Raw genomic sequence first — 144,179 nt, 5'->3', positions numbered from 1 at the left:
ACACCTAAAAGGATGCACAGTATTACAGGGGCCAAGATGAAGATAGGTAAGTGGTTTCAAAACCATGTTCCTATAGCAGACATCACAGAGAACGAGGCACCTGGGCCCCTGGTGACTCACCAAAGCAGGACTCTGCTTCAGTCCCCACCCTCCAGCATTACAACTAAAACCAAGTATGAATCTTTAACAGCTGTAGACACCCATGAGCAAGGTCTGTAAGGAAAAACTGTACCAGCAGCACACAGTGAATATCACAAAAAGAAATTAAAAGCACATGTAGTGGGTGACACTGCATTAAGGGCACTGAGGTGTCCGTTTGCCAGCATGACAGGGAGTCATATAAGATATACTTCTTCCTGGGATATAAGCTCTAAGATGTTGCCAAAAGGGTGCCACAACTTGTCAAGAACACAGAGCACTGTCCACTGCTACCCTTTCAAGAGGGCTTGAGTGATAGCACAAGCTGGAACCTGGGCAGAATCAAGAAAGACTGTAAAGCCTTGAGAGTGCAAGTGAAAAGCATTGGTTCCCAAGCTCTCTTTTCTTCCATTTTACCAGTTGGAGGAAAGGACGCAGCCAGAAATGAATGTATAATGCACATCAGCTCTGGCTGGTGCTGTCATGAGGGTTTTGGCTTTTATGACAAAGAGACATTCTTCTGTGACTACAGCCTTTTAGAGAGGGATGTGATCTACCTTTCTAGAAGAGTCAGAGGAATCTTCGGCAGCAGGCTGACAAAGCTGGTGTGGAGAGCATTAAATTCAGGTGGAATGGACCAAAGTAGCAACACTCACACTGTTACAGACAGCTGGGGAATAAGTGAGGTCAACCAGAGCAGCAACAAATGTTTCTTAACTGCATCCCAAGACAAGAATCAGAAGACCAACCATCTCCAGTGTATGTGTACCAATGCACACTCTTAGGAGTTCCAGGAAAAAACTGGAGCTCCATGACCAGTCAGAAAGTTACAATATCATAGAATCATAGAATAGTTAGGGTTGGAAAGGACCTTAAGATCATCTAGTTCCAACCCCCCTGCCATGGGCAGGGACAGCTCACACTAAAACATGTCACCCAAGGCTCTGTCCAACCTGGCCTTGAACACTGCCAGGGATGGAGCATTCACAGCTTCCTTGGGCAACCCATTCCACTGCCTCACCACCCTAGCAGGAAAGAATTTCTTCCCTATATCCAGTCTAAACTTCCCCTGTTTAAGTTTTAACCCATTACCCCTTGTCCTATCACTACAGTCCCTGATGAAGAGTCCCTCCCCAACATCCCTATAGGCCCCCTTCAGATACTGGAAGGCTGCTATGAGGTCTCCATGCAGCCTTCTCTTCTCCAGGCTGAACAGCCCCAACTTCCTCAGCCTGCCTTCATACAGGAGGTGCTCCAGTCCCCTGATCATCCTCGTGGCCCTCCTCTGCACTTGTTACAGCAGTTCCATGTCCTTTTTATATTGAGGACACCAGAACTGCACACAATACTCCAGGTGAGGTCTCACGAGAGCAGGGTAGAGGGGTAGGATCACCTCCTTTGACCTGCTGGTCACAAGAATAACTGAAACATGGTGGAAAACCTCACATGGCTAGAGTATCATGATGGTTGGTTATAGGCTGTTTTGTAAAGACAGGCAGCGAACAGGAAGTTGTGCTCTATGTTAAGAACCTTGAATGTGTAGAAGACTGCTTCTTCATGGAAATGTTAGATATGCCCATCAGGAGTGACAAACTGCTGGGCTTGCTGCTCACAAACCAAGAAAACCTTCTTTGTATTATTTTGGTTAGTGATAGCCTTGGCTGCAGTGTTCACAATATTGTGGAGTTTGGGATCCAGCTGAGCACCCTGAAGTTTGCAATTAAGACAAAGTTTTTAGCAAACTTCAGCTCACCAACAGGATGTGGGGTTGCAGCAACAAGGTCATCACCAGCAGAGATGAAGATATCATTATCCCACTCTACTCAGTGCTTGTCAGGTCACACCATGCCCTACAAAAAAGATGTGGAGAAGGGCCACAAAGATGATCAAAGGACCCAGAAGCCTGCCATATGACAAAAGGCTGGCAGAACTGGGTTGAAAAATAAAAGGCTCAGGGAAGACCTTATCACCACATTCCTGTATTTAAAGGGTGGTTACAAAGAAGATGGAAACTCCCTTTTTACAAGGATTCACATGGAAAGGATGAGGGGTAACGGGTGCAAATTACTCCTGGGAAGATTCCGACAGGGCACACGGGGATGATTTTTCATAATGAGAACAATTATCCACTGGAAATCCAGGGAAGTGATGGATTCTCCAGTGTTGGAGACTGTTAAAATTCAGCAGGAAAGGGTGCTGCGCCATGTAATTTAGACTGCTTTTACCCAGAAAGTTTGGACCAAATGATCTTTAAGGTCCTTTCCAACCTTGCATTCTGTGGTTCTATCATTTGCTAAATAATTTGCTGTATTGAGAAGGCTCTGGAGAGACCTTAGAGCAGTCTTCTGGTACCTAAAGGAGGCTTACAAGAAAGCTGGTGGGGGGCTTTTTGTGTGGGCATATAGGACAAGGGGGAATGGCTTCAAACTGAAAGAGGGTACCTTTAGATTACATATTTGGAAGAAAGTCTTTACTGTGATGGTGGTGAGGCACTGGAAGAGGCTGCCCAGAGCAGTTATGAATGCCCCATTCCTAGAAATGTTCAAGGCCAGGTAAGATGGAACTTTGAGCAACCTGCTTTAGTTGGGAGGTTTCCTGCCCATGGCGGAAAGCTTGGGACTAGAACATCATTAGGGTCCCTTCCAACCGAAACCATTCTATGTTCCTATGATTTTATAGTAAATTCAGAAATAACTCCAAGACTTTCTACTAATACCAAAAGTCCAAACATTTTTTTGTTTAAGATGATGTGAGTCAACATAGCATTTTCAGATATTATGGCTATTCCAACTAAAAATTAATGAATCAGCTTGGATAAATCATAAGATAAACTAGCCTTGGTTCATTCCTTGAAGTAAATTCCTGTTGACATTTGGAAATGTCATAACATTTTCATATTTTCAAACCTGTTTTTTCTGGTCTTGATTACTACTTTGGGATGGTCAAACCAGGGTATTGTGAAGGAATCTGACTTTAAAATGTTCTGTGTTCCTATACCCTGAAATGAACCTGTTATTTCAAACAGGCACAAGTAGATAGAGCATGAAAATGTTGTTTTCACCCTCCCAAGAATTCCCTGCTGTGCATCAAGATGGATGTCAGAACTTTCAAGATTCGGGCAGGTCAAGGCACCCACAGAGGAAAAAAGTTTGCTTCATGGCCCTCATCCACAGCCAAGCAGGTGTGTATTTGAAGTTGACTTTTTAATCCCATACAACCTATTCCACATGCTGAGGATACTCTTTCTTCTCTTTTTGAATTGAAATATGGCCCATATTGTACATGAAGAAGTTTCTAATATTAACTACTTAAAACTTACAATTTAATACATTTGTATTTTTTTACAAGATTCTGATACTTTCTCATCTCAAGAGAAATTTCCATACTTAAGGCACCTAAACCATCAGTTTTAGTCAGCTTTTCATAGTTTCCAAAGTTATTTGAAAAGGAAATATTCTGTTCAGATCTGTTCAAATTTTCCTTGTGAATACAGATATGAGTATAGATGAGTGTGAGCTCCACTAATGCTTTTCCAAATCTTGGCTACAGTACAGGTGAGAGGTATGGTGGACCCAAGGGAAGCCCTGTATCTAAAGCCAGTTTGGTGCCTTAACCATGTGTCAGTCATCTTTTCATCAAACTAAATGAAGAATTGTTTCTCCTAAGTTTGCTGGAATCCTGGTTCCTACTTTATACAGAGTTTGAAAACTAAGTAAGCTTTTAATAAAACCTGATTTTTGTATGTCCAGATATTGGGATTGTTTGTTGGTTTGCTAGACTTTTTCGGAAGCAAGAACAGACCTGTGTAAATTCAGGCCTGTATGCTGCGCTCTAAACTGAAGTTTTATTTGGTCTAAAGGAAGAATTTTTCCTCTTATATTTCCACTTGATTTTTTTTTCCTTATTTTTACAGGACTGTAACCAATTAAAATTGTTTTCTTATCAGTGGCCCAAAGGGCTGGACCTTTACAGTTAGGATTCATAAGCAGTCTTGCATGGGTGTAAGTTTTATTTTCATGGGAAATAAATGGCTTGTGGTACAGAAGTCTCAAGGTGTTTATAATACAAAACCAAGAATTAATGTAGTGCAGATATAGAGGCCATATTCCTTGGCTTTTTACCAAGTTTAAGGGAAGAGAAAGAGACAATGTACTTATCAGCCTCAAACAGATATAAGTTGGAGAGTTTTCCATCATTATGTTAACTTCTGGATGGAAATGATTGATAACAAAATTTGAAGACACAATATAGCATGCATACATTGTATCTGAAATACTTATTTTTCAGTAAATGGAATATAATGGCTAGTTCAGAATCACTTTTAAAAAAACACAGACCAAAACAAAACCTGTCATTTTATAGGCTCGTGGTGATAAAAGATGGTTAGGGAGCCATTGGACTGTTGGCTTACTTTTCTTGAAACCTTAGAAAACTGAAGGTGCTTCCTAGAAATATTGTGTTGTCAGGACACCATGTCTGAATATAGACAGAATAACTCCCTCATCTGAAATTAAAACAAACAATCAAAAACACAACAAAACAAACACAAAACCCCAGTGTATGTACGTATTAGTAAAGAACTCTTCCTAAAAAAATTTGCAATTCATTTTAGTCATCTATCAGCTAATTACCTATATTCTATCTCTGTGTTAATTGAAGACCTCTTCAGCGGGATCTCATCAGTTTATCATCTTTCCAGTGCAGTATTAACATGCTGACTGTAAAAGGATCCTGTATGGGAGCCTAGAACTACCGTGAACGAGATGATTAACTTTTCAGGTTTTAAGTTAGGTGCATTGTTCTTATCACTTTCAATCCTTCCAAAATCAGGTATTGAAGATGATCAAGAAGACTAAAACACAGGTAGCACTGATAGATGTGAACAGCTTTTTCTCTTCTATAGGAGGGACACAGACAACACAATCTCCCAGATGTTTTCAGCATAAAATGGCTTCTGAATAACGGGATAATCCTGTCTTCTTTCTAAAACCCACGCGAGGCTGTGAGAAAATGAATCTCTTCCAGAACCTTCATAATGAGCGGGTAAATGTAAATTCTCCTTTACAGAAAAATAAATGATTCATACATTTCTTTTCATCCTTTCCCTTCCGTTTTTGAGCAGTACAATTTCTCTGGGAGATCCGACAAAAGCAATGTTATCTGTACAAAATCAGGGATAAAAATCAAATTCAGAACAATGTTTATTTAAGACAAAAAACCTTGCAGTAAAAAATACCTTTCTTTGAATTGGTGACAGAAAAAATGTTTTAATTAATTTTGTCTTTCAAAGTCAAAATGAAAGTCCCTGGATGTCCTGGCTCTGGAGACAGGGAAGGTACGCTGTGTTCACCAGCCAGCTACAGCTTCCCCAGCCTGCCCCAGCTCTGCTGCTCAGAGGGGCCTGGCTGCCTCCTCCCGGCAGCAAAGGCATGCATGGTGCAGCAACCGGGAAGAGCAGCCGCACGGCTGAACCTTCCTGAACAGAAGCGTGTGTCAGGCTGCGAAAGGCTGCTTGAGCCTGTACCAGCCACCTCGGTGAAACCAGTGGTTTGCTGTGTGCAGGTGACGCAGCTCCTGGAGTTCATCATCCAACACCAGCAGGAACTCCCTGGGCTGGCCAGTGAGGGGAACGAGGAGCTTCCAGTACCACAGATGGCACCAGAAACAGCAGAGGTTTGTGAAGTGCATGAGCAGTGTGACAACAAAAGCCTCCCCCCTTATAAGGTGGAGCTGCTGCCACCGCAGGGACAAGCACGGTCATCCACCAGCCTGCAGCTCTGCCCAAGTGCAGAGCAAGGCTGATGCAGGTTGGCCATCCGGCTTCGTGTGGTGATCCCATCACAGCTGGATCAGCTGAGCAGAGCAATCCCATCCACAGGATGTGCCTTTTAGAGCTAGGGTAGCAGTTGGGCAGGGAGGTCCTTGCCCCCTGCTAACTTGCACATTGGCATTGCAGGCGCCTCCCATTGTTGCTGAGAGTGAACACCTCAAGAGCTCTTCCAGGGAGAGAAGGTAAAATTACCCAGCTTTGCTGGGTTCAAGGGAATCATGGCTTCACCTATCTAACTATACTATTGAATGGAAAATTTGCCAGGCTCTTCACGGGACGCCAGGAAGCTAAGAGCAACCTGTGAGGAAGGCAGTGATGGGCCGTGGTGCAGGAAGAGAAGCAGGCTTTCAACTGACCTCTCAGGGATGGGCGACTGAAGAAATCCAAGCAGGGGAAGAACGAGGAATCGGGGTATGTGGCAGACCCTGTTTTCCATCTTTCAAAGTTCTGAGCATAAGAAACATCCCTGAGGTGTGCAGGATGGTCCTAGACAGGAGGCATGCACCTGCCCTTAGGGAAACATGGATGTCAGGAGAAACATACCACTGCAGTGTTGCCTCCTGACCTGTGATTTTAGTATGGACCAGTGAGGGATACTGCTGCTTGGGGTTTTGAAAGGACCATATCCCATCTTCTCAGGGCTCCCTGTCAAGCCCTGCTGCCTGGCAACTTGCTGTGCTCAAAAGCAACAATGTAGTTGCCAGCAAGGAGCCTCTCTCCTGTGCTAGGAATGACCCCTTTTACAGCAGAATAACCAGGGGTCAAGTCCTGCCTGCTCCTGTCCTCATAGCTTCATCAGCGCTTCCTGACTCTGCCCTTGTAGGTGCCCATTTACAGCTTGGATTCCCCAGATGAGCTCTGCCACCTGGGCTTCCAGTTCCACCCTGCGGCCCCAGCACCACCTCAGCGGCAGTGAGGACAGCATCACCGTGTCCTTCTGCTCTGGCAGGAAGGTTCCACCACCTCTCCCTGGAGCCAGAGCAGCGCCTTCAGACCCATCCCAGCCCTTGCAGGAGGCTTTGTGGCTCACTCGTCAGCTCTGCCAGCAAATGCCCACCCGCTGGCACCTCCCCAAGTGGGGAGCTAGCCTCTGAATTCCATCTACACATGGCCATGAAGGTCATCTGAGTGGGACAGAGGACACAGCACCTATGCTGGGACACTTGTTTATTACTATGTTCATTACTGTCTTTTATTACTGTTATTTATTACTGTGTTTATTGCTGTGTTCATTAGTATGTTTATTACTATGTTCATTACTATGTTTGTTACTATGTTTATTACTGTGTTTATTACTCTATTACTATGTCTTTTTGAAAGAGGTTTTAGCGTATACTTTACAATATATTTAAGGTATATTTTAGGAAACACATTATATGATATATATTTAGGGTATAGTTTAGGAAGCACATTATGGGATAGTAGTTATTTCATGTTGTTTAAGTACACACTTCATAGGATCATAGAATAGTTAGGGTTAGAATAGAATAGTTAGAGCTGGAAAAGACTTCTAGTAATTTCATATTATGTCACAAGGCTACTCTTAGAGTGACTTTTTGGCTATATTATTAAAAAACAGAAAAAAATTACCGAAGTCGTATCTCTCTATCTTGCCATCTGCATCCTGCAGAATGCAAAATGCAAAAAAAAAAAGGTATACCGAGAGAGTCTTTTGATTAGGAAAGAGATGATAGAGATTTATAAATGCAGAAGAACTACTGCTAGACCTTGAAAGAGATTCAAACAAGCTCCAGAAGAGTACTGCCTGCTATTGAAATAGAGCTGCATATCTTAGACACCTGTTAAGGTCCAGAAGTAAAGAGAAACTTGTTTCTAAAGGAAAATGCAGACAGGCAGCAGAAAGGAGCATTGAATTGCACCACTGTGTTTTTTTCATTGACAGCTGCTCATGGTGGACAGAGAGATGGTGAAACGAAAACAGAAAATAAAAACAACCAACAACACAAACAAACAAAAAAACCCAATAACAATAACAAAAAGACAAAAAAAAAAGAAAAAAATGCCAAACCAACAAAATCACAACACAAACAGCCCTCTACCCTCTAAAAACCAAACCAAAGAAAACCTCAAAACAAAACAAAACAAACAAACAAAAAAAAATTAGGGAAAAAAAAGATAAAATCCCTCAGATCCATTTGCACTCAAGAGGGAAAGGCTTCAGCTCTCTAGATCTTAGTGTGATCTACCATACATGTCTAGTGTATATTGTAATACTTTATAAATAGAAGACTATCTAAATGTCATTAGGACATGATAGTAAGCATCCCAGCCCTTATTCCAGGAAAAGGCAGCAAGACAGGGGCAGCTGAAGGGGATTTGAAACACGCTCCCTCATCCTTATGGATGTTTTCTCTCTCTTGGAACAAACTGGAATGCATGATCTGGAGCATCCAGTTGAGCATGATGCCCTCTAGGTGGTCATTCTCAGTTACAGTGTGCTGGGATGACTGGATTATGCTAAGAACTGTGTGCCTTTTGTATGCAGTCATATTATGAAAAATGCAATTCTGATTTTATTTCTAAAAATAAGCACATACTTGGTAAACGTGACTCACTGCCCTTTCTTCTGTCTTGAAATCTGTATTTGCTCCCCATGTGCTGTGAGAGGAGGGATATCTGGGAAATTGATGCTCACAGTATCAAAACCAACATCAACAAAGACCCTATGTTCTGCTTATGTAAGTCAATTCAGTCTTCTTATCCCTGCCCCATCCATTCCAGTAACCCAGGAGACTTTCTTGCCATTTTAATATGCTGTGCCTCCTAACAGAGAGCAGCACATGCTCCCCATATGAGAATTTCAGAAAAAAGAAACTCATATAAAATATTGAGAAAGATAATTTTAATAAAAGAGAAATGAAGTGGATGCACCTGTGCATGCATTTGAATTTGCCTGGTCCCATAAAACTAGTGTTGGCAGGGTGTGTGGGATTGTATGGGCAAGCTCCTAGGCCTGTGGTCTTCTCCAGTGCTTTGGAACTTCACTCCTGAACAAGTGCAAAGTCTGGAAATTTTACTTAAATCTGATGAGGAAAACATGACATCAGGAGTCAGAGTATTTTAACACACAATTAATGCAATTACAAATGCAGTATCTTTTTCATTAAAAGTACATAGTAAGATTATATGGCTATTAGCCTTCATATTTCTGACAGATTTTTTTTTTCTAGAAAAATGTAAGAAATAAATTTGTTATGAATAGCCTTTCCTTAAGATTCTAACAACATCTTAGATAGTATAAACTCTTTAAGACTGCAGATTTTGGCTCTGGTGAAGACAAGCTAATTCTGAGGAAATGTTTTCTTATGACAGAGACAATTTACAAAATGAAAACCCAGGGTTTGTCCCATGCAGTTTTGCTATTCACAGGGTGACTATTTCCGACTATGCAAATCACTGAGACTACAGGTATGGTTAACCGAGGAAAATGTAAGCACATGCAGAAGGTGATTCACTGCAGTAATCTAAGGGAAGTGGTATTGATGGGAGGTACTTTCTTTCTAGGTATCTCAAAAGGAATCTAGCTGAATTTCTGGGGCTTAACCAACATGTGTCATGTTGAGGTTGTAAAAGGGTTGCCAGCCACAACTTTCCCAACAGACTGGACACAGAGCGAAGACCTGGTGTTATTAACAGTAATGGCAAGGGATATTGTGATTGAGGGGTCTATTTTGCTTCAAAACAGTCACACAAACAAACAAAAAAGTCAGTAAATACATGTGTAGAATCAGGCACAAGTGCTAAACATTTTATAACACACAGGTGTAATGGACCAGTGGTAACTTAGTTTGTGTTACTGCAAGATGAACAGGTCTTTTAAGTAATCGGTACAGGCCTGAGGTTGCTGAAATCCTTGAAAGCTCATTGAGCAAGAAATAAATCAGGTGATTCTCAGGAGAGATGAGGGCAAAGCAAAAGAGGGGTAATAAGCTACTGCTGGAATTTGAAACAAAGCAGTTAAGTGGAGACACTCATGTACTAGCACCAAACACTTTTTGTCATGCAAGTGATGAATTAGGTGATGCTGGGTCAGGCATTTACTCAGTGATCAACACACCTGTTAAATTAAATGGGGTATGTTTATGTAAGGAGAGAAAATGTGTTCAAAAAGACAAAGCGTTAAAGACATCACTATACAGTGGCTCAACACTAAACAAATATTCAAGCTTTGTACTTCTGAGTACATCTCAGAACACTATGACAATTGCACCTGTAAATTATAACATTTTTACAATTATTTACAATATTATAAAAAGTAACAAATACTAAATAAAAAAAAATCAGACTGTTTTAAAACCAAGTGGTTATACAGAAAATAAAAAGAGAGGAAAGCAGAGAAGAGGACAAAAAATTTAATGAGAAAAAAAAAATAATTGTGTAAGCAACAGACAGAGGTTTAAGAACAATGGACCAAGGTATAAATTATATGTAATTAAAAAAATCCAAATGTTTTGCTAACTGCATGATAAACAAAATACTCTCAGGCCAACTGTCTACTTCCTATTGTTGTAGGAATTGGTAGTAATGGTTGAAACTGAAAGGAGGAGGATGCTGTAAATGAGAAGACACACAGGTGAAGAAATGATTAATGTTGGATCTGAATAGTTCAGGTGTCTGGCTTTTCTTGAAATGCCCAGGAAATAAATGGGATAACTTATTCTCCCTGACAGGAAGAGTAGAATTGTGTGCTTGATTCTCCTTCTCAACAAATGAAGAATTGAATAAACTGTTCTGTTGATTTATTATAGTGGTATACGCTAACACTCCTACTGAAAAATTTCCCTTGGTATTTTCTTTATAAGCAGCTATTTCAAGTATCTCCTCTCTAACCATGTACATTAAAATTTAAAATACACTACATTTATTTTGGTAAAGCAGATAGACAGAAGAGACTTCAGATATAACTAATACCACTCTCTCTCTCTGTCAATAGGTATACAGCAAAATGGTCTTCCAAAGCATGCACATTTTCTTATAGTTTGTTTTTTGTAATAATTTCTTTTAGTCAGTTTCGACCATGTCCCTCTGCTGCATTTGGCTGTTGTACCAATGTATAATTATTTTTAGTTCAGACTATATGCAACTTCTAATAACTTATCCATGTGAATAACTTTGATTCTGGAATTGCTTCACCGTAAGTGGTCTGGAGCTCAGCCACATGGAAATTCCAGTGGGGGGAGTTAATCTTCATCTCACTTTCTAAGTGAATTATCTTTAATAAAAAATTAAAGAGAAAATAAAAATTAAATTAATTAATTAATAAAAAAAATAAATTAAATAAATAAAAATAAAAATTAAAATTAAAGAGAAAATTTAAAGAGAAAGCAAATAAAACATAATTTATTTTGAGACTGAGAGGCTTTTGTTAAGAAAGTGGGATATCAGCAGAAATGGTGGGCTTGGGTACTATTGAAGAAAAATTGTAATTTTACAGATAGAGTACTTCACCATTCTGCATTATTTTGAAAGGTCTAATTTTGACATCTTCACATTAAAATTTCAGCATAAACCAAAACAAGGAAACAAAATCGCTATTCTGCTGTATTTGCTATTTCTGTTGAAATACTGAACTCCTTGCTTAAGAAAACCGCAAAAGAACAGGAAAGTAGTAGGTGATGGGGAGAATTTTTCATGGTCTTATGTGGAGGAAGAAGACAACAGTGAATCACAGACCATACAGAAACAAAGATGTTACCTGAACAGATATTTTTCTAACAGTACATTATATATTAAACTTTTAATAAATAGCTTTCAAAGTTTAATCATTAGTTAACTTGGGGTACTATCTTTAACCTTATTGTGTGAGATTCATCATTGCTAACTTAAATGCATTTAAAATATTTTCAGTAAGAAATAATTTAACATACTGTGAACTGTGCATTTAACGTTGTGTGAGGACTGATGTAGTTCTTCAAGCAGAGTTAAGTACAATTTGTCCTCTTAGTGTCTTCTGTTTGATGAATCTCTTATATTTAATGAGTACAGTAGCAAGACAGTGGCAGATGGGAACAGAGTTGTTCCTTGAGCAAAATTTGTTTGCATATATCCATAAAGGTTTTATCCTTGCAGCCTCTTCTTTAATGAGTTCATTCCACTTCCCCTGCAGTCTGCACTTTCATCATCCAGTGGCCAAACAAAAAAAAGTTAACTTGCTCTTTTGGACTTTTTTACAAATAAGCAATAGAGTACATACTATCAATGCACTTTATAATGACACTGTCCGAAAGATAAAGACAATATTAAAAAAAAGTTCATAATTAAAATGAAATGTGTTATTGTCAGATTATTCATCTTTATGGTAAATCCTGAAAAGATTAATGTTCTCCTTCACAGAAAGGCATGTAGCACTACCCTGAACTATAATTTTTGAAGTTACGTAATTTTTTAAGAATGAAATATGTTAGAAGTAGATTCTTTACACAGTCAAACCCAATATTTTTCCAGGAAATCCGTCTTCATCATGAATCTGCAGTCTGTATTTTCTAAATTAGAGCTAAACAACAAATTCATCTGCTTATTGAAATTCTTCTGGAAAACTGTAGAGAGCAATATTAAAGGAAGGGCTTCTGGGGAAAAGGCATAACTTACCCAGACTTTTTGAAATTGTCTGATATTACATACATCTAAGAATTCCCATACTTGGGAAAAATTGCCTCAGTCCTTGGTTTTAGTATTTCATTTTTGAAAAACAAACAAGCAAACAACCCCCATGACATCCTTATGTGATGTACAGTTGTTTAAAAGTTATCTTTCTGAGCAATAGTATATTTTGTGGATGTAGATACATTTTAAACCTGCCATACATTCATAGTGCTATAGAGTGACATAAGGTATGCATTTCCTTTTTTGCATTTGACAATGTAGAAAGTATTTTTTTGTTAGGAATACTATTGCTTAAAATATATGTAATTCTTGGAAAAATTCACGATAGCACTGATATTTCTGATAACATATTTTTTTTATTTTATGTTTAGTAGACAAATATTTCAGGCTAGTAATTTTTCAAACCAAAGCTGTTAGTATTTAGTTTTGTATTTATAAAACGTTTACCCCTGAGGGTAACATATGCAGTTAGGAGCTCGCTTATTTCTTCCTGGAGATATACCTTCTATTCATGTTTTGTTAATTTCTGGAAAGAAGAAAATAAATAAAGAATAAGTATGATTTTACTCTGCAAAATCATTTACACTTAAACATTTTACTCTGAACTCATCAGATTTTTTTGGTATAAGGTTCTTAAAATACTTGATTTTGACAGTTTTTATATATTAAAAAATATTAAAAAGAAAATATATTTAATCAAGCAAAGTAGGTGAGTAATTTATTATGAATACATCTGACGAAATAAATATGTTCTTGCAAAAGAGTATTTCAATCCAATCAGTATTTTACAAACATAAACCTTTCCACTCAGACTTAAAAAAAAAAAATTAGTCCTTTTCCTCAGATTTAATACCATTTGTGAATTATTTTTAAGGGTATAGTGGTTTTTATATTTACCAATACAGCAACTGTACTATCTAGATACAATCTTTTTTCTGTAACATGTGTTGAAATAAAAGTGCAATTCCTAATGCTAACTCATTCTAATGCTAACTCCTTTTTGTCTAAACCAGATCTCTGCTGCTGCCGCCAAATATTAGAAGTACCATGTCATGTACCCCTTGTTTAGAGAAGACCTGTGAAATACCTATTAGTGTCATTTATTCATAAGGATGATAAAATTGTTATCCTGTTATACAATTATATAATTCATAAGTAGGAAGCTCTTGACAGTGTTGCTGGTGCTAGTCTGATTAATCTTGTCATTAAAGACCTTCAAATATAATGATTGACAAAGGAAACCTGTTGTGAGAAAATGACAGATGCCGATGTTATCTTCGGTTCATACCACTGCAAAAGTTTAGTGCAATATCCTTTCTAAAATTATCTATTCCTGGCTTTGATATTTGATATCAGTTGCCTTTAATTACTTTATTACCCACCACCAAAAGCACACACCTTGATATTGTTATGCCCTACTCTTTTTTTGTCACTTACCTTAGTTGTTTTCTGTTTGTGATAAAATTAACTGAATAGTTTACCTCCCTACTCCAACCTTCTTCCAACCCACTGAGCAGATGGTCTCACTATAGATTTGTCTAACATTTTCAGCTTAAAACCCAAACACTTCATAAAACAAAAGGGTCTAATTTTTTTAGTCTTTCTCCCCCCCCTTTTTTTTAAATTTCTTTTGGTTTTTTTGTTTTGTTTTTTTCTTCACTGATTGCATGATGCAAAACTAGCATGATTCACAGTCTACACAGAGATATCAGTTCTCCAAAGAAGGATCAAGTTGGTTTAGGAATTTTATGAAGGTATGTATTTCTTATGTAGACTACAAAATTTCCCAGTGTATACTCAAATCTTGTTTTGACCTGCAAGATATAATGTTAGACTGTATATGGTACTCTTTATCTAAGTAATAAATGCACATTCTGTACCTACATAATTAATTACATGAATATTTAGGTGTTGAGAAAGTACTAATAAGAATGCCACCTGAAGGTGCAGCTTTCCCAGTAAGACTTCTGGAAAGTTGCACAGAACTACTGAGATAGTATTTTCTTTGTATAGACTATTTAGATGTCCATTAGCTTTGAAATACTTTTTTGCAAGATAGTTACTCTAAAACAACCAAAACAAATATGACCAAGTCTAAGCGTTATTACCCACACAGCAGGCCTAACACAATGGAAGGTATAATCTCCAACATACGTTTCACTTCCAAGGGTGTTATGTAGAATTAACTCCATCAGCTACAACTACAAATCTGGAGCATGACCTTATGGGACTGATGTGCAGGCTCACATAATTTTATTATTCCTCCATCAGAGGTCCTAAATTGAGGAAACTGTAAGGCTGACAGCCAAGGACAATATTTAATAGCCCTCAGAATGTTTGTCCTGTTTATTACCCCTGTCCTACTAAGAGAAGGTGTGAGAACTGGCTGGGCATCTGGCTGTTAGCTAAGGCTAACTGACCGCAGTATTCTAAGGATTTCTGGCACATTCTTGCCTCCCAAGCATTTAGATATATCTATTAGCATAAAAAAAAAAAAAAACAAAAAACAAAACAAAACAAAAAAAAAAACACACGCCAAAAAAAAAAAAAAAAACCCAAAAAACAGAATGAAAAAGGTTGACCAACCCAGAAACAATACGCCTTCTGGGAAATATGTAGCTCTGTAGTAACTAATCATGAAAGTTTTCCCTTGGACATATAATTTTCCTGCAAAGTACAGCAAATATTTTAAGTAAATTTAAATATGTTCTAGGCTATTTTGAAAACTTTTAACTCAGAGAGACTTTATATAGTTGTCGTGGTTTAAACCGATCCACACAGCTCGTCTAGTCACCCCTCCTTCAACCCTCCCTGCTCCCGCAGGGATGGGGAGGAGAATCGAGAGAATGTAACTCCCACGTGTTGAGATAAGAACAGCCCAGTAACTAAGGTATAACACAAATCACTACTGATACCACCAATAATAATATTGATAAGAGAAAATAACAAGAGAATACGATACCACCGCCGAACGAGTCTGACCCCCCCGGAGAGAGAGTGTGCCCTTCCAGGTAACTCCCAGTTACCTCCCCGGGCATGCTGTGCTGTGGTATGGAATACCTCTTTGGCTAGCTTGGGTCAGGTGTCCTTTCTCTGCTTCCTCCCGGCCTCCCCTCGTCCCCGTCCCCGGCAGAGCATGGGACTCACAAAGTCCTTGGCCAGAATAAACATTACTTAACAACAATTAAAAACGATCGGTGTTATCAGCTCTCTGCCCAGGCTGGCAGTCAAAACACAGAGCTTGCACCAGTTACTAAGAAGGAGCAAAAGGCTCCTGGTAAACCCAGGACAATAGTGTAGATGGTTTGGATAATTGTCCCTCAGAAGGTTTTGTCTACATTTAGAAAATTTAGAGGTATGTCTACCAATTTTTTCCCCTTCCCCTTGTGTCCCACGTTTAGTTTTCAACATGTATAAACGAGATATTTGTAAATCACCACCAATAGTCCCAAAAGGAATATTTTTCCAAGAATTTCCAATTCTGGTGTAAAGTGATGATACACTAAAAATGTTTTTTGCTTTGGTCTGTCAGAGACATGCATCTGATTTAGAATGTTTTGTCTTACTACTTGTGCACACAAAATGCAAATAACTTGACTATGACCTGTAAGAATAATAATGTCTCATTAATATCATTACTTGTGTGGTAAAAATCTAACGTAGCTTACAACCTAGCAAATGTATCAAGTTTAACAAGTTAACAGGTTCATAATTTTTATAGCAGCATATTTATGCCGCTGTATTTGAGATTGTTTCAGCATTAGCATTATAAATAAGGTTTTGTAACTCAGTAAGAGAAAAAAAAAGTAGTCCTGTCACATTCTAAATTACTTGTTTCCTCAATGCATCTTAAAGGCTCAAGGAAGCATATGATAAAACAACATTTCCTCTAGGGGCTTTAGTAAAAGAGCTAGACACTCAGCTTTAACCAGAAAATTTAAAAAGGTTCCTCAAAGCTACCCGAATGTAAAGTCTGTCAAAATGTGGTGTAGCTATATGTCAGGATAGGATGATTTTGGCATGTATTCCAAGAACAGGCACAACAGTGACTACTACTGCTTGTGATACAATGAATTACAAGAATGAGGTTTCTTACTGCATAAGACAAGTGAGAGGTCACAGAAACAAGAAGATATTTTTTCCACCAGATTATCCAGTATTGTAGGTATGTATTAGGAAGGAGAAAATCTAATGTTCCAGGTACCTTTCAAGAAAAAGAAAATAAAAAAAAAAAAATCTCTTAAACATTCCTTTATTTGTATACTAGAGAATAGTCCTTCTAATTTTATATGAACCCTTTCAAATGGCCGAAGCAGGTATTTGAAGAATTACTGGATGGGTGCTGAGATGGAGGCATCCTTAGGAAACAAAAGAGCAGTAAGGAGGTGGAAGACAGGTAACGATGTCTATTAACCCAGTCATGCCACTGCCATCAAGCCTCTACCATCATGCTTAAAGCTTTTCAGCATTCACTTCTGTCTTTCTTAAAGACTGGAACCACACTGATAATCAAATTTAAAAAAAAAGAAAAAAGTGGAGAATGAGTGCTCATCTGGCAAGCAGGGTTCACCCTGGTCTATTTTTTTTTTTTTAAATGAGTTAGGAAGTACAAGTGCTTTCTCTTTAAGTACTGTAGAGACTTTCTTCAATACAGAAGACTTTGTTGTGGTTGTCTGAAGTAAATTTGTTTATATTAACCCTGTATTTATCTCCAAGCACTTTTTCATTCTCACTTTTTTTCATCAAAGTATAGGTGCTGCAGTAAGGTTAATGGAATTAAGATTAACATGAGAATTTGATGATAACTGTTGTGAATCAAAGGAGGAATGCTTTGCAGTGGATGAGTTATCACTGGACAAATGTTATGTTCCTCATTTAAAAGAATAATAATACACTGACTCTATCACACCATTTCTGATCTTTGTCTTGCCTTTTTATTTCCTTGCAATTTCAACTACAATATTGAACAAAAAATAGGTATACAGTGTCCTAAAAGAGCAGCAAACACTTTAAGTAACCTTGCATATGGTGAATATTAAGCAATACTAGAAAGACACAGAGGGGCATGTCCAGTCTTTTATGAAACCTAAGTGATTACTACACTGTTCAACATTTTTTCTATGATGTGTTTCACTTTGGAATATATCTGAGGTTCATTTTTTTTTGGTTGGTTGGTTGGTTTGTTGGTTGGTTGGTTTGTTGATGTTTTTTTTCCCATTTCTTAAAGAGGCACTACAAAAATACTTTTTAAATTACCCTTTCTTTTGTGGAAAAGAAGTCACTTTTGTCTACTTGGTAAGTCCATATCATTTGAAGTGCTTTTGTATCTATCAAACATTCAAATGATTGCAATACCTTAAAAATTAGTGTGGACAGATAGAAGGCTTTAATTTGCAAACTTTATGAAGAGCTCAATAGGTATCCTCAGAAAAAGTTTTGAAGGGCTTAACTATTTGAAAAGACTCTGGCTTGAACTGCCAAATTCGCTTGCACATGGGGCATATGTATCTCTTGAGGAGCTAAAGAGGTTGATATTCCTTGAGGAAGAGAAAGCCTTTAAGATTTTCTTTACTGCAACTAATACAAAAGTGCTCTTGAAACTATGGCTCATAGAGCAGCTTTCAGCATTTTGTGGAGACTGCCCAATGAAGTCCTGCAAAGTTGCCAGTATGGTATATTGCAACGGCCTCCTATAACACCCTATAAAGTCTTCAGAAATAGCTGCCGAAGCTGCTTTAATTTTTGATCTTGTACTCTCTCCCACTGTAGTGTTCAGCCTCTGAAATGATATCATCCACAGATTTTGAAAATCTCTAACCATATTTTTCCTGTTTGTGAACTAATGATGCAGGTCAGGGTTTTAATGCAACACTATGCTCTAGTACATTGGAAAAATTCCTCACGTTTCAACGTGAGTTTCAACGTATATATGTAATTTCTAATCATAGTACATAAAGCTGTGATTCAGTATCTATTCCACATGTAGGTAGATTACATAACTAGAATGTTGTTAATTTGCCCATTTGCAAACAGTGCACAGTTTGCTTTAAAATGTGAAATGTAGATTTTAATAATAGTCCATTTAACCTGACAGATATTTCAGAGGATGCTTTACCTATTCTGCACAAACTCATGAGACACAGTTTTCTCCATTTCAGGAAGCATGTTCCCATCTATTCCTGACTTCAGGACCACGGCAGCTGATTTCTAACAGCTATTTGTTTCTAACCTGACCTTGATCATTATTATTGAGCCTTAAATCTCTAGAGAAGAACATTCTCATCGGATGGACCGTAGCTATAAAATTGATAGAATGAAGCTGTCTGGCAGGTGTGTCCCCCTCCAACCCCCCCCCCCCCCCAACTCTGCAGGAAAGGATAAAGGTTTTATCGGTAGATGGCAGTAAGAGCTAGCAAGAAGCCTGTAGGCAAGACTCAGACCTTTTGCACATTAATCATACATACAGCAAATTCCACAAAGTACAAGCTGACAAAGACCTTGCTTTGCCACAATCAATCTTTATTCACCACTAGATTACAGTGGTTAGATATACTTGATTGCCTCAGTTCCAAGATAAAACTTAAAAATACCCATATATGTAATCGGCTTAAATTTTTGCCATTGTATTTTTTTACTTTGTTTTTATTTAAACTGAGATTGGGGTGCAATCCATTTATACTTAGCTTTGCTATATGGCCTGCCAGTCCTTCTGTCACCTTGACTGTCAAGGTGTAATTTTAATCTTTGGTTCTGTAAATGTTTAGGGCGTCATTCTATTATTTATACAGGGAAGTATGCAGCTAATAGAATGTATCTGAAAGAGGACTCACTTGTCTTTACTGCAAGACTTTTACTGTTGTGTGTTTGTGTTTTAAGCTGAAATGACACCAGAATGGTGAAGTAAATGTTGTCTTATATTGCAGAATCCGTTTTGAACAGCTCTATTCTCTTCTCCTTCTCTGTTTCAAAAAGTCACAATGTGCAAAGAATGTTTTTTTTGTTTACTTTGTAAAGTTAACAAAGCAAATGGATTCTGAACATGCACTCAGCAATAGGAATTGTATATGTATACTCCAAGTAAAAGAAAAAAAAAAGAGGGATAATGATGTTGGTTTAGTTTCCGTTTCACTATATAATGAAATAATTAATTTAGAAATGCATATTTTGGTTTGTGTAATTTTTCAGGTTTGTTTTTTTTTTAAGTGCTTAGTTTATATAAAATACAAGCCCCATGCTATCTTTCTTGATTTGGCTCTGTGTGTGCAATCTATGTGTTTGTGCAACAGTCAGTCCCATGGTGTGTTATTATTTAACTTTCTCTATGAAAGACATTTCTACTTTTCAGCTTCACACTGAGTCGTGCAAATGTGCAAAAAATCTGTAATAATTCTAAAAAAGTCTTGGAAATTGCAAAAAGTATTTTCACAGTATAACTCTCAAATAGCATTACATAAGGTAAAAAAATAGAAAAAGGACTAATATGCCAAATGAAAGGAATTTTTTTGTGCCATTTAGGTATAAATGCAGAGGTTGATATGGGGACCAAGATAGAAAAGAATCAGCTCAGAAAGGTCTTATCATGGTTTTTATAGAAAGTGAGTGGGGTTCAGAGGTGCGTGCACACACACACAAATATCTATATATGAATGGAATTACAGATATTGACAGGGTAATTACTTTTTTAGTATGTTTTCAATATTAGGAACCACTGCAGAAGAACTGAGTAGCTGAATTTGCAGTTGGATGCTTGCTTAAAGAAATTCATCTGCCACAGTTCAAAAGTGGATACTACATTTCAAGTAGGTTGCTTAACAGGAATAAGTGCAACTCAGTAAGCATCCCCCCAGCGTACACTGATGTTTTTATATTCTGCTGAAATCAGCTGAAGTGTGTAACACTGACATTGAAAGAAAACAACAGGTGGTGATTTCAGATTTCCCAGGTGAAGCCAGCAATCAGTTGATCAAACTGCAATTGCTTTTTACTCTGGGGTAAATACAAACATGCATGGATTGTTCTTTGTGGTCATTCTTCATTGGTTTCAAGTTAGCTTCTGACATCACCAGGTTAAACTACGTCTCCTGTACAGGCAGATAATTTTATCCTTTTGCCAAGGACATTCACATAAGCCACAGTGTTCTATATCTGCCTTGGCTGCCAGAGAGTCATGTTATAACTCTTTGAGAAATAAATATATTTTGAAACTATCACCATTCTAACATTTTTTGCATCATTTAGTTTATTTTTTTATGTATCCTTTTCTCACTAAAGCTTTAGCTTGTTTACATGTCATTTCTTAAAAAAAAAACCAAAGAAAAAGAACCCTTGGTAGCCAAGTGCCAAAGAATGCACAAAAGTAAAAGCTGAGATTTATTCATTGCAAGTGTCAAACATTTGAGCAGCACATAATTTAATCCCCTCTTCTCCCCCCCCCCCCCTTTTCTTTTCCTTTATCAAGTGATTGGTAGGCTATAGAAAGCTCTATCCATTTTCTTGATTAATACAGTACAATATTACCTTTGGATCCCTATCAGCATGAATGTTATAAAAACATAGCAGCACTCATGACATAGAAGAAAAGAATGCTAAGTATATGTAGCATTTTCTGATGAAACTGTTGATTCGAGGTTGAAAAGGAGTCATGAGATACTCCCATGATATTAACAGTTTGTGGGAAGATGTTTGCATTTCTTTAATCTTTTTTAATTTGTTTTACACTGGCAGAATATCTGGAGCCTGGATCTCTTAAAAACCATCTGAAGTTCATTAGTATCTCTTTAATTCATGTTCACAGCTTGAGACTGGCTGGAATTGTAAAGAAGGTCAGTATGTCAGAGTGCACTTTGTTAAGTTTATATGAATAAAAATAACCACTGGGATCAAAGTCTATTCCACCTTACTCATTAAGAATATAATCAGGTAAATGTGTGCTTAACAGGTTCTCTGTTTAAGCAGAGATTCAGAAGGCTAATGTGACTTCTTCTAGTATCTTGTTAGTACTGAGGTATTTAGAAGCACATTCTTCTCCACTGCAGGTTTAATAGGGAAATACTGTAACACTAATATCTGTCTTGAGAAAGATGTGTTTATAATGATAACTCATTTCTCATTAGTATCATAACTTTGGAGCTAATGGGAAAATGATGCAACAAGGTAATGGTGTCTGAAAATGAACAACATAAATAATGATCTGCTGTTCAGGCAATATCAATATTTTTTAAAATTAGGAAAGTAGGAGACAAGTAATGCAAATCTGACAAGCCACCTTGAGTATTTGGCATTGAAGAAAAATGCAGAGGAAATGAGAGAGCTAGAAATGCAAGACAAGGAAGAGGAAGAAACACAGCACTGACATACAGAAGTGATTTTCATGTAGTACTCCAAATTAAGGAATTAACCTCAATGTTCCTCTTTATTTCAAAATATTGATATTTAAAACAATGACTCAATTATGAATAGATCAGAATATTTTTAAAAAGGTTCCAGTATCGACAGTATTAAATTGTACAATCATTTCATTACAAAGAAGAAGCTGAAGTTTTATTAATCCTATAGAGATATATAAACCCCTTTTATTGAACAGATCCGCATAAGACAGTGGTCTTAAACTTACTGGCCTGCAATACAGTCATGTGACCTAATTGACAGTCTTTTATATATATAATTCTTCGTGTTTACTGCCATTTAAAAGGCAGGTAGCTGAAAATACTTTTCTTCAATGTCTGCCACTGTATTCATCCATCATTTGCAAAATATACTGTCTTCACTTTAAACAGCATAATTCTGTGTAAATAGATTGTTACAAGACTCAGAGGGACAGGACACCATACTTTGAGACTAATGATTTCTGTTTGTGGATATACAGAATTCAGTGCATGAACAGGCTGCCTGCTTGCAAAAAACGTTTCACTTTTAAATAGTATGCTTTGTCATCCTAGATAGTGTGGGCTGGGTATGGGACATAAGCGGATAATACAGTGAGTGGCAAACTGAATTCAGAGGATCAGCAGAGAAAGTCCAGCTGGTGGCCAGGTACTAGAGGTGTCTCTCAGGGTTCAATAACAGCATCAGTACCGGTCAGCAGCTTTGTTAAAGGATTTAATGAGATAGTATTCACTCTCAACAAGCCTGCTGAAGATACCAAGCTAGGAGAAGCTGCTGATACAGCGGAGTGTAAGGCTGCTACTCAGGGCAGCCTGAACAACCTGGAGAAATGGACCAATAGAAAGGTCCTGAAGATCACCATATGTAAATGCAAAAACCTGCAGCAGGGAAGCAAGAACCCCATGTGACAGTGCAGGCTGGGGAATGACTGTCTGGAAAGCCACTTTTGTGAAAATGACCCAGGCTCAACAAGAAATTCAATGAGTCATGAATGTGCACTTGCAGTAAAGAAAGGCAGCCATACCATGGGCAGAATGAGCAAGAATGTATCTAGTAGGTCAAGGGATGTTATAATTCTCTTCTACGTTTTGTGAGATTGCATCTGGAGCTCTACCTTTGGGCTACCCATCCCAAGAAAGACATCAGCACACCAGAGGGAGCACAGAGGAGGTCACCAAGATCAGGAACTGAAGCACACACTGTACAAGAAGAAGAAACTTGGTTACCTCAGCAGGAGAGGAAACAGACGCAGGTGCGAGCATGGAAAATTCTAAGTATTAAAAAAAAACTAGAGGCGGGTTTATACAGCAGTGATCAAATACTGGCCTGCATTGCCCAGAGAGACTGTGGCATACCTACCCTTGGGTCTTAAACAATGTGCTTCAGCTGTACCCACTTTGAGCATGAGTTAAAACTAGATGTCTTCCAGAGGTACATTCTGAATTTTAGAGAGTGAAGCTTTGCGTCTGCTTGTTCTGTATATGGGCTGGTGGGAAAAGAGAAATACTTCTTCTCTTAACATGGCACATCATTGTGAAGGCGGTGAGAGGTTGTCTCCAGAGACTGGGTTTTAGAAAAGACAGGACAATGAAGCTCATTTTACCAAAAATGTGCTAACTGGTGATGTGAACAGGAACTGTTTTCTGCTGTGTTGAAACATTATATTTCCTTATTGTAAGTGACTCAGTGGGCCATAGGATATTTTGGGTTTGCTCTAAGTTTCATTTAAAGAGTTGCTGTGAAAAATCTCACTTTTTCTATGTGTTTATGTACTGCATTCTTAGAACTATTTCAGTAGGATGTTCTTGGTATCTATAATTACTCAAATATTCTGAGGGCACATTTGTCTTGCATAAAGCCGTACAATGTCTATACAACTGACCTACTGTTTAAAGGGCCAGCTTCAAAAATAACCAGCCAGCACATAATTCCATATTTACATGGCAGTTCTGTTTCAGGACAGTTGTACAACAGTTCATGGACAGTGAGATATATTCTAAGGAAGGTCACTTAGTCTGGTTGGTGTCTGAAGTTATGGAGTATGTGCTATCTGAAATTACTCCTTGGGAAATGTACTCACCAAATATCTTTTTTTTTTATCTTTTTCTTTTTTTTTTCCTTTTTTGCTTTTTTCCTGATATTGTAATCTCTGAAATATTTATAAATTACCTAAATTTGAGTGACACATCACACAACAGCAAAAAAGAGTTAGAAAAGCTTACAGCTACTGATAAAATACTCCTACTTAGAAAGGTAATTGAACAAACAGATGCAATACAGAAGAGTAAAATATTTTACTTATTGGTTTCAAAAGTTCAATACACAAAATTCAGTAAGTTTTTACTTTGAAGAATTTTTCACTCATTTATTAAGAGTTTGGAACAACGAAGATTCAGTCACTGTAATTGATTTTCTATTTCTAATTTCTTTAAAAAGGAAAAAAATCACTCAGTTTGCATAAAAAAATAAAATCAATTTCTGGTTTCAAAACTTATATTTAGAAATTTAGACTATACCTTATTTCCTGCAAGTTCATTATTTCATGCAAGTTCAGCAGGTATCTTTAACTGTACATTAATATTTTTATTTCCTGGAACATATTCATTTTCATCTTGAAGTTCTTTTTTGATGGAGCTTAAAAAGTGGTCTGAGCCTATACAAAATATAATTCAGACACTGACATTTTAATAATATTTTTATATTTATTTCCCATTAGCTAACAGCAAACATGTTTAGTAGTATGGATCACTTTAGATTAAAACATACAGGATGCATTTTTAAGTGGCCTTGTTTCTATGGCAACCGACTGGCTGATTACCAGTGAAATTAATGGCAAAGTATAACAAAACAAATAAAATTCACCTTCCTATAGAAAACCTTTTTAGTTTTCTCTTGCTAATTTTATCTTAATTTTATAAATTATTTTCTTAAGGAGGACTGGTTTTTGCATTCTTTTTAGTAGGTTGTTTCTGTAACACAATCTGCTTTAATTTAATTCCAAAATGAAACTGTCATAACTGACTTAGCAGCTTTAAAACCATCACTAAAACTGGGTCATGCCTTTAGTAACACATACAAATAAACCATACACAAAGCTGTGACGTACACCCTTGTAATCAACTTGATTTTGATTCGACTCTCAAGCTCTTCAGGTTCTCAGGTCCAGGATACTACACAACATGTGCAGCAGAGGTAAAAACACTGAGGATAATGCAAATCTAAATGCAAGTTAATGCCTCTTTCACGAAACACTTGGGGATTTTATGTATTCTTTGTATATTTCCTTTCAATCACCTTAGGAGAAAACACAGAAAAAGCACAGGGAGAAGAAACGTAACATTCCACTTATCTTTCTCCTTCTGCCTTTCCTTCATCTGCCTTCTTCCCCCTTGAAGACAGCATATAGGATACTATTCTTGCTAGCAGTATTCTGGTTTTATCCTCTCAGTTTGAGGAATGTCTTCAACCTGAAATTCCCACTTTCTGGGCAAGCAATGTCAGCTAGCTAGATGTTTCATGCAAAACTTAGTTAACGGTCTGTAAGAAAGTATGTTCATGACTAAACTCAGCATTATCAGTATCTTGGCATACTGTTTAGATGTCAGTTATATCCATTTCCTTAGGAAAAGTGGTCAGGAGCACAAAATGTGAATGGATACTGTGGTGAGTTCACCTCAGCTGGCTGCAGACATACACCCAGCTGCTCTCTCACTCCCCCTCCTCAACAAGACAAAAGAGAGGAAATAAGATGAAAAAGCCTTAAGGTGATGTAAAGACAGGGAGATTACTTACTTATTATGATTAGGGAGAAAACAAACTTTACTAGGGGAAAATTAATTTAATTTATAACCATTTAAAATAAATTTGGATAGTGAGAAAGACAAAAAGTAAAACAGCACCTTTCCTCCACACATACTTTATTCAGGCTCGGTTACACTCCTTCATCCCTCACTCCTTTACCTCTTCCCTCATCCCCACTGAGTAGCACAAGGGGGATGGGGAGCTGTGGATTGAGGTCAGTTCATGATTGTTCATCTCTGCTGCTCATTCTTCCTCACACTTTCCCCCTGTTTCAGTGTGGTCTACAGTTCTGAATAAACCTGTTCCAAGCTGAACTCTTCATGCGCTGCAACTCCTTCAGGAATTCTCCACCTGCAGTGTGGGGTCCTCCATGGGATGCAGTGTGGATATCTGCTCCGGTCTGGCCCTTTCCATGGTCTGCAGAGATATATTTCTTCCCCTATGATCATTTCCACAGGCAGGAGGAGAAACTCCTGGTGCCGTGCCTGGAGCACCTTGTTTTCTTCCCTGAGCTTGCTGTTACTCACAATTTTTTCCTCACTCCTCAGTGCTGTGTGACATTTTCCCTTTTCTTATCTACATTTTCCCAGAAATATCACTATCTTAGCTGACAGGTTCAGTTGTGCCATGCAGTGAATCCATTGGAACCATCTGGAAATGGCTGTTTCCAGCACAGAGCATAGAATCATAGAATCATAGAATAGTTAGGGTTGGACAGGACCTCAAGATCATCTAGTTCCAACCCCCCTGCCATGGGCAGGGACACCTCACACTAAACCATCCCACCCAAGGCTTCATCCAACCTGGCCTTGAACACTGCCAGGGATGGAGCACTCACAACCTCCCTGGGCAACCCATTCCAGTGTCTCACCACCCTAACAGGAAAGAATTTCCTCCTTATATCCAATCTAAACTTCCCCTGTTTAAGTTTTAACCCGTTACCCCTTGTCCTGTCACTACAGTCCCTGATGAAGAGTCCCTCCCCAGCATCCCTGTAGGCCCCCTTCAGATATGGAAGGCTGCTATGAGGTCTCCATGCAGCCTTCTCTTCTCCAGGCTGAACAGCCCCAGTTTTCTCAACCTATCTTCATACGGGAGGTTCTCTAGTCCCCTGATCATCCTCGTGGCCCTCCTCTGGACTTGTTCCAGCAGTTCCATGTCCTTTTTATGTTGAGAACAGCAGAACTGCACACAATACTCCACGTGAAGTCTCACAAGAGCAGAGTAGAGGGGCAGGATCACCTCTTTTGACCTGCTGGTCATGCTCCTTTTGATGCAGCCCAGGATACGGTTGGCTTTCTGGGCTATGAGTGCACACTGAAGCCAGCTCATGTTTATTTTCTCATCAACCAGCACCCCCAAGTCCTTCTCTGCAGGGCCTCTCTGAATCTCTTCTTTGCCCAATCTGTAGCTGTGCCTGGGATTGCTCCGACCCAGGTGTAGGACCTTGCAGCCCCTGGCCTCTCCTCACATGGACCAACTCTGCAGCTCCCACTAACAACATCTGGTCATCTGCATCCAGTACGGATGTACTTGCAAGTACAAGTCTTTTCAGTTCTTGGGCACACACAGCTACAGATCTTTAAGAAACTTTAGAAATAACACGTAAGGCAACAATGGCTCCTCAGGCACCTGAAAGGTTAGTCATATAGAATGTGAATGTTGCTCTTAAGTTCAGGTTCTATTGTTTCTGGTGGATTTGAGGTTTAATGCATAAATCTCTAAACTCTTAACAATTGATACCTCATTTTAAGAACCAGCTAAAAGTAAAGAAATAGCAAACGCTAGTGGAATCCCAAATTCATCACTGAAATTTATGTCTGCTTCTTGGATCTCAATGTTTGGGTTCCCCAGTGCAAAGATAATAAAGTGATGGACATTGAAGAAATCCTAGCTGACAGGCATACAGTAACTTGGGAAATAAGATTTTCAGTTTGCACTGCTTCCAGTGGATGAAGCAAACAGCTTGTTCCTTCAGAAAAAAAAAAAAAAAAAAAAATGAACAAATGCTTCACATATTTAAGTGATGGCACTGGACCAAAAGCCTGATGCTGCTTTGAACAGCAATAGTTTTACAACAGTGCAATTCTGAATTTGCCTCAACTGGAGAAGACTGTAAATCTCTAGATTTTTCTATAAAATATATAACTCTGATTAGTATTTGTTAAATATGCTAGACAAGTATAAAGACTTCTATTTTTCTCTGCCTTAAGATGCTCATTGTGAAGTGCATGAAATGTTTGTTTCAATGCAATAAGAATCTTTCTAAAGGCTAATGTAAAACTGTCTGTCATTGCTTCTTTTCACATTTAGAGTATATTGAGGCACTTCCTAGAGCTTTTCTGTGCCGATACATACAGACACCATTATGCAGTCTTTCCAGATGCTTAAAGAGCTGATTTTCTATGAAGCAGATTCCTACCTACTTTTTCCTCCCCTCTGCCCTCCCAGTGTTCAGATTTCAGACTTGACCAGAACACTGACAGTGTTCAGTGTTCAGATTTGAACTCTTTTATGCTACTATCTACTTTTTGCCAGCTGACACAACTTAACTTGCAAAGCAAGATATTCACTGCAAAATGACAGCCCAATAAAAACTCCTAAAATCGGAGCTGATAAAAAGATGGGTAGTTCTGGATACTAACATGGTTTCTCCACGCTGGTTTTTTAATGAACAACTTGAATGTAAAGTCTACACTTTCTGCAAGTATCAGCTATAACATTTTAATCTGAAAAATAGCTGACAAATAAGCGTTTAAAGTGTCATATACTTTAGAACACACATGGCAGTTATTAAAATTCATAAGAACTTCACAGTGATCACAGATCATGTGTCTTTTATCTATGCAGAACTCTGCATAGCATCAGTCATTGCGAGAAGCATTTCTTCACTTCTTTCCACTCAAAACATATGCTTTCTTCCTAAATTTTGGAAAATGATCCTGTGTGGGCTGCCATGACACACTGTAAAGTCCAGTGGGGATGTGAGGCACAAATTGCTCTCGTGGTATGCTCTGAGTTCTTAATGAACTAGCAGGAAGAGCCTCTGTGCTTATCAAAGTGTGCAGTTTTCTCTTTCTGGCTTAATCAATTTGTGTGTTAATGTTCCTTGCTGATGTGTCAACCTAGCATCTGTCTGGTGCTCTCACGTTTCATTGCAGTAGTCTAATCTAGATGCACAAAAGTATAAAAGGCTGGTGAAAACCTTTCACAAACAGAATTTCTAATAGATTTTTACACAATTGTCCTGGGTTCAGCAGTAGCAGTCATTTTTCTCCTTCTTAGTAGCTGGTGCAGTGCTGTGCTTTTGACTATCAGCCTGAGAACAACGCTGGTAACACCAATGCTTTTAGTTACTGATCAGTAATGCTTACTCTGACCAAGGACTTTCTGAGTCTCATTCTCTGCAAGGGAGGAGGGGAAGCCGGGAGGAAGCAGAGACAGGACACCTGACTCAAACTAACCAAAGGGGCATTCCATACCACAGAACGTCATGACCACTATATACACTGGGGGCAGTGACCTGGATGGGCTAGATCACTGCTCAGTCCAGCTGGGTGTCGGTTGGGGGTGGTGAGCAGTTGTATTCTCTTCCCTTGTTATTTGCCTTATCATTATTATTATTGGTGGTAGCAGCAGTGTTTTGTGTTATACCTTAGTTACTGGACTGTTCTTATCTCAGCCTGTGGAAGATAAATTCTTTCGATTCTCCTCTCCATCCCCTGGGGAGCAGGGGGAGGAAGTGGGGGGAGTGAGAGAGCGGTTGTGTGGTTCTGAGTTACTGGCTGGGCTTAAACCACGACAACAATGTAAATATCAAACAGAAGTGGCTGAGAGAACAAGCCACAAAATACTGCATCAGTAAAAAACTATCATATTTAGTATTCTTCAGTGTTATGCCATTCTTGATACCTCCATTGGTGATTTGTAAATTTGCTAATATTAGCTCTGTCTGGTGTCCTATGAGTAATAGATTAATAATATTCTAGTTTTACAGAACTTTACCTAACATGATAGATTTGTCTCTGGAATGAATAATTTATTGTCTAGTTTCAACTTGGCAAGGTGAATTTTGATACAGGGGCCACAGTGCTGCAGCTCTGTTTCATTCAGACAAAACCTTACTTCTGAGAATATTCTGTTTTGAAAGTTGTTGGAAAAGTATATACCAGTATTTTTCTTAGTAATTTTTCTCCCATTGTTTGTAGCATATGACTGGTGATGTTGTCATGCTTTTTGTCTGCCTGGAAATATTTGGGTGAGCATATTGTGTCAACCTTTGTATCAGCTATACTATATCCTTTGAAGGATACCAACAATTCAAAATCAGGAGTGAATCTTCTGAGAAGGGAGTTTTCTGCTGATTCCTGCAAACTGCATTAATAACACTCTCATTCTGTATGGTTTCATTATTTTTTGTCAGATTTTCCCTAACATCTTTCTTAATTATCAATTTCAGAATTACTTAATATTACATTAATGCATCCAGCCTATTTCCAAGTATCAAAGAATAATACTTACAGAATTCTTTCTTCCTGTTTTTACCTTGCCTTGCCTTCCATTGCCCTGCCTTCCATTGCCTTCCATTGCCTTGCCCTGCCTTGCCTTGCCTTGCCTTGTCATGCCTTGCATTACCCTGCCTTCCTTTGCCTTGCCTTGCATTACCTTGCTTTCCCTTGTCTTGCCTTGCCTTCCATTCCTTTTTTTTTGGTAACATATTAGTATCCATCTAAGAATGGTCTTGTTCTGTTTGGGGGCATTAAGACATTTTTAGTCCTAAAATACTTTTTATAAAATCTTATATTTAGTTCTGCCAACCCTGGTTTCTATTTTTTTTTCTGTTTGTTTTTGTTTGTTTTGTTTTGTTTTGTTGTTGTTGTTGTTTAATACACAGTCCATTGCCATAATTCTTAATGGATATTTAATTTGCTTCCTGGCATCTTATTTGCTTCTATTGTATTTGTATTTTTAATATCTCCCTTCACTTCATAATTGACCCAGAATTAGATTTTAGTAAAACTAGCATGTATATGCTCTATTTTCTATTAAAATTGATCTGTACTCCTGTTTTGTACAAAAGAGAAGATAAAGCCTATTGAAAAAATGTTCACAGCCATTGCCCTTTAGATATCATTTTAATGTACATTTCTGAACCAACTTGTGAAAATAGTTCTTGGGTGAATTAAAATCCCACTTTAGGAAAAAATAATGCCACAAAATTATTTCCTATATTGGAATACTCTGTTGTACACTGTGGGATAAATAATTGATGGTGTGGTTTTAACTTATGTCATGAAAAATAAACTATGACAGGAAAATCAGTCAATTAACATGAAGGATTTTTTTTTTCCTCATAATGTTCTGATATTTTTTTCTCAATATAAATGTTAATCAAAAAATTACAAATAGTAAAATCTGTCTCTGCAGAACTTCACAAATAAATACAGGGAAATAATACCAAATGCGTAATATCTATTAACTGTTCTCTGAATGCTTACTGGACATTTACAAAGAGCAATTAAGTGTGGGTTGGAGGGAATAAAATGTGAGAAAAGCTATAACTAAAACCGATTTTGCTCTCTTTTATTAAACATGAAAGCTAGCTGAGGGCAAAATGTTACTGAACAACCTAGAAAAAAGGATTTATGGCTATCTAAAGATAAAAATTGAAGGAATCCCACAGCAATTGTTTTTTAAGCAAACTGAAGCATTGTATGGTCAAAAAGGTCAATACAGCTAACATCCAGCATCAGTTGTGCATAATTTTACTGATGTTGGCAGTTGCTGTAAAGGAAATTGTCCTATCAGTATAAGTAAGTTTTACATTGTATCTGTGAGTATATTATTCATGTAGCCTAAACATTTCCTTTTTAGATACCCTTTTGATTACAACTATTAGCTAATACATAAACTATTTATCAATTAGGCATTTCAGATTAAAAAAAACAGTTAAAATTATACTCCTCCTAGAAACAGTGAACATAATTTAAACAAAATAAACATAGAAACATCACCAAGAAAAAAAACTATTCAGCAATTACCATGACACACAGAAAAACAAGTACTGGAAGGGACATCTGTAAGCCACATAGACCAAATTCCTAGATGAAGCATGGCTATACTGGAGTTACTCAAGGTTGCTCAGACTCATGCCTTGTTTAGTTCTGAAAATATCTGAGTAACTTGCACTTAGTGATTTTTTTTATTATTATTTTTTTTTAATTTTCTCTTACATGCGTATCACAATTTCCTTTGTTGCAACTATGACCTGTCACTTGTCCTTTTACTGTGTACCTCTGAGAAGAATCTGGCTTAGTATCTTTCTTTCTTAAAAGGACATCTGCAGTGAGATCCTCTCTTTTCTTCCCTGTCTGTGTACCTGTGTGTCCGGATGCTTGAGAAAAGCCCCTGTCAGCCTGCTTTCTCATGGTTAGTGAGAAATTATTTACTGTATTTCTTTCCCAGGTGTATTTTTCTCTAATTCCTATTTATTTTCTTACCCATGGTCACCATTCCAAAGCATAAAGTAGAATCTCACAGTAACCTAAAAAAGTACTGCTACTTTGTCCATGTCCAATTGACTATCTATTAAATCTTTTGTTTAAGTTTCAAAATAGTATTTTAAGAAGTGTTTAACTAAAGCACATAAATCACACTATTGCCTGTATGCTGACTAAGGCAAGAGAGGAAATATGAGAGGTATCTGATTTTGTGTGAAAATTCAGAGGAAACAAGCCATTCAAGAAAAAAAAAAAAAAAAAAAGCAGGACATAGATTTTGTAAATAATTTTTTTTTTTTTTTTTAGGACAGAATTATCTGAGTGAAGGTTCAATTGTTCTCATATTTATTCACACATAAAATGTAATGTAATAGAAGAAAAACTGAGTACTACCATTCATTTGGTAAGTACCTTGACCTAAAGAAGATATCAAGTGTACCAGAACAATAGGAACTGCACCATAGACTCAATCTAAATGACGCTAAGATATCCTTTCACTTGGAAATATTTTAAAAGTCTGTGCTGTTGGAAACACTACATTTACCTGTTGAGTATTTCCTAAACATGGAGAATTTTGAATTATTCTTGTTTCTTAAAATCAACCTAAAACACTTTTTAAAATGCAATCTCTTGTGCAATGAAATGAACAGTACATTAGTAGATAGAGACATTGGAAATATAATCTATGAATTTCATTTTAGCAATAACAGTGTTTTTGAATTTATTGCAAAAAATATTCCTCTTAACTCATGTAACCACTTGTTAAGAATGCAGTTTGTGGGTAACATTAATAATAAAAATAGCCAAAGCAGTCTGATATACACGCATTCAAACTTCATTCTTCACTGCACCCAATTCAACAAGATTATTATTCATAAAGCAGCTCTTTAGCAATTGGAGATTCATTTTTTATTTTAAAGCACAAAAATTAGACACCTTTAATGTAGTTACTGTTAGTCTTTAAACTTCCTTAAATTATGAAAAAAGTTAAACTGACGTCTTGTCTCTTTACTGTTGGAAGAACAGTAAAATAACTTTTTTTTTTTTTTAATTGAAAAGAAACAAGTATTTTGTTGTGGTTTAAGCCCAGCCACACAGCCGCTCTCTCACTCCCCCCACTTCCTCCCCCCCCTGCTCCTCGAGGGATGGGGAGGAGAATCGAAAGAATGTAACTCCCACGAGTTGAGATAAGAACAGTCCAGTAACTAAGGTATAACACAAAACGCTACTGCTACCACCAATTATAATAATGATAAGGCGTATAACAAGGGAAGAGAATACATCCGCTCACCACCCGCCGACAGATACCCAGCAGGACCGAGCAGTGATCCAGTCATTCTGGGTAACTGCCCCCAGTGTATATAGTGGTCATGACGTGCTGTGCTATGGAATACCTCTTTGATTAATTTCGGTCACTTGTCCTGTCTCTGCTTCCTCCCGGCTTCCCCTCCTCCCTGGCAGAGCATGAGACTCAGAAAGTCCTTGCTCAGAGTAAACATTACTAAGCAGTAACTAAAGGCACTGGTGCTATCAGCACTGTTCCCAGGCTGACAGTTAAAACCACAGCACTGCACCAGGTACTAAGAAGGAGAAAAATGACTGCTACTGCTGAACCCATGACATATTTACATCTAGCATGGAGGAATTCAGTAACTTCAGTTATCAAAATACAGGTTATTTTCTTATATTTTAAATGGGAAATTCTACATAAAGAATTTAAAACTGCACTTAGTTTAAAGAAAAAGTATAATAAACTTTATTTCTGGTTCCTAATTCAAGGAAGCTTCCCTGTTTGCCTCATTTTGAAGTTTTCTTTGGATCAGAATATTATTTTGCTGACATCAACAAAGATACAAATAATCTATGAAACAAATTTTGCAAAATATTGTGCATATTTATCGAAATTTTCTTTATTATCTGGACACAGTCTTGATGCTTTTATTCTTTAAATTGTTGCTGAAGTTGTCAAAATTGTAACTATCAGCTGATTTTTAGAATCATTCATACTGATACGCATCTGTGTCTTCTTTTCCATCCAAAATCTTTGGCTTGCATTATAGCAGATCTTGTCTACCTGGAAGGAGATGAAAATTCATTAAATCAAATATTACTAAAACCTGAGAAATAGTATTCATCTTAGAGACACGCAGAGTACCACACTATGTACATGATTTCCCTGTATTTTATTTTGCAGAAAAATGAACATAAAAATGTCTCCAGTGACATCCATCGAACAAACTGTAGTCTTACCTCTGCAGATAATATTCCCCCTTAATCCTATTTTGAATTCTGATTTAATCAGGGAGTCATATCAACTGTCTCTGTAATGAAAAAAAACAACCTTCAACGTCACAATTACATTCTGAGCTTATAGAATCACACAGAACCTTTCCTTAGATGTGTAGGGTCCCACATGGTTATGTCACATCCTGATAATCCTACATGGAGTCACCACCCTTCCATTTTGAAACCTTCTCAGTTCAGAAGGCTGAATTCAAAAGAGGGTCAGATGAGAAATATAAATGAGGGGCACGCCTAACAAGTTTACTGAAGATTATATTTTCTGTGACCAGCTAGATAAAAGCTTGCTTACCTCTAATGTCATAAAATACAGAGAGTATGAAAGAGCTATCAGATCTGTTAGAGCCCATGATACTGACCCCATGGTATTCTTGCCCCTAAGCTTTGCTCAAAAACCAAACAAGGCACCAGTTATCTGTTACAGAGGACAATAGTGCAAGGATGAGATCTTGTTCAATTTTCCATACCACCAGTGATAATAATTTTCCTTTTAAAACTATGGTTTAGATAACAACTTTTGTATTACAACGGAAAAGGAGAGCCTTAGATTTTCAAATGCTACATGTCTACTGAGAACTTGAGAAGTGTAAGAGGGAGGAAACCCCCCCTCACACACACCTTTATTGTTGCTAAATCAATGCTCTGTTTAAGTCACCTTCAATATTTTTAAAGGCTTACACTAACACAACTCCTCCCTTCCCAAACCAAAGGTGTTAAAGAAATAACAAATATTTAGAGAGAGTAGGATGACTGCCTTCAATATTTGTAAATAGCATCTTCTGCAAAAAGGTGTCTCAGAGTGAAGCTGTTCAATTAGAGCTGCATCTGAATTTGATATTCTGAATAAAATGCTGTATGTGCAAAGTTTATGCATTTTTAATAGACCAGTCATTAATATTTCAAACGTGTTTCATTATTGTACTGCATAAGTACAGCTACTGTATTTGAGAAACACTGAGTCTTTCTTAATTGACGATTTTCCATTAATTGAACCAAGTAAGTCTGGTTTCCTTGGCTCTATTTGCCTTGCCACTGAAAGGGAAAAGGTTCAGATGGCTGAAATTCAGGCATTTGCAAATGCTTTCCTTTTTCCATTAACTGTATGGTATGTTACTGTAAGTATTTTAATTTATATCCACTTAGATGTTTAAATGTGGTCTAACATAGACCATATGAATATATCTCCCCAGAATGGACACAGCCCTGCCAAAGATTAGTTAGTGTCACTCCCATTTTGGGATAATTGCACAGACTGCTTACAGGCTCAACAGCATCTTGAGAGGGGGCAAGGGGAAATAAACTGAATTTATTTTAAAGTTCAGACTTCATCTGTTTGCAAGTCTGTAAGCCTGGGGCTATTTCCAAAATAAGTGCATTCTTTGTAGACTCAATTGCATACATTTCTGCTGCAACAATATAAGAGAACACTTTAATTCTGGCTGGTTTAGCATTAAGTGTGTCTAAGCAAAATGCACTCTGGAATTCCTGCTCCATTGTGATTGATGACTATCATAAAATTTGAACAGTTAGACTAAGTGCTTTCAGGATGTTAGTATTAGCCTATCTTTCTTTTGCTGGGTTTTTTTTGAGGCTTTTGACACAACATCTAACACCAAGTCCATAGCCTCATTTGGGACCTCCGTTAATGGTTGTCATAGCCTCATACAAATCACATGTGATTAACATTTTCACATAGCAAATATCTCTCTAAATGCTTATACATTACTTAATGCACTATAGCCAGGATTCTAATTTCTACTTCTGAGTTACTATAATAGAATGAATAAATAACAGAAGTGCGAGGTACAAAGCCCTGACTTTCAGGGTTTTTTAACTGCTTCTACATTTCCTAATCCTGGTAATCTATAATAGTGATAATGTCCAAATTTTCTCCTTATATTAGCAGCCTGACTAAAAAAGAATGTATCATAGATATCATAGAGCCTGCTTTCATTACACTACAGCTGTTTCATTGCATAACCAGGAAACCTAGATAATCCAGTAAATGTTTAGATGAGCACTGAATTTTTGGAACCCTTTGGTAATTCAGCTACCAAAGTCTTTTAAATTCACCCATCACTGTTGGGGCTTAAGTAGTTTGGTTCACAGCCTGCCAGTTACCTGTATTAATAAAGCCAAGTTATTACTTACGCTGTCTGTGTAAGGGTTTCCAGTTTAATCCATACTATATTTTCTGCATTAATGGCATTGACTTTGAAAACTTACTATTCAGCTAGGGGCTATAGGCCAAGGGATATTCCTCTGAATAAGAAAAGAGAAACCCAGCTGACTGGATTTAACTTACAGCAGATTGACTTATACATTCCTATCTTCACATTTTTCATGTCAACTTTCTTTTGAAGTGTCTAATACATATCTGAAGTGACTTTGGTGCTGGGAGTAGAAAAGCTGATCAGGTTGAATACTTTGATCTTACATATAGAGGGCAAATGATCAAACTGACAACCATTCAATATATATTTCTCCGACTTACTGAAAATATTGAACAATATTTGAAAAACTGCAATTGAGAATATGGACACCTCATACCTTTCTGTAGCCTTCAAAAATTTTTAGATATGTCTAGTGTTAGCTGTATCTCTAAACTTCAGTGTAACTAGAGTGGGATAAATTTCCGCTAACTTATTATGAAGTCTTAAAAATGTAGCGTAATGGCCAAAAAAAAGAGCAACAATAATTGTGCAAAGCAATTTCCAAACAAGGAAAAGTCCTTAACAGCTTTCTTTTACACTAAGTCTGTCCCAGATGTAGAAATTGAAAATATTGGGTGTAAAAGGAATCCTATTCTTTTTTCTATACGGGATCTGAACTTTCACAGCTAAACCATCAAAAAGTATTTGTTATCTGTACGCTTAAAAACGGCAATACAGTCAGTGCAGCAAATAATTATACTGGCAATAAGGGAACTTAAAAGCAGAAATAGATATTCTTAGACAACAGAGAATTTACAAAGGTGGAAGCAGAGGGAGGGTATTTGCTGACCAACCCAAAATCTTGGACTAACTGGTGCGTTTAGATCGTGATTTGGATTGTACTCAGTCTCCAGTGAAAAGACTTTACCTTGTTAACAAAACAGTGGTAGTCTATGACATATAACTAGGTGAAAGCAATGTAAACAACTTCATTTTTTGTTTACCTCTTTTTTTTCTTTTTTTTTTCCCTTTTTTTTTTCATTAGGCTATTGGGTTGTTTTGTTGGGATTTTTATCTCTTTTTTTCTTTGAGGGAAAGTGTGACAGCCTTGCAAGTAATTTTGGACACTTTTAGATTCCCAAGTAGGAAGAAGGATAGCAAGGCACAAATTATTTGAATCCTCAGCTTTTAAAATGCCTATCCAGTCTATAGGACATATTACATGAAATAGTAACAAATGTTTACATAGATGAAAGCACATACCTGAGGCCACCGATATCCAGGTGGCTGAATTTGATCTCCTCTTTCATAGTTTTTCCTGTTTTTCTGTATATTATGTGCATGAATAAAAATGAATAACTGAAATAGAGAGAATACGTGTGATCTTAAACAAGACACATGGATTTCATTCTCTCTTTTAACTCTTGCAACACTGTATAGTCTATTACCATGCTAATGGTTATAGCAATATTTGCAAATGCTAAGTTGCTGACTCAACTCTGGTTTTGCCAGTTGATCAACCAGATAAACATTGTGAAGCTTTTGATCCATTGATGTTTATCTCCTGGCTCTTTTAAGCACTTTCAGATAGAATAATGTCTTTTCATTTTCACAAAAAATATCAGAAACTTACATTGTGCTTATGGATAACACACACTGATATTTGCTAAAGCAGTACATGAAAAATTACCTTTTTGCAGTTTCCGTTTCAGTTAGTGCATTATAGTTTCAGACCCTACCTTACTGTAAATGTACTTCAGATCAAGTGTCTAGTCTCAAAAATATAAAAAAATAACCCAAGCCGAGAACACCCTTCAACCCATCCTTCAATCCTTTATCTCTCATCCTTCAAACCATCCTTAAATGCCATCAGTTGAGAATGGTAACATCTTCTGTGAAGAACACATGTAAGAATCATAAAAGCAATCTAATTATGTTGAGACATATTATTGTATCGTACTTAAAAGTGTAAGGTCCTACACCTGGGTTGGAGCAATCCCAGGCACAGCTACAGATTGGACAAAGAAGAGATTCAGAGCAGCCATGTGGAGAAGGACTTTGGGGTGTTGGTTGATGAGAAAATGAATATGAGCCGGCTTCAGTGTGCGTTCGCAGCCCAGAAAGCCAACCATATCCTGGGCTGCATCAAAAGGAGCGTGACCAGCAGGTCGAAGGTGATCCTGCCCCTCTACTCTGCTCTCGTGAGACCTCACCTGGAGTGTTGTGTGCAGTTCTGGTGTCCTCAACATAAAAAGGACATGGAACTGCTGGAACAAGTGCAGAGGAGGGCCACGAGGATGATCAGGGGACTGGAGCACCTCCCGTATGAAGACAGGCTGAGAAAGTTGGGGCTGTTCAGCCTGGAGAAGAGAAGGCTGCATGGAGACCTCATAGCAGCCTTCCAGTATCTGAAGGGGGCCTACAGGGGTGCTGGGGAGGGACTCTTCATAGGGACTGTAGTGACAGGAGAAGGGGTAGTGGGTTAAAACTTAAAGAGGGGAAGTTTAGATTAGATATAAGGAAGAAATTCGTTATCGTAAGGGTGGTGAGGGACCGGAATGGGTTGCCCAGGGAAATTGTGAATGCTCCGTCCCTGGCAGTGTTCAAGGCCAGGCTGGATAAAGCCCTGGGTGCTATGGTTTAGTGTGATGTGCCCCTGCCCATGGCAGGGGGTTTGGAACTAGATGATCCTGAGGTCCTTTCCAACCCTAACTATTCTATGATTCTATGAGACAGGTAGGCTGATATTAATCTTGAATGACTCTGTGAAGCCAGTCACTTTGTAACAGATTAAGTCCAGTGAAATTAAGCATCATAATTTGACTTTAAAAACCAAATCCATAAAATGAGAACTTATGCTGAACATCTTACCCAAAGAAGTCCTGTCTGTAAACTTATTGCATTGGTGACTTTACACAGTTAGTTGCTAGTTACCAGAATTTTGTTCTTATAGCACAGCCTTTTTTGTGAATCAAATTAAGTATCTCACAAAAGTAGCAAGGCTTTAGTCTTTCTGTATAGGGTCAGTTGAAATTGGGGTGTTCTCAACTGAGATATGGTCTGATTTTTCAAAAAAATTTTCCCTTTCTTCGTATTCCCCAAAATGTTGTCATTTGTTTACCCTTGCTCTTGTTTTCACCTTTTGGAGTTTTCCAGGTATTTTAAATGTTATTTTTACTTCTTGTAGAGAAAAGTAATACCTGGGAATCCTGACACTCAATGAAATATTAACAAGGAAATCTGGACACTCCACTTTTCTTCTCTATACCCTAAAAAAAATGAACCTTCTTTTCTTTTTTTTTTCCTAATTCTTTTTCACCCATACAACTGATAAGATTTTCTTGGAGGAGAAAGCATAGGAAAATAGGTCATGAAGGGGGGAGGGGATTTAACTGGGCCTGTTGGGGACAAGCCCAAGAGGAACATGCTAGGGATTGAAGGATGGCGGGCTAAGGAGGACTATCAATCTCTTGTTTCACTTGTGGGAAAGGATAGCTCTTTAGACCCTGTCCCACAGGGGAAAAAGAGTACTAGGACTGGCTCCCTGAAATGCCTGTACACCAATGCACGCAGCATGGGGAATAAACAGGAGGAGTTAGAAGTCTGTGTGCGGGCTAAAGGTTATGATCTAGTGGCGATTACAGAGACATGGTGGGACAGTTCACATGACTGGAATGTGGTCATGGATGGCTATGTCCTTTTTAGGAAAGATAGGTCAGCGAAGCGAGGTGGTGGAGTTGCTCTTTACGTGAGAGAGCAACTAGAATGTATTGAGTTCTGTCCGGGGTCGGATGAGGAGCAAGTGGAATGTCTGTGGGTACGAATCAAGGGGCTGACTGGCACGGGTGATACAGTTGTGGGGGTCTATTACAGACCTCCTGATCAGGACGAAGGAGTTGATGAGGCTTTCTACAGGCAACTGGAAGTAGCCTCGCGACTACATGCCTTAGTCGTCGTGGGGGACTTTAATTACCCCGATATTTGCTGGAAGACTCACACAGCCAGTCATTCACAGTCTAGGAGGTTCCTCGAGTGCATTGATGATAATTTCTTAATGCAAATGGTGGACGTACCAACTAGGGGAGCAGCGCTGCTAGATTTAGTACTCGCCAGCAAGGAGGGTTTGGTCGAAGTGGTGACGGTCAATGGCAGCCTTGGCTGCAGTGACCATGAGATGGTGGAGTTTAGGATCCTGTGTGGGAGGAATAGAATACCTAGCAAAGCCACAGTTCTGGATTTCCGAAGGGCCAACTTTGGCCTCTTCAGTCAACTGCTAAGGGAAGTCTCATGGGAAAGTGTACTAGGCGGTAAAGGGGCTCAAGATAGTTGGTTAGCATTCAAGGACCGCTTCTTCCAAGCTCAGGATCGGAGCGTCCCAATGAGTAGGAAGTCAAGTAAGGGATCTAGGAGACCGGCGTGGTTAAACAAGGAGCTGCTGGGCAAACTCAAGTGGAAAAGGAGAATCTATGGATTATGGAAGGAGGGGCTGGCCGCTTGGGAGGAATATAGGACAGTTGTTAGAGGATGTAGGGAGGCAATTAGGACAGCTAAGGCCTCCTTGGAACTCAATCTTGCTAGTCGGGTTAAAGACAATAGAAAGGGCTTCTTCAAATACATAGCAAATAAAACTAAAACAAGAGGCAATATAGGCCCACTGCTGAACGAAGTGGGTACCCTGGAGACAGAGGATATAAAGAAGGCAGAGGTGCTGAATGCCTTCTTTGCCTCTGTCTTTACTCCTGCAGACTCTCCCCGAGGGCCCCGGATTTCTATAGCCCCAGAAGGAGTCAGGACAAAGGAGGAGTTTGCTTTGGTAGATGAGGATTGGGTTAGGGATCAGCTATGCAAACTGGACATCTGTAAATCGATGGGTCCGGATGGAATGCACCCACGGGTGCTGAGGGAGCTGGCGGAGGTCATTGCTAGGCCACTTTCCATCATCTTTGGTAAGTCGTGGGAAACGGGCGAGGTGCCTGAGGATTGGCGGATGGCAAAGGTCACACCAATCTATAAGAAGGGCAAGAAGGAGGACCCGGGTAATTATAGACCGGTCAGCCTTACCTCCATCCCTGGAAAGATGATGGAACAACTTATTCTTGACTCCATCACTAGGCATATCAAGGATGAGGGGGTCATTAAGAACAGCCAACATGGTTTTATGAGGGGGAAGTCATGTATGACCAACCTTATAGCCTTCTATGAGGAAGTGACTAGGTGGAGGGATGATGGTAGAGCGGTAGATGTGGTTTTTCTTGATTTCAGTAAGGCATTTGATACTGTCTCCCACAGCATCCTCATAGATAAGCTGAGGAAGTGTGGGCTTGACGATCAAGTAGTGAGGTGGATCGAGAACTGGTTGAAAGGAAGAAGGCAGAGAGTTGTGGTCAATGGCGCAGAATCTAGCTGGAGGTCTGTGACTAGTGGAGTCCCTCAGGGGTCGGTGCTGGGACCGGTGCTGTTTAATATTTTCATCAATGACCTGGATGAGGGAACTGAGTGCACCCTCAGCAAGTTTGCTGATGACACAAAACTGGGAGGAGTGGCTGACACACCAGAGGACTGTGCTGCCATTCAGCGAGACCTGGACAGGCTGGAGAGTTGGGCGGGGAGAAACTTGATGAAATTTAACAAGGGCAAGTGTAGAGTCTTGCATCTGGGGAAGAACAACCCCATGTACCAGTACAGGTTGGGGGTTGACCTGCTGGAAAGTAGTGAAGGGGAAAGGGACCTGGGGGTCCTGGTGGATAGGAGGATGACCATGAGCCAGCAATGTGCTCTTGTGGCCAAGAAGGCAAATGGCATCTTAGGGTGCATTAGAAAGGGAGTGGTTAGTAGGTCAAGAGAGGTTCTCCTCCCCCTCTACTCAGCCTTGGTGAGGCCGCATCTGGAATATTGCGTCCAGTTCTGGGCCCCTCTGTTCAAGAAGGACAGGGAATTGCTTGAAGGAGTCCAGCGCAGAGCCACAAAGATGATTAAGGGAGTGGAACATCTCCCTTATGAGGAGAGGCTGAGGGAGCTGGGTCTCTTTAGCTTGGAGAAGAGGAGACTGAGGGGTGACCTCATCAATGTTTACAAATATGTGAAGGGTAGGTGTCAGGATGATGGAGCTAGGCTTTTTTCAGTGATATCCAGTGATAGGACAAGGGGCAATGGGTGTAAACTGGAACATAGGAAGTTCCACGTTAACATCAGGAAGAACTTCTTTACTGTAAGAGTGACAGAGCACTGGAACAGGCTGCCCAGGGGGGTTGTGGAGTCTCCTACACTGGAGATATTCAAGGCCCGCCTGGACAAGTTCCTGTGTGATGTACTGTAGGTTACCCTGCTCTTGCAGGGGGGTTGGACTAGATGATCTTTTTAGGTCCCTTCCAACCCTTGGGATTCTGTGATTCTGTGATTCTGTAATAGGACCTGAGAAATGTCTCACAGTTTTTCCTTAATTTCTTAGGCCTAAACCAATAGAGCATGTCTACATGAACAGATACATGCAGAGTCAAGACCACCTGCCTACAGCTTCATTCTGAGCTATCTGAGCTTTTTGTAGATAGGAGATATAATAGGTATGTTGTATCTTCCTGACTGACCAGTAGCTTTACCCTGACTGACTTAATACACACACAGAGTTCATGTGTCCATGAGCCTATCCATCTCCTTCCATTCCCCAGTTACTCCAGTAGAAATTGTCTGCACCACTTAATGAATGAACTCATTTTTTTTCATGAACATGAATGACCAGACTCTTTTTGAGAAGCTATAATGCAAAAATTAAAAATTATTTTCACAGGAACTGGGAAAAAAAAAAAACCCAACATAAACCACCAGATCCTTCAAGCATCGTAAGGATCTAATTTTTTATGTCAGTGCATTGTTTGTTTAATTAGGATTGCCTGTGTTTGACACTGCAATAATGAAAATTAGAATCAGGTCTTCTATTAAAGGAAGCTCAAATAGAAATTGATTTTTTTTTTCCTTCAATTAACCTATTCCTTAGGAAAGTGTGCCCTTTGCAATGTGAACACAACAAGGTTTGAAGAGAATAAAAGATAGCAAATGTTGCCTATTCATGGCGATAATTTTAGAGTTACTTTCCAAACAGCTGATGCATGCTTGAACTGCCCAGGAAGGAGGAGAGTAGACTAATTTGCTATCCACTTATTTACACAATAGTTATCTGTTCACCAGACAGGGTAATTGTAGCATGAATCTTTAGAATACATGTATGATTTAGGTATATATTGGAAATTTCTTGCTTGAACATTAATATTTGAATAAATATTAATGATTTACAGTGAATAGAAAAAAAACTTTTTCTTTCTTTTCTTCCTTTTAAATCTAACCAGCAATTTTCAGCATGCATATCAAGCAGGCTTCCATGAACCTCTAATATTTCACACCCAGAAGACATTGCAAAACTCATTTATTTTCTTAAGTAACTACCTATTAGACTTAATAAATTAAATGCAAAAAATTGAACATTAAGTTAATTATTTTATTCATCTGGGTAAAATAGAAGAGCAAACAGTCTGCTGCAGTGCTTGCATGTGTGCATGTATTTCTTCTATATGATACATCCCCTGAAGAGCCCCTGGGAAATTTCATCTTGCTGTGCTGCAAATGAAATGTCCTCTTATAGTATACTGCACCATACTTCAGCAGCAGGCATCTTCTGAATGTCCTTCAACATATAAAGTACTGCAGCAATGGTGTGCCTGAGGGGACACCTGGGAAGCTCTTGTTAAAATTCCATCACCACATTAAGTGGAAACTTGGAGTGATTTTCCATTCTCTGATGCAAATTGCAGGTTCATGCAGAATGTGAAACCATCTCTTCCAGAGATAAATTACTTCTAGAGGTTTAACACAACTATCTTTGAAGAACAAATATTTTGCCTGTTAGATAGGGCTGAATTACACCAATGGGCAGGTTAGTATACCTCTCTCCAGGCTTTCTTACACTGCCTTAATTTTCTTGATACTGCAGCTGTTAGATATGTATTTTTTGTGACATGGTTCAAATTTGTCTAATTTTTTGGTAGCCCTACAATAATTTTGGTAAGTAAATTTCAAAGAAATTGATAAACTAGCTTGTGCATTCATGCAATACCTTTGAACATTCAAACTTCTAGCACACTCACCTTAAAAAAAAATAAATATTTTTTTTGTAACATGAGATGACCCAGTTGTTACAGATATATGTAAAGGAGTTCATAGCTTTCATTAGGTCATTTATATGAAAAAAACAGTGGCTAATGTTTTTAGGGTTGGAGGAATTCTTTTGAGAGAAGGGCAACAGTGGTGACTGTTTTTTCTAACCTGTAGTGCACTTAAATTTAAATTTATCGGTTCAAATGTCAGATATGTTCTACCTGGCTAATACAGACAGCAGTCTGATCTTCATAAAATATGCATATTGAAATATGTTTTACTTATTTGAAAAGAAAAAAGAAACCAAAGAAAAAAGAGAGAAAAAATAAAGAAGATTTAATTAATTTCTGGAATTATAAGGAAGAGGAAACATTTTTTTTTTTTAGAGTCTTGGATACTGATATCTGAAAGGAGAAAAGGCTTTTACGTAACAACGACAAATTGCAGCTATTTTATTTCATAGTATCACTGTGGTCAGAAGCAATCTCTGGAGATCGTCTAAATTAACTTCACTGTGCAGAAGGAGGCTTAACCTATGTGAAGTTGGGTCTTGAGTATCTCCAAGGATGGTACTCCACAACCTGTCTGGCCAACCTGTGCAAGTGCTCAGTTATCCGCGCAGCAAAAAAATGTGTTTCTTATATTTAGATGGAATTTTCAGTTTCAATTTGTATCTATTGCCTCCTGTGCTGTGACTGGACACCACTGAGAAGAGTTTGGCTCTATAATCTTTGCAGCACTGTCCCACATCAGATATTTAAACACATAATATCCATCACGCTCCTTCCCTTCTCAGAGCCTTTTCCAGGCTGAACAGTCTCATCTCTCTCAGTCTCACCTTATATAAAAGGCATTCAAAGTTCTTATTCATCTTTGTGGCCTTTCCCTGGACCCACCATAGAACATCCATGTCTCCCTTCTACTGTTGAGGCCACATTCTAATTTTGTCCCACCAGTGCTGGATAGAGGGGAAGGGCCACCTCCCTTAACGTGCTGGCAGTGTTTTTCATAATGCAGCCGAAAAAGCTGTTGGATATTTTTTTCTGCAAAGGCACATTGCTTCATAGTGCTCCATGATAATCTTGGTGTCCACCTAGATCCCAAGCCCTTCTTTGCAAAGCTGCTGCCCATTCAGGTTGTCCCCACCCTGTACTGGTGCATGGGGTTCTGCTTCTCCAAGGGCAGGACAGGTATTTCCTGCTGTTGAACTTCACTAGATTCCTGTTGGCCCATTTCTCCAGTTTATCAGATCCCTCTGAATTGCAACCTGCTTGTTTGGTGTATCAGTCACTACTGATATCAGGCACTACTAGTGCCTACAAACCTGATGACAGTGCATTTTAATGAAGATGACAGTGCTATTAGTGAAGATGTTAAAACAGGACTGGACACAGTATTTGCTCCTGGCACACATCACTAGTGACTGGCCTCCTGCTGGAGTTCATGCTGCTGGTAACGTCTGAGTCCAGAAGTTCACTTCACTGTCCATTAATCTAATCCATACTTTATCAATTTGCTTATGAGGATTGTAAGTAAGACAGTCTCAAAAGCTTTGCTCAAGTTGAGAAAAGCAAGCAATGCTTCAGCTGCACTGGTTTTGGCTGGGATTTATTTAACTCTTTTCACAACAGTTTTCTTGGTGTAAGTTTTGGATTTGTAACCAAAATGTAATGATGGTTTAGCTGTTGCTGAACAGTTCTTGCACAGTGTCAAGGCCTTCTCTGCTTTTTATTCTGTCCCACTCAGTGAGTAGGTTAAGGGTGCACAAGAAGTTGGGAGAGGACATAGCAGAGACAGATGACCCCAACTGAAGAAAGAGATATTTCATACCACAAGACATCATGTTCAGTAATAAAACTGGGAAGGTGGTGAGGGTGGGGATGTGGGGTAGTTTTTCCAAAATTGCCATTGCTCAGGGACTGGCTGGGTACTGGTCTGCTGGTGGTGAGCAATGTTTTTTATTTTGGTTTTCTTTGACCCTTGAGTTGTCACTAGTTTGCCCTTCCAATACTCTATCCCACTGCAGCGCAGGGGAGGGTGTGTTACAGAGGGGCTGTGTGGTTTTTAGCTGCCTACAGGGGTGTCCCACCATATGCCCGCATCCACTCAGCAAGTCATTCTGTTGTAGAAAGACATCAGCATAGTCAGGTATGACTTCCCCTTTGTCAATCCATGCTGACTACTCCCAATGTTTGTCTTAATGTGGTTGGAAAATTTCTCAGAATTATTTTCTTCGTCGTCTTCATAGGTTTACAGGTGAGCTTGGTCAATCTTTAATTCCCTGGATTCTCTTTAGCTTCAGATCTCCAGATGCAGCTGCCAATTTCTCACCAATATTAAAGAAAGAATAATGAAAGAAATAACTCATATTTGATGTCAGTAACTGAGCCCAACATTGTCTTTGCTTAGTCCTTTTTAACATCTTAGGGTCAGACTATCTCTTGATCCTACTTGCTATAAGGAATGTGTCTGTGTTAAACTCATGAGCAAGAAAACAAACAAAAAAATACACCCACCTTCCACCTGCCTCAAACCCAAGACTGAAAAAGGCAGATATTTGCTTTTTGAAAATTTCCTAATCAGCTGAGGATTCCTTGCTGGATGCAGCAGAGAACTCTGCAGAAATATAGGGTGTTTTGTTATACCATCACAGAAGTTTTCAGACTACATTTGACTATGTACTGAGGGGACAGCTAGAAGCAAGAAGTGGTGAGCCTGTGATATGGAGAATCAATATCATTGTGGGGGTGTTTAAATGAAGGAGAGAATGGAGGCTACAACTGGTGTAATCAGGTTTAAGAGGCAATGACTTTGCTGTATTACCATAGCACAAAAAAATCACAGAAAGATAGGGCTGGAAGAATTCTAATGAGAATACTTATCCCAGTAATGCACAAGGTAGGACAAAATATAGCTATGTTAATACTGCTGGCTTTGCCTTTCAATTTTTAAAAGACTTATACTGGTACGTATTCCACAGAAATAAATCACAAAAGCCTTTAGCAGGTCTAGTTAGAGTGGGGTTATAGTATGTGGGGAATAAAATAGTATGCCTTAGTAGTAAGACTACTAGGAATATTGTGATAAATAATTATCTCCTTAACTAAAAGACTATCCAAATGTATTTTAGACATGCAATTTGAAGAACTAAAATAAATAAATGAATAAATCTATCTGATGTCAATCAATACACTTTTGTTGACTTTGGTCCAACTAAATCAATTTACAACAGCTGAGACTGACTTCAGATTTTGTAGTTCAAACTCGCCATAAAACAGAAAGGAGAAATATAAGAAGGCAAACAACCCATAAAATTAAATTGATATGCAAATGTGGCATATTTCTCACCATAAATTAATTTGTCAGTAGGTACTGGCTTTTATCAAATAATTTCAAGAGTCGCATTAAACAATGAAGGAACTGAAGTGTCAGTCAGTTGTAGTTTTTATGTTTTATCCTTTGGCATCCCTCATATAACTGACTGAAATAGGTTTTCAAATGGAAAGCCTGCAAAATCCCTGTAACTATAGCATAACAAACAAATTCAACTGCAGTAAAACAGCATAAAGCAATTTTACTAGAATAATATGTAGGCAATTCATCATCACAACTGTAGCAACATTTCAAGTAACGGGATGTCTGCTCCCTGGGCATACTGCAATTAGAATGAGTTCACAACAAATGTGTTCATTAAGCTGAATCTGCTCACAACAAGGATCTGAAAAGAGCCATCAGACAGATAACTTCAGTGTAGTTAGTTTCTATTGTTAATCTTTTCCTCTTATTCCCTCTCTTCTGTATTTGAAGGGAAGATAGTTTTCACTTATAGATACCCACTTTAGATGTTAAGTAATGGTCATTTTATTGATTTTCAGACATAAGCTTCATATGGGAATTTGCGTTTCTCCTACTGAGGTTTATTTTTCATATTTATTGGACTCAGTTATGGAAACAGCATATGAGTTAACTGTAAGTATCTCATATTTGGTTTTACTCTAGCTGTCTTTTTGTCAGACATGTGAGGGATGTTTTCTGCTAGTTGCATCATAGAATTTTATTACTCTGAGAATGAAGAACATGTCACAGGCATTTAAAATCTGTTTAGAGGATCTGATTAATCTAATAGGGGAGCAGGTGACCTATCCTTTCTTTCTCTCCCTTCCTCTGCTATATTTCCTCACTCACTAGTGGCTTTTATTATGGCAATTTATCTAGATCTAGCAGAGGGTAATACGGAGGAAGAAGTGCCTCTCTGTGTAGTTAATAGTTATGCTGTGACACGAATAGTTGTTTCAGGTTAAAGAAAGAATGATGAAGCTGACACAGCTTCTAGTAATTGAACTTATTTGAACTGATTCTTTTCTCACTGATAAACGATGTAAATCAGGAGTAGCTCTGGTTGCACATATAAAACTGGTGCAAGCTTGCTGAAGATAAGGACCAGATGAAATTTAAATAATAAACCATAAAACTGAGTGTTTTTTCATGCTTGCAAAGGAATTTGGCTATATGTTATAAGCCTGCGGAAGCTAATTATTTAATGCTGTTAAGAGTCAGATCTTTAACTGGATGAATTGTTAATGACTTGTACTTTCAAAACAATGTGACCAGAATCTAACAAGAAATATGAAGTACTAAATTTCTGATAATTAATGCTGGAAACTACATTCCTGCATCATAACTTTCAAAAGTGACTGATTCTTGGATGTCTAAATTCTTCTTATCATGTAGATGAAACACATTTTGACATACATTAGACTTCCCTGACATTTTGACAGAATGTATCTGGTTAACTTCATTTGACCCCCCTCCAAGAAAAGCTTGGGTGCATATCGCTGTAAATGACTTTTACTTCCAAAATACTAAATATGTCATAATTCTCATTGTTAAGAAAGGGGGAAGGGGAGAGAATCAGAGTGGGGATGGATTTTGTACAGGTTAGTGAGTTTTGAGGAAATATTAAGTGGATCTGATGCCTGAAGTCCCAAATTTCTTTCTTAAAGAAGAGCTTTTGCTCAGCATCTCTATAACATACAATTTTTGCTTAACTTGAATGTTCACTGAGCCATAGCAGTTCTGTCACTGTTTGTGCCCAGAGAAGCTTCATGGTCAGCATAAAAGCCAGCGTACAGCAAGAAACTTAATATCTCCAAGACACGCACAATACAAGGTCACCTACTAGCACAGTGCAGACCTTGTTTATGAGTTTGCATTTTTCCTGCACAGTGGGTGACCTCGATAGATGACAAAATACTGGGAGAACTGTTAATGTAAATTTGAATAGATCTAAAGAAGGCAACCTTCGAAAAAATATCTGTACTTCTTATCAGGGTTTTAGCTTCTAGGACATGCAAATCGGGCAGGAATCACCTCTGAGTACACTCCTAACATTTATTGCAACAGTTTAGAGGTCCTTGATCACAGCTTTGAAATATTAATATGTCTAGATGACCCTTAAGAGAGGATTTCCTCTCTGCATCTCAGGTCAATGAAAATTATTGCTTACAGCTTAGAGCATATTCTTTTATGCATCTTTAGTTTTTTCATATTATTCTAGGCTGGTTTCTTTTCCAGCAACTTAATTTTCTAATCATTGCTTTAATGAACTGGTCCTATATGCTCTGTAGGAAAGCACATGTGGTTCTGTATTCCACATCAAGGAAAACTTGTTTCAAAGTGAAAACTCGATATACCTAACTTCTGGGAAACTTGTTGCTTATGGAATACAAGGTGTAACTGAACTTTGGATAGTGCAGCATGGAACTTGAAGCCCACAGTCAGGTTTACAGACTTGCTTTTAGCCAGTTGTCGTGGTTTAAACCGATTCACACAGCTCGTCCACTCACACACACAGCCCCCCCCCCCCCCCCCCCCCCCCCCCGACCCTCCCCTTGCTCCTGGAGGGACAGAGAGGAGAATCGAAAAAAATGCAACTCCCACGGGTTGAGATAAGAACAGTTTAGTAACTAAGGTATAACACAAATCACTACTGCTACCACCAATAGTAATAATGCTAAAGGAAATAACAAGGGAAGAGAATACAATGCCTCAGCACCAGCCAACAGATAACTCGCCCCACTCCCCCCAGCCGAGCACCGACCAATACCTCGTCCAACCTTGCAGTCCCAGCCCTTCTGTGTAACTCCCAGTTACCTCCCTGGGCATGATGTGCTGTGGTATGGAATACCTCTTTGGCTAGTTTGGGTCAGGTGTCCTGTCTCTGCTTCCTCCCAGCTTCCCCTCCTCCCTGGCAGAGCATGAGGCTCAGAAAGTCCTTGGCCAGACCAAACATTTGAGTAGCAACTAAAAACATCAGCGTTATCAGCTCTCTTCCCAGGCCAAAAAATGAAAACAGAGCACTGCACTAGCTACTAAGAAGGAGAAAAATGACTGCTACTGCTGAACCCAGGACACCAGTGCAAAAAGGTAACATCTTGGAGTAGTGTCTAAGTCATTTACTTTGTAAAATTAAGTCTTAAATCCCATCTATAGTATGCCATGAGCTTACGTGAGGGATTGCTAGCCATTTATGATTTATGTGATAGACCCTTTATCTGAAAGCAGGTAAAAGTGTTGGGTTTGGGGTTTTTTCCTCCTAAAGAATTGTTGGAACTTAAGCTGAAGTTGTAATTTCTTCTCTGACTGCAAGGCTCAACCACAGCTCTTGCTGTGCTAAAGCAGGCATTAACCTCTGACTGCAGGCTGCTTTTTATAGGAGGGCATTCCCTTCCTGTTGCGAAAATTATCTCAGTTGGAAGAATGTTTCTTGGCTCATAGCACCTGTCCAGCAAGGCTGATTACTGAATTTTGATCTCTGCTTCAAGGCCTGTCTCCCTATTGTAATGCACTGTTTCGCAGGTTTATCACACAGCCAGTAATACAAAAAAGCCCTTCAGCTTGTAATATACACCCCAAACTCTCAACCATGCTTTCATTCTTCTGAGTAGACTGAAGTTTCAGGAAAAAAGTCTATTGTTTGCTAAGCTATAGATAGAACATAAAAAAGAAAAATCAGCATTCATCCACTGCATAGTATATACAGCAGGTAGGTAAAGCATGTGTGCATGCGTGATTATATATGTGTGTGCATGGGTGTATTTTAAGAATAAAAAATTTGGTTTTATGTAAAAATGATTAGAATTTTGTGAGCAGCTGCAATAAAAATGTAAAGAACACTTCTAAAATTATCTTTAACCATTCTAGCCCTTTATAAACTTTCTCCATCAATAGCTTTGGTACTACTAAATATAAAATAATCTAAAATCTGCTCAATCCATTTTATGAGGAACAAAAGCAACCATACAGCCAATTTCACTTCTCATTACTTAATATGCAATTTTTTTTTCTAGTGTTCAGTTCTCTAATAAAATGTTTCGATTTTTCCTGTGTGGCTTTGCATAATTAAATAAATAGGTAAATATTTCTAATTATGATCCAGATATGTGCCCCTTCACATCTGATCAAAGTAAGATCAATGAGTATTATCTACCCTTGAGTAATAGTTTGGAATAAAATAGCAAAGTGGCCTTCTGCCCATTTAAATTGGAGCAGCTTTTTTCTGAACTTTTCATGCTCTTGTTGATAATCTGGAGGCAACTGCAAGAAATAATATTAACCTTGACCAAATTTCTATATTCTATTGCCTTTTCATTCACCCTGGGAACCAGTCCACCTACCTTAGGCATCTATTGCACTGAGGTATTTTGCAGTCTTTTTAGGCAATCTGTTCTAAACTGAAGGCAGGACATACCTGCCAACACAGGAATATGCATGTAGAGTATCCAAGACATTCATCTGCACAAGGCAGGCAGATAAATCAGTCCTGCTCACTCCTGCCTTTCTATGCAGCATAGCTCTAAGAGACCTATGCTTTTCTGAATCAGAAGCTGGAGATCAGGTGTGGTATTGTACAGCATCTTAAACATCATGAAGGATCCATGTGTCAGTCTATTAGCCATGAAGTCCTGCCATAAATGTTTCAAATGACTGTTGAAAGTTAGTAAAGAAGACCTTTAGAGGGTGATATACACCACAAAAATGTAAATATTTATAACAGACTACTTGGACTAGTTAAAAAAAAATTTATATTCAAACAGATTAGAAAGGAAAAAAGATAACAGAAATGTTAAAAGCGATATAGTGCAATTGCTTACTTAAAATTTGAGAAAACAGAAAAAAACATCTGTACTAATATAGGTTATATTCCTTGTATTTTTGGGAACGGAACATAGACAGACCTGTGATTCCTGCAAATCCTCTGTTCTCAGAGCAAATTTATTTATGTCCTTCCTCCTGGTAGTGCAAGAGAACTACTTTCTATTAGTTCTGTCTCTCCCAGCTCAAATGTTAGGGGTCTGTGGAGGATACCTAAGGATTCCAGCTGCAAATGAGATGTGGGAGGCAATACAAACGAATGTGATGAAACTTGCTGCAGACCAAAGATTTCAACCAATAGAAATTCCTAAAAATAGGAAAAATACCAATTTTGTCTTCATCATTACTTGAACCAGATGCACCAAAGCAGGCTTTTCACTACATGTTTAGTAATAATGAGAAAATAAGATAGTGAACAATTGGTTATTGGAAGAAATCACCTGTCTTGCTCAATGAGTTCAACTTATAAAAAAAATACACTATATCATACAATTAAAGAATCATCTGAATGATTACACACAAGGGGACTAAATTAAACTTTCATGGGTTCCTTTACTTCACTCCTGACTTTTTCAATCAGTGTATTGATTATTTTCCTTTTTATGCTTGCTTATATCACATACATCTACTTTCTTCTGGGTTTAGCTCATTTCTGAAGAAGTGTGTGAAATATACATAGCGCTTTAGGGTTAACTAATCCTTGAATCTTTGGCTGCCCACAGATAGGCACCTAAGGCTGTAGAAGTTTTGCTATGGTTTCCTACCTTGCCTTCAGCTGCCAGTCCAGAAAGGCATGGGTCTGCTGTAAAGCTATCTTTTATTAGATTAGTTTTTTCCTTATACCTGACACCACCTAACCAAAACTTTTTAGGAGCATCAGACATTTAAGAAATATGTGTGCAAAACTGCAGCTCCATCTCCCTGATTATGGTTTGTGGGCTTGATTTTAGGCCTTACTTTTTTTTTTTTTTTTTTTTTTTTGTGGTATTGTGCTTGAAAACAGTAATTTGTAGACTAAGAAGAAATTATTTATTTTTTTTTTAATTTATTTGTGTCTTCTGTGTATTTCCATTTGTAGTAAGGTTTTTAAGTGCTCTTTTCTTCCATTCATCAATGTTTTCTTCATTCAACTGCTAAAATATAATGCTCCATGGTCTCTCAGAGTCTAGGAATCTGAAAGGCTTCTCCAAGTGATTAAAGGTGTAAAGGGATGAACTCTACATGACAACTGATTTTAGCCAAATTTAGTGGGAAGTTTCTAATAGCAGCACAGTTTTATATTTTATATGCTTAAGAATTACACAGATATCTTCTAGGTACTTAAATAAAAAGTGTTGTTGGGATGGTAAACTCTATATGACAGAAATGAACAGAAATATATGAGCATTTGAAACAAGCTATGCAGATAAGAATCAAAAGACTGTGTTAAGTAACCAGATTTGAAGAACTGCTTAGGTGAAAAGAAGTACTGATCTAAGTGAAGATGGCTGTAATGTGGCCACAAACAAATTTTTAAATGGGAAGTTTCTCCACAGAACGGGGTGAAGTTGTAGAATAGGGTTTCAAAAGGAGCAATAAATTCTAAGTGGCAAACTACAAGTCCTGTCTTCCTATGGAATAGTGTATTTTCCCCAGAAACCTTTCTGGTGTAACACTTTACAGAAACACAGAAAGCAAAATTGGATAATACCTCCAGTTTCTTTCCATTGCCACATTACTCACCAAAATCTTCATTTCCCTTCCTTGTCCCCTAATTACTGGGTTGTACAGAGCAGTGCAGCAGCTATATCCAAATCACACATGTGCTGACTGATTTTGAGCACTGTGCTGGTCAGCTAATAGGCACTCTAGAAGAGAGACAGTTGTCATGATCATATGTTAGATTTGCTGTCATGGAAGGAGCTTAAAAGACCGCTGTCCGTTTTTAAAACAATTTTTCTTGAAACCTGGTAGAATTCTGTATCTTTTAAGCCTTCAGCATTAGTTACAATTTCTCAGTGGACTTCTAAGTATCAGATGAGTGACTGAAGGGTACACAGTTAAACATAGTGTATCAGAATGTCTTATCTGTTTAGGAAAAAAACCCGTAAAAATATCTCAGTGTGAAGATGGTCTTAGTTGGTTTGGAGAAGAAATCTTTTTTCTAGTCCTATGCTTCTGCTTGGCTATGCATCCTCAAAAGTACACACACTGTGTGACAGCAAAAAAGAGGAATTTGTTGAACGGCTAAGTCAACTCCAACATTATCAACCTGAACAGCTGTTAAAATACCTCCTCTGGTACATATTTGCATGTAACATATTTTTCATGTCACATCATTCAATATAAAAGTTACCACTCTGCATTTCTGTAACTGAAAAGCAGAATATAAAGTTACTATACGGCATAAAAGCAATTGTGATATTGAAGTCATGGAGCCTCACAAATCAAACTCTGTATAAGAAACATTTAAAAGAGACAGATAAACAAAATTGGCCAAAGAAGATAATTGGAAGACTTACTCCTACACATTTGAAGAAAAAAACCAACAAAACAAAAAAGGACAAAAGCATGCCTTAACTTGAATTTTAGTTAAACTAATCTTAGAGGCTGTTAAAGCTGAACTTTGTGTTTGGACAACATGCATTTTAAGCCTTCTGAGGAAAAGACTGGCTTTTTCTGGGAAAAAAAACACATGTATTGGGCTCTATCTAGCATTAGAATATAGACACACCAATTAGCCTATTAAAGATGAATACATACATGGAACAGATTATTTAGCAGTCTCCACCCATTTCCAGGGATCAAGGTATAAAATACCTTATAACGAATCTGAACAAAACTTAGTGGAGAATAAAATGTGCATTTAGACTGCATTTTAATATGAGGAATATTACTTCAATAGCTGAGAGCTACAGTGGACACAATTCAATTACCAAGAAAGAATCAAAGCTTGATGTGACTTACAGAGCATGAAAATGGGAGTCAATAGGACTAACTGTGGAGGGAGTTTTAGAGGGAAAACTACAGTAGTTTTCAAAAAAAAAAACATGATTCTTTAGAAAATGGCTAGATCTGACTGTAGAAGTGAAGCTGGATTAGGTTTTGTATGCAAAATTGTCACGATTAACCCAAAGTGGACACGTGGCACATGGCAAAATTGGACAATGTAAGCAACTTGTCACCAGAAGTGGAATTAAACAGGATTTGTCCTGTAGACAGCAGAAGAGAAAAAAATAGGAAGTTGATGTTTAAGTTTGTCTGAAATCAAAACAGGCTGCTTTTTCACTTCAAGGTCCCTCAGTAACATCAGCTTTCAGATACTTCTACAATGGTGTAGAACAGACCCCAGTGAAAGGGGTCTGGAGTGTTGAACACTCACACCCTTTTGCAGCTCTCAGAAGCATTTGATATCAAAACCCATTTGTCCTGAGTATTTTAAAGTCAGCAAAGCAAAACCTGAGGCATTTGTGTTGGGTTATATATAAACAGGTAGAATTTCTGCTGCTTGACCCTAACATCTAAGCAAAAGGAAGTATCATTTTCACATCCTTTCTCTTTAGTAGTTTTTCTTGATTTCAGTGAGTGTATTTACTTTCTCAGCAATAAATTTCTCACTGTCTTCAGTATGTTTTAATCTTATCAGGAATGGTCAAGAAAGAGCTTCTAGCTCTTATTGCTTCTGCTCCTTTGATTTCCTTCTTCTTTCTTAGGCAAGTTAACATCGGCTATAACTATCCTTCACTGAAGTAGAAAAATCATCATAAACCAAATGAAGATCCCCGTACTTTCAGTAGTGTTATATAGGTTAAGATTTGAAAAAAACATAACTGAGAGTAAGGGGTTTATGAAGCCATCCTGAAGGGAGAATCTGGAAGTGCTGTCATGCTGTGGGACAGGACAACCTTGAAAACTTTCCATAGAAAGAATGCCACATCCTTTTGCTGCGCAGTACTGCCTATTTTCCCAACTACATCTTTCTCTCCTAATAAGGTAATGCAGAAAGTCTTGACCATTTCCTAAATTTTCCCTTTACTTTGTAAAGCAATTTCCTGGAGTCCCTCAACATATAAGAATTATTGTATTGTTTAGTCTTGCTAACTACAACAATTAAAAAAATCTTTTATTTAGCTTTTCTTATTTTGTATTTATTTAAGGATAACTTTGTATTACTTTGAGTTAAAAAAGTATTCAAACGTGATGGGAGTGCAAAGCTGTATTTATTGCACTTTTGCATTTTTGCCAGACTCTGATTTTTGCAGAAAAGTGAAGATTAGAAAAAGGAAGATTATTGGAAACTCATTTTTATTATGGACACTGTAAGCATTTTGGCACTTTAGCATTAATTTTATCTCTCTGAAGAGAAAATGCCTTTGTTACAGTGTCAACATTAAAATTCGAACCTCTAACCCTGTAAACTTTGCAGACCTTTTTTTTTTCAGTAGTACATTACATGTTTTATAAATCTCCATGGCTATTAGTGAAGGTATCAATACATAACTAATCCTTAATGTTGTGAATTAATATTATGATTCATGGGATATAATTCTTTTAATGAAAATATATTTAATATTTGGTGGTTCCTATATTTTGAAAATAGCTAATGTTGCAGTAATAAGCTTCCAATCTCACCCACATGGCACTGTAGGTAATTGAGATATTTTCAAAATAATTGAGAATCCAATATGCTCTTTTTTTTAATTTTTAAGGAGAGCTAATGATTTTTACCAGCATACATATTTTGATGTCAGTCTCCTTATTTTCAGTCATTAGTGCTGACATTTCTAGATGAAGACTGACAAAGATGCATCCTCATAGATAAGCTAAAGAAGTGTGGGCTTGACGATCAAGTAGTGAGGTGGATCGAGAACTGGTTGAAAGGAAGAAGGCAGAGAGTTGTTGTCAATGGCGCAGAATCTAGCTGGAGGTCTGTGACTAGTGGAGTTCCTCAGGGGTCGGTGCTGGGACCGGTGCTGTTTAATATTTTCATCAATGACCTGGATGAGGGAACTGAGTGCACCCTCAGCAAGTTTGCTGATGACACAAAACTGGGAGGAGTGGCTGACACACCAGAGGACTGTGCTGCCATTCAGCGAGACCTGGACAGGCTGGAGAGTTGGGCAGGGAGAAACTTGATGAAATTTAACAAGGGCAAGTGTAGAGTCTTGCATCTGGGGAAGAACAACCCCATGTACCAGTACAGGTTGGGGGTTGACCTGCTGGAAAGTAGCGAAGGGGAAAGGGACCTGGGGGTCCTGGTGGATAGGAGGATGACCATGAGCCAGCAATGTGCTCTTGCGGCCAAGAAGGCAAATGGCATCTTAGGGTGCATTAGAAAGGGTGTGGTTAGTAGGTCAAGAGAGGTTCTCCTCCCCCTCTACTCAGCCTTGGTGAGGCCGCATCTGGAATATTGCGTCCAGTTCTGGGCCCCTCTGTTCAAGAAGGACAGGGAATTGCTTGAAGGAGTCCAGTGCAGAGCCACAAAGATGATTAAGGGAGTGGAACATCTCCCTTATGAGGAGAGGCTGAGGGAGCTGGGTCTCTTTGGCTTGGAGAAGAGGAGACTGAGGGGTGACCTCATCAATGTTTACAAATATGTAAAGGGTAGGTGTCAGGCTGATGGAGCTAGGCTTTTTTCAGTGATATCCAGTGATAGGACAAGGGGCAATGGGTGTAAACTGGAGCATAGGAAGTTCCACGTTAACATCAGGAAGAACTTCTTTACTGTAAGAGTGACAGAGCACTGGAACAGGTTGCCCAGGGGGGTTGTGGAGTCTCCTACACTGGAGATATTCAAGGCCTGCCTGGACAAGTTCCTGTGTGATGTACTGTAGGTTACCCTGCTCTTGTGGGGGGGTTGGACTAGATGATCTTTTGAGGTCCCTTCCAACCCTTGGGATTCTGTGATTCTGTGATTCTGTGATCTCAAAGATACAGACATAAGTACCACTTTAAATCTTATGGCTTCTGAAGTTAGGACTAATTTCAAAGTCTTTTTCTCTTTTTTATTAGTTTTTTGAAAGTATTGCATTTTGGATCAGAGAGAATCACAATAGAAATTAACTTCTACATTGTGTTGTTATGAGCTGGAATAAAAGAAAGAGGCTGAGAAAACAACAATAAAACTAGTTTTTCTTTAATGGAAACTACTTGTGAGAAATATTTTTTTTTTCAGAAGGAAACAAAAGCAAAAAATAATTCCAGAGTTCTTTATGATCAGTATATAACTGCTTCTTCCAATAATAATATTGAATGTTACTTCAGAATGTATAGTTAGTTAGGTATCTCTAACTAAATGTTTTCAAATTTTGCTGCTGTGTGTTAACTTTGAATAGTGTATGCTCTGTGTGGGTCAACGTGATTGCGTCCGACCTACACGAGTGAACCTTCTTTGGGTAGACACACACAGTTCTGTAATGCTAAATCACAGACAAAGGGGATGAAAATGAGCACTGGATCACTGATTACCCACACTGCTTAGCTGTTTAGCCTAGTCCCTTCCTTTGCTTTAAACCCTTCCAACAATGCAATTTCAAAACAAATCTACTTGAAAAGGTGCTTTATCTAAGCTTTTTTAATGGTCTCCATCACTTCCATATATGAATTAAAACATATCTGTGGATGTTGAAAGTTCAAGCACTTTTCATTCTTGAAAATGACAACTAGTAAAATCTAAGAGCTTCCCCAGACACAGTGGTGGTCTGGACCAATTATTTTCCTAGACAATTCTGTGGGGAAATAGAGTACTTCAGGATCATTTATGAATTATGTCCTGCAGTGTGCACACTAATGGAAGTCTGAGACTTACCATGCCAGGTAACTTTTGTCCCTAGATTTGTTTTCAGGGATTTTTAATTTAGTAACTTAAGGATAACCACTGCGTCACAACTGGGTTGAATCTGGCAGCCCTCCCAGAAAAATTCTGCAAATGATGAAAGTTTCAAATTTCAAATAATTTTAGTAATAAGCTATCTTAGAGACAGAATAAATTTTTAAGAGTGTACTTAGCAACCTAGGACTGTGTTTAAATATGGTATTTCCTATGAGATAGTTGTACCTTTCTGTAAAGAAAACTGGATTCCAAGCAAAATACATCTGAATGGCTTCTATGCATGACTAGGAAGGAAGAAAAATGAGAAGATAAGTGACAATATTTTGAAGTTTTGTTATATTTACTGAATCTTTAATGAAAATTTGTTTCTCAGTCAGCTCTCTAAAAGAAAATCACTTTGTATTGCACTAAGAAACGCAGCTAGCTATGAAAGGAGGCAAAGAACTAACTCATGCCTTGAAGTTAAGCTATTTATACATCTATAAAAATAGAAGGAATGTTTAGAACTGTACAAGCCAATCAAACAGATCAATGGCTCACTTCAGCAGAAAAGAAACTGTGCGATGCTGTGTTGTGTATAATATATCATATTTGTGTAGCATAATTTAAAAATATTTCAGCATAGCTTGGTTTGAAAAATAAAGCCTAATTTTATTATCTTTCCAGTACTTAAGAACCTCCTACCATAAATGAATAATTTTAAAGAAATATTTCAGAATTATCTAGAAGCTGAATATTACTCTTGAGGTTTATGCAGGAACTACAAGTAAGGTATATATTATTGGATGAATTTTTTTACAAATCTTATTAGAATAAAAATGAATATTTTATTCATGACTGCATGTGCAGAACTGTAAAAACCCAACATGACCGCATTGATTTTTGGAATAGAGGTAGCAGAGCCTTTCTTCAGGATGCATTTATAACATAAATGATTCATATGTCATTTTCCCAGCATAACTGTAAAAAGGCACTACACTTCAGTGCCTTTGTTGGAACCTTAGAGATTTTTATCTTCCCTTATGAATATCACTTGTACATTTATCTGATTTACTCCCTATTCTGGTGTAGTTTCCTTAAGACTTTTAAACATAAGCTAAAAAACACCTTTTACAACAGAGAATATTCATAAAGGAATTTTATTCATAAGGGAATAATCATAAGGAAATTAAATTTAGTACCAGGTATCTAGAATTCTTCACAATTTAGTTAATTATACATCTTTATATATGTATGTAAAGTATCAACAATTGTCAGTAATATCATAGAAAATAAAATTTAAATATTTTAGACGGTGGAAAATTGAAGCTATTTAAAAAATGATATAAATTGTGTTTGTAAGCTGTATGTATTCTTAAAATTTTAAAGTACAATTAAATATAGTCTTGTTAAAGTGTTGACTTCAAGTTATTTGTCAGTATTCTGACAAAGTTAGTAAATCTTCAGTGATATATTTTATGTTATATTTTTTATTGTTACATTTTTTTTCATTGTTATCTGCCTCTTTTGTGACGACCATGGCGTTTCAAAATTTTCATCTTATCAGATTGGTAAATTCTGTTTCATATACATACGAATAAATAAGAAAAGGACCTTGAACTCAGCCAGCTCATAGGTACTGTAGCCAACATTTCCTTTGTCCTTCATATCCCCAGTGAGCACTTACTTGGTGCTGAGAATGAGGTCTAGCAGATTACCTGTCCCCATTGGCTGCTCTATCACCTGGAGGTGGAAGTTATCATCAGTGAATTCCAGGAACCTCCTGGATTGTTTATGCCCTGCTGTGTTGTCCCTTCAACAGATATCAGGGTGGCTGAAGTCCACCAATGAGGATCAGGATCTGAGAACAAGAGACCGTTCCTATCTGCCTGTAGAGGGCTTCATCCACTTGTTCTTCATGGTCAAGTGACCCAATTTACTGTCATTTTTGTCTCCCCTCTTTTTAATCGTAACACATAATTTCTCTCTTCCATCCCCATGCAGAGCTCCATATACTGCAACTGTTCTTTCACATAAAAAAACCCTGTCCCTCTTCATGTTTCCTTCCCATCCTTCCTAAAGACCTTTTATCCCTCCATTGCAACGTTCCAGTCATGGGAACTATCCCACCAGATATCCATGATCCCAACAAGACCACAGCACTGCAACCGCACTCAGATCTCTGGTTCATGTTTATTTCTCATATTGTGTACGTGAGTATAAAGACACTTAAGTGGGCCATACCTATGCATTCCCGAAGAGAATCTGGGGGATTATTCCATAAAGATGCCTTGTAAACACCTCCTTGCCCACATGTAGATCCTGGAGGTGACCCCACTCAAACCCCACTGTGATTCCAACTTTTTTTTTTTTTTTTTTAATATTTACAAATAAGAAGAAAGTAACACGTCTTCACAAAATACAGTATCCACTAAAGATAAACGTAGTTTTTAATTAAAGGGAAAGCATATCAAGTTCTGTACTCCACACACTGCTCATGTTTTGTCTTTCCGAGTTTTCCTGATTGAACCTGTCCACCTCTACAATTAGCAAACATTTTTTTCCCAAATGTCAGTATTTCACATCCTTTTACCAAGCAAGGCTCTAAGAAACCATATACCTGAAGGATGGAAAATTCACTTTGATTGCTTGTCATTTCTCAGTTCTTAGGTCTGTCTTCTTCCTTTCAGAGAACAAGTACATATAAAATATGATCTGTATTCCTGCGGGTCATGATATATCTAGCCTTTTTAAAAAAAAAAACAGTCAGCAATAGCAATCCAAATATTCTGCCATATACATACTATATTGCTAAAAATTATCATAATGTGGTTTTGCATTTCAGTCGTAGACTTGCCAAGCTGCTTAAAGGGGCTTTAAACTAAAGGTGCCAGAGGATAGGATCCCCTGAAACATCCTACTCCTACCAGTTTGATGCCAGTGACAGTGAGAGATGTCCTGAGACTGGAGAGGGATCACAGGTCAGCAGCAGAGCACCTGAACAGCGACACAAAGGAATTCCAGCAACTCGAGAAGTAAGTAGAGTGGCTGGAACTCCTCAGCTTCATCAGAGGCCTGTTTCTCTGTGTAAACATATGCAATACGGGGAATAAACAAGAAGGGTTAGACATATGCACACACTTCCAGGGCTCTGATCTTATTGACATCACAGAGATGTGATGGGATGGCTCCTATGACTTGGACTGTTAGAATGGGAAGTTACAGGCTCCTTAGGAAGGAGAGACAAGGGAGACAAGAAGTGGGTGCATGAAGCTCTGATGAGGGAATGGGAAAGGAGCCGACTGAAACCTTATGGGTCAGAATTAAAGGGATGTCCAGGGTTCAGCAGTAGCAGTTTCATCTGATCTCAAAAGTTAAGCAGAGTCAGGTTTGGGTCTTTTATAGAGTTAGACAATGATACAGGAAGAGCAGGAGATTTTCCCCAAGGCTGGACAGTCATGAGTGGCAGGGTGTGTGGGACAGTATGAGCAAGTATCTGGTGCACTGGGCCCCCCCAGTGCTTTGGAAACATCGGAGATGGAAGGCAGCTGTATGGAGTCCCCAGCAATAAGCTGCAGAAACTGCTGAAGGGGACAGTGAATTATTTTGAGCCTGGTGGGCCCATGGCACTTCAGGCCATCAGGGCAGAGATGCAACATAGAGATGGACTCATGATCGAGGGGTGGACTTATCAATGGACACTATTGCCCAGGTTATTCATGAGTGTGAACACTGCACACAGACTCTCCTGCTCTGAGAGACGGTTACAAGAGATGGCGCCTGACATCATGGACCAGATGGACTCAGCAGCTTTATAGGTCCATGCACTAAGAAAAGATCTTTTTCTCTGTGTGTATGTAGATGTATATATATGTAAGAGTGATGCATATTGAAGATGTGGGATCTGAGCATGATGTGAATGGTATGGAATAAGGGGTGGATAATGTCCTGGGTTCAGCAGCAGCAGTTATTTTTCTCCTTCTTAGTAGCTAGTGCAGTGCCGTGTTTTGATTTTTGGCCTGGCAACAGTGTTGATAACGCCGATGTTTTTAGCTGCTGCTCAAATGTTTGGTCTGGCCAAGGACTTTCTGAGCCTCATGCTCTGCCAAGGAGGAGGGAAAGCTGGGAGGAAGCAGAGACAGGACACCTGACCCAAGCTAGCCAAAGACGTATTCCATACCACAGCACGTCATGCCCAGGATGTAACGGAGAGTTACCCGGAAGGGCTAGTTCACTGCAGGGTTGGACGAGGTATCGGTTGGTGCTCGGCTGGGGGGAGTGGGGCGAGTTATTGGTCGGCTGGTGTTGAGGTGTTGTATTCTTTCCTCTTGTTATTTTTCTTTATCATTATTATTATAGGTGGTAGCAGTAGTGATTGGTGTTATACTTTAGTTACTAAACTGTTCTTATCTCAACCGGTGGGAGCTGCATTCTTTTCGATTCTCCTCTCCATCCCTCCGGGAGCAGGGGGAGGGCAAGAAGGGGGGGGGGGAGTGAATGAACAAGCTTTGTGGTTTGGGTTTAAACCAGAACAAGGGAGAGCAGGGACAGGGGACGTTATAGTGGGGGCTTGCTACAGGCTGCCCAGTCAGGAAGACTGAGTGAATGAGGCCCTTTTTATATAGAGAGGAGTAGCTTCATGTTTGTAAGCCCTGGTCCTCATGGGGAAATTCAAGCATCCCAGTATCTGTTGGAGGGGCAACACAGCATGAAATAAGTAATCCAGGAGATTCCTGGAATGAGTTGATTCTCCAAGTGATTCAGGAACCAGTGGGGAAAGCTGCTGTTCTGAACTCCGTTCTCACCAATAGTTAGGGGCCGGTGGGGAATGTGAGCTCAAGGGTATCCTTAGCTTCAGTGATCATGAATTTTGGGTGCTTGAGATCCTTAGGCCAATGAGGAGGGTGCACAGCAATCTCACTAGCCTGGATTTCAGCAGTATGGACTTAGGCTTTTTTAGGGATCTGAGTACCATAGGATAAAGCCCTGGAGGGAAGAAGGTTAAAGAAAGCTGTTTAGTATTCAACGATCTTCTCCTCCAAGCTCAGGAGCAATGCTTTCTGACAAAGAACAAGTCAAGCAAAAACTCCAGGATGCCTCTATGGATGACAAAAGGACTACCTGGACAAGCCCCAGCAACAAAAAGGAATCCTACAGAGGACAGAAGCAGGAACAGTAGCCTTGGAGGAATATGGAGGAATTGTCCAAGCAGCCAAGGATCAGGTTAGAAAAGCTAAAGCCCTGATAAGATTAAATTTGTCTCAAGACATAAAAGGCAACACCAAAAGTTTCTATAGGTATTTCAGTGATAAAAGGAAGACTAGGGAAAATGTAGGCTGCCATCTAGATTGCCTTGTTTATTGGGTATTTTGAACTATGGTTTCAGAAGAGCCACTCTGGAACATGAACTTAAATCTGCAGTAAGTATTCATATAAGTGCAAGTCAAAGGTAGGAAAAAACCTGAAATATGCTCAATGAAATTACATTAGCAGCCGGATGTTAGGTAGTCTTTTGAAATTAGAAGCTAGATATTTTAAGGCTTTCGAATTCAAAAGCAAAATAAATCTTTCCAAATAACCTGTTCAATTCCTCTTGCTATGCAACACCCATACACCAAGAAAATAATCACCTGTTCAGATGAATTTTATACTCTCTTTGTGTGTGAAGTATTTTTTATTGGTTACATTTTGTATATGTAGAAGTAATTTTTACTGGTTACATTTTGTATATGCATAACCATGAAGAACTCTCTAGTTCATTTGATTCCTCTGTGAGTTACTGGCTTTTCCCACTGTCTGTTTCCTTCCTCTTCTGACTGAAATGAAGTGTAGCAGAAATACACCATAGGACTGCATCTTATACTTTTTTTCTGAAGAACTGACACCTCATACAGATGTTTTTCTCATATTTTGGGAAAGAAATGTGATAGGACTTACAGATGCCAGTAGTATGAATCTTCTTCACATTGATCTCCTAGCTTGATCTGTCTAGGGACAACAGTGCAGTTGCTAGAAACGGTCTTGGCTTGTTGGGAATATAGTTTTGTTAAACATTTGCCTGATGAAAGTAGAAACACAATGTAAACAAGATTTATATTGAGCAGAAATATTTGGATTTTTTTTTATTGCTTTGTAAAGATATTTTCCTCAAGATGACTTTTTTTTTTTTTTCAAATGTTTGCGTTATTTAACTAGTAATTTAAAGCCATCTGATGGAGATTTCCTATAGATGTGAGTTTATAAACAAACAGTGTATTTTATGATTTCTCTTTTGGATTATAGAACAAGACTAAGCCAAGTAGAAGTGCCTTACAGTAATTGCTTTAATTTTAAAATATTTGTGCATCAGCTTGTTTATGGGGCTCCCCGCACATTTTGTTCTCATTAAAATGCCCCAAGGATTCTGTTTTGAATAAAATTAAGTAGCAAAGCCATATGTGAGCTTAATCCTCTTTTTTTGAAGTAACATTTAATAGGAATACACATATGAAATTTTTTCAGTCTGTCCACAATAATAATTGTGATCCTTGTTGAGAATATGGAAGCAGAAAGTTATGAAACCTAGTTTGCATTTTACATTCTCTAAATTAGCACAAAATATAATGAGCTAGGAAACTATCTCAAAGTTTAGATCAGTTTAAAAGACAAATTTGAATAAGTTGAGTTTCACTGCTGACAATAAAACTTGCTGAAAATTCATACAGAAGAAATTTTGTGTTTGTCTAATATAGTGAATTAGATTCCACTCTCACAAATATTTATTTGCCTATTTAACTTAATTTATAATTTTAAGTCAATATTATTATAATAATACCTGAGAGTTAAGAGACCTGTTTTAAAAGATTTTTTAAAAGTAGATGGCCTTATTCCAAAGTTGTCTTTATATATAAAAGTAATTACATACACACACAAACACACACACACTATCCTGATATGCCTTTGCTTCACAGCAGCTATGGTTTTTCCACTGCATAGCCCTGCTGTTGACTGCCACTTTGCTGCTTGCCCTGGACTAGTGCCAGTACCCCCGTGCTTTATTAGGTTAAGTCCTGACCATGGCAGAAAATTAGATGTAGGATTAGAATTGATGTCTGGATGATTAGAGAAATCTGGGATGTACTGTGGTATGCCTCAAGAAAAATGAGCACAGATGTACCAAAACCAGAGGTACCCTCACTGAATCTCTTATTCTTCTAAAAGCGTAGTGCACAGCTAATAGGGCACTAGAAGCCATAAGACACTGACTTCCAATAATCCAATATCAGCCTTAGACAGAGCAAGCAGATGAAGTACGAATATTACCTCCAATGTTAAAAAACAAAGGACCTTTTGAAGGACTCTTAACTTAACATTAAGATAACAATGAGAATTTAAGAAGGGATGTTTCCTTGTCTTAGGAAGGGATAGTGATTAAATCAATATTCCTTCTGTTTCTTTCTGATGGGAGAGAACATCTATGACATGCATTTAGATTGTACCTTTGCAGACTATATTCTCCTAGACAAGCTAGGTACCTAGTTCTTGGACCAGTATTACTGTAGTTTGAAGTATAATTTCCTCTACCTTACAACTACTCCCAACTGACTCCTGTTAAAGAGCAGTGATGCTTTACAATTCAGGTCTCTTTGCAGATACCAAAAAAGTTCAAAACTCAGAAACTTTTTAAGAGAAGTGATAAATCAAGCTAGGTATTTTTCTTCAAACTCCAAGTGAATCTCCTCAAACTCTAAGTCAATCTTTTTCATTAATAGGAAATATTAAGGAATATCTTTAAAATGGGAGATAAAAAAGCCAAGATAAATAATATCCTGTGTATTTACTTCCCTTATATTCATGAGAATCCCAATTGTAATGTACCGCACTACAACCAATTTAGGATCCCACACTAGAGCAGGTGCATATGCCATGAAGGAGCTCATGAGGACACCATGAAGGTGTCCTCAACATAAAAAGGACATGGAACCATTGGAACAAGTCCAGAGGAGGGCCATGAGGACAGGCTGAGAAAGTTGGGGCTGTTCAGCCTGGAAAAGAGAAGGCTGTGTGGAGACCTCATAGCAGCCTTCCAGTATCTGAAGGGGGCCTATAGGGATGCTGGGGAGGGACTCTTCATCAGGGACTGTAGTGACAGGACAAGGGGTAACATGTTCACACTTAAACAGGGGAAGTTTAGATTGGATAAAAGGAAGAAATTCTTTCCTGTAAGGGTGGTGAGACACTGGAATGGGTTGTCCAGGGAGTTTGTGAATGCTCCATCCCTGGCAGTGCTCAAGGCCAGGTTGGATAAAGCCCTGGGTGATATGGTTTAGTATGAGATGTCCCTGCCCATGGCAGGGGGTTGGAACTAGATGATCTTAAGGTCCTTTCCAACCCTAATTATTCTATGATTCTATGATTCTAAAATCCTATGGTCTCAGTGATTTCTTGTTATAAGCAGAAGGATTTATATAATAAACTCTGTGAATGAGTTTAACTTAAGTAAACGATAAGTAGTTCCAAATATAAAATTAAATGCCTGCTGTTCCCCTTGGTCAAAGAGTTTTGGGGGGTGTAGACTATTTCAGAAGTTATTATTAATGCCCATTTAGTTCTAAGAAGAAATATTTGAAAGACACTTGTCATGAAAACATATTTAGCAAGATCACTAGGAACAGAAAAAGAAAATAATTTCCAAATTCAGCTGAAATTTATAAAATAACATGCAATACAGAACAATATGTAATGTTGCAATTTTGGATTAGTCTTTAAGAAGTGAAGAGCCATCACCTGAAAACCCTCTACAATTTCAGTTTCCCTTGTCTTTTTGCTCAAATTCTTGTATAACAATGAACAGCTAATGTAATGTGGGAACTGTGTGAGCTAGAGAGTAGGCAGTGGATATAGATCATGACATTCCTCAGTGTATCAAAGAGAAAATGTCACTTATGAAACCCAGACAGACTGCTCAGAGAAAGAAAGCAAAAAGAAATAAACCAGGCAGCTTAATCTACATTCACTGTGCCTTAATTGAACACCACCTGATGTACTCAATTTGACAGACTAGCTCATTTATACTTCCCTATGCTCACAAAAGAAAACCAGATATCTCCAGAGGACAATTCAGATTTTAAATTTAAATCACTTTCTGTAAAAAAAAAAAAAAAAAGTCTAGAGTGACTCTATTTCTTTTTTAGCCTCTTTGGATATGTGTCTAAACTTTTTTCCAAATTTTGTTGGGCTTTTTTCAATATTTTTAGATGTCTTAATGATTATCTTAAAAATGTATTGGAGTTATAATTTCCTTACATTAAAAGATACAGACAAGTATTTTCTCTCCTCTTCAGTATACCTTAAATTTTCTCCCACTTCCTTTGAAAACACTTTGTTAATTGAAATATAAAATTCACTTCTTTTCTCCATTTTCAGAATGTACATATATATGACCTGTTCCCATTTTTGACTATATAATTGGATTGCAAGTCTCCAGGTGATAAACCAATGAAGAAGTGAGAGTGTAACCTGAATACTCCTCTAAATACGGTATCAGCAATTGCTCCCTTGATTGTGAAAATACCCTTTCTGTAAGTAAGCTCTGTAAAACTACAGAAAAACAGGAGTAAAGATAATATTGGTCCAGCTTGCAGTGGAGCTGACTCCAGATCTATTTTTCTCTGCTGTTCACACTGCTATATATTTAAATTGTGAGGCATGATTTATGATTAGAAAGAGACATTTCCATTAAAAAAAAAAAAAAAAAACAAACAAAAACAAAAACTTGTGTAAGATCTGGACCTCTGATAAAGGAGAAAAAAATAAAAAAGCCCCAACAAAACTGTCAGTTTAAATATTCAGGAGGTCAATTCCTGTTTCCTGAAGAAACAAGTGATTATTGCTGCACTTTGTTTCATTACAAATGTTTTGATATGCAGTTATGCATCACACAAACTATTTGCTTCTTGTTTTTAATTAGCAGTCACAGAATCACAGAATCACAGAATCCCAAGGGTTGGAAGGGACCTAAAAAGATCATCTAGTCCAACCCCCCTGCAAGAGCAGGGTAACCTACAGTACATCACACAGGAACTTGTCCAGGCGGGCCTTGAATATCTCCAGTGTAGGAGACTCCACAACCCCCCTGGGCAGCCTGTTCCAGTGCTCTGTCACTCTTACAGTAAAGAAGTTCTTCCTGATGTTAACGTGGAACTTCCTATGTTCCAGTTTACACCCATTGCCCCTTGTCCTATCACTGGATATCACTGAAAAAAGCCTAGCTCCATCATCCTGACACCTACCCTTCACATATTTGTAAACATTGATGAGGTCACCCCTCAGTCTCCTCTTTTGCAAGCTAAAGAGACCCAGCTCCCTCAGCCTCTCCTCATAAGGGAGATGTTCCACTCCCTTAATCATCTTTGTGGCTCTGCGCTGGACTCCTTCAAGCAATTCCCTGTCCTTCTTGAACAGAGGGGCCCAGAACTGGACGCAATATTCCAGATGCGGCCTCACCAAGGCTGAGTAGAGGGGGAGGAGAACCTCTCTTGACCTACTAACCACTCCCTTTCTAATGCACCCTAAGATGCCATTTGCCTTCTTGGCCACAAGAGCACATTGCTGGCTCATGGTCATCCTCCTATCCACCAGGACCCCCAGGTCCCTTTCCCCTTCGCTACTTTCCAGCAGGTCAACCCCCAACCTGTACTGGTACATGGGGTTGTTCTTCCCCAGATGCAAGACTCTACACTTGCCCTTGTTAAATTTCATCAAGTTTCTCCCCGCCCAACTCTCCAGCCTGTCCAGGTCTCGCTGAATGGCAGCACAGTCCTCTGGTGTGTCAGCCACTCCTCCCAGTTTTGTGTCATCAGCAAACTTGCTGAGGGTGCACTCAGTTCCCTCATCCAGGTCATTGATGAAAATATTAAACAGCACCGGTCCCAGCACCGACCCCTGAGGAACTCCACTAGTCACAGACCTCCAGCTAGATTCTGCGCCATTGACCACAACTCTCTGCCTTCTTCCTTTCAACCAGTTCTCGATCCACCTCACTACTTGATCGTCAAGCCCACACTTCCTCAGCTTATCTATGAGGATGCTGTGGGAGACAGTATCAAATGCCTTACTGAAATCAAGAAAAACCACATCTACCGCTCTACCATCATCCCTCCACCTAGTCACTTCCTCATAGAAGGCTATAAGGTTGGTCATACATGACTTCCCCCTCATAAAACCATGTTGGCTGTTCTTAATGACCCCCTCATCCTTGATATGCCTAGTGATGGAGTCAAGAATAAGTTGTTCCATCACCTTTCCAGGGATGGAGGTAAGGCTGACCGGTCTATAATTACCCGGGTCCTCCTTCTTGCCCTTCTTATAGATTGGTGTGACCTTTGCCATCCGCCAATCCTCAGGCACCTCGCCCATTTCCCACGACTTACCAAAGATGATGGAAAGTGGCCTAGCAATGACCTCCGCCAGCTCCCTCAGCACCCGTGGGTGCATTCCATCCGGACCCATCGATTTACAGATGTCCAGTTTGCATAGCTGATCCCTAACCCAATCCTCATCTACCAAAGCAAACTCCTCCTTTGTCCTGACTCCTTCTGGGGCTATAGAAATCCGGGGCCCTCGGGGAGAGTCTGCAGGAGTAAAGACAGAGGCAAAGAAGGCATTCAGCACCTCTGCCTTCTTTATATCCTCTGTCTCCAGGGTACCCACTTTGTTCAGCAGTGGGCCTATATTGCCTCTTGTGTTAGTTTTATTTGCTATGTATTTGAAGAAGCCCTTTCTATTGTCTTTAACCCGACTAGCAAGATTGAGTTCCAAGGAGGCCTTAGCTGTCCTAATTGCCTCCCTACATCCTCTAACAACTGTCCTATATTCCTCCCAAGCGGCCAGCCCCTCCTTCCATAATCCATAGATTCTCCTTTTCCACTTGAGTTTGCCCAGCAGCTCCTTGTTTAACCACGCCGGTCTCCTAGATCCCTTACTTGACTTCCTACTCATTGGGACGCTCCGATCCTGAGCTTGGAAGAAGCGGTCCTTGAATGCTAACCAACTATCTTGAGCCCATTTACCGCCTAGTACACTTTCCCATGAGACTTCCCTTAGCAGTTGACTGAAGAGGCCAAAGTTGCCCCTTCGGAAATCCAGAACTGTGGCTTTGCTAGTTATTCCATTAGTTCCTTCAGAACTGACTAGCTTCATGACAAGTCACTGCATTGAAAATAGCTGATGTAGTAAACTTTGAAAGATAGTATTTATAGTAGAAATTGCGACATAATTATAACAAGAGAGTAAGGACTCTTTGAGGATTAAAATATCCAGCAGCCCATCTTTTTTTCTCATCTTATCTACTAACCTTGTGAAAGCATAAGAAATCTGAACGCAAAAAAAGATTTCCTTAGAAGAGAGTTGGTTGCCAGTAGAAAGGCTGCTAACACTGACATTCTGAGCTTATTAAAAAGGAGAGCTATGATCAGTGGATTCTTTATTCTGCATAAAAACATCTTCCTCCGTTTAAAATAAAATCTGTCTCTCAATGGCTAATATAAAATTATATGCAGGTTGGTGTATGAAGTTTTATGTATACCATGCATTAACTAGATAGGTATCCTTTTCACTAAAAACAAACAAACAAACAAACAAATTAAAAAAAAACAACAAAAAACAGACTAGTTGATTTATTTATCTATTTTTAGAGAACCTGCAAAGCCCAGATGAATTCTTAAAATACATTTTTACCACCTGAAATTTAATATAGATGACTTAAGAAATGGTCTTAGGTAAATGGGATCTTTCTTTGGATACCTTCAAACTCTACTTCCACTTCATTTGTTTCTCAATTGGTTCCTCCGTTATGGAGTGTAAGCAATTCTTTAACAACATAAAACTATTCAGAGCTTTTGTAAGATTCAACATGAGTCTGAACAGGGTAAGTTCTCCACATAACCTTCTTTCTAGTAAAGGGGAAAGGAGAAAAAAAACAAGGTGAGAGGTGGTAGTGACAAAGAGAGGTTGTCCTTGTTTTTTTTTTCTTTTCCTTGCAAATCATCATATTTATTCTACTACATTGATGCATTGTAATACAAAATCCTTTTCACACAATGGATTGCTCCCTGTGTATCACTGAATACCTTAGGATGAAAAGCCATTTTGTGGAGTGTTAGATATTTAAATTAAATTTTCTAGATTGAACCAAGCTTCTTCTAGGCATTGGTTATTTCTCAGTTTATTTTTCTCTACCTTCTGGACTGAGAAGACTGTGGAAAGGTGTTAATTTCCTTGTTACCAGATCAAAAAACTTCCTCTACTTCCCCTGCTGTGTATAGGGCTCCTGTCTTACTCTGCACACATCTTCTGGTTCTTCTTACATACTGGTGTAACTTAAAACTATTTTCAAATTAGTGGTATAAAATTGTCATATAAGATAAAGGAAAAATAACTATTTCTTTTCATTTAAATCAACTTTTTTTAAATTTTTACTTTAACAATTAGGTTTGTAGAGTAGCCCTTGTTAAAATGCAAACTCTGTTTATTTTATGTCATTAATGGCATTATTTATTTAGACAATAACTACCACAAGAGTGTCATGTAAATTAATACATTACTACTAGCGCCTGAGTGAAATAGACACCCAACACTTCTGCTAAACTAAAGCTTTTGAATAGGTTTAATTAATCAAGAAAGAAGATTTATTTTAATACATAGAAAGTATACGCAAATACACAAAACTTACAACTATTAATATTAAAAAGGAAACTAACTGGAAGCAGTATTGTAAAGGAGGTTTAACCAAATAATTTGGCCAAAGGAAGAACTTAAGTTAGAGGTTTTATTCTTTCAGTACTTGACTTCACTCTCAGGTGAATCCAAACTTCTTTTTTTTTAATGTCACGATGAATTAGATCATGTTAAAATTCTGCATCCTGTGCTAAAAATCTATAAAAAAGACATTTTCCCATATAGCTACAAGGGATTTCCAAGGTAGTTCAGCTGTACTGATTGTCATGATTCCCCAGATTTTGTTTCAGACTTCCCAGGCTACAATTTATAACAAAGAGCATGAAATCTTCCAAAACTTACCTTACTCAAGCCTAGTGCAGGGACAGGTTTCCCAGATTCTTGGGCTCCAAGTTCTTGATGATCATAGGTCCTGAAGCTCAGAACAACTTGCCAGCCTTCATATTTGACTTCTTGAGAGTTGAATCTTTGTATTCAGATTGTTTTAAGCTATCTAGCTAATGTTTGTATTTATGTGAATTTTGTACTAACAGGTTTAGCAGTTGCTCCCATCCTAGTTGGTATACCTCCTTAAGCTAGTATTTTGGCAAAGATGACTACAGAATAGATGCACTTTTTTTGTTATACTGGATAAATTCTAATCAGCTCTTCCTAAGAACCTTAATTACTGATATCTTGAATGCTGCAACTTTGAAAGAAACACAAAAATAGTATCACTGAAGAAGGGATTAAGAGTAGAAACTTGATCTTGCCCTTGTCTCCCCTTCGCCATGCTATTCACTTTCTCCTGGTTAGAAGAGCGTTACATAGTTTGCAAAATCAAACACTCAGAATATTGGAAATGCTGAAACAGAAGCTTGCTATACATATTCATTATGATACTCTCTGTAGCTGCATAATTTCCTGACACTTTTCCAATGAGATCTGCCATTAAATGTGCAATTTTAATGTAAAATTTACCAATGCTGTACAGTATTTCACATTTTAATCTGCATGTCATGCAGTATAAAATTGCGTATCTTAAAAAACTTTAGGTGTATTGCACCTGCACAGTTTTTTTTCAGTCAAACGCGGTTGGAATCTCTTTAAAGAATGAAATTATGTTTGCGTGGCATATCCTTGTATTTAAAAAAAACCCTAGATGACCATCTCTGACTAGACTTTAAAATCTTCCAGCTTAATCTGGAACCTGTGTTATTCACAAACTATTGAAATAGCACACAGTGTTCCTCATATTTTTTTAGGCAAGACTGAAGCTACCATGAGATTCAGGAATTTTTTAGATTATGTGAAATTCTTCCATCTAGAAACCTACACCCTGCTTAGGAATGCTGTCCTCAAATAGCATGAACTGGTGAACAGCTTTTTATAGAAAGAGAAATCATATCTGTTTGTGCTACAAAGAGCAAAAGGAATTGAAGGGCTCCACACATATGTCTTTGACATAGCCAAGTGTCTGGGGAAACAGAAAAAAAAACCTTCTTGTTCTCATCATTAATGGAATACAAAGCAGAAAATACATGAGTAAAAGAGTAAAATGGAAATTAATTCTGAAATATAAAAAGGAGACTATATATTATAATTAAAATCAGAGACTGAATAAGTTATATCACAGAGAAATACAAGAATGATTTTTTTTTTTTTTAATGAAGATGTAAACATTAATCTGGCACTAAGTGGCAATGTTACAGCAACATTAGAATGCAGGGAAAATGCACTTAAGCAAGCTAGGAAAATACAAGGTCAAATATGTTTGTGACAAGACAGAGTAAAAAGAACAAGAGCTATATTACAGCTTATTTATTTTTTTTTTTTGCTAATTTTAGAATTAGATTGTGAAGTGATAGAAAACTTTTCTAGTTGTCACCTGATTTGCACTCTCTGTGTGTCTGTGTCTGTGATGAGCATAGATAAGGTAATTTAAATCCTACTTTTCTGACTGTTAGGAACTTTTTATTCACTTTAAAGAATTTTTTGCTAGCAATTGTCCTTTTTGGTATATTTTAACTGAGAAAATAGTTACTTCTGTAGTTTATTGTCAGGATTGATTTGAAAATCCTTCAATTTCATTGAAAAAAAAAATGCTATTTCTGCCTTCATTTTGCAGTGTTTTAGGGAGCTATTAAAAAAGCAGACTGACAACAAAATCCTGATACAAAACCCCCACAATCATCAAGAAATGAAAAAATTCTCTCTCACTCAAAAAAATAAAACAACAATTAAATAAAAAAGAAACAAACAAAAAATCAAAACTGATATAGAAGTACAAATTCATGTCTGTTACTTGCAAACAGGGACTGTGAATGTTCATTTATTTTAGGACATAAAAATGTCAGACAATGTAGCATTCAGACACCACAGTGAAATTCCCAAGTATCAAATTTGCCAAGGCACTGTAAAATTTTACTAAACAAGCACAAAATATGACAAAAACAATGAGAAATAAATCTGCATTAAGCAGAGATTAATGTTTTATCAAACACAATTAGCTGCTAATTAGATAATAGAAAGTGTGGGAGAAATATTTAACTGTATGTGTGAAATACGTGAATTTTTGCTTCAGTTACACTATTCTTTGATTTGTCTTTTCAGGGAACAGAAGTCTCATTGCAACCTGTGGTATCTGCAGCATTAACTGAATAGTGCATTCTGGGATATCACAAGTGAACAAGGAAATACCCAAAGGATTTTGCAGAAAGAAAAATATAATTCATGAAAAGCCAGTTATATCTTGGTTTCTTTCTGAGTGCTCCTAAAGACTGGTGGCTTTTTTTTTCAGGCTTTTCCACACTGAAAACTCAACATAATGAAGGTTTTAATTTTCTTTAGGGTTTTGGTGTACTTTTAAGATCAATAAACTGTGTTCTTCAAACACTCAAATCTTCTCTTGTCTCCTGGGTGCTTGCTCAAGTCTAAATAGCTGTGTCACACAGTAACTATTTAAAAGTCTATATTCCATTTCTGGTACTAAGCAAAAATGTTTGAAATATTGTAGTAGAAATAGTAGTTCTGGTTTAAGTTGCATGGAAATAAAAAATGTAGAAATACATAACTAAAAAGTTACTATTTTAGTTCTATTATATATTCTAGCAACTAGAACAGGTCACGCAAATATCTGTTGAGAAAGGAAAGTTTGATGCTTGTCTTGGTTTGAGAAATAAAACCCAGCCGAGTAATGTAGTCTTTGACTGTACTCATAAGAATTACATCCACTAATTCTTGGGTAAAATTAGTATTATTCAGCTGTTAAGTAATGTTGGAATATTGATTATCATTCTTAATGGAAGCACAAACTTGTCTATTTCATATATATAGAAATTGTGTGGCACATTGAATGTACAAGAGTCTGTGTGAATAACTTTTGAGCAGTACAGAAGTCAAATTGTAAAATATCTATGTTGTCATACATAGTATTTCAGCAACTCCTGGCAATAAAATTAAGTTGTCAGTCCAAAGCCATGAGTGAATATTGTTGATTAAATTTAATAGATAATTTTTAACTTGAAGTAGAGGTCATGAACTCTTTAAATTTTTTTCTATGTGAAATTTATATTTGATTCTGAAATCATTACAAATATTTTGTACTTGTATGGATAAAATATTCTTAAATTATGTTATGCATGGAGAAAATTGTAATGTATGAAGCACTGGTTCATTGCTTTGTTCACACAAACACCACCTCTGATTTCCATGGAATTGTCAGAATGAATAGAGATTAAACTTTTATTTTACTTGCTTCATGTTTTAATGAGCTACAATATTGCTGTGTCCAGAAAAGCTGTAAGTCCAGTTCAGGTGGACAGAAAAACTTTAACCTTGAGTATACTACAGCAATGTCTGAAATGGAAAAACAGTCTATGTGGTGATTTCATCACTGCCTTTCAGCAGTTTAGTGACGATTGAGGGTGCATAATGAGGATTCACAGCCGAATGCAGGTTATGTGGCACTTTTGCAAAAGACCTTTTTCCTGTTACTTTACAGGTTTCTTAGAAGTGATCTGAAATGAAGAAAGCCAAAATCAGCAGCATTTTCAGCAACATCCTCTTACCCAGGAAGGCATATGTTATGAAACAGAAACTATTCGCACAACGGTATTTTGAATTTTGGAATTGTACTCCATTGACTTTCATCAATGTGCTGAATGTTCTAATACAACTTAGACTGTGCCTGACATTATACATATTACCTGGTTTCTGGGATCCTGTAAGTCGTAGAACAGTGTTATGCACTCCTAAATATTTGTCTGGTTTGCAATACTAAACTAAAGGAGACATTGTTAAATAACGACAGTTGTTTCAGTAGGTTTAATTTGTCAGAAAATAAAAGATAAATGGCTTACATTATAAGTCACCATTAGCTGTGAAAACAATTCCCAAATCTCAGGAAACAGTTTCAAAGTGCCAGTCTTTTTCTTTTTGTTGTTGTATTTCCCAAATGTGTATATACAAAATTATTTCAAGTGGGTTTTATTTTGGTGTTTTGTTTTTTTTTTGTTTGTTTTGTTTTGTTTTCTTTGTTTGTTTGTTTGTTTTCTGGACTAGTATATGCATAAAACAGAGCTCTTAAACCGTCTTTTGCTTTCAGTATTCAATCTAGCATAACGATAAAATATTCTGAAATCATTGATCCTCTGTTATCCATCTGTGAAGCAAAGTATCTGAATTCCAAAAACCCTTTGCAAGCCATCTTTTTATACTCAGAGAATGTACAATAATATTGTAGGGACGAATGAGTGGGTTTGTAGCAGTAAAACAAAGAAGAGATCCTTAGCAGTCCTTTTTGAAGCTTCCAATGAGAAATTAATGTAAAGAGGCAAAAAAAGTAAATCAAAAATAAAGGCATAAAATGTACAAATAATTTTTAGGTCCTGTATGTCCTATCTACAGCAGAAAAATGTCACTTTATTTCAGCCCTGATGTGATGGCTAGGGGGGAGAAATGTGGAGAAAGAAACAGAAAGAGAGGCATGCATTGTATTCTTGTCTCCTAGGAAAAAACACGTAAACCAAAACAATAGGAAGTTGTTCTTTCTCTGCAGACTGGTGAAACTAGATTACTATTACTAGCAGCAGGCCATAGGTCTGTATTCAGCTGTAGGGTCCCAGAAGGGCTTATCAGCCTAATTAGTAAAAGAGCCTGGAGCTTTTTATTAGTTACAGCAACTGTCTTAACAACCAGAAGACTGATGATTTTTTGCCTAATTAAGTTTTGTTTTGTTTAGCTATGAATGACTGTGTGGTGTAAGGCATTGTTGCATTACTTTTAACATAGTTCTGTAATTAATTGATAGTGAAACAGTACTCTTCTGTGTAGTGCAAACAGTGACCCCAGGATAATGATGCGGTGTGGAGTACAATCACAGAATAACAGCAGAGGCCTCAAAAGCTTGGGTGCAGGATGAAAACAGAGGCTTCAGGGCTACAAACTAATCAACACTCATGTACTGTTTTTTAACAGAATGCAACCTCAGGAGCTGCATAAAATTGGTTTTATGAAGGACAGAGAAAATGAAGCAGCAATACATGTAAAAACCTAAAAATTCAAGTATAGCATGGAACTAAGGTGTAGCGCATGCTGTAAAATGTGAAACGCTATACCAAGAGGACCACAGGATGATGAGGAAGAAACCATCACTATCAGTATCAGAGTTATATTCCTCCTGGCGATGATGTCCAAGAGCTGATAACTCACCATAACCTTTCTTCCTTTCCTTTTGAGAAAGAATACCACTATCAGTCCTAGATGAACTAAAACTGGAGGGGCACTGAAAGGGTGAGCATAAAAAGAGAAAAGGGACTACATACAATTTTTGCCATTCTGATCAGGACAAAACTGGCTTTTCCATTTCTATAGAATATTTCTCTGAACCAGAATTGAGAGACATGAACAGCCTTCCAAAGCTCTGTAAGAAACAGAAATCAAAAATATCTACATTAGGAAATCTTCTGGTTATCTTTAGGTTTGGGTTCTGCACTAAGTCTTCAGAATAACCAGGAAGAACTTCATAAACTCTTAAGCATTTTTCCCCCTGCTGCATCTTCATTGTTGATATTTACTTCCAAGATTTATTTGGCTGAACTCTTTTCATAGTTAATAGGAAGAAACAGGCACATCTAAACTGCGATCCATCTCATGCTTTAAATAGGTCAGTTGGATTGTATGTAAAACATGCCCAGGGGCTATTCACAGAAATTGCACCAAAAAAATATATTTCTGCATTGCAGAAATTTACAATGAAAGATGACTTAACCAATATATGTGTGTTGTGGATGTGCAAGGGATAATCATCAGAAAAATATCCTGAAAGACAGACGGCAGCATCTTGCATGTAGTTTCTTTTAGAATGCTTGACAGTTTGCAACAGTAGATAGAAGGGTTTGTTTGCTTGTCTGATAGTTTGTTGGTAGTTGTTGAGGTTTTTTTAGTCTAAATATATGCACTAAACAGTATCTAAGCACTAAATTTACTAATGAATACATATCCTAACTGGGTTCTTGCATTCTCAAAAGAGCTCCTCTTTGACCAGTATACAGATTGGTTGAGATGTCAGAAACAGCACATAAAAGATTTAGTAAGGAATAAAAACTCCTGTAGATTATTACAGTGGGGACATCTACAGCTGAATTAGTCATTCTAGGTGCTCTTTAGAGGCAATGGAAAGAAATAGGTACTTTTAGGCTTCTCCTTATCCTACCTACATGTTTAAAGCAGGTTAATTGAATCTTAGCCCAGAAGACACACTTATTTCCTCTTTACACTATGAAGGTCACTAAAGTAACCACTGAGAAGTGGAAACATACTCTATATACAGCTGAACTTATTATACAAGATAAATCCTGTTACTCTTGACTGCTAATCTTTCCCCAAATCTTCTCTGCACTTTCTTCAGTGAACAAACAAATAGCATCTTCCTAGGCTGTCTCAGCAGATGATATTATTTTCTATATTCTGCTTCCATCTGTGTGCCTTTTTCAAAGGCTAAGGTTACAACCCACCCCTTCCTAGGGATGTTTTACAATTAAATTAGTTTAATTTAGAAAATTTTAAGCTTACACATTCTTGAGATTAAAAAAAAAAAAAAAAAAAGGCATAAAAATACTTTTAATTTTTGTAAATAAGGAAGGATTGGGAAAACCAAATTGTAGTAAACAAAGAATCCAGTTGTAACCAGAGTTTTAAAACATATCCTACTTAAAGAGGTGAACAGAAAATGTATCAACTCATGTCTATAAAACATTTGGAATATAAAAATAAAAACATATGACCATAGAATTAGAGAAAAAAATTATATGTTCAAGAAAGCAAGCCATCAAAAAATGTAGCATTGTCCTTTTTTAATAGATTTTATATATATGCAACCATAACAACATTATTATTATTATTATTGTTGTTGTTGTTGTTGTTGTTGTTGTTGTTGCTGTTGTGGCTGTATAAAAGCACAGAAGTAGAAAGCTAAAGTATGATAAGTAAGAATATGAGAATGGAAATACTCTTTCAGTTACATGAATTGCCTGAATAAGTATCTTATTTCCAACAGTGACCATAAATGGATGCCAGGTAAGAGGAGCAAGAGCAGGGAATACACCTCCTAGGAACATCCCAGAATTTATGTAGTTTCAAATCGGGTGTTTTCTACAGATGTACTACTTACTCAGTAGGTCATTAAAAGTGGGTAGCCATTTCTATTTTCCTGAGACTGGTTTCTGCTGCTTTCATCTGATGGCCCATACCTCTATATTCTGTCTCTTGAGATAGTTCCGTGCTTCTCTGAGATACTCCAGTTTTCAAAGCTGTTATGGCAAGAAGGGGCAGGAATTTAAAAAAAATATAGTTATTCTGTAGCTGCTGATCTGGAAAGTCTACCCAATGAAAGTGATGCAAGGACAGACAGAAGTGTGGAGCAGGTAGGGGCAAAAATGAGTGGTATTGTAGGTGTTTGGATGCGGTTACAATCCCAGCAAATGCCTGTATGTCATACTGCCTGTCAACGTACTTGAAGGACTATGCATCTTTTTTTCAGTAAGATGTCGGTTATGTAAGGACTGAATTTTCTGTAAACAAAAATGTCATGACTGAAAAAGCTGCATGTTTCATGCTCAGAATAAATTAACAAAGATACATCATCTAGTAGATGCTGATAATATGTTCATATGTATCTTAACAAACAAAGTTTCTCTTCTGTGCTCCTCACTAAAGCTACTGTTTCTTAGAGGCTCTGCTGTAATTTCAGATAAAACCTTTACTTTGATAGATTGTTACCAGAGAAAAGGTGGAAAGGGAATTAGCCAGAGAAAAGAGTGATCTCAGGAGATGAGAGGAAGAACACAAGAGAAAAAAGCTGATAGTAGTCCTTAATTTAAGACTAAAATCTAAGAAAGGATTTAGGCTCAAAACTGCTGCTTTATGGCACTTAAGCCCACTATTTAATCAATAGTTTCTCTATGAAAATTAGCATTATGCCTAACCTTGGAGGTTGTTGTGCTTCTTCCAGGACACTTTCAGTGTCTGTGTTTCCACTAGGGACATGGGATACACTGTACAAAAATTAATGGCCAGTGTTTAATTTGTCCCTCTTAAGTTGAACATAACATGAATATTGCTTCCCAGTCTGGGTACTAACCTTTACTGAACACACCACAGGATTGCAACTGACATATTCCAGAGTGCTGTCTGCTAAGCAAACTACACTTGAAAAAGCCTGAAAGTATTGTAAAGATGGTACTGTATTGTACTTCACAGCCATTCCTCTAATTCTTCCCAAATTCCCATAGCATAACAATGTGACCATGGAGGTCTGGATTTGCCTGCCCCTAAGAATGCTGAGCACCAGCTATCCTTTCCTTATCTAGAGGATCTGATGTAAATAAGACATGAAGAAAATGAAGCTAATAAATAATTACGATTTTCCAGCCTGGAGGAGATAACTGACTATAAGTTAAATTTGGGATGAATATTTGGAAGAAAATCAACACCCAAATTCCAAATGAAATCTATTGCACCATGGAACTTTTACATTAAGAAATGTCATTATCCTCCCCAGACACTGAGACAAGAATGCATTGGAGATTCTCTATATGGAGTGATGCTACAGCAACAGGGGATGTGATTTTACCTTTGTGATTCCAGCTATGCAATACCCAAATATCCTTGATGTTTTGCACCAAGAGATGCTGATCTATTGTGATCCATTGATTCCCTCATCATCTGGAGTTGATATTTTATAAGGAAAATCACTCTTCCTAATGTAAAATCTGATACTTCGATAATCCGTTGTTGTTCAGTGGTCTGAGTTTAGTAAAAGTAATACACTTGAAAATGACATTTTATTTCATGTAGCAATCATTGCTACTATAATGCATTCCTTAGTGCTGTAAAAAAATAAATAATACAGAGATAAGTATTTCTGGAATTATAGGCACTCATTTTATTGCTCATGCATCTTTCAAAGGTTATGAGTTTCATTTTAGTGCTGAAAGAAAGGAGAAATTTTCACTGTCATATTTTTCCAGCACACAAGTATTTTAAAGTGACAATTTAAACTTTACTATTGTTCTAAACCACCATGAATATATGTAGTTGTTTTAAGCCCTCTTTCATTCTGTCAAGTTATTTAACAGACCACAATAATAGTAATATTATGAACTAAGAGTAGAAAAACTCACCTAAAACTACAGTTTGGTAATAAGAAAAGGTAGTGGAAGGAAATAATAAAAGAAAGGTGGCATATGTCCTCTTACTATCATAAAACATCTTGCAATGTAACAGCAGATTTTCTTTAAAACTGAAAAAAATTTCTATATATCATCCATAAAGACGACATTCTCTAACAGCATGTTTTTCAAGTACAATGGTTGAATGTCAGTTTTTTCTGGGCACAGAGAGCACCCGTAGTATCATAGAGGTTTTAATACCTGTATGAAATCAGTAACTGTGAATAGATCTGCAATGTAAATGGCTACTTTTCAATATATTCTGGTTTAGAAGTCTATCACAGTTACATAATTGCCTGCAACTTTGACAGGGTTCTCCTGCCTCTATGGAGTTTAAATGCAGTTTTTATGTAGATGATGTTAATCTTGAAACTTGTCAGCATATTTCTGTGCAGTTACTCATTGGACATATTGAACATATTGAACATAATACATGTTAAAATGAACATAAAATGTCTGTGAGCAGACGGGACTCAAGAGGTTTAATTTTTTTTACTAATTCTTTCTCTTTCTTTATGCAAATTTATGACAAAAAACTTCAGAAGAATGTGAAATTCAAAAGATCTGAGCAAAACCAACTAGTGCTGTTTATGCGCTTTTCAATAATATGGTAAATTTGCACACACACATTGTTAATTTCCTAGTAAAAAAGCAGAGTCTTGTGCAGGTCAAATTAAATTTAGTGCTACTCATAGTCTATATAAATAAAAATATCTTTATAATAAGATTCAAAGAAGAATTGAGTTAATATACTTTGATTAAATAAGACATTATAATGCTGTTCTGAAATATAGAGACTATTCTGCTCTATAGATTAAAGTGTTCTGGGATATTCTCTGTAATTTAAACAACTTATGTTAGTAATTTTCTTACAGCATTAAGACCCAAACTAAGAGACTATAACAACAACTTATTAGTGAAAGCTATCTGGAATATAAATTAAAAAAAAAAAAAAAAAAAAAAGGAGGAAGAAGAAAAAAAGCACTATCTTCCAACATTTACACTTTCCATTGTCATAATCCACATGTACTGTGCAATATCTTACTATTATTTTTTCAGTTATTAAAATCATTATTATAGTGATGTATATTCAAATCTTGACTTCAATAATTTAATTTTGTAGAGTGCAGATGCATATGCACTTCAAAGAAAATTTAACTGTAACACTAATTTCCTATTTTATGGTTCTCTTTAACAGTAAAAGGCTATTGTTTTGAAAAAAAATTGGGAAAAATGTACTTGAAAAAATTTGCTGAGGATGGGTGTGCTTTAAATCACGCTACCATTTTTATTTGGCAACAGCAAAATAGCAGCCCAAAACAGAGCAGAATATTGATCTACAGCAACGATCTATAACACTAGTTATCTGTCAAGACTTCACTGACAGATTCCTCTTATGATTTCACTATTGAGCGTCTGTACTTCATCTTCTTTGAATTTAGTTTATTTCACTATATGAATATGCCTCATCCTCACCAAACCTTCAGGCTCAGAGACTAAGTCATTTGTCAAAGCTTTCCAAGATTCGCAAAATAAGAACTAGTGAACAGCAAAAATTTATCTCAGTGGAAGTTCATGTGGAATACTACTGCATGCTTTAAAAAGTCTCATCTGTAAAATCTGAACATTAATCACATTTATTCAATACCAATCCATAACTTCCCTCCAACCCTCTTAGAAGTTTCCAAGGCACTGAACAAATGGAACAGAATCTGACACAAAAATTTAGAAGAGAGCTCATGGAAAAAAAAACCCATGGCCTCTATTACACAATGGAACCTTTTGTAAAAATAAAATAAAAAAGAGAAAAGAAAAAAGGCCAACATGTCTCAAGTGCCTTCCAGCTCATAGACTGATATATGTAGTCCATTACGTTGAAGACAGAGCGAAAACTCATGGTACCATAGAGTCATGGAATCATAGCTTGCAAGTAAGTCACCATTAAAAAAAAAAAATAAAAAAATCAATAAGAGCTATTACAGATAATAACACATAGGTCTGAGAATAGATTAATTAGCACTCTAGGTCACTTGAGGAATTTGGTTCTCCCAGAGTGGTTTGTTACAAACTTCTTAATTTGTCTCTGCCTCCCAAAAGGACTAACTGAACACTTCAAACAGATCATAAAAACAATTACTTTGGGAGATGAGATTACACTGTAAGAATATGAGGGTAACTGGACTAGGTGACAGTATGAATAAACATATATAGCAGTTAACACACTAGTGCAGTAACATGATTACAACTTTATTGTCAAAATAGAGTGATCTTTTCAATATTTCATACTTGTAGCAGATGCTGGCCCACACTGTTGTCTGAACCACATTTTGAAATGATCTGGCAAAGGAACATAAAGGTCAAAATCACACCATGTAACAAATTAATATTTAAATAGCGAGGATGACTGTGTGCCCTGGCTTAGTTCATGCTAGGTTCTGGCTTACTTTATTAATATATACATACCTAAAATCCTTTCAGCTCAATATGGTTAGCAGTGGACACCATGGGGAAAAGAAAAAGAATGTATTATCAGTATTCCACAGTGGAAGAAAACTATAATGCACTATTGAATATAAAGTGATCCCTAAAGCTGAGAAAGCCCAGAACCACTAATTGCCAGATGATGTGGGTTACTTTGATAGTACATTCTTTTTCTTTTCCCTAAAGCATCCAGTGTTAACCATAATGAGCTGGAAAGATTTTAGGTATGTATATGTTTTTTCCATAGCTCCACAAGCAAGTCTAACTCAAGACTGAACCATGAAATCCCATCTCTCGTCTGTTTTGCAATCAATGTAAATATGCAGCAGATTATTTAAATTTAAACTTGTTTATATTATGCAGGTTAACTCCAGGGTTGGTTTGTTTGTTTGTTTTATTTTGTTTTGTTTTGCTTTGCTTTTAAACGAAGTTTTTCACTTAAAGCTAACTGGCCTATATAGGTCACTCTTACACAGTCTATAATCTGTTTATAGCCTGTAATCTTGCAGTGTTGGTAGAGCTTTCCTGAAGTTTTCCAATTATTACTTAAAATTATTGAGTGTAGGTAACAGGTAAACCAAATTTCATTTGCAAACTTTCTAATCTTAATCATATCCACCATATCTCATTGTCTGTTTTCTTGCCTATAACTGAATTTATTTCCACTTGAGAGCTGGCAATGGCTACAAACATAATATTGAGTTACAATATATAGATCTAATCTTAGTTATTTTTCACCTTTTAAAATATTTCTAGCATTTAATCATAATCTAAAGCAATTACATCTGAACTATTAAAATACCATTACTAAACTCACAACTGCAAACCCTGGCTATCAATTAACATTCTAGATTCCCTTCTGAAAATTTTGTTTCACATCCTAAAATGCAGAATCATGAGAGCATATTATCATATATTTACATTATGTACTGCTGAGTTGAATAGTTATAGTTTTGTGGCCATTGTCATTGGCGCAAATATAGGTATTTGGGTCCTCAGTGTAAACTAGGAAGCGATCATTCTCACATAATGAGCAGTCATTAATGTTTTGATGCTCTGGACAGTTAGTTTCATTAATATGGTAGAAATACTCAAGGTCATGCTTAAAAACAGATTGATGAGGCAATAATGTAAGCTAGAGACATCTTTCTGTCTAAGCATGAAAATTTGCTAGTACATGGAAAAAATAAAACAGTAGAGAAAGGTAAGATTTAATAACCTAATTATCACAGATTTGGAAAGGATTGGAAATGAAGGAGCATTAAATTAATCAAATATTCAGAACTTGCCTTTTGTACATTGACAACATAATACAATCAGTGAGGACTTCAATTTTATTTTTATACATATAATAAGGAAGAAAAGATTTAAAAAAGGATTTAAAAAAAATCATCCTTAAAATAAAATGTGTTACTATAACCTATAAATGTTTTTCAAAATCTCCCCTATTTATTTCATAGATGATTCCTGTTCATAGTTGCTGTTTAGACTAGAAAAGTTTTGTGTTTCAGACAACTTACACTAACTGTTGAGTTCATATTGTATTCTTTTTGAAATGCATTGTCTCAGTGTTACTAAAAATATGGCTTTCTCTTTATACGACACAATAAGAACTAGTGGTGCTTTAAGAATAAAACTGGAAATAATGTCCCTACTCAGAGAAGCTTATAGTTTGAATTAGATAGAAAACATAATGAGAAATGGCAGCAGACCATGGAGGCAATGAAGAAAGAAAAAGGAAAGAAGCAAACTGAAATGAGAAAGTGCCCTTGGGAACATTATTTATGAAAAATTAAGTAGTTCTTAATTTTTTCTTTTTTTAACTTTTATTTTTTTCATCTTCTTTTGTTATTGTTGTTGTTGTCATTTCAGTCTTTGTAAACATGTAAATTCAGGACAAAATGCTCTCATGACACCACTGGAATATTCCACTCCCTTCCATGCACCCTATTAATTCGACCTATTAGAATGACTCAGTGTAAATATTTAAAAGAAAGGAAGTAAAGCTCCAGAATTCCCAGGTAGAGCAAATATTACACAGATCTGGACTTGAAGATAAAAAGACTGCGATAAGGCACAAGAAGAAGGTACCTAAATTGCTGTGCTTCAGTGGAAATATATATATTCATGTGTATGAACACACCATGTGATGCTGTCATATGTCAAGCTGATCTGCTTCAGTCATTTTCATTATGTCTTGCTCTCAAAAGGGTTGACTAATTAAGCTTTTTTAATGAAGATAATGAAATAACAAGTAGATCAAAGAATATTTATTTGAAACAGAGATATGTAGCACTAGGAGAAAGGCCTAAAATACGCCTATTCTAAAAATAATAACAAAGCCCATTTTTCTAATTACATCAGGTTACCTAGAATAATTAAGAAACCCAATGCTTTTAATAGCTACAATTGACAATACATCTCATCAAATGAAGACTACGTTTCACTTCCTCTGTTGTTGCCATACCATTTTTATATTTATTGTCATACAGCCCTTTATCATTTCACTTTTACATTTGTCTTCCTCTGGATATCTGTAGAATCCTAGCTCACAAGAATAGGTCCATGGAAGTTACACGCATGTATGACACATTTATACTTTTCTCTTTCAACCTTTCACATCAAATAATTGCTGACCTTCTTGTGGTATTGTCTGTTACATTCAAAGTTTTGTTGTGGGCAAAAGGGAAAACACACCACGTATATGCAGATCCAAGTATTTATTGTTAGTCTAATTAAAGTCTTAGAAGAGTAATAAAAATGCAACAAACACTTATTATTGGTTCAGTTAAAATAATGCTAATGCTCATAGTCTATTACACAAAGGCATCCTAGTGTTTACCTTTTTTCTTGGGGTTTATGACTCTTATGGAGTCCTGCTGTACCCTAAGATTGACAATGCCAGACTTTCCTAAGAACTCTCTGAAAAGAGTTGGTCCTGACAAATCAGCAGCGACAAGAAGTCTTTGCCTGGAGGAGTATGATGTTGCTTGATTGCTGGTTTTTATCTCTCACCTTGGAATCCGCTTTGGGTTATTTTTATAAACTTTCTTAAAACAATCTTTAATTGGTTCCAAATTTTCCAGCTTTTTTGTTCTTTGATCACTGGAAAGAAAATTTTACTGGATTCACAAGGTTGTAGCCCTAGAGAGACTAATAACTGATTTTTTTTTTTTTTTGTTTTTTTTTTTTACTGCTTGCAACTTTAGATATTGTCCTTTTTCAGCATTCACTCATCACATTTCTACTTTCACAGATAGTTCATTCTACAGAAAATTACTGGCTGAGTTTGCTGTCTGTTAGAATTAGGCTTCATAACATGCAACTGCATGCTAGCACTTAGCTTGGTACTTCTCACAGGTGAGTAGCCTGGAATGTGGTGGTGCACCATTCCCAGCTCTTCAGAGAAGAAGCATCTGCACCAACTTTTCCCTATCAGACAGTGTCCTGTTTTCAACCATGACAGACTGCAATCAGAACACAACTTAGTTTTGAGTTACAAAGCTCTGAGGACAGTGGAAAATGTGGTAAACCAAGGAAAATAAACGGGAAAGATAAAGAAAATGTTGGGAATCTTGAAGTAAATATTACTCTAAACCCTAAAAGAAAAATACAACAATGATAAGCAAATAATTAAAAAAAAAGTATTTTAAGGAAACTTTCTTACAACTTTTAATATGTTAGTAAAATTTCTTCTTTCACTTTCTAAACATAAAGCTTGAAATCAGTAATGATCTGTGAAGAAATGCATTTTTCAGCTGTTTCACCTTCCTTTAGTAAAAAAAAAAAAAACAAAAACAAGACACCATAACATTTTTTTTTTGTTTATATTAATGAGAGCTTGCTAATTTTCGCTAATGATAAATGTAGATAAAGCATAGGATCCTTATCTGTTAGGGAGAAGTGTGTCATGTCAGTTGTGACAGACTTATGGTCTGGGAGCATCTCAATGGAAAAGATAATATAAAATGCTTGATGTGATCCCTTTTCAAGTTAAGGTTGCTGAACCTGCTGAACAGGAACACAGGAAAAACCCTCTGTACCTCTCACTCCCAAAGATGAACAGTTTAACACATTACACCAATGACTGCACAGTGACTTGCTAATCATACTGGAGTGCTACAGCCCAGGATTCTTCCCCAACTTCACAGAAAGAGTTACCTATAAAGCTATTGTCACTATCACATCTGGGAGTACTTTACAGTCCCAGAGCCAGATGGCATGAAAAGGGTCATCTTTTAATGTACATCTTTAGTGCAAACTATCCTCTGTTGTGAAATCAAGTTTCACCACTAATAAATCAGCTCTTTGTTTTTCTACAAACTCTGAGTACAAATGAACACCTATACTGCCAATCCCATGAGTTATGTATGAACTGGAATGAAACAGGAGACCAGCCACATTGTCAGCACGAACATGCCAATGGAAATCTGGTGGTTTGGCTGTCCAAAGGCTCCAAAGGCTGGCTGTAGATACAGAGTTGGCAGACATATTGTTTAAAATTATTATTAGCGTCCTTTTCATAACAGATTTTTTTTAGACTTGAAAGTAATATTCCTATGAGTTCAAAGAATCAATTATGTTGCAGTTGCTCAGTCTTCAAGATCTATTTTTTTTTTAACTGAATGTGACTAATTGTATTACATTTGTTTTATTTAAAAACTAAGTGAATTACCAGATGCTAAACTCTTTGATATTGAAGCTATAGACTAGAGTTATTCTACTTCTTCTTAAAGAAACATCAGTAACAATCAAAGATTTAAAATTTTTGAAAAATCAGGATAGGCTTTTATTTTTTCTTTCAAAATGTCTTCATTTTAAAAGATCCTATTCCATTCACAGGGTTTGTGTTTGCAGGGCAATTCACTAGAGTATCATGCAAGCTGTTAAATTACTATAGCATGTGAATTTGTTTAATGTACAAAGATGTCAATAATGCATCTTCATCAATAAGATGAGGGAAGTAGAATAAGCCTTTTATCAGCACAGGAACATCTGAATCACAGCCCTGCTGCTGTTATCGGAAGAGTTACTCTTTTGATAGGTAACCAAACTGAGTAGCAATTATTTCTTTTTTATTTGTGTTTTTTTTTTTAACACTCTTGCCTCTGCCTCTGGCTCCACATTCCTGACAACTTTCTTTGTGGCAGTACTAATTTTCTTCAGAGGAATTGGCAAAGAGATGTGAATAATGACTCCTCCCTTTTCCTTTTAAAATTTTCCAAACCAATAACAGTTGTCAGAAATAATACTCATACGTTTACAAATTAAGTAATTATTAAGTAGAATTATTACAGTAGTAATAACTATTATCCATAAATCTATAATTAATATCTATAGGATTTTATTTTGGCTTATTCTCCACTTGTTTTTTCAGTAAATACTTCACAGAGCTGCCAGCACTCTGGAGCTAGGACAAAAACCCGGAATGAAAGAACGGTGTTCAATTTTTAACTTCCCAATCAGGCAAAACAACACTGAAAGCTGTTACTAAAGAGCAGTGTCATAGTTGCTATAATCTAGTGATATAGACCTGATGTTTCTAACCAAAAATTTGCATTTTGGTCTGTTTTCTGATAAAATCTTTGTCAAAACTATAATGTTTTTCTGTACCAATTTGAACTTCAATGATAACTAAAATAATCACAGGGTTTTGCTAGGTTTAGCAGGCTCTTAACAATTAAGGGAGAATAACATCAGTGTTATACTACTAAAGCACGTGGAGAAATATTTTAACATTCTTTTACTACTAAAGAGAGCAAAGAGTTCCCATATATTTGTATTTTTATATATATAAGATTTTGAGAGCAAACAGTAATGAATGGTGTCCCTCAACAGTCCATACTGGAACCAATGCTATTTAATATCTTCATCAATGACATACACTGCAGGATCGAATGCACCCTTGGTAAATTTGCAGATGACATCAAGCAGTGTGGTGCAGTCAATTTGCTAGACTGAAGGATTGCCATCCAGTGAGACCCTGTCAGGCTTAAAAAATTGGACCCATGTTTAACCTTGTTGAACCTCACGAGGTTCAACAAGGCCAAGTGCAAGGTCCTGCACCTGGCCCAGAACCATCTCCAGTATCAATAACAGACTGTGGGACGAAGAGGTTGGCAGCAGTCCTGCAGAGAAGGACTTGAGAATTCTGGTGGGCAAAAAATTGAATGCGAGCCATCAGCGTGTGTTTGCAGCCAACAAAGCCCATAATACGCACAACAAGCCCTGGGCTGCATAACACGAAGCGTGGGCAGCAGGCTGAAGGAAGTGATTCTCCCTCTTTGCTCTGCTTTCATGAGACCTCACCTGGAGTACTGCATTCAGCTCTGGGGCCACAAGTATAGGAAAGCATCAACATACTAGAGTTGGTCCAGAGGAGGGCCACGAAAATGATCAGAGGGCTGGATTAGCTTTCCTAAAGGAAAAGCTGAGACCGTTGTTTAGCTTGCGGAAGAGAAAGCTTACAGGAAATTTTATTGTAAAATTTCAACACTTAAAAGGGTCTTGTAAAAAAGATAGAGAGAGATTTTATCAAGACTTGTAGTGACAGGAGAAGGGGTAAGTTTTGAACTGAAAGAGGGTGGATTTAAATGAGGTACTAGGAAGAAAGGCTTTACTGTAAGAGTGATGAGACACTGGAACAGGTTGCCCAAAGAAGTTGTGGAAGTCCCATCCCTGGCCATGCCAGGCTGGATGGGGCTTTAAGCAACCCAATCTAGTGAAAGATGCCCCTTCCCACAACAGGGGGTTGGACTAGACAATCTTCAAAGATCTTTTCAAACCCGAACTATTCTACTCTCTGATTATATGATTCTATGAATATCAAAGATGAATGAAGATGGATTTCTGATTCTTCATCTTCTTCACTAACATGTCTTAATATTATGAAATATGTGGGTGAAATAGCTTTACATACATTACAGTGGCAATACAAAATGTCTTTGAAAGATTTTCATTTAAGCCATAGTCTCAGGAATCATTAGTATATTCAGGAGTACTTTGGATGACAGGACTGAGGTTAATTTCAAGACTATGACATTTACATTTAGATGTCTGCTTCTGTTATCATCAGTGGAGATTAATGGAGCTCACAGAACAAATGGCATGTGAGGGTCAAGTCAGTTGTCCGGACATAACTGATAATACGTTTTGAGATGGAAGAGAATATGTGAGAGATCCACACAGGGATGACAGATATGACACTCAGGAGACCAACATCACTGTAGAATAGCAGCTGGAGGGCAGCCAGGATTTGCTGAGGTATTGCTCAACTGCCTGGTCAACTTTATTGAGGCATTTGAGTAGAGGCCAGTGTATCTGTCAAATGTCTTCATGAAAGTCCTGGGAAGAATTACAGCTGGTAAAGCTGAAGTTTAAAATTCATTTTGTGGTTCATTTGCAGTTTATGGGCAATTTTCTTAATGAAAAGTTTTTACTGATCAACATGACTGGATGCCAGAAAGGCATAAAAAACAACATAAAGAGACATAAAGAAAAGAATTAAGTGCACAAATAACATTCTTGAACAGAAGAGTCCCAAATGGTAGTCTTAGTACTGGTTCACATCTTTAAAAGTCCAAGCTTGTTCACTCTTGCTTGCTGAAATTGTTATTTTCAACACCAGAATTACCTAGAAGAAAGTATAGAATATGCTGATACAGTTTTATGATACAAAGATAGTGTACCAAAATCAGATACCAAACACTTTAAAAAATATAATGAAGTCCAAATGCCTACTGATGCAAAGTATTCCTTAGAGAGGAGAAAAAAAAAACATAAAAAAAACTTGGGTCATATAAGAAGAGCCTCCATTATTGAAGTAGCTTAACATTTTGTCGTTCCACTGAAAAGGCAAAAAATTCAATATTTTATCTTGAAATATGTATAGATGACAAAATTTTAGAATACCACATATATGTTACAATATTAGTTAAACTGCAGTATTTAGTTCCTTACCTAGGGTTTCTTTTTCCCTTGCGTATTAACTAGGCAAATACACCACCAGGACAAGTGTCATTCATTCTAAATATGATGAATTATCAAAGTAATGTAACTTGAACATGTTGGGGCTTTTGCTCTGTACACAAAATCTTTTCATGTCTCTTTACTTATGGGCCCATTCTGTGTCCTGCCATAGCTGTGAAGACAGTGGGGAAGTTCTTATGACCATCCAGGTCATATTTGAATCACAATACAAACACCATTCCAGCCTCTTGAAAGTCTATTTTTTTTCAGCTAGAATAATAGCAATAATAATAGCAACATAATAGTAATAACAGCAATAATAATAGTAACAGTGGCAGCAATAGTAACAGTAATAACAATAGCAACAAACTTTTATTTTAATGGCTAGTCCTTAAACGTAGCTTGTCATAGAATTTGGGATTTTCCTCAAAATGTCATCAGGCTACCTTTGTATCAACAGGACTGGGAAAAATTGATTTGAAAATTAATTTGAGAAATTAAAAATTTTATTAAAAATGAAAGAAAACATTCCTTAATGTTATATTTTTAAACAGAAAACTAGAAATATAAAACTTCTGGTAAAAGTAAAATGCAAGATTCTTCAAAAGAAACTTCAAAATAATAAGAATCCATAAAGCTAGGTACTGAAGCATACTTTGGCAAACCAGACCAGAATGTGGTATGAGGTAGCCAGTTGATACAAGCTGTCAAAAGTGCACTGACTTCATCAAAAAATGTTGTATTGAACCAACGGAAGAGCTAGTTGGATGTTAGAGTAGGAAGACAACCAAAACTTTTCCTGCTGTTTTTTGTCCAAAATGTAAGAAATGAAAGCAGCAATAAATGACAAACATACACATGCATTTTAATTACTTATTATTGCATTTTACTAAGCAGTTGTGAATTATGGGGAGTTTGCATCGTAATTAGAGGGCAGGACAGATGGTAAGAACTTGCTCTGTATTAAAATAACCTCAGCTGCCCACTGACTATACACTTCAAGCAACAGGAGTTTCACATTAGCAGAGCTAATTGTCCAGCCAAAATACTTAGGTGTTCTATGGAATAATTTAGTAGAAAATGTCATTGAAGCTATGTGGCTTCTACATGTGTTGTTTTCTTCCAGCTTCATATCATTTCATAATTCAATTTAATCTTTTCACTAAGAGATAAATAAGCATTGGACTGTTGAAGGAGGCCAGAAGTTTCGCTCCCGAGCCTGTGCAAAAATGAGAAATGGATTGAAAAAAAAAAATCTAACCTCCTTTTCAGAATCAGAAGCTGCAAAGGTGTTTTACCTCCATTGTATACACAGATGTATACACCACCCAATAAGAAGGTTTATACCTTACATTCTTTACCGCTATAGTGATGTATTGGAGCAGCAGAGAAGAAATGTACACCTAATCACAGTCTCCTCTAAGACATAAAGTTTAATGCTTCCTCCTCTCACCAGACATTTCATAAGATATAGTGATCAGAAGGATACAGGGAAAGCAGAACAATAGAAAATGGTAATTAAAAAAAAAAAAAAAGGTAATATGCTATTATTTTAGTTTCCTGCAGTACTCCGAAGCCTTGGCTTGTTTTCTCCGGATATCTAAAACAGCATTTTACAATTCCATGTTTTCTGGCTAGAAGAGTGCATTATGTTAATCTAGTATAATGTCTTCAAAGTGAAGACTTAGACTATCCAAAAGAATCTAAAAGGAAAAGTTTATTATTTTACACTGTATCATGCACTATTGTGAAAATGTGCATTTACTCATTGAGAGTTTATGGGGTTTTGCAAAACTTTTTTTGTCTTGAATGTTATATAGATAGAATGAATGCCTTAGATGTCAGGCTAGTAATGGTTCTTTCTTCTGATCAGAAAATTGGTGAATAAACCTATGAAGCAACAGGTTTTGGAAAAAAACAACAAACAAACAAATAAACAAAAACAAATACAAACTTACCACAACACACAAAAATCACCCCAAACCAATACCAACAGTTTCAGATTTTAAAACTTAACAAAAGAAACCAAAACAAAACAAACAAAAACAAACCCACTCCTTTTTTTTTTTTTTCTTTTATTAATAATAATATACCACTGGCTAATTGGAAGTTAAAACTTACAAAAATTTAAATATTTCAAGATAGCTTAACGGTATTCTTTTTTTTTTTTTTTTTTTTTTTAAATAAGAACTGTGATCTGGGTTACTTTAGAAAAATCCTGTCTGATACAATTTTCCAGAAGTTAAGTCCAAGCTTCAATTATCATAATGGTTTACATATAGTATTTGATGAAACATGTTGCTCCAGTGGGGGCTAAAACATCCAGCATACTGTAAAAAACATATAAACACAAAGTCTGAATGTCATTCAGTAGTGATTATGCCTACAAATCAATAAATCTTCCAGGCTTCCTTATGTTAAAGTTTTTTAACTTTTTAATGCTTTCTGCATGTTAAGCATATACTGCAGCTTTTGGGAAGCTTGTGCTGATTTTGTCAGATGACAAATAACATCTTTCAAATACACTTCTGAGGGCAATATCCTGCAATTTATTTTCTAAAGGAAGTGAAGCTGCAAATGCAGGTCCAGAACAGCATCATTCATATGCCAGCATTTATCACTCAGCAGTTAGAATCAATTCAAATACGCATATTTGCTAATGTACATTTCCCTACAGAGTAGTACTAAAAGACTTTTACAAATGATTTCACCTCACCCCCCTGCTTAGCGGTGCTGGAGCTACATAGTGTTTTTATTAGCAGATTTGTTTGTTTTCTTCAACTACAGGAAACATTATTGTCCAGATCCTCGGCAATTCCAAACAAATGTAATGTTGAACTCAGTGGGGTGCCGGGAAAAAAATAAACAAAAAAAAACACCCAACAAAAAAATAACAAACCCAGCACAAACAATAATGCTGTATATGCAAATCTCCTTAAGTTGCATATTCATCATTCTTATCTTTACCTTATTAGCACCTAGCAATGTGAACCATAACTGGTTTTGAGTGAGCGCAGTTAGCCACAGGCGGGCATATTTGGTAAAAAGCGTTGTTTGTGATAAAGCCTTCCCAGTCAGAAGGGATTCCTGTGCTTCTAAGTCTGATCATAAGCTCAAGAAATCAAATTACAGAAGCAGGGTTTGTAACTGAAGGAAACACAGGAGTTTACAAATAAAATTCAAAGTGAAGCCCAAATGACAAAATTTGAAAATCACCGATATAGAAGACTATGACATTTTGAGTCAGCTCAATGAGAACTGCTAGAGAAACCACTGAAAAAATTGCTGAACACTCAACATATACTTCCTCATTCTATCTGCAAAAGTGTATTTCTAGGGATGATGCAGATTCACCTTTAAATGACATTAGTATAGTTAAACTGATATGCATGTTTCCAAAGTGCTTACATACACCAATGGTTTCTATTCATACCGGGATCTGTATATAAATGGAGTTAACAGTTTCTTAAATGACTCTTTACAAACTTGTCCTCTGATGTAAAAATAGCAGGGCTTGCTGGCAGAATCCAGTACTCCATAGTTATGCTAATGCCATACCTATCACTGATATTACTCATTTAAAATCATAGAATCAGTTAGATTGGAAAAGACTCTTCAAATTATCAAAATTGAACACTGACAAGTCCACCAAATGAAAAAAAATAATTGAAATTAAGGTCCACGTAAGGCAGATGGAATACGATCTCAGACTGGCACGAGTAGGTAAAAAATATGTATTCTGGAAGTTAAAGTTACTAACTATGAGAAAAGCATGCTCCAGAGACACACTATTACAGAGAATGAAAAGAATCTAGCCAGTATAAGAATGTTATTTTGTGGCAAGACAGAGGAATTTTTACTCTAAATTAATTTTGACATGTTGGTTAATAAGTCAAATTTTCTCAAAATTTACAGAATTCAGGCACAGTAGTCTTGTCAAAGGCATGTTGGTTCTGTTTGACATACCACAGAGCTGATGACTGACAGCGGGTGATGAGCAAACCATGAAAACAACTTTCAGCTATTTCTGACTATGTAAATAGTTGTAGTCTCCAAATGTCAGAACCAGAAGCCTTCACAATTTTTTTTTTTTCCACATTTATAGAGTATTTAGATGTCCTCACACTTATGTGACAGAAGTTAGAGTTTCTTTTTTAAGCTGTGCTGGTTAACTTGCAGAGTGCGGTTTGTGTGGATATAAGCAGCATTCAGGAACTGACAATCTCAAAACCACATGAAGCTGTGCAGTTATGTAGGTAGGAGGAAAGGTTGGTATGCAAGTGGAGGGTTAGGGAGATGGAGAGAGGGATAGAAATTTACCTATAACTTTGTTAGTATTAAAAAAAAAAAAATAACCTTATTAATGTTTTGTCTGAAATTAGAGCAATTAAATGGTTACTGATTTACTCTTTACATTATAAAAAGTTTATCTCCTGTCTTTAAAAGATTCTACTCTGTTACTTTTAACTAGCCTTGTGTTCTTCAATCTCCTCAATGCTTATGCATTTGCTACTCTTCACCTATAGGATACAACTTTAAAGACTATGGATCTTCATATAAGCATGAAGGAGGAATGTTAGAAGGATTTTAACATATTTTTATTGAACCGAAAGTTATTAAGTCAAATTTAAAATTTCTAGTTAAAATTTATATTTAGTCTGGCATGACAGGACTTCTCCATAAATTAATATCTGTCTGAAAGTATTAGTCTAGTACTACCTTTTTACATAGATGTGAAGTCCATGTGCTTAGTTAGCCTATATCTCTGACATCTGTTTTTGTACATAACTGCTTATGTATATATGCATAATTGTGTGTTTGGTGCAAAAGTAACATTTGCTAAGACGTAGTTTATTCTGGGTAAAGGCCACTGAATCTTACCTGCCGGTCTATGACATTTTGTGTTCCAATGTTGCATTTTATGCTGAAGATAGATGGAAAACAAAGCATGACTTTTCCAAAAAGAATGTGGTTACATTAGAACTAAAAAAAAAAAATAAATTAAAGAGAGGAAATTAGTTTTTTTTGTGTGTATACTAATTTGAGGTGGCATGGAGTGTCTTGATGATATTCCTATTTATTTCCATTAACTAGAGTATGCATACATGACCAGACTCAGTTTCCTTTAATGTCAGTGGAAAAAAATCTATTTATTTAACAGAAACAAAACTCATAGATTTCATGCTAGCTGAAATTAACCCGTTAGAGTAGAACATAGAATGCTTGTGATAAAGCCTTCCCAGTCAGAAGGGATTCCCAAAGTTGTGGTTGCTCCATCCTTGGCAGTTTCCAAGGCCAAGTTGGACAGGACCTTGAGCAACCTGGTTTAGAAGGTGTCCCTGCCCATGGCAGTGGAGTTGGAACTAGATCACTAGGTCTTTTCCAACCTTAACTGTTCTAGGATTCTAGGATTCTAGGATTCCAAGATTATATGATACCAGAACAAGTCTGGCAATGGCCACAAATATGATTATCAAATCACATAACTGTTGAGGTCAGAAGGGACCTCTGGAGACCATCTAGTCCAACTCTTTGCACTGTCAGCTTGAGCAGGTTGTGCAGGACAGTGTCTGGCCAGATTTTTAATATCTCCATATACAGACACCCCAAAATCTCCTTGGGCAAGCTGTTTTGGTGTTTGACCACCCTGGCGTTAAAGATGTGTTTTCTCCAATGAAAGTATTGCAGATGTGCAGGGAACTGGAGCATCTGTCATATGAGAAGAGGCTGAGCGAGCTGGGACTGTTCAGCCTAGAAAAGAGAAGGCTCAGGGGGGATCTTATCAATGTATGTAAACAACCAGTGGTAGGAGTAATAAAAAAGAGCTAGATTCAGCTCAGTGGTGCTCAGAGACAGTACACAAAGCAGTGTGCACAAACTGGAATACAGAGTAGTGAAATCTACTCATCCATTCATTTCACCTGACAGTTTGGTTATTTATATCTTTAGAAAGTTGTCTTCCCTCTTATGAAATGTTTTACTCATTTTCTGAATGTTTTTGACAGTTTTCTGTACATCTTATTGCACTGCTCATTAAAGTCCTTCATTTGCAAGTTGTCTTTTCTTCTGCCAGGAACCTAATTACTATTTATGTTTGTAATTGGGATGGCCTGCTGATTATACTTGCTAAGTGAGGCAGTGCCCATAACCTGCAGTTTCTAATTCCACGTATTCAGTTATGTCCACTCTATGAAGGGCAAGATTTTTAATACACAGATGAACACTTCATGTCAGGTGTGGAGGTCTGGGGTTACAAAAGAAGTTATTTAATAATTCTTTGGCAAGTACTTTAATTTTTAATGTCCATAGGTCAACCTGAGCAACCACTACCTTGCTTTGAGAAAGTTTAACCTCAGGAAAATTCAAGCAGGAAATATTTCCTTATCTTTATGAAACACACGCGATGTATAAATATGTATGCATTTAAATAATTATTTTTCTTTCTTGTAATTCCTTGGCATATGAAGGAGTTCTACAGCTAAAAAAAATAGCTCTGATGAATAATAATATGCCAAAACCCTACATCTGCAAGGCACCAAAATTTTCATAAATTTTACTGCAATGTGATAAAAATTCTTAGGCAAACACAGGGGAAATTAATGCTGGAAACAGCTGTGGGGGTTTTTTGTTATGAAAAATTTTTCTTTTAAGATTACTACAGAAAACAAGAAAGGCAAAATTAAACAGTCAAAAAAAATCTGGAAGAAGAAAAAAATGTTTATTGGTAGTATCACAGAACAGTACCAATGAAATTAAAAGTGAGTTCCTGTGAGTAGATGTTGTTTCTTTATTTCTGTTTCAAAATTCTGTTGTAGTCAAACAAACTCAGTTTCAAGTCCAGCAGAATACATTTTAGCCTTCTCTGGATACCTGAAGAGAGAAAGTGGTTACAGAGTTATTCCTCTGGAAATGCAGATGTATTTCTTTAAGTTTTAATTCTGGTGGAATTTACAGAGACCTTTGATCTCTGCTGTTTTTCCTTTCTTCTGTTGTCTTGCAGCTTGGGATATTACTGGAAGTGTCAATCTTTATTAATATATCACTGTGTAGAAGGGAAAGGAGAAGATGACTTCTTGAATGCTTGTTATTGTAATTCTCACAAAGCACTGGATGGAAAACTGAGTATTTAGTAAAGTAAATGAAGAATGTCATAGACAAACCAAGTATAGATTAGTGTTGTTTCATGTAGTAAGTATTGTTGATTCCTAATATGTTAAAATATAGGTGAAAGAGGCTTTAGGATGCTCCTGATTATCTAACATTTTGCCAGGAATATCATCTGTAATATTCACAGCTCAAATAGCACCCGGATTAAAAAAGCTTCAGAGGCTAGCAGATTATGTCTACGTAAATAATTGGTAAACATATCCATGCAGCTAAATTCAAGTTCAACTAAAGTTGACATCCTTCATTGTGGTTTACTCCCTTTCATGAAGATAAATATCTGAGTACTTCTTCCTGGCTAACTATGCTGATAAAGATTGGTCTGGAAACTGTATCAGATAATTAGCATGCCTCGTGTCTTAACCATTAGCAGCTGCAAAGCAAGTGTGGAATTACCTGGTATCTTTTTCCACCACTTTAGGTCCATACTGACCTGAAAAGACCTGAGAAAGAGGCTGTGATTCGTGAACAACTTCCCACAGAGAAAAACGGTAAAATTAGTATTTAAATTTGCTGCATTCATATAAGTGTCTTTTCCTGCCAAAAAATGTAGATGATTCATTACAAACATCAACACACATTTACAGAATAGGTAATATACCAAAATGCACCTAAAGTTGCAGTAGCTAAATTTCATCCTGGATACTCATTGACTACAACTGGGATCTAGACACGCAAAGGTTAATTCAACTACCTAGTTGAATTAAGGCACAAGACTCTTGCCTTATGGCAAAGCTGATAGATGAGATATGGGATCTGTAGGATATTCAAATCCTTCTGGATAAGCAACTATAAGCAGGACTAAGCACCCTATGGGGGGCAGGCAGAGGTGGAGAGTGAGTGAGTGGCTATTCGGACTTAAACCACAGCAGTGCTTTTTGGCACCCAGTGTGGGATTCAAGCCTGGGAGGAAGAGTCTCAGCTCTACTGACTGAGCTACCTAGGCACCACCCCAATTAAACCAGGTATGATATTCATGTCAGGTTTCAACACTCAATGCATGGCTCTAGAGTATCTCTTCACATTCTGCATTACATCTTCATGGACATTTCACCAAGTAAGTAAATAATTTTCCTGGATAACTGGGTTGAAGTACAAGGTGCAAATCTTGTGGTCTAAAAGAGCTGTGATGGGAATTAGCTGTATTAGTCTGAAAAACTACAGACATAAGTAATATTCTACAGATAGAGATTATTTAGTCATTTCACTATGTTTATACCAGATATTTCAGGTTGAATTTGTCTGACAAGCTACATAAAATCTCTTTGTATGTTGGTCCATGCAGGATACCTTTGAAACCCCTTGGAAGATATATGATTTTATACATTACATCTGCTTTTAAGGTAGTCTTACATAAGAAATAAGACAATTATGCTTCAGAAAATTATTTTCTCTTCAGTGACTATAAATAATATCTGATTATTCAGACACAGACATCTGCATTACACCTGTCTAAAGCTAGGTGAGATTAATCTCACTCCAGATAAGAAATCAATGAAAATTTTAAGGTAGACTTTTCTGCAAGCAATATGTCCTTCTGGTCCAGCAGAAAGGATTTCTAGAAAGAAATTAATTAACAAGGTAATAAATGGATGCATATATATATATACACATAACTTACAAATCAAAAAAAATTAATTCTACAGTTTGTTACTATAATTTTTTAAGCCTTCTTCAGCTAGTACAACTCTTATGTGCTCTCTCTCCCATGTATTTCAGTCAGTATTCGAAGGAAAAAAGAGTTATTTCCTACAAAATCTCATGAAATTTCCTGTAAGGAAGGCCTGGGAAAACAACACCTAGATATTAAGAACATTTTATTTGAACATTTCCAACTCTGCTTTCAATATGCAGTGTCCAGAGGTGGTAATCAGCAAGAAATCAAAATATTTAGCTGTGAAATATCTTTGGCACAAATGTTTCAGTAATGTAAACTCTAAGTAATATATGGGAACATAATGGTTTTGTGTGTCAAGCTGTGAATACTAGCTTGTCCTAGTATACAATAATAGGCTTAACCCAGAATGTGTTACACAGTGTTCCATTTCTAAAAGGGCCAGTTATCCTTTTAGAACTGACTACAGGTGTTACCTTTCTTCTCAATAAATGATATTCTAAGTCATTAGTCATGTATTCTATCTGAAAACAGTTAAGCTTTCAAAATACTGAATTAAATTAATTACCTTCCAACAGTTTTAAAGCTGGTATTAACAGTTAATTAAAATTTGTCTTCTTCATTTGCCAATTTAGCTCCTGTACTAAAGTACTGCATTTCAATACTTTATTCTGCTGTACTCGTTTTCCTAAGTTATTGACTTATATCATAAGTCATTTAAAATCACAGTATTTGAGGTCAACAGACGTCAAAGGTGGGAATACTATCTTAAAAGGGTCCTTAATTTCAGGATTATTCATTCAAAGAGACACAAGTCCAAAAGATGTAACTCAATCCCACTGTCCATGTCACTGACAAAGGTGTTGAACGAGACCAGTCCCAACACTGATCCCTGGGGGACACCACTCGTTACTGGTCTCCAGATGGACATTGAGCCATTGACCGCTACTCTTTGCATGAGGCCATCCAGCCACTTCTTTATCCACTGAGTGGTCCATCTATCAAATTGATGTCTCTCCAATTTAGAGACTCAAGAAAAATCATAAACACCACAGAAGAATTGAAAGAATCTTTTTTCAATTGTTACCTATTTGGAAAATTTTTCATTATGTATGTACAATACATTTACATATCAAAGAAAGGAAAAATATTACAGACGCGAGTTTTTAAATATACTGCTCAGGATAATAATAATAATTGCTATGATGTGAATATCATTAAGTTATACTAGAACAAACGCTTTTCCCCAAAGACAATATTTACTAGGGACCTTATAGTAGGGACAACTTAGGCCCCCTCTAGAAGCTATCAGGAGAACTGGCTACACAGCATTTGGAGAAGGCTGGTGTTCTGAATTACTTATTTGCCTCAGTCTTCACTGGCAAATATTCTGACCACACCACCCAAGTGTTGGAAGGCAGACGCAGGGACTGTGAGAATGAAGACCTTAGGTCGACTGTAGGAGAAGATCTGGTTCGAGACCATTTAAAGAGCCTGAACGTACACAAGTCTGTGGAGCCTGATGAAATCCATCTGCAGGTCCTGAAGGATCTGGCAAATGAAGTTGCTAAGCCACTGGCCATCATATTTGAAAAATCATGGCAGTCAGGTGAAGTTCCCAACGACTGGAAAAAGGGAAATATAACCCCCATTTTCAAGAAGGGGAAAATGGAAGACCCGGGGAATTACAGACCAGTCAGTCTCACCTCTGTGCCTGGCAAAATCTTGGAGCACATTCTCCTGGAAGGCATGCTAAGGCACATGAAAAACAAGGTGCTTGGTGACAGCCAGCATGGCTTCACTAAGGGGAAATCCTGCCTGAGCAATTTGGTGGCCTTCTGTAATGGGGCTACAGAACTGATGGACAAGCAGTTGACGTCATCTACGTGGACTCGAGCAAAGCGTTCGATGCTCTCCCACATGACATCCTTGTCTATAAATTGGAGAGACATCAGTTTGATAGGTGGACCACTCAGTGGATAAAGAACTGGCTGGATGGCTGCATGCAAAGAGTTGTGGTAAATGGCTCAATGTCCAGCTGGAGACCAGTAACGAATGGTGTCCCTCAGGGATCGGTGTTGGGACCAGTCTCGTTTAACATCTTTGTCAGTGACATGGACAGTGGGATTGAGTGTGTCCTCAGCAAGTTTGCCGATGACACCAAGCTGTGTGGTCCGGTTGATACACTGGAGGGAAGGAATGCCTTCCGGAGGGACCTTGACACACTTGTGAGGTGAGTGGATACCAATCTTACGAAGTTTAACCATGCCAAGTGCAAGGTCCTATGCCTGGGTCGGGGTAATCCCAGGCACAGCTACAGATTGGGCAGAGAAGAGATTCAGAGCGGCCCTGCGGAGAACAACTAGGGGGTGTTGGTTGATGAGAAAATGAACATGAGCCAGCTTCAGTGTGCACTCACAGCCCAGAAAGCCATCCATATCCTGGGCTGCATGCATCAAAAGGAACGTGACCAGCAGGTCGAAGGAGGTGATCCTGCCCCTCTACTCTGCTCTTGTGAGACCTCACCTGGAGTATTGTGTGCAGTTCTGGTGTCCTCAGCAGAAAAAGAACATGGAACTGTTGGAACAAGTCCAGAGGAGGGCCACAAGGATGATCAGAGGACTGGAGCACCTCCCGTATGAAGATAGGCTGAGGAAGTTGGGGCTGTTCAGCCTGGAGAAGAGAAGGCTGCGTGGAGATCTCATAGCAGCCTTCCAGTACCTGAAGGGGGCCTATAGGGATGCTGGGGAGGGACTCTTCATCAGGGACTGTAGTGACATGACAAGGGGTAACGGGTTAAAACTTAAACAGGGGAAGTTTAGATTGGATATAAGGAAGAAGTTCTTTACTATAAGGGTGGTGAGGCACTGGAATGGGCTGCCCAGGGAAGTTGTGAATGCTTCATCCCTGGTGGTGTTCAAAGAGAGGTTGGACAGAGCCTTGGGTGACATGGTTTAGTGTGATGTGTCCCTCCCCATGGCAGGGGGTTTGGAACTAGATGATCTTAAGGTCCTTTCCAACCCTATCTGTTCTATGATCTATGATTTAAAATGTGCTTTGGTTTCAATTTAACTGCAATTCATTAAAATGAAGCACACAATTATCTGGAATGTAGAGCACAGCAGCTTATTTATGTTGCCCAGCTGTAGACATCTACTGTGACATGCGATCCTCTTGTGTGTGGTATGTGGCATCTAGCTTCTCCTGTATGGCTGTGTAGGTATTCCTTTGCTTCCGTGTTGTAGCTGTAAGCCCCAAGCATGTATCAGAGAAAGGCTGGGGAGTTTAAGGCAACACTGCATGCGTATCTAGAGTCAGATGAATTAAGTCCTAGCTACCTAAACTCACATTTGTGCTCAATGAAGCATAGGTGAATATCAAGTGTATTAAAAGTGGCTATCTAGTGAATGTGGTAACTTCTACAGTATCCAAGATATTGGCCTAGGGCTGACAGATTAGACATATAAAACCTGAATCTTTCTGAATCTTCCTGAAGACAAACTGCTTACCAGATAAGGACTCTCTGATAGCACTAAATACCCAATAACTCAATAAGCTCTTTCCACCGTAGAACTCCACATTAGGTCATATGAAACCCACCTTAAATGTCACTGATACCTTCAGGATAGTTGTTGCAATTACATAGTTTTGATATTTATATAAGATATCAAAGATAGTATTTTTGCATAAGCTAACATTTTTAAATGTGAACCGAAGAACAGTGTTTTAGTCATAGATATTTATGGTCAGATTTGACTGTAAAAGACTTTGAATTTCTGATCAACTGGGAAATTTTGATAGATGTAAGGGAAAAGAAAATGTAGTTTGTTTTCTGCACAAACATGTTTGATTTATTTTTTGGTATAGCAAGTGAAGATGGAATGCCCACTTGAGAAGATCAAGATTCAGTACAAAATTGAGTTTTCAAAAGTGTAAACGTCATTTCCCTCCAGACTACAGAGAGAAGCAGAAAAATATAGCAAGTTTAGCTATGTCTGAAGTATTTCTCAGACAGCTAGGGAACCTTAATCTAATCTAGATCAAACTGCTCAGCTGAATCCAGGTTCTGATGTCCTGACATGGGTTAAACCAGTCTCAAACACAGAAGACTGATGCTGATGAATCATTCCATCATTTAGTATGAGAGATTTTGACTCTTCCTTCCCCACTTTATTATTTTTTTTTTTAATACAAATATGACTATCTGTGAGAATGTACTTTTTCATGGTTATTGTGGTACATTTCTGTGTTGCTCAGTTAAGTCTTAGCCAATGTGCTGATGTTTAAGCTTTGCTGTTAAGGAGAATGTTATTTAAAATGTGACAAAGCTATAATAAACTGTAGAAAGTAGAATATGCTTCTTATATGAATATATGACAGACAATTTTAAAGGTGCCATTGAAAGAATCTGACTGGTGGTTTCAGGGTAGAAAAGATTGGAAACATTGTTCTCTATTTTTTTATTTCACTATTCTTGTGAGACTTAAATTGGTCACTGAACAATATGCTGTACAGCTTAAGGACCTCCATCATGAACAGCTTCAAAAATAGTTTTGCTGCTTTTTTTCTGAGTCAGGTATGTTAAACAAAGTGCCCTGGATGCTCTAAGATCCATCCTCCACTGCAACCAAAAGTTTTGAGTAACAAATCAGGATGCTATTAACATTGATTTTTGAGGGTATTTCTCTATAAACACATGTATTTTACAGACACTTGTGTTTTTTTTATACATTTATAATTTTAAACTTTCCATTTAAGCTTTTCATTACTTCACAAAATAATTTGATATTACATTCTTCAATTAGGAAAACTGAGCTTGTTTTTAAATTTCTATGAAATCAACTATCAACTATCTGTCCACTAATGCTTTTCTTTCATCCTCTTTTCATGAAGCAGGCAACTCTCACTTTCACCAAACAGCAGCACTGCTCCTCTTCTGCAGCCTGGCAGTTGTCTTTCTCAATCAGCTGGTTAGCTCAACGACCACATGGGCCTGGTGGTGGGTCTTGGGCTGCTATGGGACAACACAGGCCTCTGCCCAGTTGTGAGTCCATCCTGCGAGTCCATCCTGCAAGTCCATAGGCACAGTATTGTCTGACTGGAAATTTTGCCTCCTGGTTGCTATAAGGAGCTACACTCTTATACCAAGGCAAACTCCACCAGACAACTTTTATAGTTGTATGATAAATATAAGGGATGATGAGAAGCAGCGATTGTCATTGCAGAGCTGAGCAAGGAGACCTAGGCCATTTTTTAATTAAACATTTGCGGGTAAATGCTTCTTGAGACAAACAGTATTGCCCCCAAAATTGAACTAAAGAACATTTGCCTGCTATTACTCTGATTGCTTTGCTCATTCTACTCCCACCTGCCAAATAATGCATTTCAATACATTTAAAGTTCCTTTAATGAAACCTTTCTCTCACCTCTTAAGATAAGTGCCTTTTAGACTGTAAGCTCTTCAGGGTAGTGACTATATCATTTTATTGTGTGTGACTGTGGGGCTTTTAAACACCATGAGCCCCCTTTGGAGATTATGACTTTAACAAGTAAGAATAATGCTGCCCAAATCCTTAAAATTTAGCTCTACTGGAAAGTTTCCACTGCAAGGAAAATGATGGGTGAAACTTTTTCTGATGAATAGCACCAACACAGAAAAGCATCAGAATAATTGTAATGGCCAAGTTCTGCTGGCTGCTGTGTAATGTAATGAAGTCAGTGCCTGCTGTGACCAGATAAATCATGTATGGCTTGATAGTATGCAGCTGGACTTTTTAGTCAGATTACTCACAACAGTGATACTTCCATCATGGCCATTATGAGCAGCACATTCAGAAAATAAATAAATACACAATATGCTAATGTAATTTAGGGATGATTTAGTAGCAGCATGTAAAATTTTCTCAGTTGCTGTTTTACTCAACAGAGGAACTCTTAGTGCTGGCCAGAACGCCATGACCTATCAATCTTTATATTTCAGTTATCCAAGGTCAAAGTAAGAATCTCATCAGATTTTTTTTTCTTCTTTGATCTTTAGCTCAATGCCCAGAGGTAGAAAACTTTCTGATGGTGTTCATAGTGCAAGTGAAATGGTGCTTCAAGTACAGTTGGAAGAATTCACTCATTTGAGCACACCCAGAGGCTTTGAGCATATTCAGAATAAGTGAACAGGCTTCTCAGGGCAGTTTCCACTAACCTTAGGCAAATGTCCTAGTTTGTGTTAATGATGTCCAGTCAGATACAAATATCATCTCTAATTGTTCTTGCTAACATTTGGGCATAGGATTCTCTTAGTAATACAGCAATAAAGATAACAGGAAGAATATTGTAGTAAGTAATGATCATACTTGGCTATAATGTAAAGATGTGTGTATTGAGCAAGAATTCTTAAGAAAGGAGAAGGAAAGAAGATGAAGAAGGAGGAAAAGGGGGATGTTTGTAGTGATGGTGTTTTTCTTCCCACGTAACTGTTATGTGTGATGAAGCCCTGTTTTCCTGGAGATGGCTGAATTCTTGTGTGCCCATGGGAAGCAGTGAATGAATTCCTTGTTTTGCTTTGCTTGTACATGCAGCTTTTGCTTCGCCTGTTAAACTGTCTTTATATCGACCCATGAGTTTTCTCACCTTTACCCTTCTGATTCTCTTCCCCATCCTACTGTGGCACAGGAAGCAAATGGCTATGTGGGACTGAGCTGCCTATGGGGGTTAAACCACAGAAAGCATCTACACTCATACATCCATGTACATGCACACATACACACACACACACATGTACACACACACACACACACACATACACACAGTTTTGGCCTTTAAATAGACTTACAAATGTGGACTGGTATTTGCCAATTTGTGATTTATTGATTTATTTTCAGGTACATATCTCACCCCCAAAACAGACACAAACCAATAAAATTAATTAAATCTCCCTTAATGTCCTTCTAGTATATGACACCCTCAGATCTTCTGAGATTTTATTTAAATTCCATGTGTTTGGGTAAACAATTTTCTTAACAGTTAACAGCTAATTTTGTCTTTTACTACAGATTAAACCTTTGTGAACATTAATATCTTACAAACAGACCCACCTTATTACTACGTACTCAATACAAAAATGTATATTTTTAGACAATCAGAAACTCAACTGTATTAGCTAAAGAGGATTAGGTTTCAGTGTTGTGCATCAGTAAACTCTATTTCACCTGAAAGATTCAACAGTAGAGATTTTTTATGAAGGAATTATTAATATTCTAATATAGCCTTACTGTTCGCTTTATTGGGTGTTATTTTGTTGTTGGTGGTGGTTGGTTGGTTTGGGGTTTTTTTGTTTGGGTTTTTTTTGTTTGTTTGTTTTCAAGCAAGATTTTTTTTTTTTTTTTCCTTTCTTATGTGAAATATGCATATGTGACTTTATCAAAAGTCCAATGAACTAATTGCAAAAATTTCCACTGAAACCAGCAGGATTGGATCAAGTAATATTCCCCTGATAGGAAGACTTCTTTTAAATTATTAGTACTTCTTGGTACTAGATATGTTTACAAATGTATTCACATGGGGTTTAAGTGCTGTGTAAAATTTAACCCAATGTGAAAAAAATGTCATGCATGCTTTAATATTTATGGCAATTCACTAGACATCTAGAGCATTTTCACTTGCATTTATCTTCTTTTTGACTTTAAGTAGTTGTTCTGGTTTTTGTTATTTGGGTTTTCCACTCTTTGTTTACCTACGTTTTGGATTTTTTTTCTTTGTTTAGTTGTGAAGTGTGTTTGCAAGGAAAAAGGGCTTATAAAATTACACTATCCATCAGCCTGCCCATCTGTCACTATGACTTGTGAGTCCATCAGCTACTTGCAGATAGGGCTGCAAGTCTAAAAGATATGACATTCCTACGAGTTTTGTGACGATTATATCTGAACGCCAATGCTTTCAATGCATCCAGTAAAATAGTAGTTTTATCTCAGCTTCTTATCAGACAAGCAGTAATCAGGTGGCCAAGCAGTACCTAATTTTTCTTTTTAGGCTGGTACAGACTTATCTTCAAACCATCCACAGCATATATTCCCATTTGTTGAAAAATGGAATATATAAAAAAAAAAAGTATTTGGTTTTTCTCAGTTCTGTTTAAAGTGAGATACTTCTTGACATCTAAGTCAGAATCAAGGGTCCATTGTACCAAATCCTGTATAACATACTGTTACTAATCCTGTAAGCATACCCTTAAATTTAGATAACCATAATCCCATTAATATGGTTTATGTGGAGTTTCCTGTGCTGAGTTCTGGAAAATAATAGGGACCTTTGTAGCTTCTCACTTAGGATCTAAAGAGAAAATATCAGTGTTGTGTAAAACACTTTTCCTGGTTCTGATAGCTTTGTTATTTTGGTCAGTTTTCCTTCACCTAGCTACAAAATGAGAACTGGTTGTCTTCCTGTGTTCACCTTTGCAGTTTCAGGGTTTTTATTCTAATATTTCTCTTTAAAAATTAACAAACATGAATAGTCCTAAACCACTTTCAAATACCTAAATTCCTTCTGCAGATACCCTTAAGAGCCCATATTTGCAAACACAGTCCATATTAAAAAGAATGACTGCTTTGATGGGAATAGAAGCAAGAAGAGAACATTGACCAGAGAAAATTAAGGCAAGGATATGCTTGTGCTTGTGTCAGTTATTCTCCCTAGCTGATAAAATATTCTAAGTGGGAAACTTCCTCTTCTTGAAGCTCTCGCAACTTTCCTTTCTGTTGAATTTGAGTTTCATTTAGTGTCTATGACAAGCAAAATGCTGACACTCATAGATATCCTTTGCTGATCTGCAGGAGGTGTTTTTCTTGGTGCAGTCATGAACTGCTGCTGCATTTTGTTGTGTGGTTGTTTTTTTTTTTTTTTCTGCAGCCATTCTTTCTGGTCTACCAGATTAATCACTTTGTGCCTGTCAAGTTTAGGCCTGACCTCCATGTGTGTTACTTGGTCATAGTGCTTTCATCTTGCTGGTGCTGAACAGAAGCACATCAGTACACATATCTCTAGAGTTCATTCAATGCTGTCATTCACTTGTGAATTTTTATCATCAACAGCTTAGCTCTGAATGTTGTCTACATTTCAGCAAGATCAGGTTGCTTTTTAGATCCAGATTTGGAAGTAGATCAGTGCAGGGATAAGAATTATCAAAGCTGAAAGGTGTTGAGAGAAGGTGACAGGACATATGGGACACTACAGAGAAGGTGTCAGGGACCATTATCAGTTGGTGGAAGGAGAAGTAGAGAGGGTATTCTGAATAAACAGAAGAACTATTACAGTTTTGAGAGTAGCTATCATTTTCATCAGGTTCAGATAAGTGCTGCATATATTTGTCCCAGGTCCTGAGAAAAGAGCACTTAAGCAGCGAAAAAGTAAGAGCTCAGACTGCTGCCTTCTAACTTTGCAGAAGGCAATTTTTATTAGGTGTGAAGTTTGTTTGGAAAGAATTTTCCCAGAGAGTTAGTTAAACATCCCTAACAACACAACTTTCTGCAATGTGTTTGAGGTTGTTTTTTTACTGTCTCTACAATTTACGCTGCATCTCCATTATGTACAGCAATGAACAGACAACAAAGTTCATATTTGCCTATAAACTTCTGAAAATAATAGGTCCAAATGACTTTACTGCAAACTCATCTGAGGAGAAAATGACAGAACTTACATGTCACAGATGCTACCCTTGCCTTTAATACACTGCTGCTCAGGTGCAACTGCAATATAAAACCATGCACAGGATAAAATTAGGATATTCTTAGGTGGAGCACAATCCCATTCAGAAATGCAAAACAAAACCCATGCTCCATTTAACCTCCAGTAAAATCCTTAGAATATGACTGAAGTGGAGCCTGAATGACATACATGAAAGCATTTTGGCTTTCTCTAGCAGACTAAATTTTACTCATGGTGAATCACTGACAGGTCTAGTCTTTTGTCCATTTTAGTGAAGTAACTAATAACTTTTTTATAGCACTTCTGCTTGTAAATTGAAGTGTTTCTCACCCACAGGAAAAAATAACAAATCATAATCAAGTCATGTGTTTCTGCATAAAGAATATACATTTTCACTTGTCTATTTCCTGTTTTATTTTATGGCTGTAAAGAAAAGCTATCTTACACACAATACTGCCATGATTACTTAATATATTTTCATTTATTCCAGTGTTGATTTTCACTGCTTTTTTTTTACTCTGGTTCCTACTGAAAAATAATAATAATTCAATAATAATGATAAGAAGTAAAAACATTAAAATAAGGCATCAGTAGTTCTAAAGTTCTGGCTGTGGAGATTTTGACAACCTTGATAAATTGCAAAGAGAAAAAATATATTAAACTGTCATGCTGAAGTTTGTGCAAGGACTAAGGAAGAAAATCCAATAGGGAATAAGATTATTTCTTTGCTCTTTCACTTGTTTTCATGAAACAGAATATTAAGGGCTATATGCAAAAATGAGTGCTCAAAGACGTTTCTTTAGTGATCATTCATGTGTGACTAAATTCTGTCCTTGATTTTTCCACCCATTTCTGTCCTTTTTGGTTCTAGTTAACAGAACGGTCTGTAAACAGAACCACAAACATTTAAAGGACCAATTCAACCTTAAATTATTTTACTGTTTTCAGTAATATACTGTCCTGGGTTCAGCAGTAGCAGTCATTTTTCTCCTTCTTAGTAGCTGGTGCAGCGCTGTTTTTTTGACTTTCAGCCTGGCAACAGCGCTGATAACACCAAGGGGTTTAGTTACTGCTCAGTAATGTTCACTCTGACCAAGGACTTTGTGAGTCTCATATTCTGCCAGGGAGGGGGGGAAGCCGGGAGGAAGCAGAGATAGGACAACTGACCCAAACTAACCAAAGGGGTATTCCGTACCACAGCACGTCATGCCCGGGATGTAGCGGGGAGTTACTGGGAAGGGCACTCACTGCTAGGTCAGGCTCATTTCTGCAGGTGGTATTTTATTCTCTTCCCTTGTTATTTGCCTTATCATTATTATTATTGGTGGTAGTAGTAATGATTTGTATTGTACCTTAGTTACTGGATTGTTCTTATCTCAACCAATGGGAGTTAGATTCTTTCGATTCTCCTCCCCATCACTCCGGGAGTTGGGGGGTGAGGGGGAGTGGGTGGAAGGGAAGGGAAGAAAGAGGTGGGGGAGAGAGAAACTGTGTGGCTGGCTTGCTGACAGGGCTTAAACCATGACATATAATCACACTGAACAATTGGAAATAAACAAACTTGAATAAAAATGTGGGAAAGAAATAGAAATACCTGACTGCTGAATCTCAACTGAGACCTATCAGGGATTTGTTATTCTCATTTTGAACAACTATACCTTGTTTTAAGCATCAAAATGGATCTTTATAACTCACTTAGCAAAATTAATACCTTTTACAACAACTAAATAATTCAAAATTCTCTTGAATTTTCAAAAGGAACATACTGTGTATTTGTATCTGACCAAACATTGTACAAGGTTGTTACAGGGAAGCTGCCTACACCATGAATTCCTTCAGCAACAGTTTTGACCATGGCCTGCTTATTTTGCACTCAAAGAAAGATATAAAAAGCTGTTCTTTACATTCATCATTGGTTTGATTTTTATGTATTTTCTTCTATTCCCATATAATAAAATCATAGAAAAGAATCATATAACAGTTAGGGTTGGAAAGGACCTTAAGATCATCTAGTTCTAATCCCCCTGCCATGGGCAGGGGCACATCACACTAAACTATGTCACCCAAGACTCTGTCCAACCTCTCCTTGAACACCACCAGGGATGGAGCATTCACAGCTTCCCTGGGCAGCCCATTCCAGTGCCTCACCACCCTAACAGGAAAGAACTTCCTCCTTATATCCAATCTAAATTTCCCCTGTTTAAGTTTTAACCCGTTACCCCTTGTCATGTCACTACAGTCCCTGATGAAGAGTCCCTCCCCAGCATCCCTATAGGCCCCCTTCAGGTACTGGAAAGCTGCTATGAGATCTCCACGCAGCCTTCTCTTCTCCAGGCTGAACAGCCCCAACTTTCTCAGCCTGTCTCCATACGGCAGGTTCTCTAGTCCCCTGATCATCCTCGTGGCCCTCCTCTGGACTTGTTCCAGCAGTTCCATGTCCTTTTTATGTTGAGGACACCAGAACTGCACACAATACTCCAGGTGAGGTCTCACAAGAGCAGAGTAGAGGGGCAGGATCGCTTCCTTCGACCTGCTGGTCACGCTGCTTTTGATGCAGCCCAGGATATGGTTGGCTTTCTGGGCTGTGAGCACACACTGAAGCTGGCTCATGTTCATTTTATCATTGACCAACACCCCCTAGTTGTTCTCCGCAGGGCCGCTCTGAATCTCTTCTCTGCCCAACCTGTACTGTGCCTGTGATTGCTCTGACCCAGGCATAGGACCTTGCACTTGGCATGGTTAAACTTCGTAAGATTGGTATCCACTCACCTCACAAGTGTGTCAAGGTCCCTCTGGATGGCATTCCTTCCCTCCCGCTGATCAACTGGACCACACAGATTGGTGTCATCAGCAAACTTGCTGAGGGCACGCTCAATCCCACTGTCCATGTCACTGACAAAGATGTTGAACAAGACTGGTTCCAACACCGATCCTTGATGGACACCACTCATTACTGGTCTCCAGATGGATATTAAGCCATTGACCACAACTCTTTGCATGCAGCCATCCAACCAGTTCTTTATCCACTGAGTGGTCCACCTATCAAACTGATGTCTCTCCAATTTAGAGACAAGGATGTTGTGTTGGACAGTGTCAAGTGTTTTGCTTGAAACCACGTAGATGACGTCAGCTGATCTATGCTTGTCGGTCAGTTCCGTAGCCCCATCACAGAAGGCCACCAAATTGCTCAGGAAAGATTTCCCCTTAGTGAAGCCATGTTAGCTGTCACTGACCACCATGTTGTTTTTCATGAGCTATAGCATGCATTCCTGGAGAATCTGCTCCATGATCCTGCCAGGCACACAGATGAGAATGACTGGTCTGTAATTCCCCAGGTCTTCCATTTTCCCCTTCTTGAAAATGAGGGTTATATTTCCCTTTTTCCAGTCATTGGGAACTTCACCTGACTGCCATGATTTTTTAAATATGATAGACAGTGGCTTAGCTACTTCATTTGCCAGATCCTTCAAGACCCCCAGATGGATTTCATCAGGTCCCATGGACTCGTGCACATTCAGGTTCTTAAGATGGTCTCAAACTAGATCCTCTCCTACAGTGGGCCTTAAGGTCTTCATTCTCACAGTCTCTGTGTCTGCCTTCCAAGACTTGGGTGGTGTGGTCACAGCATTTGCCAGTGAAGACTGAGGCAAAGAAATCATTAAGAACCTCAGCTTTCTCCAAAACCAGGGTAGCCAGTTCTCCTGATAGCTTCCAGAGGGCCCACATTGTCCTGTCTTTTATTTGCAATGTACCTAGAGAATCCGTTCCTATTATCTTTCACCTCCCTAGCTAAGTTTAACTCTAACTGGGCCTTAGCTTTCCTATCCTGGTTCCTGGTTTCCCGGACAGCATCCCTGTATTCTTCCCAGGCCACCTGACCTTGCTTCCACCTTTTATAAGCCTCTTTTTTCCTTCGAAGTTTCCTCAGCAGCTCCTTATCCATCCAAGGAAGTCTCCTGGCCCTCCTGCTGCACTTCCTTCTAGTTGGGATGCAACATTCCTGAGCTTGTAGTAAGTGATCCTTGAATATCAACCAAAAGTCTTGGGCCCCCCTGCCCTCCAGGGCTATAGCCCATGGAACCTTACTAGAGCAGGATTCTGAAGAAGCCAATGTCTGCTCTCTCCAAGTCCAGGGCAATGAGCTTGCTGCACACTCCTCTCACTGTCCTGAGAATCAAGAACTTGACCATCTCATGAAAGCTGTAGCCAAGGGTGCCCTGCAGCATCATGTTCCTAACAAGCCCTTCCCTGTTGGTGAGCAGAAGGTCAAGCACGGCACCTCTCCTTGTTGGCTCCTCTACTACTTGCAGAAAGAAGTTTTCTTCCACACAATCGAGGAACCTACTAGATTGCTTTTGTTGGGTCGTATCATCCCTCCAACAGATATCAGGTTGGTATTACTTTTAATTGTTTTTAAAATATTATTATTATTACTATTATTTCTGTTGTTGCTATTGCTACTATTAGAAACAGTAAATACAAAAATAGAGAGCGAGGGTTGGAATGGGACTCTCATAAATTATTATTGATCATGTAGAGGGTATTCAGCACTCAATTGCCCACACAGAAATATCTACTATGGGTTTAGACACCCCTGGATAACTTTCCTGGGCTTCAAGCTCTGCTGTAAATGTGCATGGTACACCCAGTAGACTCTGTTTTGTATTTGCAGGCTTTTTCTCAAATGAAAACATATGCCTGTGTTTAGACAATGAAAGCCCACCTTTAAATCCATATGAGCTCAACCTTCTTCAAATTGCTGATGCGTGTCTTCAACAACATATTAAAGTAAAAAACTGCAGTTTTCAAGTCTGTTCAAAGAGCCAGGAAACATCCTGAGAAAAATAAATCAATGGTTCACAATGACATAAGCTGTCTGCTGCTTTTGAGATATTTAACTTATAATATTTTCAGCAGTGGGCCAAAAGACATCCTCATTAATTTTACTTTTGTTGTTGACACATGCATTTAATTGACAATGATTTAAATATTGTTCTTTGTTTTCTGCTTAAAATAGTATTCAATATCCATCAGAATAAAACTTATCTTGAAATGAAAAAATATGATTTCTTACATCTTGTTTTTATAATTATATACAAGCATAAAAAAAGCTGTAAAGAATATTTAAAACTCAACAGCAGCTGAGTAATTTTTCCCACAGAATAAACAGAACTTTGAGTAATTTATTATAATTTCTGAATGATATAGACTAGTAACTGTATCTTCTTTTTTACAGCAACAGTGTTATATTAGAATAAACCAAAAGATGAAACAATATCATTGAGCAAAATCTGAAATAGGGTCACAAATACAATTATTATATCCTAGAACATTGTATAATAATGCAAATTCACATTGTCCTTTCTAGAATTAAAAACTTCAGGTAAAATGGTGATGTTTCAATGAAAAGTATCATCATTTTAACAGGAAAAAAAAGTGATCTATACACTCAAACCACTTCAAAAAACATTTTCAGCGTTTTGGTAGGTTGAACTTGGCTGGCCACCAAACTTCTTTATCGCCTTCCTTTCTACACAGGACAGGCAGGAGAAAACATACAATGGGAAAGTTCATGGGTTCAATATAAGGGCAGGGATATCACTTACCAATTACTGTCAAAGGCAAAACAGACTCAACTCATGGAAATTAATTTTGCCAATTAAACAGAGTAAGATAATGATAAATAAAACAAATCTAAAAACCACCTTTCCCTCATTCCTCCCTTCTTCCCAGAATCAATTTTGCTCCAACACGGCTCCTTCAAGAACTGGGTCCTTTTCACAGGGTGAAGTTCTTCAGGAACAAACTGCTCCAGTGTGGCTCCCCTGATGGGTAAAAGGTCATGGAAGAATATTTGCTCCTCTGTGGGCTTCTTTCCATGGGCCACAGCTCCTTTCAGGATCTTGCTTCAATATGGTATCTGCATGTGCTGCAGCTTCCTTCAGGGTACATTTCCCTCCTCTGATGCGGGATCCTCCACAGGCTGCAGGTGGATATCTTCTCCACCATGGACCTCCACAGGCTGCAGAGTCACAGCCTGCCTCAATTATGGTCTGCACCACAGGCTGAAGGGAAATCTCTGCTCCATCACCTAGAGCAACTCCTCCTCTCCTTCTTCACTGACCTTGATGTCTGCGAAGCTCTTTCTCTCACATATTCTCACTGACTCTCCCCGCTGCTAGTGCACAGTGGTTTTTAGCCTTTATTAAATATGTTATCCCAGAGATACTATCACTATCACTGGTTGGCTCAGCTTTGGCCAGCAGCTGGCATTGCCTCTGTCAGATGTAGGGGAAGATTCTAACAGCTTGTCACAGAAGCCACCCCTTAGGCTACCTCATTACCAGAAACAAACCATGTGAACACAATAAAAATGTCTTCTCTTTTCTCTTATGTTCCGTTTTCCACAAATCACTTTAAAAAAACAACCCTGTAGTTTCAAGTTCCAAAAAGTGCAAAAAGAACTGAGATAGAGGAAGCAATATTAGTGATGGTACTATTGCTGGCATACAAATCTGATATATATATATATATATAATCTTTACATGCAGGTCTAAGAATTAGAAGAAATGTGAAGAGCACACAAATGCCTGTCATTATGCAATCCTGTTTCTGTGAATGGACCAACTCGGCACATCTACAGGTTGGGCGGAGAAGAGATTCAGAGCAGCCCTGCGGAGAACAACTAGGGGGTGTTGGTCGATGAGAAAATGAACATGAGCCAGCTTCAGTGTGTGCTCACAGCCCAGAAAGCCAACCATATCCTGGGCTGCATCAAAAGCAGCGTGACCAGCAGGTCGAAGGAGGTGATCCTGCCTCTCTACTCTGCTCTTGTGAGACCTCACCTGGAGTATTGTGTGCAGTTCTGGTGTCCTCAACATAAAAAGGACATGGAATTGTTGGAACAAGTCCAGAGGAGGGCCACGAGGATGATCAGGGGACTAGAGAACCTGCCGTATGGAGACAGGCTGAGAAAGTTGGGGCTGTTCAGCCTGGAGAAGAGAAGGCTGCATGGAGACCTCATAGCAGCCTTCCAGTACCTGAAGGGGGCCTATAGGGATGCTGGGGAGGGACTCTTCATTAGGGACTGTAGTGACAGGACAAGGGGTAACGGGTTAAAACTTAAACAGGGGAAGTTTAGATTGGATATAAGGAAGAAGTTCTTTCCTGTAAGGGTGGTGAGGCACTGGAATGGGCTGCCCAGGGAAGCTGTGAATTCTCCATCCCTGGTGGTGTTCAAGGAGAGGTTGGACAGTGCCTTGTATGACATAGTTTAGTGTGACATGTCTTTGCCCATAGCACGGGGGTTGGAACTAGATAATCTTAAGGTCCTTTCCAACCCTATTCTGTGATTCTGTGAATAAATCTTTTTCATCACTGTGCAACATGAAGATCCCTAGATTTCTAAGTTCCCATCACTGTCAAGGGAAATGTAGATGTCACTTCAGTCTGCAGATATAGTCTACTATCAATATAAATGTCATACAATGTTCAAGACATCTGCAGTGGGCTAGGAAAGATTACATTGGACCTACAAGAAAACTGTGCCCTTCTGGATCAGCAGATCTCATAGAATCATAGAAGCACAGAAAGGTTTAGGTTAGAAAAGACATTAAGGATCACCTAGCTCCAACCCTCTTGACGTGTGCAGGAACACCTTCCACTATAACAGGTTACTCAAAGCCCCATACAACCTGCCCTTGAAAGTTTCTAAGATGGAGCAACCACCGATTTTCCAGTGTCTCACTATCTTCACAGTAAATGACTTTTCCTTATATCTAATCTAAATCTACCCTCTTTCAGTTTAAAACCATTCTCCCTTGTCCTGTCACAACATGCCCTTGTAAAAAGTCCTTCTCCAGCTTTCTTGTAGGCCCCCTTTCAGCACTGGAAAGGTCCCCCTGGAGCCTTCTCTTCTCCAGGCTGAACAAGCTCAACTTGTAGTCTGTGTTCATAGGAGTGCTCTAACCCTCTAATCATCTTTGCGGCCCTGCTCTGGACTTGCTTGAGAAAGTCCATGTCCTTCCTATGTTGGGGCCCTCAGAGCTAGTCACAGCACTCCAGGTGGGGTCTTATGAGAGTGGAAAGGGCAAGAATCTTTTCCCTTGACCAGCTGGTCATATTTCTTTTGATGCAACACAGCATACAGTTGGCTTTCTGGGCTGCAACGGCGCATCGCTGGGTTATGTGTAGCTTCTCATCAACCAGCACCCGCAAGTCCTTGTCCTTAGGGCTGCTATATATGAAGAAGAATATGCCAGGGCATCTTCAGTGACACAAAACACCTATTGTTAGTCAACAGAATTCTGCCCATCTGAGGGATATTTGAGAGCATATACCTAAATAGGATCAGCTGAAGTGCATCTCAAACTTTATTGATTGTGATGCTTAGACTACTGGCTTAGACAGCAAACTAAGAAATAAACATATCTTAACCTGTGAACCTACTTCTATCCACTGAAATACCAGTGCATTCAAAAGGGGGTGGGGGGTTATGTTTTCAGTGATTGGAACTTATTCTATAGTGTACCTAATTATAAGTAAGGACTTCCATCTCAACTCTCTTTTCTCCATAGTGGTAACAGGATCACAGAATCACAGAATCACAGAATCCCAAGGGTTGAAAGGGACCTCAAAAGATCATCTAGTCCAACCGCCCCGCAAGAGCAGGGTAACCTACAGTACATCACACAGGAACTTGTCCAGGCGGGCCTTGAATATCTCCAGTGTAGGAGACTCCACAACCCCCCTGGGCAACCTGTTCCAGTGCTTTGTCACTCTTACAGTAAAGAAGTTCTTCCTGATGTTAACGTGGAACTTCCTATGTTCCAGTTTACACCCATTGCCCCTTGTCCTATCACTGGATATCACTGAAAAAAGCCTAGCTCCATCATCCTGACACCTACCCTTCACATATTTGTAAACATTGATGAGGTCACCCCTCAGTCTCCTCTTCTCCAAGCCAAAGAGACCCAGCTCCCTCAGCCTCTCCTCATAAGGGAGATGTTCCACTCCCTTAATCATCTTTGTGGCTCTGCGCTGGACTCCTTCAAGCAATTCCCTGTCCTTCTTGAACAGAAGGGCCCAGAACTGGACGCAATATTCCAGATGCGGCCTCACCAAGGCTGAGTAGAGGGGGAGGAGAACCTCTCTTGACCTACTAACCACTCCCTTTCTAATGCACCCTAAGATGCCATTTGCCTTCTTGGCCGCAAGAGCACATTGCTGGCTCATGGTCATCCTCCTATCCACCAGGACCCCCAGGTCCCTTTCCCCTTCGCTACTTTCCAGCAGGTCAACCCCCAACCTGTACTGGTGCATGGGGTTGTTCTTCCCCAGATGCAAGACTCTACACTCGCCCTTGTTGAATTTCATCAAGTTTCTCCCCACCCAACTCTCCAGCCTGTCCAGGTCTCGCTGAATGGCAGCACAGTCCTCTGGTGTGTCAGCCACTCCTCCCAGTTTTGTGTCATCAGCAAACTTGCTGAGGGTGCACTCAGTTCCCTCATCCAGGTCATTGATGAAAATATTAAACAGCACCGGTCCCAGCACCGACCCCTGAGGAACTCCACTAGTCACAGACCTCCAGCTAGATTCTGCGCCATTGACCACAACTCTCTGCCTTCTTCCTTTCAACCAGTTCTCGATCCACCTCACTACTTGATCGTCAAGCCCACACTTCTTTAGCTTATCTATGAGGATGCTGTGGGAGACAGTATCAAATGCCTTACTGAAATCAAGAAAAACTACATCTACCGCTCTACCATCATCCCTCCACCTAGTCACTTCCTCATAGAAGGCTATAAGGTTGGTCATACATGACTTCCCCCTCATAAAACCATGTTGGCTGTTCTTAATGACCCCCTCATCCTTGATATGCCTAGTGATGGAGTCAAGAATAAGTTGTTCCATCACCTTTCCAGGGATGGAGGTAAGGCTGACCGGTCTATAATTACCCGGGTCCTCCTTCTTGCCCTTCTTATAGATTGGTGTGACCTTTGCCATCCGCCAATCCTCAGGCACCTCGCCCGTTTCCCACGACTTACCAAAGATGATGGAAAGTGGCCTAGCAATGACCTCCGCCAGCTCCCTCAGCACCCGTGGGTGCATTCCATCCGGACCCATCGATTTACAGATGTCCAGTTTGCATAGCTGATCCCTAACCCAATCCTCATCTACCAAAGCAAACTCCTCCTTTGTCCTGACTCCTTCTGGGGCTATAGAAATCCGGGGCCCTCGGGGAGAGTCTGCAGGAGTAAAGACAGAGGCAAAGAAGGCATTCAGCACTTCTGCCTTCTTTATATCCTCTGTCTCCAGGGCACCCACTTTGTTCAGCAGTGGGCCTATATTGCCTCTTGTGTTAGTTTTATTTGCTATGTATTTGAAGAAGCCCTTTCTATTGTCTTTAACCCGACTAGCAAGATTGAGTTCCAAGGAGGCCTTAGCTGTCCTAATTGCCTCCCTACATCCTCTAACAACTGTCCTATATTCCTCCCAAGCGGCCAGCCCCTCCTTCCATAATCCATAGATTCTCCTTTTCCACTTGAGTTTGCCCAGCAGCTCCTTGTTTAACCACGCCGGTCTCCTAGATCCCTTACTTGACTTCCTACTCATTGGGACGCTCCGATCCTGAGCTTGGAAGAAGCGGTCCTTGAATGCTAACCAACTATCTTGAGCCCCTTTACCGCCTAGTACACTTTCCCATGAGACTTCCCTTAGCAGTTGACTGAAGAGGCCAAAGTTGGCCCTTCGGAAATCCAGAACTGTGGCTTTGCTAGGTATTCTATTCCTCCCACACGGGATCCTAAACTCCACCATCTCATGGTCACTGCAGCCAAGGCTGCCATTGACCGTCACCACTTCGACCAAACCCTCCTTGTTGGCGAGTACTAAATCTAGCAGCGCTGCTCTCCTAGTTGGTATGTCCACCATTTGCATTAAGAAATTATCATCAATGCACTCGAGGAACCTCCTAGACTGTGAATGACTGGCTGTGTGAGTCTTACAGCAAATATCAGGGTAGTTAAAGTCCCCCACAACAACTAAGGCATGTAGTCGCGAGGCTACTTCCAGTTGCCTGTAGAAAGCCTCATCAACTCCTTCATCCTGATCAGGAGGTCTGTAATAGACCCCCACAACTGTATCACCCATGCCAGTCTGCCCCTTAATTCGTACCCACAGACATTCCACTTGCTCCTCATCCGACCCCGGACAGAACTCAATACATTCTAGTTGCTCTCTCACGTAAAGGATCAAGTAGATGTATATATACTTAAAGCTAGTCTACTTTTTAAACATCTTATACAGAAGAAATATTGAATGAAGAATTATATTTTTTACAAGGTCACATTTTTCTGAATAGAACAATTTATGAATTCTTCAATACTCAAATCTGCAACACTCATAAACTGCAGATACCAATGAAATGGAAAAGATCACGTTCTGGAATACTACTGAATATAACCAGAGACTGGCATACCTAATATACTTTTAATTGTAATCAGTGGCCTAGTTAGATAATCATACACATATGTCTAAAGGAAATACGTATTTCACACATTTTTTCTGCTATATCAATTTGTTGCATTCTAGCAGAATATAAAGTATTGCTGGAGTAAGCTCTTTGCCAATAATATGTGTGAATAAACCCTTTGAAATTTACCTGCTCAAAAGTTTCTCTCTGCATTTAATTTTTAGGATCCTCAGTGTGTGTCACTTTGTAAGAAACTGTGTGAATAGGGAAGATATCATAATACTGTGTTACTGGCCTATCTGTAACTCTGCTAAGAGTTCAGATTATAGTTTGATGGAAGTTTATACAAAACCAAATTCAAAATTGCATGAAATAATGTGCATGTGTAGCAAAAAACGCTACACACTGGGGAGGTGAGGTGAGGTGAGGCGAGGCGGGGCAAGAGGGGAGAGGAGAGGAGAGGAGAGGAGAGGAGAGGAGAGGAGAGGAGAGGAGAGGAGAGGAGAGGAGAGGAGAGGAGAGGAGAGGAGAGGAGAGGAGAGGAGAGGAGAGGAGAGGAGAGGAGAGGTGGTAGATCTTGTGATGGTGGGCATTGATAAATAAACCTTATGTAGTAACACCTGAAAACAACAACATAAATTTAACACTTTTAATAAATGCTGATATCTGAATGTCTATGGTATCCGAAGACCCACACATGTTTACATGATAGATGAATATGTTCAGTAGAAAACTGGGAACCTTTCTATTTGGAAAGCAGATTTCTAGAGATTTGAATATGTATCAAACTGCTCTGCCAGTGTTAATTCAAGGACTCTTATCTTTCTAGAGCCACATAAATTTCACAAAGAAAAACTTATACCGGAAAAAGTAGAAGGGCATATCATCAATATGAACCAAGAAATGCAAAGAAAATGAGAAGATAGGAGAGTTTTAGTGACATCAGTGGAAGCATGTTTAAAATATTCAAAACCCAAATTTAAAAAGGATTGATAAAACAAATCATATTTAATAGAATCATAGAATCATAAAATGGTTAGGGTTGGAAGGGACCTCAAGATCATCTAGTTCCAACCCCCCTGCCATGGACAGGGACACCTCTCACTAAACCATCCAACACAAGGATTCATCCAACCTGGCCTTGAACACTGCCAGGGATGGAGCACTCACAACCTCCCTGGGCAACCGATTCCAGTGTCTCACCACCCTAAGAGGAAAGAATTTCCTCCTTATATCCAATCTAAACTTCCCCTGTTTAAGTTTTAACCCATTACCCCTTGTCCTGTCCTTTAGTATTTGCATATTTAGTATTTAGTATAAATACTTTTAGTATTTATAAATATTTCTTGATTATAAATTATTGTTTCATCGACCTTTCTAGCTTCATAATATATTATAGATACCCTGACTATGTGAGGCCACTTTATTCCTCAGAAGACTGCACTAATAAAGAAGTTACAGATTTTCAGTGTTCAACCTTTAGTCCTCAAATACTTTTATATATAATATAAAATCTTCTGAGGTTCTGGAGTAAATATTGAAAGCTGAAGCCCATCTGAGAGCAAAGAATGGATGTTTCATCCTTTTCTTTCTCAGTGATGTATTAGTAGCATAATCATTGCACACAGAGAAGTTGTATTACTCTGCTAGCTATCTTTCAGAGATTTTTCTTCTTCATGTGCAAGAAAAAAAACCCCAGTTGTTTGTATTATAATTGAATATAGCTAAGGATTATAATTTACAGCTAAATATACCAATTTAGGCATCTAGCTTGCACTTAATTTTACATTGCTAGTGGATGAAGAACTTGCCTTTGGAAAGAAGTTGGTAAATTTCCATTAAGAATATATAATCAAACTAGGCACAAAATGTTTCCATTGATTTCACAGGTATTAAATGATTTACTTTAAAAAGTATGCACCATTGCATAAAATAGACATATAAGATCAATTCCTGAGATTAGTGGTCTGAATCTCATTGTGTTTCACAGGTGAGTCCAAAGAACTGCTTTGATCAAATATTTTTACCATTCCCCTTCTTGTTAGAACAGCTAAATCATGAATAGTCCACACTTATTTTTCTGGAGATATATTTCAAGTTTAGCTAAAATGACCTTTGAACATGCTGCTGTTGATGCAGCCCAGGATACAATTGGTTTTCTGTGCTGCTAGCTCACATTGCTGGGTCATGTTCAGTTTTTCATCCACTCATCCCCTCAAGTCCTTTCCCCTCAGGTGTGCTCTTGATTTATTCATCACCCAGCCTGTATCTATGTTTTGGATTGCCATGACCCAGGCTCAGAACTTTACACTTGGCCTTGCTGAACTTTACGAGGTTTGCATAGCCCACCACTCAATCCTGTCCAGGTCCCTCTGGTTGGCATACCTTCCCTCTAGAGTATGAACCACATGACTCAGCTTTGCGTCATCTGCAAACTTGCTTAGGGGACTCAATCATAATAATATTTAATGTCATCTGTATAAATATTAGTATATAGCATTTAGAAATTCTGCTCTCATGTGTGAAAAATGTCAACTACAGAGATCCCAGATGATAGCAGATTTGCATTTGGAAAGTAAATATATGGTAACCAATTGAAAATAACCATGAGAATCCACTGAATATTTCTATTCTATTAAATACATGAAAGTCAAAGATCATCAGTGGCCTGGAGGTGAAAAGATCAATTTTTTTCATGTCTACAAAGTTTCCAGATATTTCCTTCTAAAGCTGATTTGTCTAGGAGAGAAATTAATGGACATATCTAATGTGCTTGCTTCTGACCATGCTACAAGCAAAAGTTTGCTTCCACTTAGGATTTAAAAGTGCATCATTTGAGAAGACACAGATCAAAAACTCCCACTTGTGATGTAATACTTTCCAGAGGAATTATTTTTTTTAGAGTGCTTCATAATTATTATTTTTTTTTCTGAAGCGATATTTCCTTGGTCACCATGAAAGTTTATCTTAAAAAATGAATTTATTATGTCAATTCTGCTTAAGACCACAGCAATGCTAGTTATATTCTGATCAGGCATCGTGGCCAGTCTTTTTAGATATGTTATTCTGAGTTTGACAGTCATTCTTTTAAAAATATTCCCTTCACAGAAGTACAGTATTGGAACTGTCACTTTCTTGGGGTCAAAATGAAGCTTTTAAATAGGTGTTTCTGTCCTTCTCCAAAAAAGGAAAGAATGGGATAGGAAGACCACTGGAATATACCTGAAGCATTGGGTTAGATAAGCTGTCATGTAGAGGTCTGCTATGGATATTACTGTACCTGTTAGCATTAATTCAATAACTGTAGTTTTTAACACAGGTGCACTTACAGATTCAGGACACCCTTCCACCAATCTTAGATTCACTACAAAAGGGTATGTATAGCAAATTCCACATACCAAAATATATATGCACACTTGTATTTATATACTTATACCCGCATATACATGAACTACAATTCTATGCAAAGAAAGGAGATTTAACTTGACAGGTAGGTATAAATATAGCTAAAATTGCAGTTATTTATTTGATGTATAATATTTAAACTGGATATTGTGATTCCAGTGATTGCGAAATAGTCTTAAAAATACTTCATTTCTTTTAGTATGTCTCATTGGTCTGTCATGGCTTGTTACAGTTATACCATTCAGGACAGTCTGTGACATAACACAATGTGACATGTTCTGACCAAAAAGCAACATGACTTCATTCAGAATGTCAGAAATTTGCATTAAACACATGATTTGTTTTGAACTATCAATATGAATTTCAAGTAGTAAGTGGATTTCAGTTTGCATAAGACTTGGAAATTCTAACTCTATGCTGCTATACTGGGGACTTGAGAGTATCTTAATTAATTAAAAGATTAAAGAAGTTTAGTTATGACTTATGGATGAAGCTTCATTTAAAATGTATCTACAATTTCATCTACAATTTTATTGTAAAAGTAATTACGATGTTAAAATTCAGGCATCATTTCACTCAATGGTAAATCAATACTTCCAGCTTTCTTCATAGCCTTTTAAAATATGAATAAGTATATTGGTTGTGTGTCCTTTTAATTACTGTTCCCAGATTTTTAGCTGCCAGTGCTGTCCGCAGAGGACATCAACTTAAATTACTTTCACTTCTTGTTTCACTGAAGACTTGAGGGAGTGGTTTATTAATCATCAAAGAATTCTGCTATCATCTCTCTTATAATTAAAAAAGAGAAAAAAAGCATTAGGAACAATAGTTTTGCTGGATGATACATTTTGCCCACCCTGATTGTCTGTTTTTATGTCATTGTTCTTCTATTGCTGCTTCATTAAAATTCCATTTATAAGAAAAAGTTTCAGGATGAAAGCACAGTTTCAGAGGAATTTCCTTTAAAATCAATGTAAAGAAATAAAAATCCCTTATTTTACGGGAAGATTTTTCCTTCAGATAAAAGCTATTTCATAGATCACAACAAGAAGGACCATTAAGCTTAAGGTGAACACATTTGCTTTTCTTAGGTCATGTTTGTGTCATTAAGTAGAACTAAATAATTAAGAGATTGGAGAGTTTTTATAAAATAAAGGGACTACAAGTAAAGCATTTGATACTGTCCTGCACAACATCCTTGTCTCTAAAACAGAACACATTGCCCAGAGAAGTTGTGGATGTCCCATCTCTGGTAGGGTTACAGGCCAAGTTGGACAGGGCTTTGAGCAACTTGGTCTAGTACGTGTTGGACTAGACGGACTAGACTAGGGGAGTTGGACTAGATGATCCTTAAGGTCTCTTCCAACCTAACCCATTCCATGATTCTATAAGTAGGTAATAGTTGAAATATTTTGTAGTGGTTTGACTCTGAAGTGTTGTTTACACTTGTTGTATTTGCATTTGTTCTAGCTTATACTACATGCAAATATGCAATATATATATATAAGAAAAAAAAAGAAAAGACCCTAAATTTATGGACAGAAATTTTCTGGTGATGCACACCCATACAGTGATACAATTTAGTCTACGATCTTACAGACAATTCTCCAGAAATCTTGACTTTAGCTGGTAAAGAACAGCATTCAATTATCAAACACAAACACCAGACAATGTTGTACACCACTGGGCAAATTACTTCTTGGAGATAAATAACTGACTATTAAAATGCACAATGTCTTGGGAATCAGGCACATACTGATTCTTGAGTCAGAAGTTCTCTACATAAAATTAATGATTTTCATCAGAAAGGCATCATGCATTTTGCTTCAGTGCCTACAAGAAGGACACAGGGATTCACTAACCTTTATAATTATCATTATTTTATAGTAATCATTGCCTTACAGTAATTGTTACTGGCTTCCATTTGGACATTGAGCCATTGACCACAACTCTTTGCATGCAGCCATCCAAGTGGTCCATCTATCAAATTGATGTCTCTCCAATTTAGAGACAAGGATATCATGTGGGACAGTGTTGAATGCTTTGCACAAGCCCCGGTAGATGATATCAACTGCTCTACCCTTGTCCATCAGTTCTGTTGCCCCATCATAGAAGGCCACCAAATTGCTCAGGAAAGATTTCCCCTTAGTGAAGCCATGCTGCCTGTCACCAAGCACCTTCTTGCCTTCCAGGAGAATGTGCTCCAAGATTTCGTCAGGCACAGAGGTGAGACTGACTGGTCTATAATTCCCCAGGTCTTCCATTTTCCCCTTCTTGAAAATGAGGGTTATATTTCCCTTTTTCCAAATGTTGGGAACTTCACCTGACTGCCATGATTTTTTAAATATGATAGACAGTGGCTTAGCCACTTCATTTGCCAGATCCTTCAAGACCCCCAGATGGATTTCATCAGGTCCCATGGACTCGTGCACATTCAGGTTCTTAAGATGGTCTCAAACCAGATCCTCTCCTACAGTGGGCCTTAAGGTATTCATTCTCACAGTCTCTGTGTCTGCCTTCCAAGACTTGGGTGGTGTGGTCACAGCATTTGCCAGTGAAGACTGAGGCAAAGAAGTCATTAAGAACCTCAGCTTTCTCCAAAACCAGGGTAGCCAGTTCTCCTGATAGCTTCCAGAGGGCCCACATTGTCCTGTCTTTTATTTGCAATGTACCTAGAGAATCCGTTCCTATTATCTTTCACCTCCCTAGCTAAGTTTAACTCTAACTGGGCCTTAGCTTTCCTATCCTGGTTCCTAGTTTCCCGGACAGCATCCCTGTATTCTTCCCAGGCCACCTGACCTTGCTTCCACCTTTTATAAGCCTCTTTTTTCCTTCGAAGTTTCCTCAGCAGCTCCTTATCCATCCAAGGAAGTCTCCTGGCCCTCCTGCTGCACTTCCTTCTAGTTGGGATGCAACATTCCTGAGCTTGTAGTAAGTGATCCTTGAATATCAACCAAAAGTCTTGGGCCCCCCTGCCCTCCAGGGCTATAGCCCATGGAACCTTACTAGAGCAGGATTCTGAAGAAGCCAATGTCTGCTCTCTCCAAGTCCAGGGCAATGAGCTTGCTGCACACTCCTCTCACTGTCCTGAGAATCAAGAACTTGACCATCTCATGAAAGCTGTAGCCAAGGGTGCCCTGCAGCATCATGTTCCTAACAAGCCCTTCCCTGTTGGTGAGCAGAAGGTCAAGCACGGCACCTCTCCTTGTTGGCTCCTCTACTGCTTGCAGAAGGAAGCTTTCTTCCACACAATCGAGGAACCTCCTGGATTGCTTGTGCCGGGCTGTACCATTCCTCCAACAGATATCAGGATGGTTGAAGTCCCCTATGAGGCCTGTGAGCGTAAGGTTGTTTCTCTCTGTCTACAGAGGACTTCATCCACAGAGTCCTCTTCATCAGGCTGTCTGTAACAGATCCCCACAGTAATGTCCCCCATTGCTGTTTTCCCTTTAACCCTGACCCACAAACTCTGTTAACTGCTCACCTGTTCCCAGACAGAGTTCCATACTCTCCAGCCTGACACTGACATAAATAACAGCTCCCCCTCCCCGTCTGCCTGGCCTGTCTTTTCTAAAATGCCTGTAACCTTCCACTTCAACACTCCTTTCATAGGAGCCATCCCACCATGTTTCTGTGATAGCTATTATATCATATCCCTGTAGATGTGCACACATCTCTAATTCCTCTTGTTCCCCATACTGTGAGTGTCTCTATAGAGGCATCTGAGCAGCAGGAGGGCCAGGAGCAGAGCTCCAAATGAAGCTGGCTGGAGCGACTGAAATATCTCTGCATTGCTCCAAGCATTTATTATAGGTGCTGGCAACTGACTGGGAGTGCTGGGATGGAATGATGCCCTCCTCCCCCAGTACATTTAGTTTAAAGCTTTCTCGATCAGCCTGGCAGGCCTCCTACTAAAACAGCTTTACCCGTTAGACCACCTCCACCAGCCCCCAGTAGACCTGGCCTCCTAAATTAGGTCCCATGTTATAGGTACCCAAACCCCTGACTGTGGCACCACTGTTTTAACGCTTATTAACCTGGCCAATCCTCCTAGCCTTTTTAAGGTCCTCACCTTTATCCTGAAGAATTGACTAATAGACTATCTCAGCTCCAGAGCCCCTAACCACCTCTCCCAGGGCTCTGCAGTCCTTCTTAATGTTCTCTGGGCTACTCCTATCTATATCACTAGCACCCACATAGACAACTAGAATTGGGTAATAGTCAGTGGGGCTTACTAGAGCAGGCAGCCTCTCTGCAACATCCCTGATCCGTGCCCCTGGTAGGCAACACACCTCCCTTGAGCCTGTGTCAGGCCGACAGATGGGTATCTCTGTCCTTTTCAAAGCAGAGTCCCCTACTACTCTGACCTGCTGCTTTTTCCTGGCAGCACCAGTAACGATCTTCTTTACTAGTGCATCAGCCGGTTGTTCATGTGGCAAGGTGTGCGTTTCCTGGTTAGCCCCCTCGAGAACCGCAAAGCGGTTTTGCATGGGGACATCAGGTTTAGGAGGAAGTCCCTTGCTGTTAGTTAATTGTCACCTTCCTACTTTTTGTTTGTTTGTTTGTTTTTGTTTTGTTTTGTTTTGTTTTGTTGCTAGTTTCCAGCTTACAGGTGAATATAACCTGTCAAGTACAGTCATGAAACTTCACAAGTTCATAAGAGAATCAGTGTTTATCTCATGCACACTTATTGACAATAGCTTTATTCTCTAGCATAAATTCAAGAGAATTAGGAAAAAAAGCTATCAGAAATAGCTACAACACCATGCTTCTTGTAAACAAATTCATTCAAACTCTACCAGTGGTAGGTTGTTTCTAATATGCTTTTAGAGCTTTAAGCTGAAATCCTTATAATGAAAAAAATTAAAGGTGAAAATGTGCATACTTTTTTTTACTATACGATTACCAGTTAGTTTTGTAAATGACATTTTATATTCCAAATACTTTGTAATATTCATGTAGAACTGGAGTTTCAAATTAAGATATGAATGCTGTGCTGCATACTAGGCTAATCACGTCATGGCCATTCTTTGTAAAGCTGTAGAACAGGATATCAACGGGGCTGTGTTTTCTATAGAACAGGTACTTTCTGTTGCACAGTCCCTAAATCTTGGCTCCCTATGCATATTCTACTTAGATCAAGACTGTATAGACTGACAAGATAAGCGATGACATTATCCTAGGTACTTTCATTTCTAGTCAAAATAAATCCAGAGTAGAAAAGGAGTTGTTTGAAAGCAGAAGTATGTTTAAAGAATTGTTGCTGAGTACGTTAGCTCTGTAGCTCAAGTCTATCATTAATGATGCAAGACTAGGAAGTGAGCTTTCTGTATTTTTTCTGATAAGCTTGGCAGTAAAACCTGGAGTTACTTACCTTAAGAAATATGTGAAATAAAGGCTATCTGGAAAAAAAATAGGGTGCATTTTTGAGCAAAATGCCAGTCCCCAGAGGAAAAAAAAAAAAAGGCACAATGCACCAAATTCAGGACAGACCTTAATGTTTGGCCATTTTAACATTAACCACAGTGAGCTGATGGACAATAAGATAAAACCAAGAATGGTATCTTGAAGTCTGTGTTTTCAGAGAAGTTTATTAGGATAAAAGTGATTTTGTAAGCCAGTATTTTTTATTTAAAATTTCTCTTCAGAGTTATCTCAAATAGAGTTCTTTCATACTGGTGGTCATCAGAGAAAATATTTGAATTGGTACTTCGGCCCCACTGCATCTCTGGTCACGTGGTGTTGGTGGTTGGACTAGTCACCTGGCAAAAGAAACAGAGGAAATTCAGACATGGGATCTCAGATGTATACCTGAGAATGCCCAGAACAGGGATCAAAGTTTGTTTTACCATTTTTGTTTGAAAGGCTTATAGAAAAACATGTTTTAAATACAGATATCATCTTTTTCTTTGCTTTCTGTAGCATGTACCCATGCAAAAGATAAGAAAAAGATGGTAGTGAAAGCCTTGAAGGTAAATGCAGTGGTTGACATCAAAGGCCCCAAGGGTACAGAGATGTTTTATTACTGGTCATGAAAAAAAATGTAGCTTTGGAAGCTCAGTAGAACCAATTTCAGAACTTAAATATTTACAATGTTCTCCAAAAACATATTTCAGCTTCTCATGGCTAAAAACTTAAGCAGACTACTTAGATACCTGCAAATACCTATTGTGCTTTATGTTGCAATAAGGCACCTCTCTTGAGAATTCAGCAAGCCGAATGGATCAGTAAGATATTCCATGTTGATACCTCATCATTAAATGAAAATACACTGCTATGATTTGTGCGCCTGCATTCGAAGTATGCTGGGTAATTTGGATACGATTCTTGTTTTTCCATCTCCAGAAGGGAGTATAGATGCATGTCTACAAGAATAATACAGGGGTGAAAGAAAGGAAGTGCACAGGCAGTGGAACTTGGAATATGTATCCTCAGGAGAATGCAGGAATGTTGCCTGAATATGTGTGGATGGGATCATGAAAGCTAAAGCACAGGTGGAGTTGAATTTGGCAGGGGATGCAAAGAATAATAACAAAGGCTTCTGCAGATGTGTTGGACAGAAAATAAAGTTTTTTGTTAAAAATAAATACCCTCCTACAAATAAGACAGGAGAACTAGTGATGTTTCATGAAGAAGGCTGAGGTACTGATCAATTTTTTTGCTTCAGTTTTGACCAGTGATCTCCACACCTCTGAAACTTATGAACCTCAAGGCAGGGACCTGGGCAGTGAAATCCCTCCCACTCTAAGAGAAAATCAGCTTCAAGACCACCCGAAGAGCTTGAACGTATACAAGCCCATGGGACCCAGTGAGATGTATCCCAGGGTCCCGAGGAAATTAGCTGATGCAATTGACAAGCCACGTTCCATCATACTACAAATGCCAAGACCTGTCAATACTTGGAAGGGCTTTTAAAAAAGTTGGAGAGACATTTTCCAGGGTCTATAGTAACAAGACAAGGGACAATGGTTTTGAACTGAAAAAGGGTAGGTTTACATTGGACCACTCCCTAAAATGTAGTGTTATAAAAAGGAGTAAATAGCAGGCAGATTGTGAGATCACAATAAGACCACACAGATGTGCAGATGTATGACTGGCACACTAAATGTTATGAACAGTGTTTCCAGAAACATTTGGTTGGATTTGAGTCAGAAACAGCTATTTCAGTGCATTCAAAAGACAAGAAGTGAAATCTTCATCAATCCAAGGGCTAGCAAAATATTTTCTTCAGGGCGAATATATCCATTTCTCATGTCTCCCATTTTAGTATTTAGTTGAACGCATATAATGTATTTGGCTTCTGCGTATGCTTTTCTTTCCCAGCATAATTTTTGCAACATATTTGCCCTGCAGCATTAACTACCCTTGATAGTTTTCTCTCTTACTGTGTGATTACTTGCTTAGCATAATGACTTTTCTGCTTTTTTAAATTAGTATGGTGTCACAGGAATTACTGGCTAAAAAGCTGATTTTAATGCAGCATGATAATATCAGTAGTAGAAAAAAATATAGAAAGTTAGTGTAACTACATTTCAGATGCTCTTAGTAACCTTTCAGAATCTCCATGTTTTATTTTTGGACAATTAAAATTTGAAAAGGTGTTTAAATCATTCAGAACTGCAATATGAAAATAATAAACCACAGTTTGACAAAATTTATTAACAAAACATTATTTTTCTCATTTGAAAACGTTGTAAAAAAAAAAAAAAAGCCAATAGCTCATTAAAGAAGTGCTGATTTTATCTGGGTTCTTTTAATGCTAACCTGACTTACCATAACACTCAAATTATAATAATTGTCATTGTTCACTAACATACATTCTATTTCAGTAGCAGAACTCTGTTACAGTCTTCTTTATGCTTATAATATAAATTATGCATAATTTTATGCAATTTAAAGATAGAATTATTTTCTATTTCCAGAATATTATTTTTTCAAGAAACTTCTGAGATTAGCTCTATTGTTTTATATATTTGGAAATTTAGAAGATTTTTACTTTTTACTCAAATACAGAATGCATCTATTTTTTTTAACTGGGGTTTGAGGTGACCAAAATTTCAATCAATGACCTATGATATGACTTAATATCACAATAATGTTGAATATTGTTCTACCACTGTTTTGTTTGATTTTATTCATGTGCTAAAACTGTGAAAGAATTCTGGAGCATGGTTTATTTTTGAATCAATAACCATAGTAAGTGGTGAAGAAATTTTACTGTCAGGTTTTTACTGCTCTGGGCAGAGATGAGTTTAAGCAACATTGGAGTAAAAGTGAACCAACATAATATTTACATTCCTTGCTTTCCCAGTGATTCATGTTAAAAAATAATGCTGTGAGAAAAATACCAAAGGACAGAAAGACAAAGCCTTTCCTTTTAGAAATATTGAGTGGTTAAATTATATAATCACACTTATTGTTTTGAGTGAATCTGTATATAAATGCATAGATAAGCTTAGAAACAAATGAACCTAGGAATATTCTTGGTTTACTCTCTTGTCAGAAGAAAATATGTCCTACAACATATGCTACACAAGAACAAAACGGGTGCTTCTCATAAACAATACACTGAAATTCCGTTCTTTTGCATAGTAAACCTGGATTAGTTCTGTTCTGCTTAGTCTCCAAGCCCACAGAAATGCAGATGCACATGTGGGTGAGTAGCTAATAAACTATCTATCTTAAACTCTATTGAAGATATCATATAAATGCTACATTAAAATATATTGTTTCCAACATTTAATGCCATATTATGCATATAAATCCTGATACACTTACAAAAGGTTTTTTCTAATATAAGAAAGAATCCAAACACATTTATATATACGAGTCATAATATTTTGGTGTTAGGGTGGTTAATGTAGTTGAGCTTTAATGAAATTATAACTTACATTCAAGTACATGGAATGTTTAATGTGGTAATTATAAGGAGACCTTGAGAGAAATATGAAACAGCCTGTGATCTCAAAGAAAAATAAAAACCTCTCTTAAAATAACTAACCTGAACAAGCTTTTAACACTTCGTAATGATAATGAATGTCTCAGTGTATATACTGTCTATTAATTATGAAAACTTTTGGGCTTTCTAAACAGCCATTAAACTGGAGTATAATTGAAAACATAATAGCTGAGAACAAATGTATATGTTTTTTGAAGTATGAGATTAACAACATTGGCATGACTTAACCACTATGTGGGATACATTGGTACATTTTTCACATACAGCTTTGCCACTTAATTTCATTTCTGATCTACAAGATCCTTGCTATTCATTACTTGTATCTCAGCCAATTAATGAGTGGCATATTTGTGAACAGATTCAAATAACAACTATTTCAGATAATTAGGAAATATCATCTAACTCTAAATTCTTGAAGGGTTTGACCCAGGAATTCTGAGGTAACGACACAGTGTTCCTGAGGGTTTTGACCCTTTCTTTATCAGCAAACAAACAGAGCCAGTTGAATGCTGTTCATTATCTTTTCCTTGGCTCTGGATGACTTATATAAATACATTCCTGTATTTTCCACATCTTCCTTTCTGCTACCTAATTTAAGTATTTTTCTTTAAATTTTCATTATATAAACCTTGATAGCAAAGTATGGGTCCTTTAGGGCTTTTATACACATCATAAAAATTCTTCAATTATTTTTCACAGCGTAACATCCAAAAATCTCCATCACGCCCTGTGGCTGGATCAACATTTCAGTACATGCTGCTCTAAGCAGATTGGACTCACTGGCCTCATTTCGTTTGCAAAGAAAATGTGCTCCAATTATCTCCATGATGAGACCTGCTAGAACATATTTTTTGTTTCCTTCCTCTGGAAGGAAATCTGCATGTGCAGTGGTGTGGTGAGCTAATACAATTCACCATAACATGGAGCTGAGACAGATGCAAAATACACTTCGTGCCAGAATTGAAGGATGTACTGCAGGGCATGCTCACCTCATAGGTACAGACTTTCACTGTATAATATATGTTGGACAGTTACATGGCACTATCTTGCTACATTTTTTAATGTGCTCAAGTCGTCATGGATTATAACTCAACTAATAATTTATTTGTGCTTGGGTCATGAGGTAAACAGACACAAAATTATTCACAAAAGCCCCAACACAGTAGAAAAAAATATTGTTCCTGTGGTTGAATTCTTTTACTTTCTAAAGCATGAAAATATATGACATGAATTGTCTCTGGTCAATGCTAATACTCACATGCATATTCAGAATTTTCTGAGAAAACCAGCTAGCACAGGCTAGACTGTGCTAAGGATCAGTCCAGCAATTTAACAGGATAGCTGATTGAGTTCCAGTGCGTGGGATCTTTCCTTGTTTCTGTATAAGTTTCTAATTGAAAGATATCTAGTATATATTTTTATCATTATTTTTAAGGAGAATGACCATACATCAGGCATATTGGGACCCCTGTATTAACCCCTCAACTCTCCTTTTGGGCTGCCTGTTTTCTCCCATGGCACAGGAAAACTGTCTAAGGAACCGCTACTCTGACCCACATAGCTAACTTCCTTCCCAGACTGTGCCATCTCTCCCATTGAACAGGAAAACCATGTAATTTCTAAAATTGCATACATCTCTGATTAAAGTATTTTGGTGTCCAAATCCTTTTTTTATTCACATGTTCATTTAGTCTTGGACTGCAAAAAAGTGGCATCATTACAAAATGAGCGATAAACAAGAGATTTTTCTGATAAGAGAATAAAACATAAGCTTTTTTTTTATATTCATTTCAAATGTGGTAGCAAAAGAGAATTAAAGGATAAAACAATAAATTCAGCAACGTTATCTCAAACTCTAGAATACCTCCTATAGAGCTGTTGGAAGATCATCTGGTGGAAACTCCCACTGGAAGCAAGACCAACATCAATGTCAGGTCAGACTCCTCAGGGCCTATCCAAATCCTATCCAGGCCTATCATATACTTGAGTCCAGAAGAACTCCAGAGATGGAAATTCCTCAGCCCCTATGAGGAGCTTTTAATATTACCTACATAGAGAAGAGTTTCTTCTGTTATGAACTGCAGAATTTCCCTTGCTTCAACTTGGGACTGCTGCCTCTTGTTCTTTTGCTGTGCACCGCTGTGAAAAGTCTAACTCCCATTTTCTGTATAACCGGACATTAGAGCCCTGAAGAATGAAATTAGTTCTCTCCCTTAGATTTCACAGCCATGAGTTCCTTTCCTCTAGGATATAGCTTCTACTTGTTTTATGTTCTCTATTTATTCAGTTTAACTGCTAGCTGAACCCACACATACATAGAAAAAAACAAATGAGAAACTGAATCAGAGGTTCCACAGTCATCAGAATGGAGCACTGTGGGCATCTGTCCACTTCAGGTGACTAAAAGCATGGCTAAAGTCAAAGTTCAATCCAATTATTTTTGTATTTTTATTTACTTTTTTTTTCAGTAAAATACAGTCTTCAATATATCATGGACTATGAATTGTCATCTGGTTGTTCCCATATGTAGCATTAGCATTTCAGTTAGACTGTGTCATTTCAATTCTCGAGACTGTAGTGGTTTTGAGAACAGTAGAAAAGGATGAAATACTGAATTTAAAGCCTTAGCCACAAAAATTATTTACTTGAATGAAGTATGACTATGTAATTATTGCGATTAATCCCTGTTCCGTGTAGAGATAAACAAGAAAACCCTCAAAGTTCTTTCTGGACTATCACGGACAAAGCTTCTTTGACCCCTTACATAGCCAGTCATTGTTTATATTAAACTGACCTATGTTAAGGTACCTTCCTGAATCCCAAATTTAGGATTCCTGTTCAAGAAGAGATAGTGAACATTTCCAGAGAATTATTAAAATCTTGATTAACATGATCTGGCTATGCCTGAAGTGAAACACAACAACCTCTTTCTGTGGACTCAATAAATGCCTCAGGTGACTAAGCTAAGTAATTTAGGTACCAGTAGTATAAAGGATGAAAACAGGAGAGTAGTCTTAAAAAGCTTTTCATTGTACTGTGTAGAAAGATCACATTTCTGTAACTTTTAAAAACAGACATTAAAAAAGCTGGGATTAGTGTCTCTTGTTATGATATTGACTGTCAATTTCTATGTGGTTGATTAACTTTTACAATCTCCATGCTCAATAACTCCTTAAACAATAGACTTAACTCCAGAAAAATATTTAAATATATGCTTAAACCATAAGCTTAAAGCTAATACGTAATAAAAATCAATCCTTGTTTAAGATTAGTATTTATCTTTTACCAAAAAAATAACCCATAAAACTTGTTACTTGTCAGTTCCAATATAAAACTGAATATTTGAAAAACAGTCTGATAAAAATTTTCTTGTCCAGCTATGTTATTAAATAACTTTTCAGACAGCTTCATAAAGGATCTTACCTTTGGATTATATTTTTAGTGTATTGCCACTCTAGTGTATCAAGCATACTCAGTCTAATACTATGTTATTCTTCATCATGGAAATGTAATAATCATGCAAAAGATTGCATACGGGAGGGTTTCAAATCACTTCTGAAATATTTTTTTTCTTTCAGAGAAGAGGGGGATAAAGGGGACTGAGTTATTCCATCGAGATCCTGCATAATATGGAATTAGAGATTAAACCCTTTTTAATAAACTAACATAGAAAACTGATATGATGCCACATTATTCTGAAAGAGAAGCAATTAAAAAATACTGTTCAAAAGGGAGTTTGAAATCATACAAATAAACTGCCTGTAGATAAGAGAATTTTCTCTTTTCATGCAGTCACTTAATCTGCTAATTACTTTAAAAAAAAAACACACCTATTTAATCTTATTATCACTCAGTAAAGCTTTACCAAGAAAAGGATAATGGTATACATTGTTGTGAGAAATTATATCTGTGAAATTATATATACAAAACTGCATTTGAATGACTATCAAGCATAGTAGTCATATTAAAAGGCTGTATTTAAAAATGTACCACTATTTTCCCCCTCTACTTTGTATTTAGTGATGGACTTGAACTTTAATACTCAAATACTATCTGCTAATGCTAACTTTGCTAAGGTTTTCTCATGGCTAATGAATATTTTACCTCTTACACAGACAACAGACAATATTTATATATATATATAGTAAAAATTTTATATATATACTTTATATATAGTCAATATTATGTGATTACAATGATGCTGTGTTAAGCAGTACTATCAAATAATTTTGCTTGTTGAATATCCTCCACATTCAGGATGCTTTATAAATACCAATAGAAATAATAGCCAGCAGTTATAGGTAAGTATTAAGCTACTATCAACACATACGTCACTTTGAATAATTCAGTGCACTATGTGCCCATCTCTACAAATTCATTGTGTAAGAGTAAGTAGGAAGATGTTTTCTTTCAAAGATTTATAACTATTTCTAGTATTTACAAGCATTGTAGAACACCATATTTTTTCAACTTCTTAGTTTGTTTTTTGAAAAAAAGATACTGCCTCTATATTCCAAACTACCTGTGTAGACAGAGAGGATATATTATCACCTTGTTTCTGACCTATAAAATTTTATTTCAGTTTGGCTGGGTTTACAAGATGAGCATAGCAAGTATGCTTGGAAAATATTCTGTTTGCCCTCCAACCTTTCCCTTTCCCTTTTTCTCCTGCCCCCAACTTTTGTTGCTGAGCATGACGCCATGTGGTATGGAATATCCCTTTGTCAGCTGGGGTCAGCTGTCCTGTCTGTGTCCCCTCCCACCTTCTTGTGCACCCCAGTGTACTCACCGGTGAGGAGGTGTGAGAAGCAGAAAAGGCCTTGACTCTGTATAAGCGCTGCTCAGTAATAGCTAAAACATCCCTGTGTTATCAACACTTTTCATCACAGATACAGATCATAGCACCACAGAATCTACTATGAAGACATTTAATTCTTACCAGCCAAAACTAGTAAAATCTTTAGCCCTTATTCAATACCGTTTATGTCATGCTGAGGTCCCAGATTATCCAATACAACCTTATTAATCAGTACACCCTCCCCTTACCTTGATATATACATAGATACTATTGTCTTAGTCTACCAAACAATCCTGTAAAATATCATTAATGTCTACAAAATGTCCATTGAGCTCATTTAGTCCATAATTTTGGGTTCCATCTGTTACACTGACTACTCAGACAGGAGGTGATGTGTCATGTGGTGTTATTGGGCACCAAAGCCATCTCAGGTAGAGTCACTTCTATGCTTGCACTGCTCCACTGCTTCCAATCTATACACAGTACTTTGTCTAGGATTAGAACAAACAAACAAACAAACAAACAAAAAAAACAAACCCAAAAAAACCCCACCAAAAAACCCTCATAATTTGCTTCTCTTAAATCTTTCTGAAGCTAAAATAAAGTTTTTATGCTATTTAGTGCGGAATCAGTTCTGTTAGATAGCTACCTAGACAACTTTTCAAAACTACATAAGTAAAGGTGTAAATTGTTCATCTAATATTCTCATTGTATTCTTTAAAAATCTGTGAGTTATTTGGATTTTCTTATCTCTTTATTTCTTCCAATACTTACTATAGCTAATTTTTTTAAACTGAAAGTGTTTATGCTTTCCAATTCCTAACAAATATTTTTTAAACTGAAAGTGTTTATGTTTTCCAATTCCTAACAAATATTTTCTTTTTCTATTTTTAATGTCTTTAAGAAATCTGAATAAATCTTTTTCTCTACAAAAATGTATGTTATAGAGAATATATCCAAGCCTTAAGAGCAGTTCTATTCACATAGCTTCTAGCAAAAATAACTGATTTAAGAAAAGTGAAATCATGCAGACATAAAAAAAGTTTTCTAGTTATAGTCAGGAAAAACATCTTTTAAAATTTTTTTTGTTCTAAAAATATATAACTTATTGGCTGGTATAAGTATTCACACATGGCTTTAAACTCATTTAAGACAGAAAGACACATACAATTTAATCAATTATATTGATTTTTAGGAAACACTTTAGTCCTTTTTTTTTTTTCTTTTTGTGTAATCAGTGTTCATCTTCAAAATTAGATTAACTGCACTTTATCTTTGCAAATCTTGGCAAGAGTATTTAATTTCTGATATTCATTAATTCTACAATCAATATGTTTTTATTCACATAGACATTTAATTATTAGATATCCACTAGCTTGCATGTGTTTGGGCCTGTGCATCGGTGTGGAATGTGCATGTGTATAAAGTATACATATTAATATTGCATAGTGCAAAAATAACAATGGGAGGAATCATCCTGAACTTCAAGCTGCAGAAATAATTGAGATTAAATTAGAGTAAGCTTTGACTACCTCTGGGAAACAATATAACCTTCCTACTTCAAAAAAGCTGTTCTACTCTAACAAGAGCAACAGTCACAGCCTACACCTACAGATTTACCCAAAATGTTCTGCTTATAAATGTTAAAAAAAGAAAAAAAAATTATGCTTTCTTTTGTTTGAAGGAATCTTCTGTGACTACAGTCCAACCCACAGCTCCCAAGGGTTGAAGAATGGGGAACTTGTGTCCTCCCCACAGTATGGAACCTAACCAGGACTGGAGTAAGCAAACATTTTTGGAAAGCAGAATACACTCTCATATTCTTGATGCGAGGAATAGTAACAGACTAAAGAAAGGGTTAAGAGTTGTCTTCAAACTGTGTATTGATTGTCTTAATTTAGTATAGGGAACAGGTATGTTCTTGTTCTTGCTAGTCTTGTAGTTAAACTATAACCCAGAATAGAATAGGTAACTGAAACAAATTGTTTAAAATCAGGGACCCTTTTCCCTCAAGAAGATGAATGTCTGACAAGAACCTGTTTCAACTAGTCTCTAAAAGACTTGAGGTTGCCAGCTGGGGAAACTGTGCAAGGGTGAAAAGTGCATAGCAAGGAAGACCTCTTACTTCATCCAGAAGACCCCTGCCCAAGACCACCAGATGGCAGTGCACAGGCGTAGAGGGTAGGGGAATGGTATTAATGAGTTCTTGGAACTAATTGCAATAATCTCCTCCTCTGCTTGTGAAATCTGATGAATATGTATGTTTCTGTATAATAAATATCTAGCTTGTTGAGATCGCGGTGTGCGAGTTAGGAGGAGCGATCCCCCTTGCACCCGGCGCCGCAATAAACATACCTGCTTTATAACTCTTTGTGAGTTATGAAGTTCTGCTCTGTAAATCATTCTTTCTGTTGGATGTAGCTTTAAAATCTACTATGGACAAGGAATTCACCAGTATTTATTGCATGTAAGATGCAAGTAATGAATAGTAGAAAAAGCAAAACAAACAAAAGCAAAAAGATAGCCTTGCCTTTGGAACTGGATTGCTCATGTGTAAATTAAGCTCATACATAAATGAGAGTTTTCAGGTCTAGGGCCCTAGGCTACCATTTGTGATGTCTGATTTGCAAGAAAATGATTTTCTTCATTGTGCCAATTATTTTCTGCTCAACTTACAATAGCTTCCAAATAGATCATTAACCAAATAACAATCACCTTGGGCAAAGAAAACCTCTTAACAATGCCCAAACTATTTGGCGGATGGAAGCAGTGTTACTTGTTAAATTAAGATGCAGTTTAAAAAAGAGGTTTTTAACAAGAGACTTACAATTTTAAGTAATTTCAAATGGGATTTATTTAAAGTGTAATTTTTGTTTCCAGGCATGTTATAATTTCAATGTTAGCAACATGAGTTTTGCATTAGTATAGAATCATTTGTTTTGGAAAAATCTGGTATCATGTAAGCTGAATGTTGAGACAAGGGGGACACAAAATCACAAAATGGAATATATAAACCTTTAGAATCAGTTTTAAGTAATGCTAAGTTTGATGGCTTTGTAACAGTAGCAATGGAAAATTACTAAAGTGCATGATACATAAAAAAAAAAATAGAATGCAGCTAGAGAACATACTGAGCATTCTTGTACAAGATAAATTGTTATAGTTGCCACAGTTTTAAGAAAAACAGTCTAGAAGAACAGGACACAGGGATAAGGAGTATCTGGGAATGGCAGGTATCCAGGATGGGCTACAGTTTAACTGATAAGTAGGAGGATAGGAGGATTACTATGTCTCTGGTGCTAACAAACCAATTAAACTGGTATGAGCATCTACTGCGCATGCTCCAAAGGCTGCCAGAAGTGATGAAGATTGTTGGA

This window comes from Lathamus discolor, chromosome 4 (genome assembly GCF_037157495.1).
Source record: "Lathamus discolor isolate bLatDis1 chromosome 4, bLatDis1.hap1, whole genome shotgun sequence".
Lineage (NCBI taxonomy): Eukaryota > Metazoa > Chordata > Aves > Psittaciformes > Psittacidae > Lathamus > Lathamus discolor.
The sequence above is the reverse complement of the archived record's forward strand: the minus strand, read 5'-3'. Positions refer to the sequence as shown.